The sequence below is a fragment of the Ranitomeya imitator genome, chromosome 2 (genome assembly GCF_032444005.1).
Source record: "Ranitomeya imitator isolate aRanImi1 chromosome 2, aRanImi1.pri, whole genome shotgun sequence".
Classification (NCBI taxonomy): Eukaryota; Metazoa; Chordata; class Amphibia; order Anura; family Dendrobatidae; genus Ranitomeya; species Ranitomeya imitator.
Window position 1 is genome coordinate 478795329 of NC_091283.1, and position 144179 is coordinate 478939507.

Consider the following 144179-nt stretch of genomic DNA (forward strand, 5'->3'; position numbering starts at 1 on the left):
GCCAACAGTTCCCTCTTCTACTGTTGTTGAAATCAAAATGCCAGGCAGGGGATTGGGGTGCCGTTCAGCAACGTCCTCCCCCAACTCACGGCTTGTATGACACTGTTTCCACCCCTGTCATGTCATGGTCTTCAGGCTGGACAGGAACAGCCAAAGGGCCGGATGTGTCCCGCAGGTTACAGTTTTTCCAGGTATGACGTAGAGGTTATGTTGCTCTCTCCTTGACCCGCTACAGGAGCTAGGGTCAAAAATAGAGTGGAGCAAAAAGATTCGCTGGACCCTGGTCCTGCTATCACATCGAAAGTCCATGGTAGCCAGACCAGGTTCATGGAAATGTCATTGGCCAGCAATCAAATAGCAGCATCATGGGTGCCTCTCATGATTTTGTGGCATGGGGGTCTTGTAAATGCCAGAAATGCCCAAGATGCTGGCATTCGAGTGCCAGCTGAGGGACATCCCATGATCTTGTTCAGGCTACCCCAGAGTACTGAAATAGAAGCTGGACCAGAGTTCTGCAAAACTTTTTGATTGTGTCTAGTGAGAAGGCACTAATGTAGCTGGCTTCTAACCCTGGCCATCCCAGCCCTTCTATATAAATGGCTTGTATGTATTACAATTTACATGGCCAATGTATTCTAGGTGTTGCTGATACATCCCAGCACAATATCAGTGTATGGATTACATTGTAAAGCCAATGGTAATGCCACTGCGACTAGCAGATCACAAGAAGTCTAGCCATGTCAAACATTTTGCGACTTGCATGTCGCAGTACCATGAGGGTTGCAATGAGACCCTAGTCTATTTAAAAAAAAAAAAAAAGTATTTTCCTTTCCGTTCATTGCTTGTATTGAGAATGAATGTTGTTCATTATTTTTTTGCAAGATTGTAATTACCTTACGTTATTTCACTATATCTTGCTTGCTATTTGTTGTGACTTTTCTGATATATTAATTATTATGTATATTATAGGTTTCAGACACACCATAACACGTCGCCTAAATACAGAATGACAATATGGCCGGCAAAATTCTCCCTCCTGGCCCTGACAGCCTGCGGCGATTTACCAAAGAAACCATTGCAAAAATAGAAAAGACAATAGAAGAGGAAGCACTTCGAAAAGCCAAACAGATTGAGGTTCTTGATGAAGTGGTACGAAAACCCAACAAAGGCCTGGAGGCTGGGAAGAGTTTACCACTTATTTATGGTGATCCACCACCGGAACTTATTGGTGTTGCCCTCGAAGATCTGGATTCTTTTTACAGTAACCAAAAGGTAACAAGTGGATCTTCTGAGACTATTTGGATTGATTCTGTGGAGATCGATGGAGTACTTGTTGTTTCAGTTGTATCCATCATTTATATATTTTTTCTTTAAAAGGAATCTGTCAGCAGGTTTGTCCTATGTACTCTGAGGATAGCATGAAGAGGGGGTTAAAACACAGATTTCAACAATGTGCCACATATAGAGCTGTGTGCTGTTGTTTACATACAGTGAAGTTTTTATCAATAGAACATTATTATTGCTGTTCTGCCTTCCCCCAGGTATGATGCTGTTTGGATTCCAGCATACAGCTAAACCCTCATCCACTTCCCAGTAAACAAACTGTTAGGATTCTTAAGTCTATATTTATTGAGATGATGATGTAAACGATAATGGTGAACGATAATAGTGGATGATATTGGTGGACAATACTGGGTAAAAACTGCAAAGAATAAACAGCACGTCACAGCAACAGCATGATACAGGGTGCAATTACATCAGTAACTGGGATATTACAGTAAAGATTGATACAGGGTGCATAATACAGAAATGCTACTAGCACTGCCCTACTCCATACAGAAATGCACCTATCTATATGCAGAGCAAAGAGCATTATCACTAAATTGGAGGATACAGACCACAATATGCCTCACTTCACAATATCCAATACGGAGGCTGCATAAGGCTCACATATACAGATTTTAACACACACATGACTGCATTACAACTCTCACCGGGATCCGCTGGACAGGAGGAGTAATTGTAGGGAGTGAAAGCCAGGAACACGTGTGCATCACTAAGAAAGCCTGAGAAAGATGTCTGCATATCTTGTTTTCCTCCGGAAGCTAAGGGGGCGGATCTAACCAGAACACACTGCTCTTTTAATGGAGAAATACTCATGTATACAAAAAATGGGATAAATGGGTAACTAATGACCTCTAAGGGTCGTAACTGCTACTACGCTATCAATATTTACCTTTGCTGCTCATAAATAGGCAGAACAATTGCTGTGACTAGCTGACCTGTGAGCCCTGTCCAACTCCGCCCCCTCTTGTGATAAGCAGCTCACTATCAATAGACTATGCACACAGAAAGCTGTGGTGTTGGCTGGGGGCAGCTTTCTCAGCTCTGCTTAATACTACATCTAAGAAGTCTGATTGAGTTACAACTGCTGCACCCAGCAAGCTAAGAGATACATCACTGGGAACAGGGTCTCTGTCCCTAAATCATGCTACTCTCAGATGAGGTAGCAAAAACCTGCTGATAGATTCCTTTTAAAGAGGATTTATCAATTGCCATAAAACTGTAAGTTTTTTACCTGGTGTAAACTATTCTGTTTTATGGAATCTGACATTGTTTGTTTTTTTGTTTCATTCTGTTCCCTTTTTATAAATATAGTCTTAGTCAAATGGGTGTGGTCATCAAGAAGACTCCCTTAGGGTATGTGCACACGTTGCGGATTTTGCTGTGGATCTGCAGCAGATTGGCCACTGCGGATTCCCAGCAGTTTTCCATGAGTTTACAGTACCATGTAAACCTATGGAAAACAAAATCTGCAGTGCACATGCTGCGAAAAATCGCGCGGAAACGCTCCGTTGTTTATTCCGCAGCATGTCAATTCTTTGTGCGGATTCCGCAGCGGTTTACACCTGCTCCTCAGTAGGAATCCGCAGGTGTAAAACAGCAGGTGGAATCCGCACAAAAAAATACGGTAATTCCACTGTAAATCCATAGTACGGATTTCCTGCGGATTTAACAAAATCGGTGCGGAAAAATCCACACACCTTTCCGCAACGTGTGCAGATACCCTAAGGGTATGTTTCCATGGTCAGTAAACGCTGCGGTTTGGATGCTGCGTACAGCCACAGTGTCCAATCTGTAGCGGCCAGATGTTTCAGCATAGTGGAGGGGATTTCATGAAATCCCATCTCCACTATGCGTGCAGAGACGCCTCCGGCTTCCCTGCGTATACACAAATGCAGTGCGTCTTTCTAGATCGCAGCATGTCAATTTATCTTGCAGAGACGCTCGGTCTCCGCAAAATAAATATCACAGTCCAATGTATAGGACGCAGTGATTCCGCATGGTTCAATGAACACATATGGAATCAGCGCGCATACAAAAGCCGGCAGAGCTTTGGGCGGAGCTGCTTCCAAAGCGCTGCCAATTCTGACCGTGGAAACATACCCATAGGGAAGAATTGTGGATCACAATCATTTGGCTAAAAATACTAACTTTAGATACAAAGAAGAGGGGCCGTATCTGTTATGGAGAATCACAGGAACAAAATAAAAACAGTGCCTGATTCTGGAAAAAAAATGGCTTTTACGCCAGGTTAAAAAATACACATGGCAAGTAACAGGACCTTTTTTAAGAAATTGGGTTTCCAAGTCCTGTGGATTTAGATGAGGAAATCTAAATCTAAAAGGCTTTGTTGACTAGTCAACGACAGGATTCTCTCAACACTGCCCATCTGCATAGACAATGCCATTTGCAGATTATTTGCTTCTGTCATTCTTCTGGTATATGAGCTCTTGGGATGTTTTATGGTGGGCACATTGTACCATTATCTTTTTTGCAGTCATTTCCAAATCCTACCAGAAATTTTCAAATCCAAACCATTTGGGTTTCTGCCACCCTACAGTGATTATAGAGAGAGTATAACAAAGTGTGGCACTATAAATGCAGTCACTGGAGAAGACCACGAGAACATGTTCTCCTACAGACTGACAGCTCATGGGCTGCCCATAAATCCAATGATGAGGCGAGACAGGACATGTATGAAAGTTGCACCCTATACTAATGGGTTATCTTCACCTCTGTTTACTCCTTATTGTGAGCATGTTTTCATGGAGGAACACAAGTGAATATAACTTTGTTTAAAGAACTTGTATGATGCCTTTTGTCACTACAGGAAAATGCTTTAATTTCCAAACATTTCATTTTTGGTGTCTAATCCTGTTGTATCTTCCCACAGACATTCATTGTCTTGAATAAGAGCAAAGCAGTATTTCGGTTCACTGCCACCAAAGCGTTGTACCTACTGGACCCCTTCAGTCTATTAAGAAGAGGATCTATAAAAGTGCTGATCCACTCATATCCTTTATGAAATAAATGGTGGTGGCTTATTATGTTACTAATGTTTAATCTTACAGTTATTTATATTGATGAGCGAACCCATGGATGTTCGGGTTCACAGGGTTCGGGCTGACTTTTAAAAATGAACTTGACCCTAGACTCCAAACCCCATTCAAGTCAAAGGGGACCCAAACGTCAGTGCTGTAAAATGGTCAGAGTAAGGGCTAGTGGACTGCAAAAGGAAGCAAAATAGGGGTAAGAGCAGGACAATTACCCTGCAAACAAATGTGGATAGGAAAATGACTTAAAGGGGTTTATCACCATAGCAGTCATGGTAAAATCGGAAGTAAATGCATAACATAAAAATGTTAACAGTGCCCTCATAGAGACTGAGACTGAACAAATTTCAGCCACAAAGCATATTTACACATTTCCCCCATAAAGCTGATAACAAATTTCAGCCACAGTGCATGTTTACGCATTATCCCACAGAAGCTGATACCAAATTTCACCCACAGAGCATGTTTCCATATTTCACCCACAGAAGCTGATACCAAATTTCACCCACAGAGCATGTTTCCATATTTCACCCACAGAAGCTGATACCAAATTTCACCCACAGAGCATGTTTCCATATTTCACCCACAGAAGCTGATACCAAATTTCACCCACAGAGCATGTTTCCATATTTCACCCACAGAAGCTGATACCAAATTTCACCCACAGAGCATGTTTCCATATTTCACCCACAGAAGCTGATACCAAATTTCACACACAGAATATTTTTTCACACTTTACATACAGAAGCTGATAACAAGCTTCACCCACAGAGCGGAAAAAGCTTTTTCGGAGGCGCTTCACTCTAGTAGCTGGAATCCCCAAAAGACCTTGATTATGGAGCAACCTCCAGGTGGTGTTCCAGAGTAACAAAATTACACTTGCGTGTTTACAATTAAATTTATTCTAAAAATATTTTTTAAGTGCTCTGCTCATGCATTAACAACATAAAAAAAGTTAAAATAGTTTTTAAAAGGTTTTTTAAAATTTTTTTATGCTGTTAGTGCATTTTAGAATAAATTTCATTAGAAACACGCAAGTGTAATATTGCTACTCTGGAACTCCAACTGGAGGTTGCTCCATAATCAAGGTCTTTTTGGGATTCCATCTACTATAAGGAAGCGCCTCCGGAAAAGCTTTTTCCACTATATTTTCATTTGGAGCAGTGAATGGAACAGGACTAACACTTCTCCACCCTATTCGGATCGGCAGCAAGCCACTAAGTTGGAATCCAATGCATAATAAAACCCTTCATAGAGTTGTGCCTAGTCTGCACAACCCCTACAGGTGAGCATATACAAACGCATCACCCTTGTCATTTTAAAGTTTTTTATTGCGCTTCGGTAGCGCTTAGGTAGCACTCTCTTGTTATCTTTCTCCCCCTCTTCAGCTTCCTGCTAACATTCACCCACAAGGCATGTTTCCATATATAAATGTGTTTTATCTGCGTAAAAGAAGACCGTATCCAATAGGAATAGACCAAGCATCTCACACCTGTTGGATATTCATATGGTATCAGCTTTGCTACATACATTCTGAATATTCAGATTTTTATATATCCTTTTTGACAGTTGTAATTTAAGTATTCAAACTTTAAAATATTCATGCTCAAATTTTTTTCACACTTTAATTTTTTATGCATTTAAATCAGATAATTATATCACATAAAATTGTTAATAAATAACATTCCCCACATGTTTACCTTACATTTGCATCATTTTTTAAACATTTCTTTTGTTTGTTAGGAAGTTAGAAGGGTTCAAAGAAAATGTCTCATTGTTCCAACAAAACCATTTTTTTAGGGCCCACATCACATTTGAAGTGACTTTGGGGGCTATATGAAATAAAATACCCAAAAGTGACACCATTCTAAAGACTGAACCTTCAAACCACATTCAAGAAGCTTAATAATCCTTCAGGTGCTTCACAGGAATTAATGAAATGTGGAAGGAAAAATTGAACATTTTGCTTTTTTCACACAAATTTTACTTTAGCTCCCAATTTTGTACTTTCAAAAGGGTAGCAGGAGAAAATGAATCCCAAAATTAGTTGTGCAATTTCTCCTGAGTACGCCGATACCCCATATGTGGGAGATAACTACTGTTTGGGCGCACAGCAGGGCACAGAAGAGAAGGAGCACCAATTGACTTTTTGAACGCAAAATTGGCTGTAATTGAGAATGAACATCATGTTGCGTTTGGAGGGCCTCTGATGTACCTACAGTGGGGAAAAAAGTATTTAGTCAGCCACCAATTGTGCAAGTTCTCCCACTTAAAAAGATGAGAGAGGCCTGTAATTGACATCATAGGTAGATCACAACTATGAGAGTCAAAATTAGAAAACAAATCCTTGTCTGATTTGGCAAGATTTATTTTGCAAATTATGGTGGAAAATAAGTATTTGGTCATTAACAAAAGTTCATCTCAATATTTTGTTATATATCCTTCTCAGCAATGACAGAGGTCAAACGTTTTCTGTAAGTCTTCACAAGGTTGGCACACACTGTTGGTGGTATGTTGGCCCGTTCCTCCATGCAGATCTCCTCTAGAGCATTGATGTTTTGGGCCTGTCGCTGGGCAACACAGAATATAAAACACACAGCCTGAAAAATTATTTCTTTGGCCTACTACTGGCAATGAGACTACTGATGCCAATTATTTATTTCTCAGACTACTAGAAAACACACAGTGGCTTAACCCCTTCACGACATGCGCCGTACTAGTACGGCGCATGCCGTGTCACCCCCTTTGATGTGGGCTCCGGCGGTGAGCCCACATGAAAGTCGCGACATGTCAGCTGTTTTGTACAGCTGACATGTGCGCGCAATAGCGGCGGGTGAAATCGCTATTCACCCGCCGCTATTAACCTGTTAAATGCCGCTGTCAAACACAGACAGCGGCATTTAACTATCGCTTCCGGCCGGGCGGCCGGAAATGACGTCATCGCCGACCCCGTCACATGATCGGGGGTCGGCGATGCATCAGGAAGGTAACCATAGAGGTCCTTGAGACCTCTATGGTTACTGATGCAGGCCTGCTGTGAGCGCCCCCCTGTGGTCGGCGCTCACAGCACACCTGCATTTCAGCTACAAAGCAGCGATCTGATGATCGCTGCTATGTAGCAGAACCGATCAGGCTATGCCAGCTTCTAGCCTCCCATGGAGGCTATTGAAGCATGGCACAAGTAAAAAAAAAATGTTTTTAAAAATATGAAAAAATATAAAAAATATAAAAGTTTAAATCACCCCCCTTTCGCCCCATCCTAAATAAAACAATTTAAAAAAAATCAAACATACACATATTTGGTATCGCCGCGTTCAGAATCGCCCGATCTATCAAATAAAAAAAGCATTAACCTGATCGCTAAACGGCATAGCGAGAAAAAAATCCGAAACGCCAGAATTACGTTTTTTTGGTCGCCACGACATTGCATTGAAATGCAATAACGGGCGATCAAAAGAACGTATCTGTGCAAAAATGGTATCATTAAAAACATCAGGTCGGCACGCAAAAAATAAGCCCTTACCCGACCCCAGATCACGAAAAATGGAGACGCTACGGGTATCGGAAAATGGCACTTTTTTTTTTTTTTTTTTTTTTTTTTTTTTAAGCAAAGTTTGGAATTTTTTTTCACCACTTGGATAAAAAATAACCTAGTCATGTTAGGTGTCTATGAACTCGTAATGACCTAGAGAATCATAATGGCAGGTTAGTTTTAGCATTTAGTGAACCTAGCAAAAAAGCCAAACAAAAAACAAGTGTGGGATTGCACTGTTTTTGCAATTTCACCGCACTTGGAATTTTTTTCCCGTTTTCTAGTAAAAGACATGGTAAAACCAATGGTGTCATTCAAAAGTACAACTTGTCCTGCAAAAAATAAGCCCTCACGTGACCATATTGACGGAAAAATAAAAAAGTTATGTCTCTGGGAAGGAGGGAAGTGAAAAACGAAAACGCAAAAATGAAAAAGGGCCGCGACTTGAAGGGGTTAAAGGAACACTATTCCCACATGCAGCTTAAAGGAACAGTACTTTCACCGGCGCGGACGTACAGAGTACACACAGCGGCTTAAAAGAACAGTACTCCCACAGGCAGGGGGGTGCAGAGTACACGCAGTGGCTTAGAGAAACAGTTCTAGCACAGTACTACCACAGATATGGGTTGCAGAGTACATACAGTGTTTTTTTGCAGAGTGCACAGTCAAATTATGTCCCTCACTCCAACTGTGTCATATTCCTACACTAATAATAGGAGTATAGCTGCGGCACTCTTGATAAGGCCTTTAGACAGGCTGGGTCACGTGGTGCAACCATTAATCAGTGCTATGCCAATACTTTGCATAGCTGTAATGGCTCCGTTAGTGTCCACAGCCTAAAAGCATATTGATTGGCTGCGCTGCAGTGTTTCAACTAGCTTTATTTTACTGGCAAACCGAGCAGGAAACTGGACATATAGTAAAATGTCCGTGTTTGGAGTTCAGTAACTTTCCCAGTCGAGTTCGATCATCCCTAGTTATATAGTTTCGAGGAGTCAGGCATTTTAAGTTTTGTCTGATGTTGCATGCTACTGCCTTTTTTTTTTTTTTTACCAGAAATAGCTGTACTATTGCCTGTCAGGTATTGCAGATTTATTTGTATGGGTCTGAGCTCCAATACCAGGTACAGCCCATGGACAAGACCAGTATAGGATCTGTATGGTGCTGAAGGCATTGTCCATGTTTTAGCAAGACAAATTGCACTATTTATTGGTTTATTTTTCCTTAACTCATCATCACAGTTTTCAGTTTTTTTATAATGATAACAATTTTAGCAAACTGTGTTTTCATGACCATGAATGACCCGCCACCTTGGGCCAAAAATGTGGAGTAAGTGACATTTATCTGCTATGACTACATTCAGTCAACCCTAATGGTCCATTTCCATCTTATGAAGCGAGGACTTATCATCAGGATACACCATTACTTTTTAAGTAGTAGGGTTTGAACCTGCGGCACCCCACTGCATCCGAGAATACATGAACCATAATGCTGATTCAGCACTACGTCCCCTACTTTTCCTTGCACTTGTCCAAACACACCAATTTTGGTGTAATTGACCAACCTTCTAATGTGCCTCCTATGTCATTGCTTTTTGAGATAGAAATATTCCTGTAACTGTTATATAACAAGGGTGGTAAAAAAAAGGATATACAGTGCAGACCAAAAGTTTGGACACACCTTCTCATTTAAATATTTTTCAGTATTTTCATGACTATTTTATCACGTGGAATTATATACTTAACAAAGTGTGAAACAACTGAAATTATGTCTTATATTCTAGGTTCTTCAAAGTAGCCACCTTTTGCTTTGATGACTGCTTTGCACACTCTTGGCATTCTCTTGATGAGCTTCAAGAGGTAGTCACCGGAAATGGTTTTCACTTCACAGGTGTGCCCTGTCAGGTTTAATAAGTGGGATTTCTTGCCTTATAAATGGGGTTGGGCCCATCAGTTGTGTTGAGCAGAAGTCTGGTGGATACACAGCTGATAGTCCTACTGAATAGACTGTTAGAATTTGTATTATGGCAAGAAAAAAGCAGCTAAGGGTAGTTTCACACTAGTGTTTCCCTGATGTGCGGCGGGCTGCGGACTTCCTCCGTGAAGCCCCGCCCTCGGCCGCACCTCCGCTGCTAGCTCCGCCTACATCTGCATGCAGCCCGCATGTGGCCTGCGTACCTATATTTAACATTAGGTACGCAGGTCGTGCGGCTGTATGCGGATGTGCCGCATGCGTCGTTTTGATGATCTTGCTCATCTTTCCGTTGGTGGCGTAGTGGTTTGCGCATGCCCAACAGGCGAATCCACAGCGCAGCTGAAGGAAAAGAGCGCGATCTGCGCTATTCAGCCGTTTATCCGTAGTTCGCATCTCGGCTTCAGGAAAATGGCCGCCGCGATCTCCATCTGCACACACGTGGCATCCCGCGGCCATTTTCCTGAAGCCCCGGGAAGCTGAGCAGTACCATCTGCGCACGCGCGGCCTCACAAAGATGGCCGCGCCCACCGATAAATGGCTGAATAGCGCAGATCGCGCTCTTTTCCTTCAGCTGCGCAGTGGATTCGCCTGTTGGGCATGCGCAAACCACTACGCCACCAACGGAAAGATGAGCAAGATCTGGGGGAGAAACAGCGATGTCACCACGCCCATATGACCAGTCCAGCGTGAGTGACTGCCCAAAACGGCGACTTTACAAAGGTATTTCGGCAGCATAGGTGGGGAATAAAGGCTCACAAAATACACTAATGTAAAGCACATCTCTGCCCCTATTTAACGCTATTTTTATCTCATCTTGAAAAAACGGGGTGACGGGTTCCCTTTAAGTATATAATTTCACATGTGTTAATTCATAGTTTTGATGCCTTCAGTGTGAATGTACAATTTTCATAGCCATGAAAATACAGAAAAATCTTCAAATGCGAAGGTGTGTCCAAACTTTTGGTCTGCACTGTATAACGTCACTTCTGAAGAGGGTCCCATTCAGCCTAATGACTAAGGAACTCGGGTTTTGTACCCCAAACTTTTATTTGTGTATTGCAACAAATGGTGCCTGTATAGGGTGAGCATCCTATACAATGCTGTTTGGGTACTATATGGTAATAATAATAATCAGGCACTGATTCAGGGTGTCAATGGTTTGGTCTTCATGGGGAACCATATAACCTAAGACCGGTATTGATAAGATGAATAAGCATTTAGAGGAAGTAATTGCATCTCATGCATTGGGGACTCTTTGTACATTGACAACTGTTTTTCTAAGGCTCTGTTCATATAGACAAATGGAAATGGGATCCGGTTTCGCATGGAAGCAGACACATTGATTTTTATTGTGATTGTCTGTGTTCCTTTTTTTTTTCTTTTTAAAACAGAAGAAAAAGAACTGCACGTAAGAATATGTGCACACAACATCTGCTAGAATCCTCCTGAAAAAGTGTCCCAAAAGCGCTCCTTAAATTGAGCATAGTACACAGCAATGTCAAAACCACTTACGAATTAGCAACGTGGACATGTGAACTGAGTCTACTGTAGGATGTCTGACTAATGTGTACAGTAATTAATGGGAAACCTATTTTCTTTATCTGTGTCATTCTAGGTACATGTTCACAGGCATTTACACTTTTGAGTCTTTGATAAAGATCTTTGCCCGAGGATTTTGCATCGACAATTTTACATTCCTCAGGGATCCATGGAACTGGCTGGATTTCTGTGTCATTGTAATGGCGTAAGTGGAAGGTAGACGCTGTTGTGGTCACTAACTTGCTTACCCATCATTTTACTGCTTGGCTAATTTTCAAAAACCTAATCACCCTCTGTTAATATTTTAATCTACGGTATTAATATTGTTGTTTTTGCATCCAATATACTGTTTTTTAATATCATTTTGGTATTATAATAACTAAACACAAAGACTGATAATACTTAAAGAGATGTATGTAAGCAAAGGTTGCTATCATACTTACAATATTTTTTTATTTAAAAATTTTAGTTTAGAATTTTTTACATATCAATAAAATCAATCATTATCAGATCTCAAAGAGTTTGAGAATAATTTTCAATCTTATAGTATAAGCTAGTTATAAACTATTAAATTATTTAAAGGGGGTATCCTGGACTTTAACATTAATAGGCTATCCTTAGGATAGGTCATCGGTGTCTGATTGGTGGGCATGACGTGCAACACCCTGCACCCTGCCAAACAGCTGTTGCCAGTGACGTCGGAGGTTGGATCTGCTCAGTTACGGAGCTGTATCACACAGCTCCGTCGACGGAAAAGTGACAGCGGCTGAATACTGCACATTTACCCCCTACTGATTTAAATAAGGGTAGATATTCAATATCCAGCTACAGCCACTGTACAGTTGTTGGAGCTGTGCATCTTAATAACTGAGCAGTACCAGCTGCCATCGACACCGGGAAGAGCTGATAGGCTGGGTTACCCGTTGTTGCACCCCACTGATCAGACATTGATGACCTATCCTAAGGATAGGCCATCAATGTTAAAGTTCCGGACAACCTCTTTAAGAAAATTATCTAGGAAGATAGTATTTTTGATAGTATCACTTGTAGGAATTGAAGGCATATGTACAGAACTTAAGCAATCCCGAGCACTAATGACGCAGACAACCATGCACTCGGACCATTCATATAACTTCATAGAGATCCATCCGAGTTATATTTCCTCATCCATCACCATCTGTGAGACAATATCATGGATATGCGAAGAACCCGCAGGCCATGTGACTAGTCAGAACATTTACATAACTGTTTCTATCACCTCCAACCGTTTCCCCCTTAGTTTTTCTAATTTTTAGGAGCATTTTCGATTAATATATAGTTTGTACATTGGAATATATTTATCCACTAGACAGATCAAGTGAGACCCAGAAAGGGACTTTGCATATTTCCATGCCATGACAATGACCTTTCTAGCACAAAAAAAAATCCTTTTCATAGGACCCAGTAGTAAGGTAATTTATAACTCCCAATAAGCAGAATTGAGAGGCAGGGTACCAAAATTGCTTGTGCATAAACAGGAAGCATATTCGACCAGAAAGGAAGCACTTTAGGGGATGACCAAACTGAATGTATGAAAGGATATTTTCTCAGCCTTGCGATCACATGAAGAGGCAAATATTTTCTTAAGGTTTTCAGGAGTATAATAAGGAATTAAGGACTTTAGATTAAATTAAGTAGTCCCTTGCATATGCGGCGCCCCAGGGTCCTGGTCGTCGCAGTGGTATTGCTTTCCTCTTGGGGAGAGTGATGCTACGTTTGGAGGCAAAGAAGGATAACTGCATCTAGGCATCACAAGCATTCAACACATTTCACACTCCAGGCCACCAGGGGGAGCTTCTGCTCCTATTTATTAGGACACTCCCCACATACAGTCATGGCCAAAAGTATTAACACCCCTGCAATTCGGTCACATAATACTCATTTTCTTCCTGAAAATGATTGCAAACACAAATTATTTGGTATTATTATCTTCATTTAATTTGTATTAAATGAAAAAACACAAAAAGAATTGTCCTAAAGCCAAATTGGATATAATTCCACACCAAACATAAAAAAGGGGTGGACAAAAGTATTGGCACTGTTCGAAAAATCATGTGATGCTTCTGTAATTTGTGTAATTAACAGCACCTGTAACTTACCTGTGGCACCTAACAGGTGTTGGCAATAACTAAATCACTCTTGCAGCCAGTTGACATGGATTAAAGTTGACTCAACCTCTGTCCTGTGTCCTTGTGTGTACCACATTGAGCATGGAGAAAAGAAAGAAGAACAAAGAACTGTCTGAGGACTTGAGAAACCAAATTGTGAGGAAGCATGAGCAATCTCAAGGCTACAAGTCCATCTCCAAAGACCTGAATGTTCCTGTGTCTACCGTGCGCAGTGCCATCAAGAAGTTTAAAGCCCATGGCACTGTGGCTAACCTCCCTAGATGTGGACGGAAAAGAAAAATTGACAAGAGATTTCAACTCAAGATTGTGCGGATGTTGGATAAAGAACCTCGACTAACATCCAAACAAGTTCAAGCTGCCCTGCAGTCCGAGGGTACAACAGTGTCAACCCATACTATCCGTCGGCATCTGAATGAAAAGGGACTATATGGTAGGAGACCCAGGAAGACCCCCCGAGACATAAAAAAGCCAGGCTGGAGTTTGCCAAAACTTACCTGAAAAAGCTTAAAACGTTTTGGAAGATTGTTCTCTGGTCAGATGAGACAAAAGTAGAGCTTTTTGGGCAAAGGCCTCAACATAGAGTTTACAGGAGAAAAAAAGAGGCATTCAAAGAAAAGAACACGGTCCCTACAGTCAAACATGGCAGAGGTTCCCTGATGTTTTGGGGTTGCTTTGCTGCCTCTGGCACTGGACTGCTTGACCGTGTGCATGGCATTATGAAGTCTGAAGACTACCAACAAATTTTGCAGCATAATGTTGGGCACAGTGTGAGAAAGCTGGGTCTCCCTCAGAGGTCATGGGTCTTCCAGCAGGACAATGACCAAAAACACACATCAAAAAGCACTAGAAAATGGTTTGAGAGAACGCACTGGAGACTTCTAAGGTGGCCAGCAATGAGTCCAGACCTGAATACCATAGATCATTTGTGGAGAGATCTAAAAATGGCAGTTTGGAGAAGGCACCCTTCAAATATCAGGGACCTGGAGCGGTTTGCCAAAGAAGAATGGTCTAAAATTCCAGAAGAGCATTGTAAGAAACTCATTGATGGTTACCGGATGCGGTTGGTCGCAGTTGTTTTGGCTAAAGGTTGTGCAACCAAGTATTAGGCTGAGGGTGCCAATACTTTTGTCTGATCATTTCACACAAAACTCCAAAAATGGGCCAATGTTTTGCTTTTTGCTTCATTCTCTTTTGTGTTTTTTTATTTAAGACAAATTAAATGAAGATAATAATACCAAAGAATTTGTGATTGCAATCAATTTCAGGAAGAAAATGAATATTATCTGACAGAATTGCAGGGGTGTCAATACTTTTGGCCATGACTGTATATGTAACTGGTAGTCTGTAGAGAAAGGTAGTCAGTTCCAGACAGGAGTCAGTTCCTGACAGAGCTCCAGTCAGGAGTTCTGTTAGGAAGTTCCAGACAGTAGTCTGAGGAGGACAGAGGGTCCAAGGAGCTGTGCATGCCCTCAGAGCTGCAGCTCCCAGAATGAGACATTGAAAGGCAGAATTGTATTGCAGCGAGCGTGAAGGAAGTCGAAGCAAAGAAGAGCATACCAGAAGGGGACCAGCCCCGCTCAGGCTGCCTCTTTCTGAGGCGCAAAATCCCGGTAGCCGGAACACCAAGGGAGTAAGGACCTCTACGCCTTATTTCAGAGACCGGCAGGACAGCTATTTGCAGGTTACCTGTCCGCACCTACACCCAGGAGGCACGGTGACATCTACAGAGCCGGGTTATCTAAGAGACCCTATAAACAGGCTTAAGTCACCAGTCATACTACACCACCGCCCGCAGTGCAAGGGAAGGCTACTGATTTCCACCCGGACAAGGGGACTCTGGACTTGCCTCCAAACCAACTGGACCTGCCCTGTGATCTGGTGCTCTGGACTGTGGATGCTGAAGTCTTCAGTAAAGGTGAAGAGACTGCAACCTTGTGTCCTCGTTCTTCTCTGTGCCTCTCACCATACCACCATCTACTCACCAGGAAGCCCTGGGGACATACTTCACCTGTGGGAAGGTATACCATCTAGTTGCCATAACATCACCCCAGCAAACCCCTTAAAGCAGCGTCGGTCACCCTGACCGAATACCACAGGTGGCATCACGAACATAAACTTTATCCCTTTAAAGACCTTTCCCTTTTTACACGGACGTCTCAGGGCCACGGACCGGGTCAGCCACCGTGACATCCCCCTCTGAACCGAAGAACCCGTTACCGAGTACCCCACGGCCCTTGTGCGGCGATCCACATACTTACTACAAAAGTAAAAGTTATCCTTCACATCCTTACACCGTTCTGACAAATCGGGTATATCTGCCACCCATTTTGCATTAGTTTTAGCAAATACTCTTACGGAGCAAGTCTGCAGTAGTATATATACTTAGGTGGGGGGCTTCTGTAAATCAGTAGTTCCAAAAAGCTCTTTAAATTTTGGAGCCCTAGGGGCTCAGTGCCAAACTTAGAATGCATTGCATGACGTACTTTTATGTATAAAAAGTTTGTGCTACTGGGAAATTTATATCTGACATAAAGCTCTTCAAATGAAGGCTATCCAGAAGAGACGGAAAAAATATGAAATAGAAATATAATATCATGTTTCACTCCAAGAGCCATCTAAGATAGACAATGTAACTGAGGTAGGTAGGGATTGACCAATAAAACCATATCCGATCCCAGTATCAAGCTCTGTGCAATTGACCAGGATCCCGCCACTGTTTTCAAAAAGAGTGCTAGCAAATTATATCTGTATTGTAAGTTATCCATGCCTTCATAAGAGCTATCAGTGCAGCCACTGACATTATCCTTACTAATATTTACACCTGAAAATTCAGGGTATATGAGCACCACACCAGGAACAGCAATGAATGTTCACTTTTGGGCTTGGTTTAAATAAACCCACTTCAAATTGTGAGACTGACCAGGCAGTAAAATCAAGACTATTGGCAAATACAAACAACATTTTGAGAAGAACTTTATGTAAAAAACATTACTAGATTAGGCTACTTTCACACTAGCATCGTACAACGCACGTCACAATGCGAAGTTGCGACGTACCGACGCATAATGTGAAAGCGCCGCACAACGGGGGCAGCAGATGCAGTTTTTCAACACATCCGCTGCCCCATTCTGAGCTGCGGGGAGGAGGGGGTGGAGTTCCGGCCGCGCATGCGTGGTCGGAAATGGCGGACACGACGCACCAAAAAACGTTACATGCAACGTTTTTTGGTTTCGACGGTCCGACGCAACACAACGTGGGGCAAAGCGTCGCAATGCGTCGCTAATGTTAGTCTATGGAGAAAAAACGCATCCTGCAAGCAATTGTGCAGGATGCGTTTTTTCTACAAAACGACGCATTGCGAGGTGCGTCGTACAACGCTAGTGTGAAAGTAGCCTTAAATGGGTATTTCTATAATCATCAAAGAGTCATAGATGTCCAAAAGTCATATCAGAGGTTAATAATGATGTGGTTCCTGATGACTGATGACCTTCACTGATCCTCTAACATATCTGGTTACATCAAGAGATCTTTAGCACCCAGTATAAACTGACCCATGTTTATAAGGTTTCATTTAGGCCACATACGTATGTAAAGCATTTTAATGCTATGCTTAGGATATGAAGACTTAATTTGTACATAACAACCCCACGGACATCATAATGTTAAAACTGCAATCTGTACTTCTATATGGAAGACTAGACTTAAGACCCCTATATACACTAGACTAATGTCGTCTGAACAGTTGAATCAGCTGACAGTCTTTTGACTATGGGGGCTCTCGACAGTTGATTGTTGGAATACTTAAGGATCTAGAATCCGATTTTGGATTGCTGATCTTTTTCTTCTCTAAAGCTAACCTGCCACCAGAGAAGTCTGGCAGTGGCTCTCTTATAGATAACACAGGAACTCTCAGTAGAATAAGTACTCCTGTGTATGGGAGAGCCAGGCCAAATAGTTACTGACTGAATGATTCACCATCCATCTTGCGGCCAACAGTTGTCTAAAATGTATAGGTGGGGAGGGAGTTTTATACATCTAACAAACTGTTGCTCATTTGTCTCAATAATAATGTATTTGATTGGTTATTTAGTTTGCCAATAAAGGTTTGTGTGTTGCAATAAAACATGTAGAGGTTCCAGTGACCCTTAAGGCCAACACACACATTAGAATAAAAATCTGCATGACACACTAATGCATGGATTGTGGCTGTTCGGCTTTGGTTTCCTGTCTAGAGATCAAACATCTTAGGGTATTCCCATGTTTTATTATCTTTCCAGTTATACCACAGAATTTGTGGATCTGGGGAATGTATCTGCTCTCAGGACATTCCGTGTCCTTCGTGCACTTAAAACAATCACTGTAATTCCAGGTTTGTATCATTTTATATCCTGTTTATCATTTATGAGCTCTTTAATATGTTTTCTTCAAGTTTGCAAGAAAGCTTGCTGACCTATTGGCGCCTAATTCTCATGTTCTCCCATAGCTTCGAGTGCGTAGAGCTGGTCATAAACATGAGCTACGATCTAAATGTTGACCGATCTTTCATTGTGCAGACAGCTATCTTTCTCAAGATGCTTGACTTTGAGCCTTCATGTGTTTTGAATGGGGAGAAGGGAAGGCAGCTGTCAGACTTACCTCCCTGAAAACGAAAGGATTGGCTGTTCCAACTGCTTGATCCTTCACTTCCCTGACATCATCTGTTGGTGGAATGATCAGGAGGTCCCACTACACGTCTGATGGTCAGCCACTCCCACCAAAATTTGCGGATTTGGATAATTTTAGTTAATGTGTATGGAGGCCTTTACTTTGCATGTAGATTCTCTATTGCACTGTGATGTCACCTTATGGACACCCTGAGTGCTGCCGTGCCTTGCCTCTAAATTGGGAATTTATTATTTCCTACAAGTATTTTTATACTGCCATCATTTAGCATATAATGGACAAGTCACGATCATTAATTTTGCAGGTCAGAATGTGAATACATATGTAGGTACAGCACCGACTCATAGATTCCTATAAGTTCTGTATTACAGATCTATACAATATAGGTGTTTAGTAGTGATTACATGCTTGGATAATGCGTTATCCAAGCACACTCGTGTGCTAATAGAGTATCTTGGGCGTGCTCAAATACTATGTTCGAGTCCATGCGGCTGCATATCTCAGTTATTCAACAGCCTAACAAACAGACAATCCCTGCATGTGTTGTGGCTGTCGATCAGCCGCAGTGACTCAAACATAGTATTCTAGCACGCCGACGACACTCTATTAGCACAGTAGCATACTTGGATAACACCTTATTCGAGCACGCTTGCTCATCACTAGTGTTTAGTAAGGTTACGTCTATGGCATTTAATACATAGGCTTTCTGTAGATTGTGAAATAAGGTTTTCCCCAGTTGGAACTTTATATAGTGGGACATCTCCTGTCATTAAATAGTTAACACCAAGTTGTTAGTATCAGTTTCACAGATTCACACCTCCGCACCGGTTGTCTTCAGTATCATTTACAAGAATTGTCCATGTTTGTTTCCTGACTTCACTGACCCCCAATAACCTCCTGTGCTTATTCATAACCCTTAATTGGATCTTGCCCATGTCCCTATTTTAGTTAGTAAGATGTCAGGAATTTTATTTTATCCTTTTTTTGGCTGTTTATATAGCTCGTACAGATGCTGAAGCCAACTGTAAATATACAACCTATGGCACTGTACATTTGATCTGGCGTAACAAAACGGGCATGGCTGCATTCATATTTTATCCAGAATAAGGTAACCAGGGAGCATATCCAAAAATCTTGGCAATTGTGGAGACCTCAGTGAGAATAGTACTAGTAGTTCCGCCATGTTGTATGGTAGAGAAAATTTGTCTCACTTGTCAAAAATGAAACATGCCACATGTAGGTTGAGCTGGAGACAGTAATTGGAAGTTTATAATATTGTACATTACCAGGGGTTTATCCATCTATAGTATTCTGAGATATCTGCTGGGACACATATATATCCCTGTGCAGTGGCGTAACTTGAAACTCATGGGCCTCCTGCAAAACTGGTCTTTTCATATTGGCCAAAGGAACCTAGCTTCCAAGGCCCTGTGCACAACTGCAGCTCCTGCACCAATATACAGTAGGTACGCCCCTGTTCTTGTGGTTTCTGTAGTGCCAACCTATTTTATGCCACCATCACAGCTTTTAATCAGTCCTATCATGTCCTATCCCAAATCGAGCCCACAACCTAATTTCAGTAGCTAAAACACACACATATGTTTTAGAGGGAATTTAAAGGTGTATTTCATCTTATATGTTGCTATGCCATAAATATTTGAGAGGTAAATACCCCTTTAATTTATCAGTGTGTTCTTTGGAATGTGGGAAGAAATTGGAGAACGTTGAAGGAAACCCACAATTGCCTGTAGACAAAATAAAACTCCAAATAATACCCAAGGGAGCGTGGAATGTAGAGGTATCTCATGTAATTGCTATTGGGCCAAATTGAGGTTCCATTTAATGGGTATTGAGAATATGTACTGAGATACGGTCCTCACAGGACCACAAGGACCTTCTATCAGGTGGTAAAGAGTGCTGCAGTGTCAAGCAGCACCTAAAAGGAACATAATTTTCTTTTGTGTATCATGGCCAAGTCCTCAGTGTTGTTTGTCAGGCAGTAGTAACCACTGAACCACCATGCAAATGCAGAGAACATACAGACTATATGCGGATGTGCACCATGGTCAGATTTTATATATGTGATTCCTCCATGACCGTTCCATGAGTTCACCTTTTGCATGCTTTAACTAGAGCTCCTCCTTCCATTAGAGCTTATTTTGTGATTTAGACATGGGGTGTGGTGAAGATAACATATATTCTGCTTTACCTGTTCCAGGCTTAAAGACCATTGTTGGGGCCCTCATGCAGTCTGTGAAAAAGCTGGGAGATGTGATGATCCTCACAGTCTTCTGTTTGGCCGTTTTTGCACTAATTGGTCTTCAGCTGTTTATGGGAAATCTGAGACAGAAATGTGTACGCTGGCCACCATCTGAGGAAGCCTATGAATATTACAGAAATCAGACCATCTATTCTATGGAATTTGACGACAACTCGACCTTATACAATAATACCGACATGTTCACCAACATATCTATAGACTGGTCTACCTACCTCAATGATGAGTGTAAGTGAAATCACAAATTCAGTGTAAATACATTAAATCTGCATTACTTAAAGTGCAAGTTAACTTTGAATGCCATAATTTTGCGCAACATTGAGGTGCACAATTTTTTTAATGATATTTAGTGTTTTCATGTGTGCATCTTAATGAATCAAGAGCGCCTGTCTCCAGTATGCCACCCTCATCAAGACCGGTATGACCATCACTGATCTTGATGAATTGGGGCCTATGTCTCCTGACAACCTTATCCACATAAATGTTTGCCATTCTTTATGGGGGAAAGGGAAAAAAGCTGCTGCCAGATATTTCAAACTGCCAGACCTTCCTTTTCCTCGACATCATCTGTTAAGGGGGAGTCCAGAGACCCCATAAAAATGTAATGCAATAATTAACCTCCCCAATGTACTTTTTATAGAATCCAACTTTGATGTTTTTGTAGCTTCTTCACAGACAAAGTTCTGAAGTCCTCACAATCAAAACATCCATGAGATGTCATATGAAATGACCGGGGTGGCGAATGATGTCATTGTTGACAGCACTCTGGACAAAACCTGGATGGTGATTGTCTGCCCAAGAGATGAAATACATAGACCTCACATCAACATGCATTAATTGGCAACATTTCTGGGATGTTTAATTGGAACCTGTCACCAGTTTTTTTTTATGTATGAACCAATACCACAACCTTCCTCAAAGCCTGTGCTGCATTCCAGAAAGTTGTATATTATGTAATCATGACTCCCATGTATATTCCCCAACAAACCTTTTGAAATGCTCTAGCGAGCTATGCAAATTCAGACGGTTCAGTCCGATGGGCGTCCGTGCAGTAGCGCTTGTCTTGCCTCTCTCATGCTAAACGCCATCCTCCCACTGCACTTCAAAAGGTTTTTTTGGGGATATACAGAAGAATCAAGACAGGCGCTATGGAAGGTGGTGGTATTGGTTCATACATAAAAAAACTGGTGACATGTTCCCTTAAAGCCCTGTCCCTAACCCAGCCCCCACCGAGAAACCCCCATTGCACACCCCCAGAAAACCCACATTGCACACCCCCAGAACACCCACTTTTGGGCAGAGTTTACATAAACTCCACTTCCTTTAGACTCCTAGGAAATCTGGGACAGTAGGCAACTATGGCTATGCAAACTGTAGACCCAATCAGGTCTGGGCTTTTATTTATTAATCTCCCAGAGATGATTACTATGGGTAACATTGACAATTTTTCTAAATGCTAACATTTTATAAGTCTACCAAACTGGGTCTATTTTTTTTAGCCTAGGAAGTTCAGCGCTCTACAGAAAGTGTGAAATTGTGTGCTAAGTGGACATAGGCTGTAGATAAGCGTTGTTTTACAAACAAATGTATGTTAGGTTTCTTCATTTTTTATTTTCTATGTCAATATAGCTAACTTTTACTACTTGGAAGGAGCGCTGGATGCTCTTCTGTGTGGGAACAGCAGTGACAGTGGGTGAGTGTCATTTTCATTAAGTTTACAGCAAGAAATACATTTAGAGGGATTATTAGGCAAAAAATGCTGCAGTTTTACAGAAACAGTACAAATTCCGTCCATGGTCTTGGTCTGGTATTGCAGCTTAGCCCTTTTCAAGTGAATGTAGCAGAAATTTTCATAGATTTAAGGTTGAAACTCTATAGAGTTAAATCTACACCCTATAAGTTTATTCAGAAGAGGCAAAAACCCCATGAGCCAGATGCTAACTGCCCAATATGAGGAAAAATGCCTTTCTTAATCTACATATAGCAATCAGACTAGTCGCATGGATCAATGTCCTATCTTCAAAATCTAGTATTCATAACCTGTAATATTATATTTATCTAGAAATATATACAGGCCCTCCTTCAACTTGACCATTATAACATTATGTGGCAGAGTTTCATAGTCTCAATTTTCTTACAGTAAAGAAGCACCATGTGGGATAATGATTAACCCCTTAATCCCATATGACGTACTATCCCGTCGAGGTGACCTAGGACTTAATTCCCAGTGATGGGATAGTACGTCATAGTCGATCGGCCGCGCTCACGGGAGGAGCGTGGCCGATCGCCACCAGGTGTCAGCTGATTATTACAGCTGACATCCGGCACTATGTGCCAGGAGCGATTATGGACCGCTCCCAGCATATTAACCCCCAACACACTGCGATCAAAGATTATTGCAGTGTTCCGGTGGCACAGGGAAGCATCGTGCAGGGAGGGGGCTCCCTGCGTGCTTCCCTGAGACCCCCGGAGCAACGCGATGCAATCGCGTTGCTCCGAGGGTCTCCTACCTCCTCCTCCCTGCAGGCCCCGGATCCAAAATGGCTGCAGGGGGCCTTCCGGGTCCTGCGGGGAGGTGGCCGGGAAGCCTCCCTGCAGTGCCTGTCAGATCGCTGATCTGACACAGTGCACTGCAAAGTGTCAGATCAGCGATCTGTCACTATACAATGCTGCCCCCCCCCTTCCCGGGGCAATGTAAAAAAGTAAAAAAATATAAAATAAATTACATGTGTAGAAAAAAAAAAATCCTAAATAAAGAAAAAAATATATATTGTTCCAATAAATACATTTATTTATCTAAATAACAAAAACAATGAAAGTACACATATTTAGTATTGCCGCGTCCGTAACGACCCGACCTATAAAACTAAAGAAAAAAGGAATGTAGTCAGCTTACCAGTCTTAGACGAAATCCCCAGACCTGCCAACGCCCAGCACGGTTCGGGGTGAGCGCCCACAGCAAATGCAGACAAAAAGAGAAATGATCCAGCCGGAGGTGGAGGCAGATCAGACTTTGTGAGACTTTATTAGACAACTAAAGCGATAAAAAGTTCTTCAACAAGAAAAATCTTTACATAGCAAACACATTGCACACCAGTGAGGAGGATCAACGCGTTTCAACTATGAAGTCTTACTCATGATCTACCTATTTTTTTATATAAAAATTGTTTTTATCGTATAAAAGCACCGAAACATAAAAAAAAATTTAAATGAGGTATCGCTGTAATCGTACTGACCCAAAGAATAAAACTGCTTTATCAATTTCACCAAACGTGGAACGGTATAAGGCCCCCCCCCCAAAAAAAAAAAAAAAAGAAAAAGAAATTCATGAATAGCTGGTTTTTGGTCATTCTGCCTCACAAAAATCGGAATAAAAAGCGATCAGAAAAGTCACGTGCCCGAAAATGGTGCCAATAAAAACATCAAGTCGTCCCGCAAAAAACAAGACCTCACATGACTCTATGGACCAAAATATGGAAATTATAGCTCTCAAAATGTGGAGACGCAAAAACTTTTATTTGCAATAAAAAGCTTTTTTTAGTGTGTGACGGCTGCCAATCATAAAAATCCGCTAAAAAACCCACTATAAAAGTAAATCAAACCCCCCTTCATCACCCCCTTAGTTAGGGAAAAATAATAAAATAAAAAAAAATATTTAATTCCATTTTCCCGTTAGGGTTAGGGTTGGGGCTAAAGTTAGGGTTAGGGTTGGGGCTAAAGTTAGGGTTGGGGCTAAAGTTAGGGTTATGGCTACACTTAGAGTTGGGGCTACAGTTAGGGTTGGAGCTACAGTTTGGGTTGGGGCTACAGTTATGGTTGGGGCTAAAGTTAGGGATAGGCTTGGGGCTACAGTTAGGGTTAGAGTTGGGGCTAAAGTTAAGGTTAGGGTTGGGGCTAAAGTTAGGGTTAGGGCTAAAGTTAGGGTTTGGATTACATTTACAGTTGGAATTAGGGTTGGGATTAGGGATAGGGATGTGGTTAGGGTTATGGTTGAGATTAGGGTTAGGGGTGTGTTGGAGTTAGGGGTGTAGTTAGGGTTGGAATTAGGGTCAAGGGTGTGTTGGGGTTAGGGGTGTGGTTGGGATTAGGACTAGGGGCATGTTTGGGTTATGGGTGTGGTTAGGGCTATGGTTGGGATTAGGGTTAGGGGTGTGTTTGGGTTAGGGTTTCAGTTAGAATTCGGGGGTTTCCACTGTTTAGCTACATCAGGGGCTCTCCAAACGCAACCTGGCATCCGATCTCAATTCTAGACAATTCTGCATTGAAAAAGTAAAACAGTGCCACTTCCCCTCCGAGCTCTCCCGTGCGCCCAAACAGGGGTTTACCCCAACATATGAGGTGTCAGCGTACTCAGGACAAATTGTACAACAACTTTTGTGGTCCAATTTCTCCTGTTACCCTTGGGAAATTACAAAACCGGGGGCTAAAAAATAATTTTTGTGGAAGAAAAAAGATTTTTTATTTTCACTGCTCTGCGTTATAAGCTGTAGTGAAACACTTGGGGGTTCAAAGTTGTCAAAACACATCTAGATATGTTTCTTGGGGGGTCTAGTTTCCAATATGGGGTCACTTGTGGGGTCTACTGTTTAAGTACATCAGGGGCTCTGCAAATGCAACGTGGCGCCTGCAGACCAATCCATCTAAGTCTGCATTCCAAACGGCGCTCCTTCCCTTCAGAGCTCTGCCATGCGCCCAAACAGTGGTTTATCCCCACATATGGGGTATCGGCATACTCAGGAAAAGTTGCATAACAACTTTTGGGGTCTAATTTCTTCCGGTACCCTTGGTAAAATAGAAAAAAATTGGAGGCGAAAAGTTCATTTTTGTGAAAAAATATGATTTTTTATTTTTACGGCTCTACATTATAAACTTCTGTGAAGCACTTGGTGGGTCAAAGTGCTCACCACACATCTAGATAAGTTCCTTAGGGGGTCTACTTTCCATAATGGTGTCACTTGTGGGGGGTTTCAATGTTTAGGCACATCAGGGGCTCTCCAAACGCGACATGGCATCCAATCTCAAGTCCAGTCAATTTTGCATTGAAAAGTCAAACGGCGCTCCTTCCCTTCCGAGCTCTGCCATGCGCCCAAACAGTGGTTTACCCCCACATATGGGGTATCGGCGTACTCAGGACAAATTTTACAACAGCTATTGTGGTTTAAATTCTCCTGTTACCCTTGGTAAAATAAAACAAATTGGAGCTGAAGTAAATTTTTTGTGAAAAAAAGTTAAATGTTGATATTTTTTTAAACATTCCCAAAATTCCTGTGAAACACCTGAAGGGTTAATAAACTTCTTGAATGTGGTTTTGAGCACCTTGAGGGGTGCAGTTTTTAGAATGGTGTCACACTTGGTTATTTTCTATCATAGACCCCTCAAAGTGACTTCAAATGTGATGGGGTCCCTAAAAAAAATGGTGTTGTAAAAATGAGAAATTGCTGGTCAACTTTTAACCCTTATAACTCCCTAACAAAAAAAATTTTGGTTCCAAAATTGTGCTGATGTAAAGTAGACATGTGGGAAATGTGACTTAAGTATTTTGTGTGATATATCTCTCTTATTTAAGGGCATAAAAATTCAAAGTTGGAAAACTGCGGCATTTTCAAAATGATCCCCAAATTTCCATTTTTTTCACAAACGCAAGTAACATCAAAGACATTTTACCACCATCATGAAATACAATATGTCACGAGAAAATAATGTCAGAATCACCGGGATCCTTTGAAGCATTCCAGAGTTATAACCTCATAAATGGACGGTGGTCAGAATTGTAAAAATTGGCCCAATCATTAATGTGCAAACCAACCTTGGGGGTTAAGGGGTTAAACCTTCTTTCCTCAAGACATAGAAGATACCCCCTTGTCACCGTCGTAGGCATATATTCACATTCACTACACACGCCTTGGATGACATAAAATGGACGTATTATTTTATTAATACAGTTGGTAGAATACAGGAATTGTGAAACGCTCACACTCTACCTAGTCTTTATCATGGTGTCACAGCCTAAGGATAAAAAGATCATTAGAAAAATTTGTACTATTCCATACCTCTTAACTTTTGAAGAATGGAAAGAGGGACGAAGTAGGAGGCACGCCCAGCTCGCCGCGGCAAATTTCAGGTCACGCCTCTGACCACAACCATTTCACAACTAGTCACACCCATATACACGCCCCAACCACACCCATTTAGCACTGCTGATCACACTGTGTCATAAACAATGATTCTAAATAGAATTTTTTTTTTTTTTACAAGTAATGAATTAAAGTATTAATGCGAACTAATAATAATTTCTTTTAAATTAGAATGTAAAAGCTGCACAATACATAACAGATCCACTCTATTAGATAAAATATCTTTAACAATATTGTGCTTTTGGTTAAAAGGGAGGAATTAGAGAATAGTTGACTTATTGTTCTGCATATCTGCTGAAATCATGAGAAGCATTACCCTCACCTCTCTCAACGGTGAGATCAAATTAAGCAGAATGACCGTCAGGAGTGTCTGTGACCACAAATCGGCATCAGGCAGAACATGCAGGTAGTTAACTACTTGCCTGTGAATTCTTAGCCCCTTAAGAAAAAAAATACAAAGGTCCTGGATGGATAACCCGAATTAACCAAGATCACATTATTATTTGTGCTACTTTTGTCCTTAAAGGAGATAAATATCTGTCACTTTAAGGATAGGTTCGCATTGCTATTCTGCTGTCCGTTTGACAGCAGCAAAAACACAGTGTAACGGAGACGTTTATGCCTCCATAGGTTTGCATTCAACAAACGGCATGCCAAAATAGGCATGCATGTGCAAGTATGCGTTTGTTGAAATGCACAGGCAGACGCTGACTGCAGAGTTTTTATGTCCGTTTAGCAAACAAACGCAATATAATGTTATGCTACAGATTTGTACAAATCTACAGCATTGCGTTATATTGCGTTTGCGATAGATGATATGATAGATAGATAGATAGATAGATAGATAGATAGATAGATAGATAGATAGAAGACAGGATAGAAAGATGATAAGATAGAAAGATAGAAGCGAGCGCAGCATTACCCGTGTCCCCGCTCTCTCCTGCTTCCACTGCCGCTCATTAATCTCATGAATATTCACCTAACAACCAGGAAGCAGCAGTGTGAGAGCTGGGACACAGGTAAGATCAATGCAGCTATTCTATCTATCTACATTATCTATCTATCTATCTTCTATCCATCTATCCTATCATCTGACTATCTCCATGTAGCGCGTACATTTTTGAGCTAACAAAAATGTATGCGCTCAAAAAGGGCTTAAAATGCTACTTTTGCTGTCAGTTACAACGAAAACCATTAACGTTTCCATTGTAACAGACAGCAACAACGCAATGTGAACCTAACCTTAGGCTCTGTTCACATTGTATTTTCGGCAAACATCAGTTGCTCCATCAGGACCTTCTGTGAGCTGTCCTCTCCTCCTGTGCGCTGTCCCTCATCCCGCTCAATTACTGGCGGCCATCTTAATACCCTTGTTTTGCGATGCGTGGCTGTGGTTTCTGTTAGGCCCATGGTCAGATATAGAGTAGGCCCAAGGTTACTGGTGGGCCATCTCTATATCCAGCATGGGGGCCCATGAGGATCTGGAGCCCATCGGGGGATTTGTCTATCCCTATATTGCGGCCTGTAATACAAAAAAAGTTCCTCCTCACACGGCCGCGGCCCTCCTTCCTGCTCACCCAGCCACGGTCCAGCGTCGTCCTCCGCCTTTCTCCTCACCCGGCCGCTATTCAGCATCATTCTCCGCCTTCCTCCTCACCCAGCTGTGATCCAGCGTCGTCCTCCGCCTTCCTCCTCACCCGGCCCCGATCCAGCATCATCCTCCTCCTTCCTCCTCACTCGATCGCGATCCAGCATCGACCTCCGCCTTACTCCTCACCCAGCCACGGTCCAGCGTCATCCTCCACCTTCCTCCTCACCCAGCTGCGATCCAGCATCGTCCTCCACCTTCCTCCCCACTCGGTCGTGATTCAGCGTCGTCCTCCGCCTTCCACCTCACCCAGCCACAATCCAGCGTCATCCTCCACCTTCCTCCTCACCCGGCCGCAATCCAGCATCATCCTCCGCCTTCTTCCTCACCCGGCTGTGGTCCAGCGTTGTCCTCATCCTTCGGCTGGAGTCACACTTTTATGTGACTTGCATCCCATCACCTGGCACAACCACCCACTCTCTGTGGACAGGAGCATGTTAGCTGCATATATTTTGCAGCTGCAAGCTCTTGTCAAGAGTGGGCGGTCGTCATAGGCAGCGCGGAACGCGGCGGCGCATGACTAACATTATATGTCGGCGACCCATGCACTCACATCAGCTGCCAGTCCCTGATTGTCTGACGGCTATTAACTGTTCCAGGGCTAGGAGGAAACAATGCATTTCAGATGAACGCGCGTCCGCACGTTCAGATGAATACAGAACCTGCCAAATCTGGTCCCCGTGAGCAGAGGCAAAAAAGGGGGGCCATTCCAGGCTCACACACTCGCACTGAGACTGCCACTCTCTGTCCTGAGACTGCAGTGACTGCCCTGAGACTGCAGTTACTCACTGCCCTGAGAGACTGCGTTGACACTGTCAGGGCCCGGAATCAACCTCCACTTCTCTCCTCTCCTGCAGGACCTGGCTGCTGCTGGGTCAAATTATTACCTCAGGTTGCAGGACAACAGTTTTTGCTGTGGCAATGTGGAGATGAGCTGGGGTCACATGTGAGGATTCTGCCTGGGTAGCAGAGGCAGTCGAAGGGGGCATGGGCGTAACAAAGAGGGGGATTGGCCTGCAACAGAGAGGCTATTGAAGGCATCTTGAGCATGGATGGCCAGCATCAATATGGGGCATGGCCAGTACACTGGGGGCATGGCCTCCACTGAGCAAGGACATGTAAGTATGCAGAGGGTGTGTTCTGTTTGATGAATCCTGTCATAAATCACACTCTGTGAGTATCTCCAGGCTCTTTATTCACATCATGTCTCAACCTCCATTACATGAAATCCGAGTACAACAACATCCAACAAGTTCCAAACAAAGAATATAGAACACACATAAAAGTAGTGAGACCCCTAGAGGCCACATGAACATATAACATATTGCTACATCCTTTCTCTTTTAACTAGAGGAACAATAAAAGATACTAAACTAATGTATACTATGACAAAGTTAGAAATTAACCTAGTACGTCCAGTTAGATATAATCTTTGAGGTGCGCCGGCTTTTTGCTAATAATGCCAGCTCTGGTAATATAAGATGTGTCACTTTCTACATCTGGTACATCTGGTAGTTCTTCTGATATTGTCTGTCTCTGGCCAGAGTCCTCACCCTGATGGTCAGCTGTCACTGTTGGTTCCTGACTTGTACTTGCTGCCTCGTTGTCTTGGGTGTCTGGATACTGTTCAAAAGGCCATGAATCATCTCTTTCTTGCGTTTTCCTCAAATATCTTCGATTCCTCCTTAGTCTTCTTCCGTCATCTGTTAGAATTTCGTAAGACCGAGGTCCCAGTTTCTGGACAACCTTTGCCTTTTGCCAGTGTTTGTCAAATGTGGTGCTTGGCTGCAGCCGAATGTTGTCATTTCTCTGGAGCTCAGGCAGATCCTTTGCAGATTTATTGTAATAGAAAGCTTGCCTAGCTTGATTCTTCTGTAATTTAGCTTCGATGTTTCCCAGCAGCTTTGGCTCTAACAGATCACACGCAGTTGGTACTAGTGTCTTTGTACGCCTACTCATGAGCCTCTGTGCCGGACTGCTGTCTAGGCCTTGGGTGGGTGTGTTTCTATGATCCAGTATAGACAGATATACATCAGCACCCGCCTGGTTTGCTTTCTGCAGGAGTCTTTTGGCCGTTTTTACTGCTGACTCTGCTTTCCCATTTCTCTGAGGATATCTTGAAGACGTCTGGTGTTCAAATTCCCATTTCTTACTGAAAGCTTTGAATTCTTCCGACGTAAACTGTGCTGCATTGTCAGAGAAAACGATATCTGGAATGCCATACCTGGCAAAATGGGCCTTGAGTTTTTTAATCACTGTTCTCGCCCTTGTGTCCTGCACCAAATCAACCTCCCAGAAGTTAGAGAAATAGTCCACTGTAATCAGGTATTCTTTGTCATTCCATGTGAACAAGTCTGTTCCTATTTTTGACCAAGGCCTATGTGGAATTTCATGAGGTTGTAATGTCTCCTTTGGTTGCTTATCATTGCAGGATGCACATATTTCACATTGTGCTATGTAATTTTTTATGTGGTCATTCATTCCTGGCCAATAAACTTATTCTCGTGCACGACGTAGGCATCCTTCCATGCCTAAGTGAGAAGAGTGCAATGTCTTCAATATGCCTCTTCTGAGAACTTCAGGTATAACAGCCCTGTCTCCTTTAAAGATGATTCCTTGCTGCACTGACAATTCATCTCTTATGTGGAAGAATGGTGAGACTTCCCTCGGAGCATGCTGCTTGTATTTTGGCCAGCCCTGCAAGATGACAGTCTTTAAACTCTGGAGACTTTTATCCTTCTCTGTAAAAGTCTGGATTTGCTTGACCTTTTCTTTTGACACTGCAAGGTAGTTACACATATTGATGGTTTCAATGTCTTCCTCCTCATCATTTGTGATAGGAAGGTAAGCTCTGCTTAGCGTATCTGCAATCAGTAAGTCTCTTCCTGGACAGTACCCGATGTCAACATCATATTTCTGAAGTCGCAACAGCATGCGCTGTAGTCTCTTTGGGGCATTTAGTAATGGTTTCTTTGTAATGCTCTCCAATGGTTTGTGATCCGACTGCACTGTTACCCGTCGACCGTAGGTGTACTGGTGAAACTTCTCCATCCCAAATACCACAGCCAGTAGTTCCTTCTCAATCTGCGCATATCCCTGCTCTGTTGTTGTAAGGGCTCTGCTTGCAAATGTAATTGGCTGTTTGTTCTGCATTAATGTGGCTCCAAGGCCTTTTTCCGAAGCATCACATTGTACCACCACTTCTCGATCTGGATCGAAATACTTTAGGGTTGCTGTATCTGCAATGGCATTCTTTACTGCTCGGAAAGCCGTCTCCTGGCTTTCTGTCCATTCCCAGCGCACATCTTTGTGGGTTAGCTGTCTCAGTGGCTCACACATGTCTGACAGATGTCTGCAAAATTTTGAGAGATAATTCACCATGCCCAAAAATCGTTGTACTCCAGAAACATCAGTAGGGGTAGGCAAATCTTGTATTGCTCTCACCTTTTCAGGATCCACTTTGACCCCAGTTGAAGTCAGTCGATGACCAATATAGGCCACTTCTGGCATTTTCAATTTGAATTTGTCAAAATTCAGCTTTATGTTTTTTTCTCTGCATCTGTCCAAAAATTGTATCATCTTCTGATCGTGATCCTTGATTGCAGATTCCATATTTTCACCTTCTCCCACTACTAGAATATCATCCGCTATTGTCTTCACTCCAGTAAGTCCTTCCAAAGCCTGAATCAATTTCTGCTGGAATATCTCTGGAGCAGGTTTAGTCCCATGGGCATTTTCAGCCATTTAAAGCGTCCAAATGGTGAAGAAAATGTTGTCAATAAACTTGAATCTTCAGTCAGGGCCACATGCCAGAATCCATTTTTTACATCACATACAGAAAATATTTTAGCCTTTGATAAATCTGGTAGAACATCATCTAATGTTGGCATTGGGTAATGATTTCGTTTCAGCGCCTTGTTGAGTGGCTTAGGATCAATACATATTCTTAACTTGCCCGATGGTTTCTGCACTATGACCAAACTGCTGATCCAATCTGTGCTCTTATGGACTGGTGCTATCATGCCTCTTCTCTGTAGAACTTGCAGTTCTACTTTCAGCGGTTGCATTAACGCTACAGGCACTCTTCTTGTAGGTAATCTGGTGGGCTGCACTGTGTTGTCAATTTCTAGCCTATATTTTTACCTTCAAAGCATCCATCACCTTCAAATACATCAGCATACTCTGCTTTTATTTTCTGCATGTCCAAGTTGTGCTCTGCATTTAGTTTTGGATTTTGTATATCCTGGGCAACTTCAACAGACATAATGTTCTGAGACTGTACTTTTATTAAGTCCATTGCCTGAACTGCTTCTACTCCCAGTAATGGTACATGGTTACCACCCCGTAACACGGTAAATTCAACTCTATAACTCTTTCTGTTACATGGGTTTCGTATTTTTAGCTTACATGTCCCCATTGGTTTCAGAACACTTTTGTTGTACATCACCAGTACCTTGTCAGTTGGCTCAATAGAAACCTGTTTGTTTAGCAGATCAAATGAAATTACATTGCAGCTTGCTCCACAATCCAGCTGAAATCTAATGGGCTTCTCATCCAACAAGAATGTTGCATAAAGCTGCTTGGCATCCTTCACTACTGACTGCCCGACTACATTGACTTTCTCTGTTGTAGACTGCATTTGTAGCCATGTAATGTCCTCTGCACTGTCAGTGTCTGGTGTCACAGTGTGGAGCTGTCTGTACTGTTTGCCTCTTCCTTGCCTGCAGACAGCAGAGGAATGATTCTTCTTGCCACATGACCTGCAGGTTTCCCCATATGCTGGACACTTGGTTTTGTCTCTCTCACGTCTTTTCCCACAATACTTGCAGTGGACAGTGTTTATGGGGTAGTCTGGTCCTGTCTTTCCTTTCATAGATACTGCATGTACCTTGTCATCATCATTCTCACTGGTGCCTGCCATCATCTTCAGGCTGTGCTTTGTGAGCTCAGCAGCCCTGCAGATTTGCATACATTTCTCTAAAGTCATGCTTTCCTCTCTCAGTAATCTTTCTTTGAGATGACTGTCCTTTATGCCACACACCATTCTGTCCTTGATTAGACTGTCCCTGATCTCTCCAAACCACATGTTTCCGCAAGTCTCCTCAGCTCTGTCAGATATCTATCCACATTTTCACCATCCTCCTGATGTCTTGTGAAAAACATATCTTTCCACTGTCTCATTCTTCTTTGGGTCACAGTGTTTATCAAATGCCTGCACAATGTCTGCTAGGAGGAGGTTGTCTGTGTCTGGGAGCAAGGTGTGGGCTAATTCTCTGCCATTTTCCCCAATTAGGTAATAAAACAGCTTTACTTTCCGTTTGTCATCAGTGGGGCCCACAGTCAGATCCACATACAGTGAAAACTCTTCCTTCCAATGTCTCCAAGTCTGGGACAGATTACATGAAGTGACATCCAGTCTCTGAGGGGGCTTCAGACCAGTCTCCATTTTTCTGTACTGTCAAGGAATCTGTACTTACAGTTGCAGTGATCTGTGCAGTTCCAGCCTCATATAAGCTCTAAGAATTTGCAGGTTCTGTGCCCGGCTGCCACCATGTTCTGTTTGATGAATCCTGTCATAAATCACACTCTGTGAGTATCTCCAGGCTCTTTATTCACATCATGTCTCAACCTCCATTACATGAAATCCGAGTACAACAACATCCAACAAGTTCCAAACAAAGAATATAGAACACACATAAAAGTAGTGAGACCCCTAGAGGCCACATGAACATATAACATATTGCTACAGGGTGTGTGGCCAGCATGAAGAGAGGAAGTGGCGGCTAAAGAGAGGAGGCGTGGCCAGCATCGAGAGCTACATGAATGCATCAAGAGGGGGGCTTGGCGGCTCATTCTCAGTGCATTGCGGGCAGCGTCTGGCTGGCACTTTTCAGCCAGGAGGACAATCACAAGGCAGGGGCCCTCGAGTTGCGGTTGCCCATGTTTGCCCTGCTTATGTCTGGCCACTGCATTAAAGCAGTAGAGATAACAAGCTTTAAAAACAGGCTGGTACATAGATATGGGAACAGAATGGAACTTGCTGCATAGATATGGGAGCAAATAGATATGGGAGCAGAACCAAGCGAACTACCTACATAGATACTGTAACAGAAGCAAGCTGACTACATTGACATGAGAACTGAACTATGTAGATTAGGGAACTGAAAGGAGCTTACTACAGAGATATGGAAACAGAACCGAGCTTATTACAGAGATATAGAAGCAGAACCAAACTTACTACAGAGATACGGAAGCAGAACCAAACTTACTAGAGAGATAAGGGAGCAGAACCGAGCTTACTATAGAGTTAAGGGAGCAGAACAGCGCTTACTACAGAGATAAGGGAACAGAACTGAGCTTATCATAGATATATAGGAACAGAACCAAGCTTACGGCATACATATGGCACCAGAATCTAGATTACTACATCGATACAGTACCAGAACAGTACGGCAGGGGCATTGCAAAGGTCATAAAAGATCAGGGGCCCAAGCCTCAAAGTGCATGTCTCCCCATATGAACCCCCTATAGCCATTTAGTTACATAGTTACATAGTTATTAAGGTTGAAGGAAGACTATAAGTCCATCTAGTTCAACCCATAGCCTAACCTAACATGCCCTAACATGTTGATCCAGAGGAAGGCAAAAAAACCCATGTGACAAAGAGTAAGCTCCACATTGGGGAAAAAAATTCCTTCCCGACAACACATACGGCAATCAGACTAGTTCCCTGGATCAACGCCCTATCAAGGAATCTAGGGTATATACCCTGTAACATTATACTTTTCCAGAAAGGTATCCAGTCCCCTCTTAAATTTAAGTAATGAGTCACTCATTACAACATCATACGGCAGAGAGTTCCATAGTCTCACTGCTCTTACAGTAAAGAATCCGCGTCTGTTATTATGCTTAAACCTTTTTTCCTCCAAACGCAGAGGATGCCCCCTTGTCCCTGTTTCAGGTCTATGATTAAAAAGATCATCAGAAAGGTCTTTGTACTGTCCCCTCATAAATTTATACATAAGATCACCCCTTAGTCTTCGTTTTTCCAAACTAAATAGCCCCAAGTGTAATAACCTATCTTGGTATTGCAGACCCCCCAGTTCTCTAATAACCTTGGTCGCTCTTCTCTGCACCCGCTCTAGTTCAGCTATGTCTTTCTTATACACCGGAGACCAGAACTGTGCACAGTATTCTAAGTGTGGTCGAACTAGTGACTTGTATAGAGGTAAAATTATGTTCTTCTCATGAGCATCTATGCCTCTTTTAATGCATATCATTATTTTATTTGCCTTTGTAGCAGCTGCCTGACACTGGCCACTGAATATGAGTTTGTCATCCACCCATACACCCAGGTCTTTTTCATTGACGGTTTTGCCCAGAGTTTTAGAATTAAGCACATAATTATACATCTTATTACTTCTACCCAAGTGCATGACCTTACATTTATCCCCATTAAAGCTCATTTGCCATTTATCAGCCCAAGCTTCTAGTTTACATAAATCATCCTGTAATATAAAATTGTCCTCCTCTGTATTAATTACCCTGCAGAGTTTAGTGTCATCTGCAAATATTGAAATTCTACTCTGAATGCCCCCTACAAGGTCATTAATAAATATGTTAAAAAGAGGGCCCAATACTGACCCCTGTGGTACCCCACTGCTAACCGCTACCCAGTCCGAGTGTGCTCCATTAATAACCACCCTTTGTTTCCTATCCCTGAGCCAGCTCTCAACCCACTTGCACATATTTTCCCCTATCCCCATTATTCTCATTTTATGTATCAACCTTTTGTGTGGCACCATATCAAAAGCTTTTGAAAAGTCCATATACATTACATCCACTGGGTTCCCTTGGTCCAATCCGGAACTTACCTCTTCATAGAAACTGATCAAATTAGTCTGACATGAACGGTCCCTAGTAAACCCGTGCTGATACTGGGTCATGAGGTTATTCCTCTTCAGATACTCCAATATAGCATCCCTTAGAATTCCCTCCAGGATTTTACCCACAGTAGAGGTTAAGCTTACTGGCCGATAATTTCCGAGTTCAGTTTTTGTCCCCTTTTTGAATATTGGCACCACATTTGCTATACGCCAATCCTGTGGTACAGACCCTGTTATTATGGAGTCTCTAAAGATTAAAAATAATGGTCTATCAATGACTGTACTTAATTCCTGCAGTACTCGAGGGTGTATCCCATCTGGCCCCGGAGATTTGTCAATTTTAGTGATTTTTAGACGCCGCCGCACTTCCTGCTGGGTTAAGCCGGTGACATTTAATTGGGAATTTTTATCACTAGTCATTTTGTCTGCCATGGGATTTTCTTGTGTAAATACTGATGAAAAAAAGTCATTTAGCATATTGGCTTTTTCCTCATCCTCATCCACCATTTCACCCAGACTATTATTAAGGGGGCCAACACTATCATTTTTTAGTTTCTTACTATTTATGTAGTTAAAGAATATTTTAGGATTATTTTTACTCTCTCTGGCAATGAGTCTCTCTGTCTCAATCTTTGCTGCCTTGATTTGCTTTTTACAGAATTTATTTAATTTTTTGTATTTATTTAATGCCTCATCACTACCTACTTCCTTTAATCCTCTAAATGCTTTCTTCTTGTCACTTATCGCGCTCCTTACAGCTCTATTTAGCCATATTGGTTTCCTCCTATTTCTAGTATGTTTATTCCCATACGGTATATACTGTGCACAGGTCCTATCCAGGATGCTAATAAACGTCTCCCATTTTCTTTGTGTATTTTTATGTCTCAGTATATCGTCCCAGTTAATTGCACCAATATCCTCTCTCATCCGTTGGAAATTTGCCCTCCTGAAATTTAGTGTCCTTGTAAGCCCTCTACTACAAATCTTATTAAAGGATACATGAAAACTTATTATTTTGTGATCGCTATTTCCCAAGTGACCCCCAACCCTTATGTTTGATATGCGGTCTGGCCTGTTGGTTAATATTAGGTCTAGCATTGCCCCCCTTCTTGTTGGGTCCTGAACCAGTTGTGAAAGGTAATTGTCTCTCATAGTTGTCAAAAACCGATTACCTTTGCTGGAACTGCAGGTTTCCGTTCCCCAATCTATTTCAGGGTAGTTGAAGTCCCCCATAATAATGACTTCTCCTTGAGTCGCAGCTTCATCTATTTGCTTTACGAGGATATTCTCCATTGCTTCCATTATTTTTGGAGATTTATAACAAACCCCTATCAGTAATTTATTATTTTTTCCCCCTCCCCTTATCTCCACCCACAGGGATTCTACATTTTCATTAAATTCACCTATATTATCAAGCAGGATGGGTTTTAAGGACGATTTTACATACAGACACACCCCTCCCCCTCGCTTATCTGTACGGTCATTTCTGAACAGGCTATAGCCCTGCAAGTTAACAGCCCAGTCATGGCTCTCATCCAGCCACATTTCAGATATCCCCACCATGTCATAATTATGCTCCAACAACATTAGTTCTAATTCATCCATTTTGTTGGCGAGGCTTCTGGCATTAGTATACATGCACTTGATGTTCCTCTCTGTACCTCTATTCTTTCTTAAATTATTAACTGTTCTAACCCCACCCCCCATGCCACCGCCACCCCCAACTTCCTTATTTGTGCCCAGGTCTCTATCTGCACTATCTTCTCCTCCTATAAATTGAATACCCTCCCCCCCAATCCCTAGTTTAAACACTCCTCCAACCGTCTAGCCATTTTCTCCCCCAGCACAGCTGCACCCTCCCCATTGAGGTGCAGCCCGTCCCTAGCGTAGAGCCTGTAGCCAACTGAGAAGTCGGCCCAGTTCTGCAGGAACCCAAACCCCTCTTTCCTACACCAATTCTTGAGCCACTTATTAACCTCCCTAATCTCCTGTTGCCTCTCTGGCGTGGCACGTGGTACAGGCAGTATTTCGGAAAATACCACGTTGGAGGTCCTTGCTTTCAGCTTGCGGCCTAAATCCCTGAAATCATCTTTAAGGACCTTCCACCTACCTCTAACTTTGTCATTTGTGCCAATGTGCACCATGACCGCTGGGTCCTCACCGGCCCCTCCCAATAATCTGTCCACCCGATCAGCGATGTGTCGGACTCGAGCGCCAGGTAGGCAGCACACCATTCGACGATCCCTGTCTTTGTGACAGATTGCCCTATCTGTTCCCCTAATAATTGAGTCCTCCACTACCAGCACCTGTCTGGCCTGCCCTGCTCTCCTATTTCTCTCCTTACTGGAGCAGTCACTCCTCCGGCTTTCAGAGGACATGCCTGGCTGCAGCAGTGCTACCCCTGTACTGGCACCCCCCTCATCTGCCAACTTAGCAAACTTATTGGGGTGTTCCAGATCAGGACTAGCCTCCCTAGCACTCTTCCCTCTACCCCGCTTCCTAACTGTCACCCAAAATAGCATCTATACATATATAATTACAGCATACCACTGCTGTTAACCAAAAACACGCAATGCCATAGACCAATATTGTCAAAATTACTACAATAAAAGGCCAAAACAATATGACTACACAATGTCCATCACCATCACCACTACACAGTGATTACATAACATAATATGACCATTACCTCTACATAACAAAACACTCTATGCAAAGAGCAATGATACCGCCATACACCTTCTACTACATAATGACTGAAACACTCTAAGCTGTTAATAAATAAAAAATAAGAAAAAAAAATGCTACTGAAAAGAGCAATAATCTTACCTTACAGTAACTGTATATTGGTAGATACCAATCACGCAGAACATACATGTTATTACAGTACAGTTATATATAGTGACATACAGCTGACGTTATTTCTGATTCGGGTGATTCACTTTTCCCATCTTTTCCATCTGGCCCAGACTGACATGACAACTTCTCTAGACACTACTCTGCTGCACAGATTACAACAAAACACATTTGACTTCTCACATTTCCAGCGATGTCTCCATCTATTCCCAACGTACTTAAACTCCCCAGTCAGAGTGCACCTGCGGTGTGTAACACTGACCCCAATATTTAAAAAATTGTGTCATTACTAGGATTACTCCCAGTCCCTACTCCTAAAAATTAAAGTGTCCCATAGAAAGTATTAATGGCCCTACTGTGCAAAGGCCTGTATTCTCCCTTGAAGGATATAATATCCCAAGTGCCCCCTTCCAGCAACAAATACTCTAATCCACTTAACCCCTTTACGACATTGGGTGTAATAGTACGCCAATGTCGGACATCCTCCCTTGAAGTGGGCTCCGGCAGTGAGCCCACATCTTTCCCGACACATGTCAGCTTTTTTGAACAGCTGACATGTGCCTGGAACAGCCGCGGGTGGAATCGCGATCCACCCACTGCTATTAACCCGTTAAATGCCGCTATCAAATGCTGCTGACAGCAGCATTTGAAATGCGATTACGGCAATCGCAATGTTTGTCACTGCCAGCCTGCTGTGAGCGCCGCTCGGTGGTCAGAGCTCATAGCAAGTGAGTAATTCTGCTACATACAGGTGATCTGATCATCGCCTGTATGTAGCAGAGCCGATCGGGTTATGGCAGCTTCTAGTCTCCCATGGATACTATTGAAGCATGCCAAAAGTAAAAAAAGGGTTTTAAAAATATAAAAAAAGTAAAAATATAAAAGTTCAAATCACCCTACCCTTTAGCCTCTCTCAAAATAAAACAATAAGAAAAAAATCAAACATATTCGGTATCACCGCGTTCAGGATCGCCCGATCTATCAATAATAAAAAAGAATTAATCTGATCGATAAACTGCGTAGCAAGAAAAAAAGTTAAAATGCCAGAATTTACTTTTTTGGTTGCCATGACTTTGCATTAAAATGCAATAATTGGCTATCAAACGATCGTATCTGCACCAAAATGGTATAATTAAAAACATCAGCTCGGTACACAAAAAATAAGCCCTCACTCAACCCAAGATCACGAAAAATGGAGACACTATGGCGCAATTTTTATTTATTTTTTTAAACAAAGTTTGGAATTTTGTTTCACCACTTAAAAATGAACTTACACATGTTTGGTGTCTATGAACTCGTAGTGACCTGGAGAATCATAATAGCAGGTCAGTTTTACCATGTAGTGAACATAGTAAAAATGCAAAACAAAAAACAACTCTGGGATTGCACATTTTTTGCAATTTCACCGTACTTGGATTTTTTTCCCGTTTTCCAGTACAAGATATGTTAAAACCAATGGTGTTGTTCAAAAGTACAACTCGTCCCGCAAAAAAACAAGCCTTCACATGGCCATTTTGACCAAATAATAAAAAGTTATGGCTCTGGGAAGAAGGAGAGCAAAAAATGAAAATGCAAAACCAAAAATACCTCCGTCGATAAGGGGTTAAAGTTAACAATGTTCACCCCCCAAAAAAAACAAATGGAACCTGGGTGCTGGTATCAAGACTAATAATGTCCTCATTTATAATAAATAATGTCCTCTGAGTGCCCACACAGCTCTGTATACAGTATATAGAATGATGGTCCTACAGCCCCCAATACACAATATGATGGTCCCCAAAGCCCTTTTTTATACACTGAGGACGCCAGAGCTCCCTATACAGTACAGTAAATTGGCTACATAGCCCCTATATACAATATGATGTCCCTATTGCCCCATATATACAGTATGATGGCTACACAGCCCGTTGATAAAAAACAGGGGTGGGGAACCTTTTTCCAGCCGGAGGCCATTTGGAAATTTCTACCATCATTCGGTGGCCACACAAAAATGATCACCTTGAAAATTACCACAGTATATTTAGTAAAACAATTAAATACGGTAACTCACCCTTAATGTGACAGCTGAAGCCGCTTCTCTTTGGTGCATCCGTGATGTTAGGTGATACTGATCATGTTGCATCTCACAGGTGCTTTTCCAGGTTTGAGTCGGCCAGGAGAGCAGTTAGCTTTTTGTCATAATAAGTTTTGTAAATAATATACATCACCATAGGAGATGCTGGGACTACTGTATATGCATCACATAGGAGACGCTGAGACAGCTGTGTATACACCACGTAGGAGATGATGCGACTGCTGTATAAGCATCACATAGGAGGCACTGTGACTGCTGTCTATACATTACATGGGAGACTCTGAGACAGCTGTATATACATTTACCAAAAAAGAAATGGCCAAAACAATATACAGCTCTATTACATTATATACAATATAATTCCCAAAAAACGAAGAAGTGAATCACAGAGCAAAATATATAAAATATAATGTCTTTATTAATCCAAATGATAACTATAAAACCAAGTAACAAAAGAAAAATCAGCAGGGTAAGTGCTATGCTCAATAAATACAAATATAAGGGGGTATACATATGTTATATATTCAGAATGGATACTCCATAAGGTGGGTAATAGGAGACATATTTAGCAGAGTACACAGTGGTTATATGTGGTGGCCTGGATGGATATGCAAAATATGCTGTTACTAATAATAAACAACAATCAATATGTCTGTAATATCCAGAATCAAACCATACGTGCCCACATAGTGCATAATATAAACCAGGAGTCCCCAACACCCACGATGGGTATACCGGCAGATGACAGACAGTAAATAAGAAATACCGACCTAAGTACAGAGCATAGAAGAGGCCCCTAGAAAAGGCCCCGATGCGCGTTTCGCTTTCAATGCTTCCTCGGGGGGCGTGGTGTTAGGTAAATGTTGTGAGTTTTTATAGGGCCCACCTCACAAGGAGCCCCAATGGTGCGGTCTCAAGCGGCGCTTCATGCAGCATGGCAGTCAGGCCGGAAACCACGGTGTCGGCGTCTGACGTCACAGGTCCCCGCCCACCGCCAACGTGTCAGCAGTGATGGGCAGGGAGCTGCAGCGAAGTGAAGACACATATCCATGGAGACCGGCCGGCACCAGCCGCAAGAAGCGCTCGCCGCAGCCAAAGTAGAAGGGCAATATAGAAACTGCGGCGCACAAACAAAAGATGGGAAGGGAGGGCGGGTAGACACTAACAAAGACATAAGACAATAACATACCTGGTACATGAACCGTGAAAAGGTCACCCGAAAAGGGCTGTGAACAAGAAAGGGGAAAAGGAGGAAAAGAAAAATAGATAAGGTGATTGTGCACATGTGAATGGAAATGAATGAATAAACAAAAAAGCACAAAAGAAGTGCCAAGAATATTTAACAAGAATAATGTATAAATGACGACTATATTATTAGAAGAGAGACCAGGAGAAAAAAGGAGTATAATGGGTGTATAAATTTTATTAAATATACAAAGTGATCATAAACAAGTATCACAAAGTACAACAAGATAATATCACAAGGACATAGGTAAGAGTGCATAAGGATGATTAAAGGAATCAGGTATCCACCGGTGTGCAAAGCCCAAGATGTAAACCAGTCTGATAAAATCAGCAAACTGGTAATGAAAATAGCCGCAAGTAGCCGCTGTAATAGTTAATGTAATAAGATGACACAAGGTCTCCAGTAATAGACACATATAGTGCGACGCTTACCGCAAGTATGGAGGGCAGAGGAGCACACTGGGCTGGAACCAGGATGAAGCAAAAGACCCCCGACGCGCGTTTCGCTTTTGTTATTACCGCTTTCTCAAGGGGAAGTGGTCTGTCATGACGAAAAGGACCTTAATATGGGCCGGGTTTAGGACACGTGACATATCACATGCTGTAAATCGTCCAATAGGATGTGGCGAAAGCGGCGCATGCGCCGGTCGATCGGCAGGTCCCGTGCCAGAGATCGGCGTCAGGCGTCCCAGCCTGTGAGCGGGGAAAAGAGCCCCGGTCACACATGGGAGGCAACAAAGACGCCGCCCCGGAACAGGAGACAGCAGACCGCACCGACACATGCGCACTGCCACCAATGTGGGGAAGTAATCACACCGCATTAAACCATGCTGATGAAAGTAGGAGGGGAAATGAACACTTGACCATAGGCATACATAGACCAATTCTAAAGGGGCTATATGCCCCAAGGTATAAATGGCAAGTAATATACCTAGAAAATTCAAGACATACATAAAATGATAATGCCACAAAACAGTCTGATAATTGTAGCAGATATAACATATTCTTTAGTTTTGAATGAACAGACGGTCTGACTCTTCCGTGGACTTGATGCCAAATCCTCCACTGAGACAGGGTATAATAAATGTCCTCCCCGGCATGACAAAAAGTGAAAAGAAACTATAAAGGAAAAAACAAAAGTAATAAATGCAACATCACAATGACAAAATAAAAAAAGAATTAAAACCATAATAAAAACAGGAACCAGAAAATGACAACCTGTTCCTATGAGAGGAGGACCGGATATGGTAACAGGATAAAAAGAAGAGTATGCCGAAAAAAGTTATTAATATCCTGAGCGACACAATTTAAAGAAATGAAGCAAAACTAAGCGATCCGTTCAAGCCGCTCGGCACGACAGTATTAAGTCTGGCAATCCAGCTGGCTTCGCGTTGTGCCAGTATTTTCTCCTCGTGTGCCTAGGTGTACACAGTCGATGCCCCTGACCCGTAATGACCCCGCGTCACAGTCATGATGTAATTTGAAGTGATGGGGTATCGTCTTTAGATCAGAGGCATCGACTGCGCTCCTTGCTGCCCGGATGTCACGCACATGCTCCCTGGTGCGGATGCGAAGCTCCCTAGACGTTAGGCCTACATAGATTAAAGAACATCCGCATGTGGCGTAGTATATAACGTTTGTAGTGCCACAAGATATATGGTGTCTGATGGAGAATGTCCTAGATCCGTCAGATGATGAGAAGGAAGCTGTCCGCACAATATTGGCACAAGCCAAACAGTGGCCGCACTGGAAACATCCGAGCGAGGGGCCTCTAGTGCCAAAGGGGTTACTGGCAGGAGGAACATAATGGCTCCGGACAAGCATGTTATTTAAATTTGGAGACCTCCTCGCTGTCATGGAGGGGAAGTCACCCAGGATGGGACCCAGGGATGGCTCTGTTCCTAAGATTGGCCAGTGCCGGGTAAGGATATCTCTCACATTACACCATTCGTGGTTATATGTTGTTATAAACCTTATTTTCATATCCTTGAACCTGGTTTTGGCTTTGTCACCTGTCGTGTAAAGAAGATCCCTACGATGTGTCCTCCTGGCTCTATCATAGCCACGCCTGATGCACCTACGGCTATAGCCGCGTGCCTTAAAGCGTGCCTTGAGAGCCACAGCCTGGGCTTGAAACCTACCCTCTGTGGAGCAAATCCGCCTCATCTTCAAAAACTGTCCGACCAGGACGGCCCTCACAGTTGCGGCATTATGTGCCGAGTCAGCATGGAGTACGGCATTAACGGCAGTTGGTTTTCTGAAGACATCAGTCTGGACACGACGTGTGTTGTCAATCTCGAGACTGATGTCAAGGAAATCAATATGACTCTTATCATATTGGTAAGTTAAAGAGATGTTGAACGGATTGTCATTCAGCTGACTCATAAGATCCTCGAGCTGCTGCGCCGTTCCCCCCCACAAAAATAGAATATCATCTATATATCTGAGCCAGCACAGCACATGGTCGGCGGCCTGCGCCCCCCCCCCCCCTCCCCCGTCGCCAAACAAGGATCTCTCCCAGTGACCCAGGAAGAGATTGGCATACGAGGGCGCACAGGCTGCACCCATGGCTGTGCCACGCTTCTGGAGATAGTAAGAATCTTTAAATACAAAAACATTATGGGTGAGGATGAAGCGCAGCAGCTCAAGGATGAAATTGCACAGAGGGCCGCCCAGGTCGGAGGTTCCCAGGAAAAGGCGGGCTGCTTCCAGTCTGTGCTCATGGTCTATACAGGTATACAGAGTTTGAATGTCTGCAGTGACCAGGAGTACATCAGGGTCCACAAGGACCCCGTCCACCCTAGTAAGGACGTCCGTCGTGTCCCTGACATACGACGGTAGGACCTCGACCAACGGTTTAAGGTAAAAGTCTATGAACTTACATATCGGGTCGCAGAGACCGTTGATGCCCGACACGATCGGACGTCCCGGGGGGTTGATGGCGTCCTTGTGGACCTTTGGTAGAAGGTAAAATGTGGGTGCCTTAGGGTACCTGACCGACAATCCCTCCCACACCTTTTTATCGATTATACCCTCATCCAAAGCACGAGTCAGTATTACTTGTAACTAAGATGAAAAGGAACGCATTGGGTTATGGGTAAGCTCCCCGACACCTCAAGGTAGGTTTCCACCTGCCATCATGCCCAGATCAACAAGGTTTTCCCCCTTGTCACTCTGCCCGGCGGTTGATTTGTTTACCAAGCAGGTAATTGCTGATTTGAAAAAACTTTCGTCAAAACGTCAATTTGACAACTTGACATACAACCAACGGTCAGCCATTAAGGAATTGCAATCTGACACTGATGTGGTTTACAAGCCAGCTGACAAAGGGGGGAAACATCGTGGTCTGGCCATGTCATAAGTATGAAAAAGAGGTGTTTCGTCAACTTAAGGATACCATCACATATACCAAGCTTACCCATAACCCATAACCCAGGGAGAATGTGCTTGACATCCGAGCAGCAAGGAGCGCAGTCGATGCCTCAGATCTAAAGACACTACCCAGTCACTTCAAATTACATCATGACTGTGACGCGGAGTCGTTACGGGTCAGGGGCATCGACTGTGTACACCTAGGCACACGAGGGGGTAACTATAAGAAAATACTGGCACAACGCGAAGCCAGTTGGATTGTCAGACTTAATACTGTCGCGCCGAGTGGCTTGAACGAATCGCTTAGTTTTGCTTAATTTCTTTAAATTGTGTCGCTCAGGATATTAATAACTTTTTTCGGCATACTCTTCTTTTTATCCTGTTACCATATCCGGTCCTCCTCTCATAGGAACAGGTTGCCATTTTCTGGTTCCTGTTTTTATTATGGTTTTAATTCTTTTTTTATTTTGTCATTGTGATGTTGCATTTATTACTTTTGTTTTTTCCTTTATAGTTTCTTTTCACTTTTTGTCATGCCGGGGAGGACATTTATTGTACCCTGTCTCAGTGGAGGATTTGGCATCAAGTCCACGGAAGAGTCAGACCGTCTGTTCCATCAACACTAAAGAATATGTTATATCTGCTACAATTATCTGACTGTTCTGTGGCATTAGCATTTTATGTATGTCTTGAATTTTCTAGGTATATTACTTGCCATTTATACCTTGGGGCATATAGCCCCTTTAGAATTGGTCTATGTATGCCTATGGTCAAGTGTTCATTTCCCCTCCTACTTTCATCAGCATGGTTTAATGCGGTGTGATTACTTCCCCACATTGGGGCAGTGCGCATGCGTCGGTGCGGTCTGCTGTCTCCTGTTCCCGGGCGGCGTCTTTGTTGCCTCCCATGTGTGACCGGGGCTCTTTTCCCCGCTCACAGGCTGGGACGCCTGACGCCGATCTCTGGCGTGGGACCTGCCGATCGACCGGCGCATGCGCCGCTTTCGCCACATCCTATTGGACGATTTACAGCATGTGATATGTCACATGTCCTAAACCCGGCCCATATTAAGGTCCTTTTCGGCATGACAGACCACTTCTCCTTGAGAAAGCGGTAATAACAAAAGTGAAACGCGCGTCGGGGATCTTTTGCTTCATCCTGGTTCCAGCCCGGTGTGCTCCTCTGCCCTCCATACTTGCGGTAAGCGTCGCACTATATGTGTCTATTACTGGAGACCTTGTGTCATCTTATTACATTAACTATTACGGCGGCTACTTGCGGCTATTTTCATTACCAGTTTGCTGATTTTATCAGACTGGTTTACATCTTGGGCTTTGCACACCGGTGGATACCTGATTCCTTTAATCATCCTTATGCACTCTTACCTATGTCCTTGTGATATTATCTTGTTGTACTTTTTGACACTTGTTTATGATCACTTTGTATATTTAATAAAATTTATATACCTGTTATACTCCTTTTTTCTCCTTGTCTCTCTTATAAGTATAGAGTGGGTTGCCTTCGTTGTAGGCTTTGGGTCTCTTACCACTATTTAGTGCTAATAGCCCCTTCTTCTCTTCAAAACATGTGCTCTGGTTTTGTTGTAATTATTAGAAGACTGGTATAAAAGCCAATCAATATTCTTATAAATATATAAGTGACAGTGCATAATTTATAAAGTGATGTGATGCAAAATGCATATACAATATGGACCGACACTAATGATCAAATATAAATAATAGTGAATATGCGCTTGGATACTGTAAAAGCATAAAAGCATAAAGAGAATATATTATTATAAAGTGCAGATGATAGTGCAAAAAAATTGATTGAGGCATAGCACAAAAATAGGATTAAAAATATGATCAAAACAATGATCCACAAAAAAACCCACTCAGACACACATACAATGACAAGAAAGAAAGAAATAAAAAATATAATAATAAATAAAAGATGTCATCCGCTCTTTCATTTCCCTTGTTCTTTCTTCACCTTTCCCATCCTATTGAGTAAAAAAAGGGTGCAGCGCAGAAATCACCAATGCAACAAAAGAAATTGCATACATTGGATGTATTGTCAAAAATGGAGCACAGATTGCTAACTGGAATTGCACAAAACAGGAATATAAACAAATAAATGCAAACCGTAAATTAGTACAAGTCACTTCTTTCTAAATTCCCTGAATCAAAGTCACAAAATCTCAAGTCACACACATAAGCAAAACACACCAATGTTCTTATCTGTAATACAGCCTGAAACTCACCATTTGTTTTGGAGGTTTTTTTTGCAATAGCAGACCCAACCCATGGACATGTATGGCTCTTGTTTGGCCATTACTGTATCTTTGATGCCTTAGATTTTATACAAGGACATAAAAAGACTTTTTAATTGTCATGGGTCATTGTGGATCTTAACTATGTGTAATTCACACGCTACATTAAAATATGATGGATTATATAGAGCCACGATGAATAATGAAATTGAAGAATCCTATTGAATGTTGAACAGTGTATGACATTTACACTAAGGGCTCCTTTTCACTTGCGAGAAATACGTCCGAGTCTCGCAGGTTAAAACCAAGCTCTGGCGCCGGCACTCCAGAGCGGAGCGTGCGGCTGCATAGCAATGCATGGAGGTGCACGCTCCGCTCCCAAGTGCCGGCGCCAGAGCTTGGTTTTAACCTGCGAGACTCAGACGTATTTCTCGCAAGTGAAAAGGAGCCCTAATATTAACTGCCAGTGATATGGTTTTTACTATGTTATTAAAAACAATGCAAACTGCCTACATTATTAAATAGTAGATCTGGCAGACCTGATAATGCAGGAGTACTTACTTTAAAAATCAATGTCCAGAGAGCAGAATAATCAAGATGTTTTGTTTACAAAGTTCTGAGGGGTTTTTAACCACTGAGATCAAAATAAATCTCTATATTTTTACCCCACAATGAACACCATAAACACAAGACTAAAATGGTGGAATTGTTTTTTTTCCTGCCATTTCACATTTTTTATTGCATTTTTCACTATATTATATGGTAATGTTGTGACTATTGGAAGATGAGGAGTAAACTGTACATTTTATAAATCAAGCGAGAGCTAAAAAAATTAATAATTTTAATATCAGACAGAAAACTGGAGAATTTTCAAAATACGTACACTGGCCTCATCAAGTCGAGCAGATCTATTTAATAATGTATGCACTATGTTTTCTGAAAACTATTAAGGTCAACTATAATCTTTAACATGCCATCTGTAGTCAATAGTTTTTACAGCCAACAGCTAAGGAATAGTGATGAGCAAACATGTTTGCATAACGTTTTATCCGAGCATGCTCGGGTGTTATCCGAATATCTTGGGCGTGCTCGTATTTTATGTTTGAGTCCCCGCTGTTGCATGATTTGCAGATGTTAGACAGACACAACACATGCGAGGATTGCCTGTTTGTTATGGAATCACCACATGTGCTGAGGCTGTCTAACAGCAGCAAAGCATGAAGCAGCAGGTACTCGAACATAATTTACCAGCACACCCAAGATACCACCATAAAACATTATCTGAGCATGTTCGCTCATCACTACTGAGGAACCATGGGGGGCCTAATGTCATATGTGGCCCGCAAGCCACTGATTCGTAAATACTGCGCTTTCCAAAGACACCATATGATGGCTCATGGAGTACTCCAGATTTGTTGGGATCTTGGTGCTTCGCACACAGCAAAGACATCTGTCTGGACCTCCAGAAGGAATCTCTTATCAGTTTTTGCTGTCTAATCTAAAGGTACCGTCACATTGAGCAACGCTGCAGCGATATAGGCAACGATGCCGATCGATGCAGCGTCGCTGTTTCGTCGTTGTGTGGTCGCTGGAGAGCTGTCACACAGACAGCTCTCCAGCGACCAACGATGCCGAAGTCACCTGGTAACCTGGGTAAACATCGGGTTACTAAGCACAGGGCAGCTCAGTAGGTGATACATTGCTAGAATCAGGATCTCTTCCCCTATGGAATCATACTGCTGTCAGATGAATTATCAAAAATGCGATGATAGGTTCCCTTTCAAGTAATAGGTTTATGTCACTTACTAATGAAACTGGACCAGGTTTAGTAAGCATTTCTGTGAATCACTGTGGTCAGGCCTGGGGAAACCTAGAGTTCTTTCTCTTATGGGATGTATAGCATGTATACCACTATGTTTTAGTGAGTAATATATATATTTTTTGGAGTTCTGGTCTTCTTGATGAGTGTATCTTCTACCACCAGGAAATGCCCAGAAAACTTTATATGTAAGAAGACTGGAAGAAATCCCAACTATGGGTATACCAACTTTGACTCTTTCAACTGGGCTTTTTTGGCACTATTCAGGCTGATGACTCAGGACTACTGGGAGAACCTGTTTCAACTGGTATCACACTCTTAACACTACTAACCCCAAACCTTACCCCGAGACTACATTTTACCATAAATATACCCTTTTTGTCATAGTCCAACTTCGCCTTAATTAACTATTTTATAAAGATTTTGGTTGACCATAATTGGAGCAGTCCGGCCAGGCTCAGAGTTAAAGTTGCGCAACAGCTGGAGTTATGTATGCTCTCTTATCTGATGCTATAGAGTAATTTATTTTTTTGTTCCTAGACTCTAAGAGCTGCAGGTAAAACCTATATGGTTTTCTTTGTGTTGGTGATTTTCCTGGGCTCTTTTTATCTCATCAACCTTATCCTTGCTGTGGTGGCCATGGCATATGATGAGCAAAATGAAGCCACCATTCAGGAAGCCTTAGAAAAGGAGAAAGAATTCCAGGACATGCTAGAACAGCTAAAGAAACATCAAGAAGAGCAAGGTCAACGGGTCAGTATGCAACTCAAGTATTTGTATCCGCTTAACATTTAGGAGAAGTTCTGTATCTTGGAGTTCAAAAATGTTCAAAAATATTAGATTACAGTCCTACTCTTTTCAGACTTCAAATCTCTTGACATTCCTCATTGGTTCATTGTCTGAAAAACTGGCTATGGTGATTTACCATTTAATAATAATAATAATAATAATAATTTTTATTTATATAGTGCCAACATATTCCGCAGCACTTTACAATTCAGCGGGGACATGTACAGACAATAAATTCAATACAAGTTAAGACAATTTAAACGGTGACATTAGGGGTGAGGTCCCTGCTCGCAAGCTTACAATCTACAAGGAAATGGGGGGACACAATAGGTGATTGTTATTTCAGGTCTGGCAATTATAATAAATAGGGATTTTCATATAAAGCTGCATGATCCGGTCATCAGCCCGTGTGTTTAGGTGCAATAGTCAAGTATCAAGTGCAGTTATGTGCATGGAGGGTGTGGAGACAGAAGAATAGTAGGGTGCAGATTCAGAAAAATATTTGGAAGGAGGGAACAGGGCAAAGATGGATTGTAGAGGAGAAAGTTTGGTAAGAGGGAGACCGATTAGAAGAGAGTTGCAGTAGTCCAGATGGGAATGAATAAGAGTGACAGTAAGAGTCTTAGCAGTTTCAAAGGTGAGAAAAGGTCGGATTCTGGAGATGTTTTTAAGATGCAGGTGACAAGAGCGAGTGAGTGATCGGATATAGGGAGTAAAGGAAAGTTAGGTGTCGAATATGACCCCAAGACAGTGGGCATGCTGCTTGGGAGTTATGGTTGAACCCTCCAGGGTAATTTCGATGTTGGGTAGAGTGAGGTTAGTAGAAACACAAGGGAGAAACACAAGAAGTTTCATTTTGGAGAGATTTAGTTTCAGATAGATGTAACGACCGTTATGCCAGTCGCTGCTCGAGAACAGAATACGGCGCTGCTATGAATGACTCAGAGCACAATATACTATTAAACAAACTTTTCTTTATAACTTAATGCAAAAAATGACAGCATTTTCTCTCCCAACACAATATGGGCCACAACAGCCACAACTCACAGAATACAAGTTATGCAGCCTGAGAGACCCCAAGTGCCAGCTTCACAGACAGGAATCAGAATACCCCACAACTATACCACTCCCTCCCTTACCTGTAATGGGCCTACACGGGGTTACACTGTGCCTGTGACACGTGGTCCTCTCAGGAATACAATCTTACACCCGCCTCCCACCTAGTTTAGATCACTGTTACCCGGTTTTTCCCAACATATATATATATATCACAGTATGTACTCAATGTATACTCAGTGCACTGTCTTATTGTTGAGTGCTCACAGTGTACTCTTTCACAATATATGCTTCAATAGTAAATAACTGAATTTGTTATACAGATGTCCAGCAGCGGATTAAATAGGTATTTGAGCCACCAAATCTTCTGCTGCAGATCCAGATAAAGTTCACAAATAATTCCAGGAATATCCCACAGCCAGAATCGTGAAGCGCAGGAATCCACACAGTGTCTATTAGTTATCATGCAATTCTTAATGCAAGACTGTCCTTAATTAGGCTGTGATTCCTATCTAGCTATCCCTAGCTAACTACACAGTTGGTCACCGGTCACACTTCTCTGTTTACTCACAAGAATAGCTTTCTTGAAATCACACAGTCCCAAAACAGGAATGCCTCAAGATCTGGATTCTCCACTCTCCATCACCGCGCTGCTTCTTCTCAAATGCCCAGAAACTCTCTCTGAGGTAACTGTCCTGTTTCCAGAATCTTCTTGTCTTTAACTCATGGGTGACCTCTGGTGGCTGAACAAAATTACTGCAACAACATTGTAATTATCCTGTCTATTACTCAAGGGTGACCTCCGGTGGCTGAACACAGTTACTGTATCAACACTGTTTATCATAGAAAAAATTACCGCACACTCGATACTGGTATGATGCAAAAAAGGTATATGCCAATTTTATTCAAGAAAACAAATAAAAAAATATATTGGTTGCCACATAAGTAAGGTAGACAATGAACCCGACGTTTCGACCCTCCCGGGTCTTATTCATGGGGTTACTAGAAAAGTAAAGAAACCGTATAAATAAAATATAACAATTGATGGCATTTTAAGAGAAGACGGCAAGATTACATTATATACAAAATCATATACACCAAATCACCAACAAAGGGGGAGAAAGGAAAAAACAGGCAAGACAAAACATTATGTACATAGCAACTAAAATCTCGGATGGTCATACGACAAGGAACGACGGAAACTACTGTCATATGAAACGAGGGTCATGGTAATAGACTGTATGAAGTTTACCTCTAGTCCTTGGATATACAAGCATAAAGGTGGCAGTAGTAGGGAAGAGCAGACGACCCCTTTAGTATTAAGGCATAACCTATCGCAGTGACAAGATTATAATGTTAATAAATATCAAATAAGGCAAAGTGTGTGACAACATCCTCCTAATGCAATGGGTATAAGACACGTGTAGCCCTGATGGAATAGTATATGTGATTAAATAGGTAGTAGCGGGCATAATGCAGTGGACAATATACTGTCCCTATGAATAAGGATCCCACTAGTATTGCTGAAGCTGAGGGGTACTATGTAATAGGGAGTGCCCACAGAAGTTCAGAGTGATCAAGTACAGGTAATGGCAAATACCTTGTGATGAGGCCAGTAAGGGCTGCTGTCCCGGTTAGAGAAAGCTGTAGGGCCGTAACAAATCCGTTAGGTCTGTAAATGAGGGAAAGAGTAGTAACCATGGGTTACCGAGAGACCAGTGTCCGGTAGTGACCGGCAGAGCAGGGAGAGAAGGGAGAGATGGCGGCGCAGAATACCTTAATATGGTTGATCTGGAGGTCAGCGGCGCATCCCGCGCCCTGCTGCATAGTACTAGAAGGAGGCTTGAGGAGTGGGGATGGGAGGGAATGCCGCCCTAAAATACCGCCGGACCGGAAGTCCCGGACCGGAAGTGACGCGGTAACTGAGCCGCGCATGTGCAGACGGTATACCATGCGAGTAAGGGCAGAGCGCTGCCCAGAAGTGGGAGTGTAACAGCGCTAATAGGAACGCTGAGGGCAATAAGAAAGGGGATAGCTCGCACTAACGGATACTCTATGGGAGTACTAACAGAGCGTGGGCACTGCAGGGGGAAGAGAGGGGTGGGGTATGGAAGTAAACAGATGTAAATATAGAGGGGGTATGGAAGCACTGAGATGAAATGAGACCTGACATGGAATGAATGATTATGAAAATGAAAGTGAAACAGAAATAGAACCAAGGGGAGCTGGCATGAGGAGAAATATGGTAAATGGACTAAGGGCAAAACGAAAATGAAAAAAGTAAAAAATTGAAAAAATGAATAAAAGAATAATAAAATAAAAATGGAAAATGAAAAATAAAATAAGAAAAAATAAAAATGTAAGTTGAAAAAAGGAAAATGAAAAGAGAATGAAAATGAAAAATAAAAATAAAACCGGAGAGATATATATCAGAAAACTCACCTAATGGGAAGTGGGCTCAACGTGTCTGGAAGGTAAAGTAGAGGATTAGTAACATGTTACAGTAACCAGTCGATTTCCCTGTTAAGACCCTTAGGGCTTAGGGTCTCTAATTTGTGAATCCAGAATGCCTCCCTCATTTTAAGTTGTCTGATATGATTCCCCCCTCTACGGGGTCTAGGGACCTGCTCAATGACTTGGTATTTGAGCTGTGCCACCGTGTGCCTACACTTGATGAAGTGTTCAGGGATAGGTAGCCAAGTCTTGATGCAACGAATAGTAGACTTGTGGCTCGCTATACGATCTTTCACATGCTGGGTTGTCTCACCTACGTATAGGAGGCCACACGGGCATTTTATAACGTAGACAACGAAGTTTGAATTACACGTATAGTAGCCACGAATCGGGTACGTTTTGCCTGTCCTGGGGTGTGTCACACTATCCGATTTGATCACGTTAGAACACGAGGCGCAGTTGAGACATGGGAATGTCCCTGAGCGATGTGGGGTCAGTGTAGTCTGATTAGTAATGGGGCGTAGACTGCCAATGTCCGCCCGAACCAACTTGTCCTTTAATGTTAGGGGCTCTTCTATTGCACATGAGAGGTGGTGCGGAAAAACTAGCAATACTGGGGTAAGCTTTCCTCAGGAGAGGCCAATGCTTATTAATCACCCTCTCAATTTTTGGCATAAAAGGATGAAACGTGTGAACAAATGGGACCCTGTTCTCATTGGTATTGTTAGGAGATGTAGATCGTGGTTGTAGGACCCGTGCTCTTTCTTGGTCGAGTAGACGTTGTGGGTACTTCCTCTCCCTGAACTTCTGGGACATGTCCTCTAGACGTGTGGGGAGTATATCTGGATTAGAGACAATTCTAGCTACCCTGGAGAATTGTGACCGGGGGAGGCTATTTCGTGTGGCTTTTGGATGGCTGCTGGAATAATGCAGAAGACTGTTACAGTCTGTTGGTTTACAGAAAAGGTCTGTAGATAGAAGGCCTTGGTCATCCTTCCGGACGAGAGTGTCCAGAAAGGAGATCTGAGTTGAGTCAAAGTGCATAGTAAACTGTAGTTCTGGGTAGATAGAATTGAGTGTTTGGTGGAATGCCTGTAGTGTATCAGTGGACCCTGTCCAGATGAAGAAGATGTCATCTATGTAACGTAAGTAGCAGTTGATGTGTGCCTCATATCTGACATCCGTATAGACATAATGTTCCTCGAATGAGTTCATGTATGCATTTGCGTACGCCGGTGAGACGTTCGAGCCCATTGCGGTCCCCTGGCACTGTACGTAATAGGTGTCCTCATAGAGGAAGTAATTCTCATAAAGGACTAGCCTCAGTAAGTCTACACAAAGCTGTATATAGGTAGTGGATTTACCCGAATTCTCCAAGAGCGTTTTAGATGCTGCAATGCCTTTCTCATGGGTGATGGAGGTGTAGAGGCTGTTAACGTCCATGGTCACCAGGAGACTGTCAGGGGGAACATTTCCATGTTGTCTAAGTACTCTGAGAAAATGGCTAGTGTCCAGTATGAAGGACCTGTTATTCTTAATCAGTGGTGTCAGGATCTTTTCTAGGAAGACTGATAGGGGTGACAGTATCGAGTCAGTGGACGCCACTATGGGGCGACCGGGAGGATTTGTCAAGGATTTATGGATTTTAGGTAGTATATAGAATACCGGGGTAGTGGGGTGGGGATTGGAGAGGAACTTGGCAGTCTGTTGGTCAATCGTACCATTGTCACTATAGGTTCTAATGACAGTCTCTATTTTCTTGCGGATCTCAAAAGTGGGGTCCCTGGGCACTACCCTATACGTACTGGTGTCTGATAGCTGGCGTAGTACCTCCGTAGAATATTGTGTGCGATCCAGAACAACTATTGCCCCACCTTTGTCCGCTGGTTTAATGACAATGGTTCTGTTGTTATGTAGAGAAGTGAGTGCTTGTTTTTCGGATGGTGTCAGGTTTGCCCGTGTGGGGAAGAGACCCAACCGGTGTTGGTGAGATAGATCCTTAATATCTTTATCGACAAAAGAAATAAACGTTTCAACAGCATGGAACGTACGAGGTGGGTTAAAGGAACTAGGGTTCCTTAGTCCCAATGATGTCAGAGGGATCTCCGCAACAGAAACGTCCCCGCTAGGAGACACTCTGTTCTCGGAGTTTCCCATCAATGTCCCGAAGTGAGTCTTCAGTCTCACTAAACGATATAGTCTTTGTAGGTCCCGCTCCAGCTGGAAGCTATCCCAGATAGGAGTGGGACAGAATGACAGTCCTTTTTGTAATACGTCGAGTTCCGCAGGGGAGAGCGTATAACCTGAAATATTGATAACTAGGTTAGATGTCTTACCTGTGACCGAGTTGTCATTTTTCCTCGATCTCCTTGTTGGTCGGTACGCTGGTATCCTTCCCTGCGGCCTTTCTATAAAAAAGGAGGTCTGCTTGAGCCCGTGGACGAGTCGCTCTCTGTACTGAAGGAGCCCGTTTTGCGTTGGTATGGGCGACGCCAAGAATTGTTGCCTGCAGAGTCGCTCCATCTGTACACCCTATTATGGGTATAATCGTCGTTGTCACGTTGAAACTTTTGGCGTTTCTTTTCTTCCAGAAATTTTTGGTGATCAGTAAGGATCTTGTCTGTCTTCTCTTTAAGGTTAGTCCAATCCGCAGATGCCAAGGTTGAAGATAATTGGGTTTCTATAGCTCTAATGCTGTCCTTTGTCTCAGTAATAGCCTTTTGTAGAAATTCAACGGTCAGTATGATTATGTCCATAGAGCATTTATTTAGGATCTTCTTATACTTGTCACAGAACTCGGGGTTATCTGAAAAAAGGGTGGGGCGTAGGTTGCAGCGGAGGCCCCTCGCGATCCTTCCTTGTTTGTGATACTCCGCCAAAGTGATGCAGTGCAGATCAAAGGAGATTAATTTCCGTCGCTCCTTCTCGTAGTCCCTTGTCCTGAGTTCGTGGAGAGGAGTTTTCAAGAACTCACTCGAGTTCGAGACCTGGGATAGAATGCTAGAGCTGGTTGCAACGTCGTATGCGAAAGTCTCAGACGACATCTGGTGGACCGGTGCTACACCAAGAAAAAATCACGTAAATAGGGAAAATGGTGTGCACTCAGGTCATGGGACAATGAGGTGCTGGTAAACCGACCGTGTGGTCAAGTCAATCATAGAAAAAATTACCGCACACTCGATACTGGTATGATGCAAAAAAGGTATATGCCAATTTTATTCAAGAAAACAAATCAAAAAATATATTGGTTGCCACATAAGTCTTATTCATGGGGTTACTAGAAAAGTAAAGAAACCGTATAAATAAAATATAACAATTGATGGCATTTTAAGAGAAGACGGCAAGATTACATTATATACAAAATCATATACATCAAATCACCAACAAAGGGGGAGAAAGGAGAAAACAGGTAAGACAAAACATTATGTACATAGCAACTAAAATCTCGGATGGTCATACGACAAGGAACGACGGAAACTACTGTCATATGAAACGAGGGTCATGGTAATAGACTGTATGAAGTTTACCTCTAGTCCTTGGATATACAAGCATAAAGGTGGCAGTAGTAGGGAAGAGCAGACGACCCCTTTAGTATTAAGGCATAACCTATCGCAGTGACAAGATTATAATGTTAATAAATATCAAATAAGGCAAAGTGTGTGACAATAGGGTTGAGCGAAACGGGTCGAACATTTTCAAAAGTCGCCGACTTTTGGCTAAGTCGGGGTTTCATGAAACCCGATCCGACCCCTGTGCGGGGTCGGCCATGCGGTACGCGACTTTCGCGCCAAAGTCGCGTTTCAATGACGCGAAAAGCGCCATTTCTCAGCCAATGAAGGTAAACGCAGAGTGTGGGCAGCGTGATGACATAGGTCCTGGTCCCCACCATCTTAGAGAAGGGCATTGCAGTGATTGGCTTGCTGTCTGCGACGTCACAGGGGCTATAAAGAGGCGTTCCCGCCGACCGCCATCTTACTGCTGCTGATCTGAGCTTAGGGAGAGGTTGCTGCCGCTTTGTCAGAAGCAGGGATAGCGTTAGGCAGGGTCCATTAACCACAAAACCGCTTGTGCTGCAGCGATTTGCACTGTCCAACACCACCCTCGGTGTGCAGGGACAGTGGAAGTTTTTTTTTTTTTTTTTTTCCCCTCAGCGCTGTAGCTCATTGGGCTGCCCTAGAAGGCTCCCTGATAGCTGCATTGCTGTGTGTACGCCGCTGTGCAAACCAACTGCTTTTTTCAAAGCACAAATCCTCTTGTTCCTTCCTTTCTGCACAGCTATCTTTTTTGTTTGTCCACACTTTTTATTTCATTTGTGCATCAGTCCACTCCTTATTGCTGCCTGCCATACCTGGCTGAGATTACTGCAGGCAGGGAGATAGTAGCTGCCTGCCATACCTGGCTGAGATTACTGCAGGCAGGGAGATAGTAATTGTAGGACATTCCCTGTTTTTTTTTTTTTTGGTGGGAGATTAAGATTGGCAATTTGGCATTTCTGCTAGAGTGCCATCCCTGTGTGTGCCATCTCTCTCACATAGTGGGCCATAGAAAGCCTTTTCATTTTTCTGTATTTTTTTTTGTGGGGTGTATAAATTCTCCCTGATAAAAATACAGTGGGAGATTAATATTGGCCTTTGGGCTTGTGTGCCAGTCCTGAGTGTGCCATCTCTCTCACAAATAGTGGGCCATAGAAAGCCTATTTATTTTTTTTTTTGGTTTTATAAATTCTCCCAGAAAAAAAGGGAGATTAATATTGGCCTCTGGGCTTGTGTGCCAGTCCTGAGCGTGCCATCTGTGCCAGCCAGCCCTGAGCGTGCCATCTCTCTCACAAATAGTGGGCCATAGAAAGCCTATTTAATTTTTTTTTTTGTTTTATCAATTTTCCCTGAAAAAAGGGAGATTAATATTGGCCTCTGGGCTTGTGTGCCAGTTGTGAGCGTGCCATCTGTGCCAGTCCTGAGCGTGCCATCTCTCTCACAAATAGTGGGCCATAGAAAGCCTATTTAAATATTTTTTTGGTTTTATAAATTCTCCCAGAAAAAAAGGGAGATTAATATTGGCCTCTGGGCTTGTGTGCCAGTCCTGAGCGTGCCATCTGTGCCAGCCAGCCCTGAGCGTGCCATCTCTCTCACAAATAGTGGGCCATAGAAAGCCTATTTAATTTTTTTTTTTGTTTTATCAATTTTCCCTGAAAAAAGGGAGATTAATATTGGCCTCTGGGCTTGTGTGCCAGTTGTGAGCGTGCCATCTGTGCCAGTCCTGAGCGTGCCATCTCTCTCACAAATAGTGGGCCATAGAAAGCCTATTTAAATATTTTTTTGGTTTTATAAATTCTCCCAGAAAAAAAGGGAGATTAATATTGGCCTCTGGGCTTCTGTGCCAGTCCTGAGCGTGCCATCTGTGCCAGTCCTGAGCGTCCCATCTCTCTCACAAATAGTGGGCCATAGAAAGCCTATTTTATTTTTTTTTTGGGTTTTAGAAATTCTCCCTGAAAAAAGGGAGATTAATATTGGCCTCTGGGCTTGTGTGCCAGTTGTGAGCGTGCCATCTGTGCCAGTCCTGAGCGTGCCATCTCTCTCACAAATAGTGGGCCATAGAAAGCCTATTTAAATATTTTTTTGGTTTTATAAATTCTCCCAGAAAAAAAGGGAGATTAATATTGGCCTCTGGGCTTCTGTGCCAGTCCTGAGCGTGCCATCTGTGCCAGTCCTGAGCGTCCCATCTCTCTCACAAATAGTGGGCCATAGAAAGCCTATTTTATTTTTTTTTTGGGTTTCAGAAATTCTCCCTGGAAAAAAAAAGGGAGATTAATATTGCCCTTTGGGCTTGTGTGCCAGTACTAAGCGTTCCATCTCTCTCTCTCTCTCAGTCAGTGGGCCATAGAACGCATATTTTTGGTTTTATTTGTTTTCTAAATTCTCCCTGAAAAAATCATTTTATTTTATTTGGTTTCTAAATTCTTCCTGATAAAATCATATTTTTTTTATTATTTTTATTTCTAAAGTCTCCCTGAAAAAAAAAAAAAAAAAACAACCAAAAAAACAGTGGGAGATTAATATTGGCCTTTCTGCTTGTGTGCCAGTCTTGACTCCTGGGTGTGCCATCTCTCTCTCTCTCTCTCTCTCTCTCTCTCTCTCTCCAATTGTGGTCCATAGAAAGCCTATATTTTTTTTCCTTGATTTGGGTTCTAAAATCTACCAGAGAAAATAACTACATCAATCATTGGTAGAAAAATATTGGCCTCTGGGTTTGTGTGCCACTCCTGACTCCTGTGTGCGTCATCTCTCAGTCAGTGGGCCATAGAACGCCTATTTTTGTTTTTATTTGTTTTATAAATTCTCCCTGAAAAAATCATTTTATTTTATTTGGTTTCTAAATTCTTCCTGATAAAATCATATTTTTTTTATTATTTTTTTTTCTAAAGTCTCCCTGAAAAAAAAAAAAAAAAAAAAAAAAAAAAAACAGTGGGAGATTAATATTGGCCTTTCTGCTTGTGTGCCAGTCTTGACTCCTGGGTGTGCCATCTCTCTCTCTCTCTCTCTCCAATTGTGGTCCATAGAAAGCCTACATTTTTTTTCCTTGATTTGGGTTCCAAAATCTACCAGAGAAAATAACTCCATCAATCATTGGTAGAAAAATATTGGCCTCTGGGCTTGTGTGCCACTCCTGATTCCTGTGTGCGTCATCTCTCACTCAGTGGCCCATAGAAAGCATATAGTTTGTTACATTTGTTTTCTAAATTCTCCCTGCAAAAATCTATTTTTTTTTTTTTGGGGGGTTTCTAAAGTGTTCCTGAAAAAAATAAAAATAAAAAAAAAATAATAGTGTGACATTAATATTAACATTTGTGCTTCAGTGACAGTCCTGCGTGTGGGGCATCTCTCTAATTTGCAGCCACCAAAAAAAGAGTGTGTAACATTGGGCCTGATTTTCGCTGTGGTCTCACCAACCTGTAAAGGGGTAGCTAAATCATACTGAAGTTATAGCTCACCGTGTAAGTTGTGTGACTGCAACAAATAACGTTAGTTTGGTTACGTTTTTAAAACAATGAGGAAGTCTAGTGGAAGAGGTCGTGGCCGGGGGCGTTCATTGTCAGCTGGTAATGAGGGTAGTGGTAGTGGTGGAGCATCAGGTGGTCGTGGGGGAAAAAATATTGCACCTAAGTCTGGAGCTGTGGAGCCAGGTTCGTCGTCCGGCTACACAAGGCCTCGAACGCTCCCTTTTCTGGGATTAGGAAAACCGCTTTTAAAGCCGGAGCAGCAAGAGCAAGTTTTGGCTTATCTTGCTGACTCAGCCTCTAGCTCTTTTGCCTCATCTCGTGAAACTGGTAAAAGTAAAAGCAGCGCGTCGTTAGTGGATGTTCACGGTCAGGGACAAGTCACTTCCTTGTCCTCTTCAGCAAAAACAACAACAGAGAAGAATGCAGCAGGCGACACAACGGGTTACTCCATGGAGCTCTTTACACATACCGTCCCTGGCTTAGAAAGTGAAGCAGTTAACAGTCCATGCCCATTACAAATTGAATCTGACATGGAGTGCACTGACGCACAGCCACAGCCAGACTACTATGCTGGTCCTTTGACTCAGACCACAACATTGCCCTCGCAGGGTGCTGATCAAGAATCAGACCCTGATGAGACTATGTTGCCCCATCACGAACGCTATACCACCGAACGACACGGTGACACAGACGAAGTTGCGCAGGAGGTACAAGAAGAGTTATTAGATGACCCAGTTCTTGACCCCGATTGGCAGCCATTGGGGGAACAGGGTGCAGGCGGCAGCAGTTCTGAAGCAGAGGAGGAGGAGGGGCCGCAGCAGGCATCAACATCGCCACAGGTTCCATCTGCCGGGCCCGTATCTTGCCCAAAACGCGTGGCAAAGCCAAAACCTGGTGGAGGACAGCGTGGCCATCCGGTTAAAGCTCAGTCTGCAATGCCTGAAAAGGTATCCGATGCTAGAAAGAGTGCAGTCTGGCATTTTTTTAAACAACATCCAATTGATCAGCGCAAAGTCATCTGTCAAAAATGTTCTACTTCCTTAAGCAGAGGTCAGAATCTGAAAAGTCTCAATACTAGTTGCATGCATAGACATTTAACCACCATGCATTTGAAAGCTTGGACTAACTACCAAACGTCCCTTAAGGTTGTTGCACCCTCGGCCAATGAAGCTAGTCATCAACGCAACATCCCTTCCGGCAGTGTAGGACCACCATTTAGCGCACCACCTGCTGTATCTGTGCAGGTATCTTTGCCAGGCCAAAGCAGTCAGGGTCAGGGAATCACCAGTTTCGTAGTAGGAAACACTGCATCTAGGGCACCGGCGGCAACAATACCATCTCCCACCGTCTCTCAGTCTGCCATGTCCACCGGCACCCCCGCTAGTTCCACGATCTCCAGCTCTCCAGTCCAGCTCACCCTACATGAGACTATGGTTAGAAAAAGGAAATACTTAGCCTCGCATCCGCGTACACAGGGTTTGAACGCCCACATAGCTAGACTAATCTCGTTAGAGATGATGCCCTACCGGTTAGTTGAAAGCGAAGCTTTCAAAGACCTGATGGACTACGCTGTACCACGCTACGAGCTACCCAGTCGACACTTTTTTTCCAGAAAAGCCATCCCAGCCCTCCACCAGCATGTTAAAGAGCGCATCGTCCATGCACTCAGGCAATCTGTGAGCACAAAGGTGCACCTGACAACAGATGCATGGACCAGTAGGCATGGCCAGGGACGTTACGTGTCCATCACGGCACACTGGGTAAATGTGGTGGATTCAGGGTCCACAGGGGACAGCAAGTTTGGGACAGTTCTGCCTAGCCCACGGTCTAGTAAACAGTTGTCTGTAGCCGTTCGCACCCCCTCCTCCTCCTCCTCCTCGTCCTCCTGCAGAAGCAAGAGCTCGTCCACAGACCGCAGTCGCACAAACACTCCATCCGCACCTGCCACTGTTGCACACCAGGTCTCCCATTATGGGGCAGCTACTGGCATACGTCAGCAGGCTGTATTGGCTATGAAGTGTTTGGGCGACAATAGACACACCGCGGAAGTTCTGTCCGAGTTCTTGCAGCAAGAAACGCAGTCGTGGCTGGGCACTGTAGATCTTGAGGCAGGCAAGGTAGTGAGTGATAACGGAAGGAATTTCATGGCTGCCATCTCCCTTTCCCAACTGAAACACATTCCTTGCCTGGCTCACACCTTAAACCTGGTGGTGCAGTGCTTCCTGAAAAGTTATCCGGGGTTATCCGACCTGCTCCTCAAAGTGCGTGGACTTTGCGCACATATCCGCCGTTCGCCTGTACACTCCAGCCGTATGCAGACCTATCAGCGTTCTTTGAACCTTCCCCAGCATCGCCTAATCATAGACGTTGCAACAAGGTGGAACTCAACACTGCACATGCTTCAGAGACTGTGCGAACAGAGGCGGGCTGTTATGTTTTTGTGGGAGGATACACATACACGGGCAGGCAGTAGGATGGCAGACATGGAGTTGTCAGGTGTGCAGTGGTCGAAGATTCAAGACATGTGTCAAGTCCTTCAGTGTTTTGAGGAATGCACACGGCTGGTTAGTGCAGACAACGCCATAATAAGCATGAGCATCCCCCTAATGCGTCTGCTGATGCAAAGTTTGACGCACATAAAGGATCAGGCGTCTGCACCAGAGGAAGAGGAAAGCCTTGATGACAGTCAGCGATTGTCTGGTCAGGGCAGTGTACATGACGAGGTACCGGGCGAAGAGGAGGTGGAGGATGAGGAGGATGATGGGGATGAGTATATTTTTAATGAGGAAGCTTTCCCGGGGGCACGGGAAATTGGTGGCGTGGCAAGGCCGGGTTCTGGTTTTTTGAGGGACACAAGTGACGTAGATTTGCCTGCAACTGCCCCTCAACCAAGCACAACCGCAGATTTGACAACGGGAACTTTGGCCCACATGGCGGATTATGCCTTGCGTATCCTCAAAAGGGACACACGCATTACAAAAATGATGAACGATGACGATTACTGGTTGGCCTGCCTCCTTGATCCTCGCTATAAAGGCAAATTGCAAAATATTATGCCACATGAGAACTTGGAACTAATATTAGCAACAAAACAATCAACTCTTGTTGACCGTTTGCTTCTGGCATTCCCTGCACACAGCGCCCGTGATCGTTCTCACACGAGCTCCAGGGGCCAGCAGACCAGAGGTGTTAGAGGGGCAGAAATCAGAAGTGGCGTTGGACAGAGGGGTTTTCTGACCAGGTTGTGGAGTGATTTTTCTATGACCGCAGACAGGACAGGTACTGCAGCATCAATTCAAAGTGACAGGAGACAACATTTGTCCAGTATGGTTACAAACTATTTTTCATCCCTTATCGACGTTCTCCCTCAACCGTCATTCCCATTTGATTACTGGGCATCCAAATTAGACACCTGGCCAGAATTGGCAGAATATGCATTGCAGGAGCTTGCTTGCCCGGCAGCTAGTGTCCTATCAGAAAGAGTATTCAGTGCTGCAGGTTCAATACTAACAGAAAAAAGGACTCGTCTGGCTACCCAAAATGTAGATGATCTAACCTTCATTAAAATGAACCACAACTGGATTTCAAAATCTTTTGCCCCACCCTGCCCGGCTGACACCTAGCTTTCCTATGAAAAGGTCTTGCCTGTGGACTATTCTGAATGACTTTTCCAATCTCGTAATTTTCTTCACCTGATTGTCCAGCATACGACATGTTTCCACCTCACGAAATGGCCAAACTCCCCACACGGGGCCGTGCTATCGCCACTTTGCGCTTGGACCCTTGAGAGTGCTGTTTGTCTGAAGAGGTGGGTGTGGCCGCTTTTGGTCGACGGCACTGCCACTGGGTCCCTCATAGTACAATAAAGTGTCTCTGGCGGTGGTGGTGCGCACCCAACGTCAGACACACCGTTGTAATATGAGGGGCCCTGTGCCTGTACCGCCGGCCACAAGACAGTTCCCCCCCCCAGCTCAAACAGTGCTCTACCACTAGCAAAATTATCTCTCACAGCTTCACCAATGTGTAGTCTAGCCGCTGACATCCTTCAATGCCTGGCACTGACAATACCATTGTTTTGACATTTTTGTTATGTTAGGCCTTCGAAGCCTGTCTGCGGTCCCTTCTTTCTACAACTACTACACTGACCAGGCCACTGCTGGCCGTGTTACCCTGGAACCAATTTAAAAGTGCCTACAGTCAGCCCAATTTTGTTATGTTAGGCCTTCGAAGACTGTCTGCCGTCACTCCTTCCACTAGACTTCCACTGACCATACACTGCTGCCCATGTACCCCTGGAACCAATTTAAAGTGCCTACAGCCAGCCCAATTTTGTTATGTTAGGCCTTCGAAGCCTGTCTGCGGTCACTCCTTCCACTAGACTTCCACTGACCAGACCACTGCTGCCCGTGTACCCCTGGAACCAATTTAAAAGTGCCTACAGCCAGCCCAAGTTTGTTATGTTAGGCCTTGGAAGCCTGTCTGCGGTCACTCCTTCCACTAGACTTCCACTGACCAGACCACTGCTGCCCGTGTACCCCTGGAACCAATTTAAAAGTGCCTACAGCCAGCCCAAGTTTGTTATGTTAGGCCTTGGAAGCCTGTCTGCGGTCACTCCTTCCACTAGACTTCCACTGACCAGACCACTGCTGCCCGTGTACCCCTGGAACCAATTTAAAAGTGCCTACAGCCAGCCCAAGTTTGTTATGTTAGGCCTTCTAAGCCTGTCTGCGGTCCATTCTTTCAACTACTACTACACTGACCAGGTCACTGCTGCCCGTGTACCCCTGGAACCAATTTAAAATTGCCTACAGCCAGCCCAATTTTTTTATTTTAGGCCTTCGATGCCTGTCTGCGGTCCATTCTTTCAACTACTACTACACTGACCAGGTCACTGCTGTCCGTGTACCCCTGGAACCAATTTAAAATTGCCTACAGCCATGTGTTATTATTTTAGGCCTTCGATGCCTGTCTGCGGTCACTCCTTCCACTAGGCCTCCACTGACCACACCACTGCTGTCCGTGTACCCCTGGAACCAATTTAAAATTGCCTACAGCCATGTGTTATTATTTTAGGCCTTCGATGCCTGTCTGCGGTCACTCCTTCCACTAGGCCTCCACTGACCACACCACTGCTGTCCGTGTACCCCTGGAACCAATTTAAAATTGCCTACAGCCAGCCCAATTTTTTTATTTTAGGCCTTCGATGCCTGTCTGCGGTCCATTCTTTCAACTACTACTACACTGACCAGGTCACTGCTGTCCGTGTACCCCTGGAACCAATTTAAAATTGCCTACAGCCATGTGTTATTATTTTAGGCCTTCGATGCCTGTCTGCGGTCACTCCTTCCACTAGGCCTCCACTGACCACACCACTGCTGTCCGTGTACCCTTGGAACCAATTTAAAATTGCCTACAGCCATGTGTTATTATTTTAGGCCTTCGATGCCTGTCTGCGGTCACTCCTTCCACTAGGCCTCCACTGACCACACCACTGCTGTCCGTGTACCCCTGGAACCAATTTAAAATTGCCTACAGCCAGCCCAATTTTTTTATTTTAGGCCTTCGATGCCTGTCTGCGGTCCATTCTTTCAACTACTACTACACTGACCAGGTCACTGCTGTCCGTGTACCCCTGGAACCAATTTAAAATTGCCTACAGCCATGTGTTATTATTTTAGGCCTTCGATGCCTGTCTGCGGTCACTCCTTCCACTAGGCCTCCACTGACCACACCACTGCTGTCCGTGTACCCCTGGAACCAATTTAAAATTGCCTACAGCCATGTGTTATTATTTTAGGCCTTCGATGCCTGTCTGCGGTCACTCCTTCCACTAGGCCTCCACTGACCACACCACTGCTGCCCGTGTACCCCTGGAACCAATTTAAAATTGCCTACAGCCAGCCCAATTTTTTTATTTTAGGCCTTCGATGCCTGTCTGCGGTCCATTCTTTCAACTACTACTACACTGACCAGGTCACTGCTGTCCGTGTACCCCTGGAACCAATTTAAAATTGCCTACAGCCATGTGTTATTATTTTAGGCCTTCGATGCCTGTCTGCGGTCACTCCTTCCACTAGGCCTCCACTGACCACACCACTGCTGTCCGTGTACCCCTGGAACCAATTTAAAATTGCCTACAGCCATGTGTTATTATTTTAGGCCTTCGATGCCTGTCTGCGGTCACTCCTTCCACTAGGCCTCCACTGACCACACCACTGCTGTCCGTGTACCCCTGGAACCAATTTAAAATTGCCTACAGCCAGCCCAATTTTTTTATTTTAGGCCTTCGATGCCTGTCTGCGGTCCATTCTTTCAACTACTACTACACTGACCAGGTCACTGCTGTCCGTGTACCCCTGTAACCAATTTAAAATTGCCTACAGCCATGTGTTATTATTTTAGGCATTCGATGCCTGTCTGCGGTCCATTTTTTCAACTACTACTACACTGACCAGGTCACTGCTGCCCGTGTACCCCTGGAACCAATTTAAAATTGCCTACAGCCATGTGTTATTATTTTAGGCCTTCGATGCCTGTCTGCGGTCACTCCTTCCACTAGGCCTCCACTGACCACACCACTGCTGCCCGTGTACCCCTGGAACCAATTTAAAATTGCCTACAGCCAGCCCAATTTTTTTATTTTAGGCCTTCGATGCCTGTCTGCGGTCCATTCTTTCAACTACTACTACACTGACCAGGTCACTGCTGCCCGTATACCCCTGGAACCAATTTAAAATTGCCTACAGCCATGTGTTATTATTTTAGGCCTTCGATGCCTGTCTGCGGTCACTCCTTCCACTAGGCCTCCACTGACCACACCACTGCTGTCCGTGTACCCCTGGAACCAATTTAAAATTGCCTACAGCCATGTGTTATTATTTTAGGCCTTCGATGCCTGTCTGCGGTCCATTCTTTCAACTACTACTACACTGACCAGGGCACTGCTGGCCGTGTACCCCTGGAACCAACATCAGAAAATATAAAAATAAGTATTTTGCTTATAAAAAAGAAAATACTGGTGAGATATCAAATGCAGACATTTTAACATTAAAAACAAACACACAACTCTAATCTGGTACAGTACTAAAAATGGCCACCAGCTACAATTACTTTCTCCTGCAAGTAGTTAACTGAAAGTTTTTTTAAATTGAAAACACACATATGGCATCCACCGAGTGTTGTCCTGTCGCGTCTTCTTTATATTATTGCCGAGAAGATGCAAAATAATGAAAATAATAAAATCATTAATTACCAAAATAATAGAGAAAGTCAACACCACATTGCAAATAAACATTCATTCCAAATAAAGAAGCAGGGCGCGTCCGAGGGTGAGTATATACCTAATAAGAATATAATCACCCTCGGACGCGCAATGCTTATTTCCAACAGCCTTCCTTCCTAAGAATCAGCCCTTCCGTCGTGTAGAGAGACGTTGTGTTACACTCCAAGGTGTTCCCCAGGTTGCCTTTCCTGAGCTTCGATCTTCCGGCTCTCGTTTAGTAGTTCTTGGAAACTACTCTGCATTAGGCCTTCAAATTGGGTATGGGGTGTAGAGAGATGGTGTGTTCCACTCCAAGGTGTTCCCCAGGTTGCCTTTCCTGAGCTTCGATCTTCCGGCTCTCGTTTAGTAGTTGTTGGAAACTACGCTGCATTAGGCCTTCAAATTGGGTATGGGGTGTAGCGAGAGGGTGTGTTACACTCCAAGGTGTTCCCCAGGTTGCCTTTCCTGAGCTTCGATCTTCCGGCTCTCGTTTAGTAGTTCTTGGAAACTACACTGCATTAGGCCTTCAAATTGGGTATGGGGTGTAGAGAGAGGGTGTGTTACACTCCAAGGTGTTCCCCAGGTTGCCTTTCCTGAGCTTCGATATTCCGGCTCTCGTTTAGTAGTTGTCGGAAACTACGCTGCATTAGGCCTACAAATTGGGTATGGGGCGTAGAGAGAGGGTGTGTTACACTCCAAGGTGTTCCCCAGGTTGCCTTTCCTGAGCTTCGATATTCCGGCTCTCGTTTAGTAGTTGTCGGAAACTACGCTGCATTAGGCCTACAAATTGGGTATGGGGTGTAGAGAGAGGGTGTGTTACACTCCAAGGTGTTCCCCAGGTTGCCTTTCCTGAGCTTCGATCTTCATGCTCTCGTTTAGTAGTTGTCGGAAACTACGCTGCATTAGGCCTACAAATTGGGTATGGGGTGTAGAGAGAGGGTTTGTTACACTCCAAGGTGTTCCCCAGGTTGCCTTTCCTGAGCTTCGATCTTCCGGCTCTCGTTTAGTAGTTGTTGGAAACTACGCTGCATTAGGCCTTCAAATTGGGTATGGGGTGTAGCGAGAGGGTGTGTTACACTCCAAGGTGTTCCCCAGGTTGCCTTTCCTGAGCTTCGATCTTCCGGCTCTCGTTTAGTAGTTCTTGGAAACTACACTGCATTAGGCCTTCAAATTGGGTATGGGGTGTAGAGAGAGGGTGTGTTACACTCTAAGGTGTTCCCCAGGTTTCCTTGCCATTGCTTCGGTCTTCCGACTCTCGTTTAGTAGTTGTAGAAAAGTACACTGCATTAGGCCATACAAAATGGGTATGGGGTGGAGAGAGATGGTGTGTTACACTCCAAGGTGTTCCCCAGGTTGCCTTTCCTGAGCTTCTATCTTCAGGCTCTCATTAAATTGTGGTTAAATGGAACAACTGCATTTGGCGTACTAGTTGGTTTGGGGCCTACTATCGGTGTCTGCCACTCCTTGCTGTTCTCCTCCACTGAACAAAGCTGTGCCGCCTGTTTACTACGGTTGCCAATTTTGAACTGCATTTCGACTACTTACTGATTTGGCCCTACTCTCTGTGTCAGCCTCTCATTCCAGTTGTCCTCCACTGCAATGCCCCCTGGTTATTCCTGTGTTACCAATTTTGAACTGCATTTAGCCCACTTTCTTCTTTGGGCCTATATCTGTGTTTCCACTTCATCGTGCCCATTGCCCAGCCAGTGATAGATGAGTCTGCTGGTACATTGACCCATAACGCAACATTCCCCGTGCACGCTACACAACAACATTGTGACCCTGCTGAAAGTCAGGTTGCTCTTCCCGCATACCATACCACCTTACACGGGGACAAAGAGGAAGGTGCAGATGAAAGTGCAGGTTCCTTCATCAGGTGGGGGGAGGAATACTAGTTGGCGACGTCACTGGCACAGGGCCTCTCATAGTACGCAAAAGTGTTGCTGCCGGTGGGAGGCGCCCCCGCCGTGCAAACACACCGCTGTACTTTGAGGGGCCCTGTGCCAGTGCCAATGCCAACGAGTGGGCCCCCCCTGCTTGCTCAGGTTCACAGCACTTGCAAAGTTGAAATACTTACCTCTCCCTGCTCCACTGCCGTGACGTGGTCCAGATTTCCTGGGCCCACTAATTACTTGAACCAGCCCTACCCCCCACAACTTTAGCCAAATGACCCCCAATTTCAAATGCCTTCCAATTATTATAAGGTAAATTACGCTTGACAAGCTTCATTAAGAAGAATGGATGGTTTTGACATTAAAATGGCCACTCTAGGTGTTTTCCTGGCCCCCACTCACTGCCGACTATGCTGCCCCATTGACTTGCATTGGGTTTCGTGTTTCGGTCGATCCCGACTTTACGTCATAATCGGCCGATTTCACTCGACCCGACTTTGGACATAGTCGGGTTTCGCAAAACCCGGCTCGACTCTAAAAAGGTCAAGGTCGCTCAACTCTATGTGACAACATCCTCCTAATGCAATGGGTATAAGACACGTGTAGCCCTGATGGAATAGTATATGTGATGAAATAGGTAGTAGCGGGCATAATGCAGTGGACAATATACTGTCCCTATGAATAAGGATCCCACTAGTATTGCTGAAGCTGAGGGGTACTATGTAATAGGGAGTGCCCACAGAAGTTCAGAGTGGTCAAGTACAGGTAATGGCAAATACCTTGTGATGAGGCCAGTAAGGGCTGCTGTCCCGGTTAGAGAAAGCTGTAGAGCCGTAACAAATCCGTTAGGTCTGTAAATGAGGGAAAGAGTAGTAACCATGGGTTACCGAGAGACCAGTGTCCGGTAGTGACCGGCAGAGCAGGGAGAGAAGGGAGAGATGGCGGCGCAGAATCCTCTAAAGAAGCGTCGAATGCAAGGGCAGCCTCCCAAGTGGACATAAATGGGAGCCTATCGGAAAAGTCATGGGAAAGGAGGGATTTATAGATTATGGAGATACCGTGTGAGATCCAGGTGTTTGGTCTAAAAAATCTCTGGATTGGCGTCTCCACCCCTGAGGGGGACGCGGTCACACCGAACGAACTTCGATGTTTCAGGAAGCTACGGATTTGAAAATATTGAAAGAAGGCCCTGGGTGGCAGGTTATAACGAGCAGTAAGGTCCAAAAAAGACCTTAGGCCAGACTCGTTGTAGAGATCATTCACTCGATGTATCCAGCAGTGCCCCCAGGTAGCGAGAGACAAACCCTCTATCGCATTCTCCAGGGCATGAATAGAGACATAATCAAATAAGAATGGAAAGTGAGTTGGGCAAAGGCTCGCCCAGGCCTTAGAGGCAGAACAAATTGTTTTGAGAGACGAGCCCCACCTAGGCGGAAGGAGCAAGCAAAGCTCCAGTAACAATTTGAGGGAACCCCTAGGGGCAAACTGCGATTCAATATGAAACCACTGGAGTGAAGAATTCCCTTCCCACCAAATTTTAAGGGGCTCTAGGAGGGCAGCTTTATGATATAATTGGATTCTGGGGGCACCTAGACCACCCCTGGAGTATGGAAGAGTCATTAATAAGCATTTTATTATATGGGGTTTGTTATTCCAAATAAAACAGTCAATAACTGATTGAAAAGCAGAGAGGTGCTTAGAGGGAATAGTGAGGGGGAGGCATCTAAAAAGATATATAAGTTTAGGGAGGATTAGCTTTTTGGACGTTTGTTTTCTAGCCATCCAGGATAGATGAGAGCTAGCAAGTTGGTCTAATTCCTTTTTAATTTCAAGAAGGGTCGAGTCACAATTAACACGGACAATGTTTTTTCTATGGGTAATTTGAATACCTAGATACGTAAAGCCAAGAAGGGACCAAATGAATGGATAATTAGTTTGAATTTGTAATTGGAGGGAAGATGAAATAAATAAGGGAAAGATCGTGGATGTGGACAGGTTAAGTTTATAGTAGGAGGCTTCGGCAAATTGAGAGAATGGAAGAAATCGCAGACAACGAGCGCAGGGGAGTAGAACAGAACAACACTACGTCGTCAGCGTAGAGGCCAATTTTGTGTTCGCGACTTCCCACCACAATCCCCCCAATATCAGGGCATTGCCTTACAGCAGCCGCCAGGGGCTCCATAACTAAAGCAAAGATGATAGGGGAGAGGGGGCAACCCTGCCGGGTCCCATTTGAGATGGAGAAGATACGGGATTTGAAGCCGGCTGAGTGGACAGAAGCACAAGGATTGGAGTACAAAGCCATAATGGCTGAGAAGATTTGGCCAGTGAGACCAAATTTGTGCAGAGTAGATGCAATATACCCCCAGTGCACTTTGTCGAACGCCTTCTCCGCGTTGAGTGACAAGAACACACTGGGAAGACTCCCCCTCTCCACCACATCCAGCAGGTCAATCAGGCGTCTTGTGCCGTCTCTAGTCTGCCTGCCCCAGACAAAACCAACCTGATCTGAGTGAATCAAGGTCGGAAGTACCGACAGTAACCTATTGGCCCAGACCTTAGCATAGATTTTAACATCACAATTTAGAAGGGCAATGGGACGGAAATTACCAGGAGAGGTCATAGGTTTACCAGGTTTAGGAAGGGTCGTTATACAGGCTTCCAATCCCTCTTTCTCAATGGTACCCATAGAGCGCCAGTAATTGAATAAACGTATGAGGAAGGGAGAGAGAATAGTGAGAAACTGAGAGTAGTACGAGAAGGAAAAGCCGTCCGGGCCTGGGGCAGAACGTTTTTTGGCCTCTCTGATTATTTGAGAAATTTCAGATGCCTCAATGGGAGCGCTAAGGAAAGAAAGCTGGTCCGGATTGACTGCAGGGAAATTCGCTTTACTCAGAAAAGCGGCTATGCAAGCTTGAGAAGGTTGTGGGGTATTTGGATCGGAATCAAGATTATGTAACGAAGAATAGTATGAAGCAAATTCTTCAGCAATATGAATTGGGTTATAAATACAGGCACCATCCGGTTTGAGGAGGTAAGCAATTTTGGACTGGGCTTCTTTCTTTTTAACGCGTTTAGCAAGTAAAGCACCTGCTCTATCACCCATAGAGTAGAATTTAGCCTTCGACTTCCTAAGCGAATTTTCAGTTCTATGAAGGAGTTGGCGAAGGTGAAGCCGTGCAGAGGAGAGGTTAGAAAATAACTGGAGGGAGGGATGAGCCTTGTGGCGAGACTCCAAACGGGCCACTTCGGCTAAGGCAGACTGAAGATTTGAATTGTATTTACGTTTGGCTGTCGCAGCCATTTTAATAAAAAGGCCACGAGCTACTGCCTTGTGAGCAAACCAAAGGGAGTCCTCGTGCACTTCCGCCGAATCATTAATAGCAAATAATTCTTGCAGAGTTTTCAATTAGTGTAGAGTTCGCTTGCTCAGATAGAAGGTGGTCATTGAGACGCCAGTGTGAAGGGGGTCTGATTGCAAGAGGGTCTTTTAGAGTAATTGACACTGGTGCATGATCAGACCAGGTGATATTACCAATATTCGCAGATATACAATGAGGAAGGGCTACGTCATCTACTAAGATATAATCAATTCTACTGTTGGAGTTATGTCGAGACGACCAAAACATGTAGTCTCTCTCATTGCAATGAAGGTATCTCCAAATATCGTGTAGGTTGCAGGAGTTAATCAGCTGTGCCGCCTCACCCGTAGTCACAGAAGACGAAGAGCAGTCCAGATTCCAAGATACTGGGATATTATAATCACCGGCAACTAGTTTATAACCATGCTGAAAATTACCTAGTGTTTGGAATAAGCCGTTTAAAAACTTAACCTGACCAAAGTTTGGGCCATACACAGAGGCGATGGTGTAGGGGATATTATTGATTAAACATAAAATTATAATGCATCTGCCCACAGGATCAACTACAGAGTTAATTAGCTGGAAAGAGTTAGCTTTGCTAAAAAAAAATTGCCACCCCAGCTTTTTTTGTTTTCCCGTTTGCGAAAAATTGGTAGGGGTATATATTTGAGTACATTCTTGCGTTATCCTGTTCTAGCAAATGTTTTTCCTGTAAACATATAATATCATGCTTAGATTTAGCAAGCTGATGCCAGACAAGTGACCTCTTACCAGGGGAGTTAAGGCCGTTAACATTAATAGAATATAAAGAAATACTCATAACAAACAATTATAAAAATGCAGGTGGGGGTATGCAATCTTATGAACATTAGAGATATGCAATAATGTCGTGGGGTATCAAATGATATCAACCTAAAATGTGAAGAGGGAAGGGGAAGGGAAGGGGGGGGGACAACCAGACAAACAAAAACCAGACATTTAAACAAAAGGATATCCAGGAAATTCCTGAGTCCAAGGTGAAAACAGTAAACAGTTCACCTATGGGGCAATAAACTGAGGAGGGACTAACCAGGAGCCGACCTCAGCGAAAAATCAGCGGAACGAAGAAGAAAAAAAGAAAGTTAGAACTATGCGGGAAAAAGGAAAAAAAGAAAATTTTCCATCCAGGAGAAGGAAAGAAATGGCACTTCAGGCGACCTTCCAATCTGGGGTAATACGGCATCTTCGGGGGTCAGGACCTTCGGGTTTAGAGGGGGTAGAGGCAGGAGGGAGTCCAGGAGGCTCAAAGCCCCATTGTGACAGAGTCTTGGCTGCTTGTGATGGGGTTTGGCATGTGACAATCGATCCATGTTTGCGAATGCAGAGCTTGGTAGTGAATCCCCAGCGGTATAGTATACCTTTTTCCCTCAGAATTGTGGTATAAGGTAAAAACGCCCTACGTAGGGCAAGAGTTCCTGGAGACAGATCAGGGAAAACAGCAATGGCTGCGACTTTTGGGTTTTCATTGACTATAAGCCATAATCATCAACATAAACAGAAATAAACACTTGAAATAGATCACTCTGTTTGTAATGACTCTATATAATATGTTTCACTTTTTGCATTGAAGAACTGAAATAAATTAACTTTTTTATGATATTCTAATTTTGTGAGAAGCATACAGTAGATACATTTTTTTGCCTAAAATGCAAAGTAATTGTGTCAACACATTCACTATCTACTGCTGTCGTTGTACCTAGTAGCACCCCCTTTTGAAAGTATCACAGCTTATAAATGTTTTTTTGTAGCCAGCCAAGAGTCTTTAAATTCTTGCTTGAGAGAAGTCTTCAAGTTCTGTGAGATTCCTGGGTCATCTTGCATGCAATGCTACTTTGAGGTTTAGCCACAGATATTCAATGATGTTCAGATCAGGGGACTGTTAGGGCCATTGCAAACCCATCAGCTTGTGCCTTTTGAGGTAGTCTATTGTGGATTTTGATGTGTGTTTAGAATCATTATCAATTTGTAGAAGCCATCCTCTTTTCAACTTCAGATTTTTTTGGCAGGTGTTGGTATGTTTGCATCAAGAATGTGTTGAAATTCCAGTCCACAGGACTTGTTTCTGAAATGCATCAGACTTATTTAGATGTTCTTTTGCATATTTCTGATGTTGAATTTTATGGTGAGGACGCAAGAGAGGTTTTCTTCTGATGACTCTTCCATGAAGGCCAGATGTGTGCAGGTGTTTCTGAAAAGTAGAACAATGTACCACAACTCCAGAGTCTGCTAAATCTTTCTGATGGTCTTATGCAGTCAAGCGGGGGTTCTGATTTACTTCTGTAGCAATCTTACATGCAGCTCTCACTGAAATTTTGCTTGGTCTCCCAGACCTTATGTTGGCAAATGAGCTTTAATGGGGATAAATGTAAGGTCATGCACTTGGGTAGAAGTAATAAGATGTATAACTATGCGCTTAATTCTAAAACGCTGGGCAAAACAGTCAATGAATAAGACCTGGGTGTATGGGTGGATGACAAACTCATGTTCAGTGGCCAGTGTCAGGCAGCTGCTACAAAGGCAAATAAAATAATGGGATGCATTAAAAGAGGCATAGATGCACATGAGGAGAACATAATTTTACCTCTATACAAGTCACTAGTTCGACCACCCTTAGAATACTGTGCACAGTTCTGGTCTCCGGTGTATAAGAAAGACATAGCTGAACTAGAGCGGGTACAGAGAAGAGTGACCAAGGTTAGAGGACTGGGGGGGGTCTGCAATACCAAGATAGGTTATTACACTTGGGGCTATTTAGTTTGGAAAAACGAAGGCTAAGGGGTGATCTTATTACAATGTATAAATATATAAGGGGACAGTACAAAGACCTTTCTGATGATCTTTTTAATCATAGACCTGAGACAGGGACAAGGGGGCATCCTCTACGTCTGGAGGAAAGAAGGTTTAGGCATAATAACAGACGCGGGTTCTTTACTGTAAGAGCAGTGAGACTATGGAACTCTCTGCGGTATGATGTTGTAATGAGTGATTCATTACTTAAATTTAAGAGGGGACTGGATGCCTTTCTTGAAAAATATAATGTTGCAGGGTATATATATTAGATTCCTTGATAGGGCGTTTATCCAGGGAGCTAGTCTGATTGCCGTATGTGGATTCGGGAAGGAATTTTTTTCCCCAATGTGGAGCTTACTATTTGCCACATGGGTTTTTTTTTGCCTTCCTCTGGATCAACATGTTAGGGCATGTTAGGTTAGGTTATGGGTTGAACTAGACGGACTTATAGTCTTCCTTCAACCTTAATAAATATGTTACTATGTTGAACTACACTGTTCCACTTAACTGCCATTTCTTAATTACATTTCAAACTGAGGAAAGGGCAATTTGAAAACACGGTGCCATCTTCTCATTCAATTGCTTTGTGGGCATCCACCATTTTCATTTCAAAGTGTTATTAGTCAGCTTTTTAAAGAACCCATGGCTGCTGTTTATTAGCACAAGGTTAGAGGAGGCTTTTTTTTATAAAGCTGGGAAATATGCATCACCTGGCCTTTCCTAACAATGATAGTGAGCAAGCCATAACCCTAACTGGCTAATTAAGGCCCGAAACCTTGATCAAAGTTACACGAGAGCACAAATCTCCAAGGGTGCCGAAACTTTTGCATCGGCCCATTTTCCTTTTTGTAATTTTTAAAATGTAAAAGATAAAAATATATATTAAAGGGAACCTGTCACCCCGTTTTTTCAGATTGAGATATAAATGCTGTTAAATAGGGCCTGCGCTGTGCGTTACTATAGTGTATGTAGTGTACCCCGATTCCCCACCTATGCTGAGAAATACATTACCAAAGTCGCCGTTTTCGCCTGTCAATCAGGCTGGTCTGGTCAGGTGGGCGTGGTGACATCGCTCTTTTCTTCCCCAGCTTTCCGTTGGTGGCGTAGTGGTGTGCGCATGTCCAAGTTCCGAATTCCCTGCGCGCACTTGAAGACACAGCGCGCGATCTGCGCTGTCATCCCTTTCATCGGTGGGGGCGGCCATCTTCCTGGGGCCGCGCGTGCGCAGATAGAGTGCTCTGCTGCACGGGGCTTCAGGAAAATGGCCGCGGGATGCCGCGCGTGTGCAGAAGAGATCGCGGAGGCCATTTTCCCAAAGCCGAGATGCAAACTCGGCTTTGGGAAAATGGCCGCCGCGATCTCTTGTGCGCACGCGCGGCATCCCGCGGCCATTTTCCTGAAGCCCCGTGCAGCAGAGCACTCCATCTGCGCACGCGCGGCCCCAGGAAGATGGCCGCCCCCACCGATTACAGGGGGTGATAGCGCAGATCGCGCGCTGCTTGTTCACGTGCCCACAGTGGATTAGTCACTTCAACATGCGCACACCACTACGCCACCAACGTAAAGCTGAGGAAGAAACAGCGCTGTGAACACGCCCACCCGACCTGACCAGCCTGATTGACAGGCGAAAACGGCGACTTTGGTAATGTATTTCGCAGCATAGGTGGGGAATCAGGGTACACTACATACACTATAGTAACGCACAGCGCAGGCCCTATTTAACAGTATTTATATCTCAATCTGAAAAAACGGGGGTGACAGGTTCCCTTTAAAAAAATTGCCTTAAATTCAAAGGAAATGTGTCATCTTTAGCCCTTTTAGAGATCATCTCATCTTCAACTTGCTTAACTGTTCACAATAACAGTAATTTTGACCAGGGTGCCCAAACTTTTACATGCCAGTGTAAATAATGTCATGTTGTGGAAAAGGAGATAGAGACCATATTGAAACCTCTAATTAGAAGCTATGGTCCTTCTAATATCTGTCAAGTTGGTTTGTACAGTAGATTTATGGTCTAGATTTTAGTTCCTTTTACAATATAGAAAGGATAATTAGAGCCTAGCAAAGTTAAAGATGAGACCTCTATCAAGAACTGCCTGACGGCACCACCATCTGAGGCGAGGTCCTTGCGCCAAATCCCATTTTCATAACTTCGAAAACCTAATTTTTGTGACATTGCTTCACCTGTGGAGACCACATCTCTATGCCACCACTCGCCACCCATAAAAATACAAATGAACTCAATCTTGCTGTGGGCACCAACCGCTCCTCAGGTTTTAATCCCAAAGCAGTCACGTGGACTGCCTCTATGGTACATACACCTTTTGAAAGTAGTTTAGTATTCCTATGGTGACAGCCACTATGAACTTGAGAGGGCATTATGACAGAGAAAGCACCCGATAGACTGTTAGTGTATGCACCGGTCATCCCTGCAGCTGCACTAGAAAGTGGAGTGTTTTATCAGTGTAATGTTCTGTGGTGACAGCAGCCGGAGCAGGACACAAGTGTTATTACTGCTAGCAGTAGTAATGTACAGTGCTCCTGTGACCTTTCATATAGCTGTAATCTGATGAGCTGATCCTTCTCGTATTTACGCTTGCACAACTTGGTAAAACAGCCAACGCAGCAGTGAACAAGAATCATAAGGAGTATGATACGCAGAAACCACAAGACTTCAAGAATCCACTTGGCATCCTGGAGATCGTATTCTTCATTGCCTCTGATTGCTAGCTCCACTGGCAGGATTCTTCATCTTAAATGCTTGTTTATAATCCCTAGCCTCCAAGGCGTCCTCCTTAGCAGTATTGCCTAGCAAGATCCTAGTATCACTGTTCACCTGGATAATCCACTTTAAATATAGAACTACTATATGGTGGCCCGGTTCTAATGCATCGGGTATCCTAGAATATGCATGTCCACGTAGTATATTGCCCAGCCACGTAGTATATTGCCCAGCCACGTAGTATATTGCCCAACCACGCAGTATATTGCCCAGCCACATAGTATATTGCCCAGTCATGTAGTATACAGCACAGAGCCACGTAGTATGCAGCACAGACACGTAGTATATTTCCCAGCGACGTAGTAAATTGCCCAGTCACGTAGTATATTGCCCAGTCACATAGTATATTGCCCAGCCACGTAGTATATTGCCCAGCCACGTAGTATATTGCCCAGCCACGTAGTATATTGCCCAGCCACGTAGTATATTGCCCAGCCACGTAGTATATTGCCCAGCCACGTAGTATATTGCCCAGCCATGTAGTATATTGCCCAGCCACATAGTATATTGCCCAGTCACATAGTATATTGCCCAGCCACATAGTATATTGCCCAGTCACGTAGTATACAGCACAGAGCCATGTAGTATACTGCCCAGTCACGTAGTATATTGGCCAGTCACGTAGTATACAGCACAGAGCCACGTAGTATACTGCACAGTCACGTAGTATGCACCATATCCCTGTTAAAAAAAAGAATTAAAATAAAAAATAGTTACATACTCACCTTCCGGAGCGGATCGAAGCTGCAGGTTACCAATGCTCATCGCGCGCTCCGACCTGAAGAGTGCATTGCGGTCTCGCGAGACCGCACATCAATATCTCATCAGACCGCAATGCAGAGCGGTCACCGGGGCGTCGCGAGGAGCATCGGTAACCAGCCGCTTCGATCCGGGGGCTCCGGAAGGTGAGTATGTAACTATTTTTTATTTTTTTTATTATTTTTAACATTAGATCTTTTTACTATTCATGCTGCATAGGCAGCATGAATAGTAAAAAGTTGGTCACACAGGGTTAATAGCAGCGTTAACCGAGTGCGTTACACCGCGGTCAACGCTGCCATTAACCCTGTCTGAGCGCTGACTGGAGGGGAGTACGGAGCGGGTACTGACTGCGGGGAGGAAGGAGCGGCCATTTTTCCGCCGGACTATGCCCGTCGCTGATTGGTCGCGGCAGCCATGACAGGCAGCTGGCGAGACCAATCAGCGACTTGGATTCCATGATAGACAGAGGCCGCAACCAATGAATATCCGTGACAGACAGACAGAAGGACAGAAAAACGGAAGTGACCCTTAGACAATTATATAGTAGAAGCCCTCAAAACTATTCTTCAACAGCTATGATTGACCGCCAATATAAGAAAATCACCCAAGACCATTATTCTCTAGTTTCCAACCAATGTGTAAATTGGACATTCAGTAGGACTAATGTTAGGATTACATTTTAGAAATTTGAAGTACGTTGATGTTTTGGACCTCTGGAGAGTGAAGATGGTCCCATGTCAAAGTGTTTACAGATATAATGTCTCATACATGAGAATAACCTAGTATAATATACAAATGTAATGTAAATGGTGTGATGAAAGACACACCTTCCCCGTATGCTTCCTGATAAACTATCTTCAAACTTTAAAGGGAATCTGTCATCTAATTCATGCTGCCTGAACTATGGGCAGCGGGAATCAGAGTCTGACTGCACTATTGCAGCAGTGTATGTTTTAGTCTGAAACGCGTTTCAGAGAAAACATACTTTGAAAAGCCGGTTGGAAAATATGTGTCTCAGTTGACACGTTCTAGGCCAAATCCTGGTGGATTCTTCATGACCCACTCCCCTAAACTGACACTTCTGTCTCAGACTCTCTACTGTATATGTGTGCATATGCAGATACCTGGAAATCAAAGAAATAAGAGCGTGAAGAAGCTGCCAGGGACCAGTCTCGGTTTAATCAATTGAGACATACAGTCATGGCCGAAAGTGTCGGCACCCATGTAGTTGTTCCAAAATGTCTTTTTCCCAGAAAATGATTGTAGTTACACATGCTTTGTTATATACATGTCTATTTCCTTTGTATGTCTTATGCAACAACACAAAAAAAGAGAAAAAAAAGCAAATCTACTATATAATTGTCATGGGGTCACTTCCGTCTTTCTGTCTGTCCTTCTGTCTGTCACGGATATTCATTGGTCGCGGCCTCTGTCTTTCATGGAATCCAAGTCGCTGATTGGTCGTGGCAAAACGCCCACGACCATTGCTATAACCAATCAGCGACGGCCACAGTCTGGCAGCAATATGGCCGCTCTTTCCTCCCCGCAGTCAGTGCCCGCTCCATACTCCCCTCCCGTCATCCAGTCAGCCCTCACAAGGGTTAATGCCAGAGTTACCGGAGCGCGGTGTAACGCACTCGGGTTACGCAGCTATTAACCCTCTGTCACCAACTTTCTACTATTGATGCTGCGTATGCAGCATCAATAGTAAAAAGATCTAATGTTACAAATAATGATAATAAAAAAAACGTTATTCTCACCTTCCGACGTGGCGCAGTGTCCTCGGCAGTGCAAGCGGCAGGTTCCGGTGCTAAGGATGCTATGCGAGAAGGACCTGCCATGACGTCATGGCCATGTGACCGCAACGTCATCACAGGTCCTGCGCTCATACCAACCCTGGGACCGGAAGCTGCCGCGTGCACCGCACACAGGCGACAGCACTACAAGGGGCCCTCGGAAGGTGAGTATATGTTTCTTTTTTATTTTTTAACCTGTTACATACCTGGCTGGGCAATATACTACGTAGCTGTACAATATACTACGTGGCTGGGCAATATACTACGTGGCTGGGCAGTATACTACGTGTCTGTGCTGTATACTACGTGGCTCTGTGCTGCATACTACTACGCTGTGCAATATACTACGTGGCTGGGCAATACACTACGTCACTGGGCAATATACTACGTGACTGGGCAATATACTGCGTAGCTGGGCAATATACTATGTAGCTGGACAATATACTTCGTGGCTGGGCAATGTACTACGTGGCTGGGCAATATACTACGTGGCTGGGCAATATACTACATGGCTGGGCAATATACTACCTGGGCTGTGCAATATACTACGTGGACATGCATATTCTAGAATACCCGATGTGTTAGAATCGGGCCACCATCTAGTTGGACATAATTCACACAAAACTCCCAAAATGGGCTGGACAAATTATTGGCACCTTTCCAAAAATGTGGGTAAACAACCATGTTTAAAGCATGTGATGCACATTCAAACTCCCCTGTGGCAAGTAACAGGTGTGGGCAATAAGAAAATGACACATGAAACCAGATAAGAAAGGGAAAAGTTAACTCAATATTTGCATTGTATGTCTGTGTGTGCCAGAGTAAGCATGCAGAACAGAAAGAGGAGAAGAGAGTTGGCTGAGGACTTGAGAACCAAATTTGTTGAATAATATCAACAATCTCAAGATTACAGGTCCATCTCCAGAGATCTTGATATTCCTTTGTCAACATAACCAAGAAGTTTACAACCCATGGCACTGTAGCTAGTCTCCCTGGAAGTGGACGACAGAGAAAAATTGATGAAAGATTACAACTTAGGATAGTCTTAATGGTGGATAAGCAGCCCCAATCAAGTTCCAAAGAAATGCAATCTGTCCCGCAGGCACAGTATGTATCAGTGTCAGGTTTAGTGTGAAATTATGTTCAATTTGCATTTTTTTTTCTGTTGTTCGAATACACTTAGAGGAAATAAATGTGTAATTGCAATAATTTTCTGGAATTACTTCATTTTCTGGAATAATATCAAGGGTGCCAACAGATTGGGCCATGACTGTATAGTCCCTGGCTGGCTTCAAATGTTTTCTCTGAACACCACAGTATTAATTAAGCAGTTGATGCTATAAAATATAATTGTTATCTAGTTTTCTTGTATAATTTAGAATGTTTAAGGGGTTAGTCTACAGAAAAAAGGATCTCTATAATTTTATTTTATCTCTTCTATATTCTCACAAAATTCTTTAATGGGTTAGACTTTTGTTCTTTTTTTAACAGACAGCTCAAAATCCCCTGCTTTTAGTCACATTAAGGTGAATAATACAATTCTGCGTGAATGCATCTACAACAGGAGGCACGGTGACTTTGGCCTTGAGACAAGATGCACGGCCACAGATTATTCAGCATTATGCAAATGAGCATGACCATGTTATGGTCCACAAGAAGATACAGCTGTAACAAGCAAGTCACCAAAAGTCGGAACCAGTTAGATTTTCTGTGATTTTCGGTTGCAGTGTGGCCCTCTTCACTTGCATTATGCTGCATAGAGCAATCTTTGGGAACCTGTGTCACTGCCAAATTTGCCATGTAATCCCAGCCTAAAAGGGTTTACCATGGCTAGAATAAGTCATCAATATCACAATGGTTGGGGTCTGACTCCTGACACCTTGGACTGAACTGATTCAAGGTGACAAAGCATATTGTAAGATCTGGCAGATCTCTGTACATTGTGTAGTGGATCTCTTACAAACAAGCCACTACATAATGTATGGAGTTGTCGCTTTTTGTGCAATGTAGGATCCTCAGCTGATCAGGAATTTGACCTCCAATGATATGATATAAGAAGCAAATATTAAATTAAAAAAAACTTAATAACAACTGACTGATTTTTTTTTATTTAACTTACGGTACATTTATTTTTTCTTCTTAAAGGGTTGGTCCGAAATCCAAATTAATTTTCAGCCTAAATCCCTATTTATTTACTGCAATAATGTAAACTAGAAAAGCAAAGAAAAAATGGACACTAGAGCTGATTAAAATACTAGAAGATTTAGTGAAAATATATTTTTTTTAAAGTTTTTTTGTTGTCAAGACATAATCATTATAAATATATTTGCAGACACAATTGAGAAGGAGAAGGCAACACACTAGTACCACGTACAGGGAAAGAATATAACAGGAATAATCAACATAGCCACTTTATATTAAATGAACTACACAATATAATAACCAGTCTCTAGATCTCTCTCTATAGGATTTTAGTGGTAACTCACAGAGTTATGTATATAGACTAACGGTTCAAAATGTCATATCAAATTCATATAAATTAGCCAAATAATGGCAAAGTGCAAAGTGCCAACAGTACATAGGATATAGTCCCCACCTAAATAATGGCTATAACAATAATTGAGAAAATTACTGGGAGACTACAAAGGCAAAGTGCATAGTGCTAACAATACATAGGATATAGTCCTCGGAAGCAAGTGTGCGAAACGCGCGTTGGGGTTCTCTTCCCACAATCAGGAGCAGGTCAGTTCATTTATGTAATATCATTTAATTTTTACCCCACTTGGTCTTACCTCTTTCTTTCAATATAGGCTACCCCAGTAATTTTCTCAATTATTGTTATAGCTATTGTGGCTCTATTTAGGTGAGGACTATATCCTATGTATTGTGCACAATGACAGCCTGCTCTCTCACCGAATCACATCAGCAGTATCGAGTTGGAAACAGAGCAATGACAGAATACCCAGCATGCAGAGACCAGCGCCGCCCACGCAAGTGATGTTGGCACGTTGGGTATTCTGACAACTCTCTCTTGATGGCTCGTTATTGCTGATTTGAGCCTGCAACAGACAGCGCACTGTCATTGTGCACACTGCACAGTGCACATCACGCAGGGACTAGCCCAGCCCCTGAAATGAGTGTCACTGATGACGTTTAATTTCAGGGAAGGTGTACGGGCCACAGCAGTGACTGCAGTCTCTGCCCCGTGATGACGCTTTGTTTGAGTATCCTAGCATGCACTGGGATTCTCAAATGATGCATCTTCAAATAGGAAGTAGGAAAAAATAGAATAGCAGTTAGATAGTGTAGTAAGGGAAAGACAGTGAATTTTCAATTCAAGAATATTAGAAATAGTTTAGATTATTATTAAATAGAGAGGGATTTAGGGTGAAAATTCATTTGTATTTAGGACCACTCCTTTAACTGTCCCGTCCCCAAGTTTTCCCATGTCTCTTATTATACCAATGATTGGTTGATTGAGACATACTTACACTTATTGTAGCACAGTTTATCATACATATCTACAGTTTGATACCTTTCATATATTCATATACTTTTCATAAATTCATATATATTTTCCATTCTAGAAAGCCAGCATGCCCTCTGTGGGACTTGTCAATGAAGACATAAAGAAATCAACAGAAGCAGATTTAGCTGAAGAAGACAAAGAGAAGATGGACTGCAATGGGCGAGTGATACCTCGAGTGGTGATAGACACCGTCGATGCCATAGAAGATGATGTGAGTCCCATTATGTTTTCTTGTTGTTTTTTTTATTTCAAGTGTCTTGTTCATACTTTCTAGTTGGAAACAAAATACATTTTTTATTTGTTTGCCAGCATGAGTACAGCTATTTTCTTAAAACGCACAGCAAGGTCAATATGACATTGTTGTGCACATGTTCTGTCTAAAGTCACTTCAGGGTTCGGAAACCCTAAAGCGGTTAAAAAAGTGATATGTTTATTTCTTTGGGTGACTTCAGCTCAGAAGCCACCCACTCTCTATACTCAACAGTAGAGAGTAAGAGACTCAAAAATGACAGCCGAGCCACCGGCAAAGTCGCCTCAGGAAAACAACCGCCCATGTATTCTTCAAGCGGCATCGCCTGCGAAAACTTGACAGCTGATCTGGCATCTAAAATATGCCGTGTGCACATAGCCCAAAAAATGCATAAAAAGCACTGATTCAAAATCTGAATTAAAAGCATAAAAAAGGGGAAACACATTAAAAAATTGCAGTAAAAATGCAATAATCCAAGCAGATTGCTATTGCATATTTTGACACCTGCATAAAAAAATGCAACAGAATAAAAAAGGCCCCAATTAATCAAAGTAAATTCGGCAGAATTTGAAAAGTCACAAAGTTGAAAAGTTTTTACACCAGTTTCTCCAAGCATCACCCATTTTAAGTGGGGGCCATTTTTGCCAGAAATCTTACTCCAATGCATGACTGGAGTAAGATTTCTGGCTTGGTGCACGGAGGCGCACGCCCCTTGTCAGACAATCCTGATTCATTAAGAGGCGTGTGCCTATTAATGAATCATGAGCAACCAACTCCAACTCACACCTTCATCATGACACCAGAGTGAAAATCTTGATGATTTGGAGCATAAGTGTTTTCGATTGTGTGAGAATATCGACAAAAGGTATGCCTCTGTGTCTTAGGCTGTACAATCAGGCTGCTGGATTTCCTAACTACAGTCCTTATGACTTTCCCTTTATCACTGTCCAAATTTAATTTCTTATCTGACACACATTGACGTCTGTTTGTATGTTTTTGGAAACCACAGCGCCTGGAGGTAAACCAATGTGGGTAGGGGGACACTTACTTCCCCATACATGTTGTCCATGGTCATACTCCACCCAGGATCCCAGTAAGTCAGTAACTATAGAGCCAATGACCATAGCTCAGAGCAAGTATACCAAAAGATAAGGGAAAGATGCTACTGCATGTGGATGATTGTGTTTTGGGTATCTGTATACAGTACCTGCATGCCAAGCTTGAGTGACCATCTAAGAACATGTCTTCTCCTCCTTCCCAGGTAAGCTCAGTAAAGACTGATCTTGAGAAGAACTGCAAGGTGTATTTGGAGGAACCAACTTTGCAAAAGAGAACAGGCAGTTCTGTTAGTGTTGTTTCTGAAGCCATGATAGAAGGTCTGTGAAATGGGAAGGTATTTAACAAACCAATGTTGCACACCTAGAAACTTAGGCATACACTACATTTTTAAATACTTTGCGTCCATGTCAAAACAGAAAACTGCCAAGAAAATTGTTTGTGTTTGACTGGAGTAGATGAGATCTATAACAGCTAGACAAATGTATTAATTCTAAAGCTTAAAATGGGGCAAATTCAAGGCCTTATCATAGCAGGCATGAATTTAATTTTCTGGCTTCAAGACAGCTCATCATGTGCCAAATTTGTAAATAAGTGTGAACATCTTAATTAATTTGGTACTTTTACTCCAGCAATCTTAAAAAGTAACTAAACATTTATTTTTTTTGTAATTTTATTCTGTATGGAAAGTTATAAAACTTTGCAAATCACTTTATTAGGGGTGTTTTCTTCAGTCCTGTAACAAAAATTGCCTGTCTTGAAAGGACTGATGCTGACTTAGACCTACTGTATATATACATATTAATGATGGGCGAACCCGAACAGTAAAGTTTGGGGTACGTACCGAACACCTACTGTTTTTTTGCACAAACCCCGAACACAGACTTCACCAGGAACTGTCTTGAGTCTTGCATCTCATTACCCGGCACGCCGGAGTGTGCTGCTGCATTTATTTCTATGCAGCTGAGCACTCCGGTCCGAGTGCTGGCGACAGTGCCGGATATTGAGATGAGAGACTCGTGCAAGTTTCTCGCAAGTGTGACCCCGGCCTTACTGTTCAGGTTCGGACCACTGAACACCGGGTGCAGATGACAGTGCGAGAAACTTTTGCGGCTCTGATCGGCAGTAAGATTAATACCACTGGTCAGAGCACTGCTGTTCCACATTGTCAGATGACAGCGTCGGCTGATGGGATTACTTCTGCCATAAGCCTACACCTGCTGTCGCTAATAACAACTCTAGATAAATAATTTTAAAAAAATAAACGCATGGGTTCCCCTGTATTTTTGTTAGTCAGCCAGGTAAAACTGACAGCTGTGGGCTACAACCCTCAGCTGTCAGCTTCAGCAAGGCTGGTTATCAAGAATAAAATTTAAAATTGTTTAAATAAAAAAAACAGCATGGCGGTCCCCCCCATTTTTAACAACCAGCCTTGCTAAAGCAGACAGCTGGGGGCTGGTATTCTCAGGCTGTAAGGTGCCATGTATATTGGTCTCCCTCAGCCTGAAAATAGCAGCCCGCAGCCTCCCAGAAAAGGCACATCTATTAGATGCGCCAATTCTCGCTCTTTGATTGGCATTTCCCACATGTATCAGCGGTCAGGTTCTCTGTAGAAAAGGCTGTCAGTTGCACTTTATGCAAGCCCTTACAGCATAGACATTGTTATAAACTATGCCACATTCACATATGCTATCCTGTATTGTTATAAGTCATTAACATGGCTCAATGTCTTCATTCCCGCAGAACTAGAGGAGGCACAACAGCCCTGTCCACCTTGGTGGTACAAGTTTGCAAACATTTTCTTGAAATGGGACTGCTGTAAACCCTGGATACAGTTTAAGGAGTTTGTTCGCTTTGTGGTCATGGATCCTTTTGTGGACCTGGGGATCACAATCTGTATTGTTCTCAATACGCTTTTCATGGCCATGGAACATTATCCAATGACAGAACAGTTTGAGAATGTGCTAAGTGTGGGCAACCTGGTAAGTGCCTACTGTCAAATGATACTATTATTAGGGGGCTTCAAACTGTATAACAGGGATTCTAGCCATATCATGGTCTTTGAAGGCTCCTGGTAGAAACATAATGTTGAGATTTCCTCAGCTAGATGTATTAAAAGAGTACAAGCAGCAATAGTTAGACTAGCGTTGCTCAAATAAAACCTCCATACAGTGCTGGAATAGTGTCATCACAATACTTAGTGTATATAACACAGCTTTATAATAATGCAATGAAGTGCCCTAATAATACTGTCTTAGGCAACATTCACACGTTCAGTATTTGGTCAATATCGTACTTCCGTATCTATAAGCCAAAACCAGGAGTGGGTGATTATTACAGAAGTGGTGCATATGTTTCTATTATTCTTTTCCTCTGATTGTTCCACTCCTGGTTACTGATGTAAAATACTGACCAAATACTGATAGTGTGAACATGGCCTAAGTCAGTAATATTTGATTGTCCTTTTTGAGTGTCCCTCCCTGTAATACAGGCTGTACGTGAGCTCTGTGTGTATCCAGTGTGCGTCTGTCTCCATTTTCTTTCTTGTGTCTGCACAGCTCTTACACTATTATCGCCTCCATCTTCTTTTCCTCCTTATCTATAGCCTGATTTCTAATCTCCATAAAACTATGGGTACCTTCCCTTCTCTCCACTGCAGCACTGTGTCCAGCCTCCCTTCCCAGCTGCTATCTCTGTCACTGAGAGAAGGGAGTGGAAGAGCAGATTGAGACTTTACAACCAGGAGCAGGAGCTATGAATTACAATTTTTGCAGATGAGATAAAGGACATTGAGACATTTACCAGCAGCAAAATGTTAGAATTTTTTTTATATGAAGACTATTTAGAAAGTTGCTTAAGATTGCATGTAGTAACAAAACCCAAGAAAAATATGAGCAATTATCCTGTAATAAATTAATAAATAGTAAAAGTACATATAAATAACATAGGTTACTTACCGCAGTTAACACTATTTTGATCAAAAAAGCATAAACGCCTTCCTGCTACGACAAAGTGTACCCATCGAGATGGTCCTAACTTCTCTCCGGTATTAAAACCTTACCTTGTGTCAGCCGATCTCAAAGTAGATAACGGCAGAGCAGGACAGAGGCCTGACTGTTCAGACTCCTGCCCATGGATAGTTACATAAATGCTAAAAAAGAGGGGCCAAACCACTGTTTGTACAAAGTATAAGAAACTACTGCAAAAACAAAGAAATGAGCAGGAACATAAGTTGGTATATGTGCAATGTATAAAAGCACGTTCACACTGTGGGATGGCTTTTATGCTTTTTTTTAATCAAAATAGGGTTAACCAAGTACCGAATGTTATATACATATATATATATACTATTACTATTTACGCCTTATTTACTTACTACACGGTATGGACTCATTTTGTTTTTTTCTTGGGTTCTGTCTGTGAAATGGCCACAGCGTGAACGTGCTCTTAAGCATTGCCCCTATACCAACTTATGCTCCGGCTCATTTCTTTGGTTTTAAATTTAGGAAACAAATGAGTAATAATAGTAAAAAAAAAGAAATCTGTGTAAAAATGTACATTTCGGTTGATGATGATGCTAAATCCGACAAAGTAATCGAGGATTCTTTGGCAAGTGAAGAATAGTTTATTTTAGTTTGTCCCTCTAGTGGACAGATCACATATAAAAAATAATAAAAAAATATTCTGCAAAGAGTTTCCAAATAAAATACTGAAAAGTATTACGGTTTCTGGATACATTTTTGTCTAATTACACCCCTCGGAGCTGTGTTTTCAAGTACTCCAGAAAATGAGCCAACGTCTGCTGACTTCTGTTGGTTTGATACGTAAAGAATATATGGTCAAACCATTTTTTAGATATACAGTGTATATTTTATAATAATAATTTGAATTGATCATTATGTCACCCATCCCTTAGCACTATACTTCTTTTCCAGGTTTTCACTGGTATTTTTGCAGCTGAAATGTTCTTCAAGCTGATTGCCCTGGATCCATATTACTACTTCCAGGTTGGATGGAATGTCTTTGACAGCATAATAGTCACTCTGAGTTTGGTGGAACTTGGCCTGGCCAATGTGGAAGGTTTGTCAGTGTTGCGTTCCTTCCGTCTGGTAAGTCCTAAACCTAACGTTAAACTTCTGTGTAAAGATGATATTGTTTGTGTTCATGCATACGTCTTACTATGAAGCAATTATCAAACTGTGCCCGAAAAAGAATCTATGCTCCTAATTAAAGTGGAATATATCAGAAAAAAACTTCAGGGTTTCCTAAACTCCATTCCAGGTCATATTTTAAGGATCTTTAATGGGAAAGACATTAGCTGTCAGAGTAGTTTTCAAAGATAAGCGAATCAATTCACAGGACCCCCAAGCAAGGGCTACGTCGTATTCTGTGGCCACCAGATGGGAGCTCTGTTAACCGCCTCCTACCTGCCCACATCTCCACTGCCTCTTCTGATTGGTAGCCATAATTGTTGTGGTGAAACACCCGTATGACATCATGCCAAGCCAAAATATCAGGGGAGGCACCTGGGATCGCGGCAGGTAGGAGACGGTTTGCAGGAATCTCGTCCGACTGACAGCTACTGATGTGGACACTGGCCCATGGACCTTCTGAAGCACATTATTCATGTACATCTCTTTAAGGGGAACCTGATACATTTCAAAATGATAATAACCTGCAGATTTAAGGTTAATCTGCAGGTTAACAGCGTTCTGAAGCCGTGCTGGGTGCCGCACTGAGAACCTGGATGTATGGAGGAATTGAAGAGTATTCCAACCGGCAGCTTCTGTCTTTCAGTCATAGAGGCGTGGCTCAGTACACAGTGAGCGGTGGCTGTAAATGCTCCTAGCACTTGACTGACAGCCAGTTTTGCAGTGTATCAGTACAGAGCCAGCTGTCAGTCAATCTGCCAGGGTGTGGTTACAGCCGCTAATAACTGTGCACTAAGCGGTGACTGAAATTGCATCGGACGCTCCTCTATGACTGAAAACCCGAAGCTGCCGAGAGAATAAAGTTCATTGTCTCCCGGTAGTTGGATCCTTGGTTCTGCAGCTGCGCAGCTTTGGAATGCTTTTAACCTGCAGATTATTAAATTATCTGTAGGCTTTTGTAGCATTTGGAGACATAACAGATTCCCTTTAAGGAGTATCAATACCTCCAACAACATGATTCTAAAAACATGAATGAGATGTATGTGAATATTGTGCTGCAAAAAAATCCTTAGTTCCCACCCTAATCACAACAGTTTCCTACCCTACATCTGCAAGCTTAGGACCTCACAACATATTATGGTCCCAGCAGGTCTCTGCCTACTTCCTGCAAAAATCACATGTTGTACATCAAGCATATGACTGCTGCAGCCAATTACTGGCCTCAACAGTGATGCCAGCATATATGCTACCTGACAACTGTGGCTAGTGATTGGCTGCAGAGGTGTTCCATGTAAATGCCTCAGAGACTACTGGAAGTTAGTATAGTATAGGTTATTTTTTTTATTTTTCTATGTTCTTGACTCGCCCATTATTAGCATAAAGCACATGGTAATATTATACTGTATATATATTTTGTAATAATTCTCATACTCTTTTATCCTTCTAGCTTAGAGTTTTCAAACTTGCGAAGTCTTGGCCGACATTGAACATGCTCATCAAAATCATTGGTAATTCAGTGGGCGCCCTTGGGAATCTCACTCTGGTCTTGGCCATCATCGTCTTCATTTTTGCTGTGGTGGGAATGCAGCTTTTTGGAAAGAGCTATAAAGAGTGTGTATGCAAGATCACCTCAGACTGTGCTCTTCCTCGATGGCACATGAATGATTTCTTCCATGCCTTCCTCATTATTTTCCGGATCTTGTGCGGGGAGTGGATTGAGACCATGTGGGACTGTATGGAGGTGGCAGGGCAAGCCATGTGTCTCACTGTATTCTTGATGGCCATGGTGGTTGGTAACCTGGTGGTGAGCCTTTTATTAATAATATTGCATGTACAGAGATATTTATTTTACATATAGCATGCTTTGTTCTGATATTGTATAGATAAATTGAGCTTAGTGCCATGGGGATCAAAATGGACCATAGTGCCATAGGGTTAATATAACTGCTATATAGGTCGCTTTAAAAGCTACTGTATTTAGACCACCCTTGAGGTCCCAAAGACCAACCAAGCATACACAAATCCTGATGGTTATCCTTTAAAATTGGCCAATAATGTATGAGAGAGAGCTCATTATCTCTCAACTTAGTATGGGTGTACATTATAATAAATACAGACTGGGTGTGTGTATATATGTATATATACTCACCACCGCCAGAGCCGCTGCCTCACCACCGCCAGAGCTGCCACCTCACCACCGCCAGAGCCGCCACCTCACTACCGCCAGAGCCGCCGCCTCACCACCGCCAGAGCCGCCGCCTCACCCCTACCTTCTGTCTCTTTCCCACTATCCCATAGAATGTAAGTCCACAAGGACAGAGTCCTCTCCCCTCTGTACCAGTCCATCACTGTAAACCTGTTTACTGTAAACGATATCTATAACCCTGTATGTAACCCCTTTCTCATGTACAGCACCATGGAATTAATGGTGCTATATAAATAAATAATAATAATAATATATATATACTAGCTGAAGAGCCCGGCATTGCCTGGGTATAGTAAATATCTGTGGTTAGTAATAGCACCTCACTTCTCTTATTTTCCCATCACGCCTCTCATTTTCCCCCCTCACATCTCTCATTTTCTCCCTTACACCTCTCATTTTCCCCCTCACTCCTCTTATTTTCCCCCTCACTCCTCTCATTCCCCCCTAACACTTGTCATTTCGACCCCACATCTGTCATTTTCCGATCACTCCACTATTTTCCCTCACTCCTCTCATTTTTCACTCACACCTTTTCATTTTCACCTCACACCCCTCATTTTCACCTCACACCTCTCATTTTCCCCTCAGTATATACATGTTTGTCATCTCCCTTATATATAGTATACACCTGTATGTCATCTCCTGTATATAGTATATACCTGTATGTAATCTCCTCCTGTATATTGTATATACCTATGTGTCATCTCCTCCTGTATATAGTATATACCTGTATGTCATCTCTTCTGTATATACTATATACCTGTATGTCATCTCCTCCTATATATAGTATATACCTGTATGTCATCTCCTGTATATAGTATATACCTGTATGTCATCTCCCCTGTATATAGTATATACCTGCTGTATGTCATCTCCTCCTCTATATACCTATGTGTCATCTCCTCTTTTATATAGTATATACCTGTATGTCATCTCCTGTATATAGTATATACATGTGTCATCTCCTCCTGTATATAGTATATACCTGTAAGTCATCTCCTCCTGTATATAGTATATACGTGTGTCATCTCCCCTTTACATAGTATATACCTGTGTGTCATCTCATCCTGCATATAGTATATACCTGTGTGTCATCTCCTCCTGTATATAGTATATACCTGTGTCATCTCCTCCTGTATATAGTATATATCTGTGTGTCATCTCCTCCTGTATATAGTATGTACCTGTATGTCATCTCCTCCTGTATATAGTATATACCTGTGTGTCATCTCCTCCTGTATATAGTATATACCTGTGTGTCATCTCCCCTGTATATAGTATATATGTGTGTCATCTCCTCCTGTATATAGTTTATACCTGTATGTCATCTCCTCCTGTATATAGTATATACCTGTGTGTCCTCTCCCCTGTATATAGTATATATGTGTCATCTCCCCTGTATATAGTATAAACCTGTGTCATCTCCTCCTGTATATAGTATATACGTGTGTCATCTCCCCTGTATATAGTATATACCTGTGTGTCATCTCCCCTGTATATAGTATATACCTGTGCGTCATCTCCCTGTATATATTATGTATCTGTGTGTCATCTCCCCTGTATATAGTATATACCAGTGTGTCATCTCCTCCTGTATATAGTATATAACTGTATGTCATCTCCTCCTGTATATAGTATATACCTGTGCGTCATCTCCTCCTGTATATAGTATATACCTGTATGTCATCTTCTCCTGTATATAGTATATACCTGTGTCATCTCCCCTGTATATAGTATATATGTGTGTGTCATCTCCTCCTGTATATAGTATATACCTGTGTGTCATCTCCTCCTGTATATAGTATATACCTGTGTGTCATCTCTCTTGTATATAGTATATATCTGTGTGTCATGTCCCCTGTATATAGTATATATCTGTATGTCATCTCCTCCTGAATTAGACCGCGTTCACACGTTGTTTGGTCAGTATTTTTACCTCAGTATTTGTAAGCTAAATTGGCAGCCTGATATATCCCCAGCCAATAGGAAGCCCTCCCCCCTGGCAGTATATATTAGCTCACACATACACATAATAGACAGGTCATGTGACTGACAGCTGCCGGATTTCCTATATGGTACATTTGTTGCTCTTGTAGTTTGTCTGCTTATTAATCAGATTTTTATTTTTGAAGGATAATACCAGACTTGTGTGTGTTTTAGGGCGAGTTTCATGTGTCAAGTTGTGTGTGTTGAGTTGCGTGTGGCGACATGCATGTAGCGACTTTTGTGAGATGAGTTTTGTGTGGCGACATGTGTGTAGAAACGTTTTGTGTGTCGAGTTGCATGTGACAGGTTAGTGTAGCAAGTTGTGTTCAGCAAGTTTTGCGCATAGCGAGTTTTATGTCTGGTGCGTTTTGAGTTTGTGCAAGTGTTGTGTGAGGCAACTTTTGCATGTGTTGCAACTTTTGTGCATGTAGCAATTTTTCCACGTGTGCAAGTTTTGCCTGTGGCGAGTTTTCCATGAGGTGAGTTTTGCACGTGTGGCGAGTTTTGCGTGAGCCTAGTTTTGCATGTGGCGAGTTTTGCGCGTGGCGAGTTTTGAGCGGCGACTTTTGTGTTTCGACTTTTATGCGGCGAGGTTGGTGTATGTGTGAAATGTGTGCTGAGGGTGATATGTGTTCAAGCACGTGGTAGTGTGTGGCGCATTTTGTGTTTGTGTTCATATCCCCGTGTGTGGTGAATATCCCATGTCGGGGCCCCACCTTAGCATCTGTACGGTATATACTCTTTGGCGTCATCGCTCTCACTCTTTAAGTCCCCCTTGTTCATATCTGGCAGCTGTCAATTTGCCTCCAACACTTTTCCTTTCACTTTTTCCCCATTATGTAGATAGGGGAAAAATTGTTTGGTGAATTGGAACGCGCGGGGTTAAAATTTCACCTCACAACATAGCCTATGACGCTCTCGGGGTCCAGACGTGTGACTGTGCAAAATTTTGTGGCTGTAGCTGCGACGGTGCAGATGCCAATCTCGGACACAGACACATACACACACACATTCAGCTATATATATATATATATATATATATATATACATATACATATATATATATATATATATATATATATGTATATGTATATATATATATATATGTATATGTATATACATATATATATATATATATGTATATATATATGTATATATATATGTATATATATATGTATATGTATATATATATATATCTACATAGTATGTGAGCAGAGGACAATATTGTTTATGGCTGTTTGGTTAGTCACTTTTAAGGGTCATTTGCTGCTAAAGCTGTAGAGAGATGACTGTGTGCGGTAAAATGATGTGCAGCAGCCCAGGTTCTGACAGATCTGAGAGGGGAATAGTAAAACCTTGGCAGCTGGACAAACCATTAGTTAAGCTCTATTCTAAGCAGCCAGACATTTCCTCCAGCATTGCTTTACAGTTATAATAGGATTTAAGGGAAGCAACCCAAGTAGCAAGGTAATCCTGTCCTCATAGAAAATAGAAAACTGGAGGAAGGTGTCCAGGGGTATAATGCAGATATTACAGATATGGAGAGATGAGATATATATTAAGGCGCTATTTAAATCTCAGCATCATGTATCAGTTGTACTAGTTGAATACTCCATCTTATTTGTCTTTGGCCTGTAGGCCATACAGAATGAAACATTGTCAGTTATTGCATTTTTCCAGCAGATCTAAATAAGATGCTGAAGCACCAGGGTTAGGCTAGGGTCACATTGCGTTATGTGACCCCATTTAACGGACTACATTACACCGCGGCATAACGCCGCCATTACTGTCTATGGCGAACGCATCGCTAGTGCACGCCCACATTGGGCGTGCGCTAGCGATGTGCCATCATTTGAGTGGGATCTGCGCTAGCGGGATCGGCTAACGCGATCCCTTTTGGGACATTGCGTTAGCTATGCGCTAAACGGACTGCCCTAACGCAATGTGACCTTAGCCTTAGTTTAATGGGGTCCGTTGGGGTCTTGAAATTATTGGTATCAAAAATACTAGAAAGGCTTGCAAAAAAAAAAAAAACGGAAAATGGTATGCCCCTGAAAATAGCTGTTCCACAATCACAGATGGAGGAAACAAACTATCACACACAAACAGGCTCGGACTGGCCCACAGGGTAACTTGGGAATCCCCCGGTGGGCCCCTGTGTAGATCTGGTCCCCCAACCCCACTGTACGGGCAGTACTTGGCATAATTCACTTGATTCAGAAAAAGCAGCATCTAATCATTCATTAACCACGCTACCCAGTTTATTATTATATAGAAATATAGGTACGTTTGTGAACAAAGGTAGTATAATATTTGCATGCAGGTGAAAAGTGGGCCTCCCCTAAAGTCAATGTTACTGGTGGGCCCTTGGCACCCCAGTCCGACACTGCACACAAATGACAACTTAATACCTTAACTCTCAGGTAGCAAGGAAACGTGATGGTTTTATAGTCTCACAGAAGCAACAGTGGGTTTACACTTGCAACAATTTGCTGATGCTAATCAGTATGTGCTTGCAATCTCCTCAGCAGCACCAACTTCTATTTTTCATTTTCTTAGAAGCACAGAACTCATCCACAGTACTGGTCACAACCCTAATCTCAATCACCTCTTTAAGTGCTGCACTTTTGACCTATTTCATCACTTTTTTCTTCACACACAGTCATAATTCCTCTAGCCATCTCTGGCACGGAACTCCTCTACACACACAGTCATCAGTTTACAGGCTTCTCTGGAAAGCTAATCTGTCACCTAACTGTCAAATTCTCTCTTCACAGTCACAAATAAGCCCACATGCCTCTATGTTCTGTGACAGCCTCTTCTAATGGCCTATTCCACAAAGGACAAACAACAGCAACTGCAGATCAAACTGGAGCTCTTCTCATGCTCATCTGTGGCCCTTATAAGACCTGGGATAATGTATCTAAAGTGGTATTTTGCATTATAGGTGCCCTTTAAATACAGAAAATGAATATAGATCTATATTAAAGTTGTCATACAGGTGGAAGTTCTACAGTATATTCATCTCTGTGTTGTTTTTGTTTCTGTTTCCAGGTGTTGAACCTGTTCTTGGCTTTGTTGTTGAGCTCCTTTAGTGCTGACTCCCTTGCGGGCTCTGATGATGATGGGGAGATGAATAACCTACAGATTGCCATAGGAAGGATTACCAGGGGCATCAACTTTATAAAAAAAACTGTAATTTCCTTGCTACCATTTAAGAAGAAAGAACAGAATAAGGAGGAGGACAAGGATAATATTGAGGATGTGAATAAAGAGAGTTTTGTTCTGAACCATTTAGAGACTGAAGAAGAACCCAAGCCTGAACGTCCAGCTTTTGATGGCTTCGTGAAAAAGCCACGTTATATCATGACTGAGTTAGATCATATTAACCTGATTAATAATCCGCACTACAGGATAGAAGTGCCCATAGCTTCTGAAGAGTCAGATCTGGATTATCTTGAAACAGATGAGCTCAGCACTCAGTCTGAGTTTGAGGAAACAGTAATAAAGCCTAAGGTAAAGCCGTAATCTACAGCCCATAGTTATTAATATTTTCCATGTGTGCTTACTAATTTTTAACAAACTTGCTATAAAATACTGTATACTGTATGGCTACTTCAGCTCCAAACAAACCTGGGCAGCTGCCAGGGCTCACTGGGCTTGGAGGCCCATGGCGATCTGAGGGGCAAATGTGCTCAATTTTATTGTATCAAAAGCCAATCCTAGTTTTGTAATTCTGGACTATAATAGTAGGTAATAGGGTAATCTGTTAGTTTTCAAATACTAATTGTTCGAGCAGCAGGGAGTGAAATATTGAGTTGTCAGTATATCTCTGATTTTTTTTAAAGCATACACACGTCGTTTCTGGTATCTTATCAGAATAGGTTTATATTTGTGTGTAGTATATGATGAATAATATGAATAATAATATTTCTGACCATTTTATGACTTACCGTATATCTTGAACTTTTCGCTAGTTTTACTGATTCTATCTCTGATTTTCTGTTGTCTCTGAGCTAGTGGATGGAGATTAGCTGCTATGATGTCTCCTATACATACAGTAGCACAGAGAGAAAAGAGGAATTACCACTTTTCTTTCTCTGTAGCATACAGACAGAAGCAGCAGTATGGAGGATATTAGAGCAGCAATGAGCACGGTAGCTGTTAACCTAGCTCTGGACTGAGCTAAAACATTTGATTGAAGCTGCAGCAGGGCCTGCCCATCTCTGCTTTGCTCTCTCTGCGTTGGGGGAAAATGGGGGTGCGTCTTATAGTTGGAATATACTCACAAATACTGTGGCGGCAGCAGGAGTCAGGTGATTCTGCGGTAGTCCCAGTCTGATGATCGCACTCCCTTCCCACGCTGGTGCGGAAGGTTCGGTGGTGGTGCTCTGTAGTGTGGGGGGCTGTGCCAGCATTTTGTGAAAGCCCAAAGGCCCCCGCACATCCATTGTTGTGATGCGGTGGCCTCCAGGAAAATGGTCGCCGGGGGCGGTGCATGCTCAGATTGAGATCTCAGCAATGAGGGGCTCCGCAGTCATTTTGTGAAAGCACCACAGAGCACCACCGCCGCACCTGCCGAACCTGCCGCACCAGCCGCAATAGCCACAACAGCCTGGGATGGGATTTCCCAGAGGCCACCGCACCTGCAGCACCAGCCTTGAGCCACCGAACACCCCCTGTGACAATGCTCCACCAGCGCTGCTAATTTTCCCCCCGGTAAGCTAAATTCGGACTGTAAGACGGATCCCCATTTGACACATTAATCTTTTTCCCTATTTTCCTTCTGAAAATTTGGGGTGTGTCTTATGGTCGGGTGCGTCTTATGGTCCGGTACGTCTTATAGTCCGAAAAAATACGGTACACAATATTACAAAGTTTCTTATATTTTCATGTACAATTTATTGATACAGTTTGTTGAATTGACATTTAGGATTTCTTCCTACTTCTTCACAATTTTTCTGTTACTCTCTATCTAGAAGCAATTTGATGATGGTTCTTCAGTGTGCAGTACAGCAGATTATAGACCTCCGGAGCCAGAGGAAGAGGAAGAAACCTTTGAAAATAAAGAAGAGGATGGTCCAGAAGAATGCTTTACAGAAGGTATACTCTCACATAACAAACAAAGGGGAGGAGGAATTTTGGGGGGAAAAATGAAACAAAAATTGACTTGGTTACCATCACTTTTAAAAAGTGGGAGTAATCTTGGGGTGATTATCTATGCAAACAAAGTTTGAACCAGATTTATAATTTAGTCCTACAAACATCTATGGCAATAGACAGCACACAGTGCCGCAGTACATACAAAAATATATTCAATTAGGACAGATGAAAACCATTTATGTAAAAAATGATGGATAGTGACCTCTCCAGAGGGGAGATAATATACAACCCCAGCGTTACGACAAGAAAAACAGTAAATTACAGTACAATTGTAGATGTGAAGGAAATCGGCACAGGACAGAGAGAAAATATTATATTGTTATATCATTATATTATATAATTTTATCTGTAAAGTAGACCCAGGCATAAAATAAATCAGTAGAATAAATGCCCTAAGAAGAAAGCTGTTTGCACAATCAGTAGGGTGGCAATGCCATTAAAGAGCACATGAAATACAAGTCGAGGTGGCTAATATAACACATCTTCGAGCCGAACGTACAAACCCATAATACAGAATCTCCCTCCAGACTACGGTGATTACGTTTTCTGTCCAATTTTTGTACTGTAACCTATTGATTTTCATGTTCTAATGATCATAGTGTTATTTATTATCTCCCCTCTGGCCATGTCGCTATTCATCATGTCATTCATTTTTATTCTAAACTAATAACATTTGATAGATTTTTCCCCATCCTGCGACATTTTGCACTGTTTATTGCCATTGTTGTTTGTAGGGCTATTTACTATCTACTATATAGAAGCTAAGCACTGTTTGAAGAGGTTAAAGTAATGTCTGCACCCTCTTTCAAAATAGGGGACAATTCGAGAGATGAGCCCCTATTCATCCTGGACCAAACCAGAAACTGGACAATCCTTTTTGTTTAGTCCATATTGACCTTGTGAGATGGGCATGACACCATAGGCCCGATTCCTCAAAGCTTTTGCACCAAAAAAGTGGAGTAAAAGCTTTGAAAAGTTGCAAATTTTAAAGCAGTTTGGAGTTGCGCCAAAGTGTTACAACTTTTGGCACTTTCACGACAGTTTCTCCGACATAATGGGTGGAGATGGAACAAGGGCATGGCATGGAGCGACACCACAGTTTGTCTAATTCATGATGAGGGGTGGCATTCTCTATTCCAGAAATCTCACTACAGTACCTGACTGGAGTAATATTTCTGGCATAGCGCACGGAGGTGCACACTACTTGTGAGATGCTCCAGATTCATGAAGACTTATGCATCTCTTCATGAATCAACCACGTCTGACTCCAGCACACCCCCTTTTTAAGTTCGGTGTGATCAACTCCGGTCTTAATTAATTGGTCCTGTATGTTTATGTTATTGTAATAGTAATTTAATGTGGTAATTTATGCTATAATGAAATAACTAATAACTTTTTGCTTAATATGGGGGTTGAACGCAGGACAAGTGTGCGACAAAAGTATGACTGAATTAGGTGCTGCCTGGCTGAGAGTGCTGGTGTCAGTATACCTGGCAGAGTGGTTGGGCGGCTTGTGAGGTCTGAGCTAAGGTCTGCAAAGTGGGAAAAAAATCGTCCCACTTTTCTGGATGAATCTCTGAACAATTTTTATAGTCTTGTGACCCTACCGAGTGTATAAAGCCTTTTTGATTTACAGCTACCGTAGTTGATCCTAGATCCTAGTCAAAAAGAGTGTTTTTCTAACTTGTCTTTACTGGTACAGACAAGAAATACTTGGAGTGTAATATTACCCTCCACTCGATTTTGGTGCCAACGCTGTGGGGAGTTGGGGAGGTTTGGATAATTAAATTTTTTTTCCAAATAAATTAATAAAAATGTGTTCATTCGAGACTTATTGAAAAGTAGCTGTACTATACATATGAATACGTCACCCCCCTGAGAATAAAGGTACCGTCACACTAGACGATATCGCTAGCGATCCGTGACGTTGCAGCGTCCTGGCTAGCGATATCGTCCAGTGTGACAGGCAGCAGCGATCAGGCCCCTGCTGTGCTGTCGCTGGTCGGGGAAGAAAGTCCAGAACTTTATTTGGTCGCTGGACTCCCCGCAGACATCGCTGAATCGGCGTGTGTGACACCGATTCAGCGATGTCTTCACTGGTAACCAGGGTAAACATCGGGTAACTAAGCGCAGGGCCGCGCTTAGTAACCCGATGTTTACCCTGGTTACCATCCTAAAAGTAAAAAAAACAAACACTACATACTTACCTACAGCCGTCTGTCCTCCAGCGCTGTGCTCTGCTCTCCTCCTGTACTGGCTGTGAGCGTCGGTCAGCCGAAAAGCAGAGCGGTGACGTCACCGCTCTGCTTTCCGGCCGCTGTGCTCACACAGACAGTACAGGAGGAGTGCAGAGCACAGCGCTGGAGGACAGACGGCTGTAGGTAAGTATGTACTGTTTGTTTTTTTTTACTTTTAGGATGGTAACCAGGGTAAACATCGGGTTACTAAGCGCGGCCCTGCGCTTAGTAACCCGATGTTTACCCTGGTTACCGGCATCGTTGGTCGCTGGAGAGCTGTCTGTGTGACAGCTCTCCAGCGACCAAACAGCGACGCTGCAGCGATCCGGATCGTTGTCGGTATCGCTGCAGCGGTGATAAAGTATGTAGGGTAGCAGTTTTTTTTCCTGTACATAGGTGTCTCAGTATGGTTTTTAGTTCCTCCTGGCAGCTGTATGTCGGATACTTCTGGTGATCAGTTTGTCAGGGTTGGGGGAATATTTGGATATGCTTCAACGAATAGGTGAACTCAACCTTCCAGAAAAGAGAAGAGAAACTAAACAGTTACAGACCCTTATCTCTGTAATGGGTTTTCTTCTTACAAGAGGATTTACACAGCAATGCAATTTCACGTCTCCGGAAATCAATAGGTCTTGATTCCGAATAATTTGTGAAATTGTTCTTGAAATTCTGTAAAAATAAATAAATAATAATAATTCTAATTTCTTTTTTATTATTATTTACTTCTTATTGTCCAAAGTTCTGGGCTAAGGCCGGGATCACACACACGCGAGATACGGCCGAGTCTCGCAGGTGAAATCCCTCCTCTGGCGCCGGCTCCATGTGTTGCTGTGCGGCTGCACGCTCCGCTCTGGAGTGCCGGCGCCAAAGCTGGGTTTTCACCTGCGAGACTCGGCCGTATCTCGCGTATGTGTGATCCCGGCCATAGCTATACAATAAGAGTCCTATAAAAATGTATTTTAATAGAGAGGTTTTATAGGAGTTCAGGTTCTGGCTAACACGGTACTACAATATAATTTGTTATTGTTCATCAGGTTTTCAAGAAGAAACCACTTTGGTAGACCAATATTTTGAGCTACGATCACATGCAGCATTTTTTTATAATTTTTTATGCAGATTTAAAGCTGCTTTTTACAGTGCCAGTAAAACCTATGAGATTTTAGAAATCTCATGCACGCTTATTAAATTTGAGAACTGCAGCGTTCTTGAAATCTGCAGCATGTCAATTCTTTCAACGGATTTTCATCAATAGAAAGCAACAAGAAACCAAAAAAAATGCAAAAAAACCACCACAATTTTTATGTGGCGTTTTTCGTGACTAAAACCAACTTTATTAAAAATATACTGTAAACAAAGCGCACGTTATCCTCACCCAAAAAAAGCTGCAAAAAAAGCATAAAAAACACCATGAAAACGCTGAAAAACGGGTCTTTTGAATGCAGAGGTTTTACTGCCAAGATAGTTGGTTTTGGCTGCAGAAAAAACACAGCAAAAGCACTGCATGTGAACTTAGTTTTGGGAATTTTTGAAGGACATTTTCATTTTCTGAGGCCGTTTTGAAGAGTTTTGGAAAAACCTAGACCCTAACTTAAAGAGGTTTCCTTTGGGAACCTCTTAATGGCAGGGGTGTCAAACTGCATTCCTCGAGGGCCTCAAACCATGCATGTTTTCAAGATTTCCTTAGCATTGCACAAGGTGCTGGAATCATTCTCTGCAGGTGATTAAATTATCACCTGTGCAATGCAAGGAAATCCTGAAAACATGACCTGTTTGCAGCCCTCGAGGAATGCAGTTTGACACAACTGACTTAGGCCGGTTTCACACGTCAGTGGCTCCGGTATGTGAGGTGACAGTTTCCTCACGTACCGGAGCCACTGACACACGTAGACGCATTAAAATCAATGCATCTGTGCAGATGTCATTGATTTTTTGCGGACCGTGTCTCCGTGCGCCAAACACGGAGACATGTCAGTGTTTGTGGGAGCGCACGTATTACACGGACCCATTAAAGTCAATGGGTCCGTGTAAAACACGTACAGCACACGGACGTTGTCCGTGTGCAGTCTGTGTGCCGTGCAGGAGACAGCGCTCCAGTAAGCGCTGTCCCCCCCACATGGTGCTGAAACCGCGATTCATATCTTCTGTGCAGCAGCGTTTGCTGCAGAGAAGATATGAATAATCCATTTTTTTGTGGTTTTTCGTGTATAAAATAAAGGTCCATGTCCCCACCCCCTGTGCGCCCTCCCGCTGTTCTGAAAATACTCACCCAGCTCCCTCGTTGGCTGTCGCTGCTTCCTGTCCTGGCCGCACCTTCTACTGTATGCGGTCACGTGGGACCGCCGATTACAAACATGAATATGCGGCTCCACCTCCCATAGGGGTGGAGCCGCATATTCATTACTGTAAATGAGCGGCCCCACGTGACCGCATACAATAGAAGGTGCGGCCAGGAGAGGAAGCAGCGACAGCCAACGAGGGAGCTGGGTGAGTATTTTCAGAACAGCGGGGGGGGGGCGCACAGGGGGTGGGGACATGAACCTTTATTTTATACACGAAAAACCACAAAAAATGGATTATTCATATCTTCTCTGCAGCAAACGCTGCTGCACAGAAGATATGAATCGCGGTTTCAGCACGATGCAGGGGACAGCGCTAAACTTTAGCGCTGTCTCCTGCATGCTCCGTGTGGTACCCAGTGGGCACACGGGCGGCACACGTGTGCCGCACGTGTGCCACACTGATGTGCCACAGAAACGCAGGGGCACACGGACACGGATAATTCCGGTACCGATTTTTTCCAGCACCGGAATTATCTGGACGTGTGGGACTGCCCTTATGGGGTATGTGAGTGAGCAGGTGTGCGGGATGCAGTCACAGACAGGGATAGGAGACAGAGCAAGACTTTACAAGTATAACAGTTTTAATGTAACAGGGGGTTAACTCCTCGCAGGGAGGTGCAGAGTTAAACAGGGGATTAAACAGTTCAAATGGCAAATGATATTGTGAGTTGAAGAACATTGTTTCAGATAGCGGCAGTTCTGATGAAATTCAGTGGTTCCTAAGTCCATGATTTGAATAGCGCCGACAACGGCTGGCGCGGTGTCTTTTCCCATGGGGTCCTGTGGGCAACAATGCCCCATCTTCTGGTGGCAACGGTCAGTCTCCGGTACCTTCCGCTACCCCTAGTCCATATGCTGCAGTGGCTGACAAGGGTGTGGGCCACAGTTCTGTATGAGCCCAATGTGGCTCTGCAAATATACACTGGCAGGGTCTCCTATGAGCGGGAAAGTATGAGCTGGTAAGGTGGGTTGCAAAAGTCTGTCCAGTACTCGGTTCTCTCTTTGCAGCACGTGCGCTGTACTTAGTCATGAAGCACACGGCACCTTGATCTTTGTCAGCTACTGGGCACCCTGCACTTTTCTCTCTATGCTGCGCGCTGCCTGTTCCCGCCAAGACTGAAGCGCCGATATTCAGTGGCGTGGTGCTTCCCCGGCAGGGTGCTTCACATGATCTCTCTCTGGCAGCATGCACACAGTACTCACTAGCCCGGAACATTCCACACCTCGCTCAGTGGTGACCAACGGGCACCCTGCACGTATCTCCTCACAGTCTCTGTCAGCGCAGGCCTGTGCTGTAAGAATGCTCCGGGGCCGCAGCACTCACTGGTCCCTGCTGCGCACTACTATCTTTTACCGCCAAGTCTCTCTTTGAGTTGCTGCTGAGCACACGGCTCCTCTCAGCGCAGCAGTCCCTCTGCAGACCTGTCGCAGCACAGGTTCTCGGTGGGGAAGCGCCAAACTGCTCTGCTGCGCACACTTTCTCCTTTTATCTCCCTGCCCCCTCAGTCAGGAGGAAGGTCCGCCTCCCTCAAGCTTTCCCCAGGCAACAAAGGAAGGTCCACCTCGCTAAAGCTTCCTCCAGGGACCAGGGGATGCAGCCATTTCAGTTCTGACCCGGCAAGCATGTACCCGTGGTGCTGTCGTCCCCTTACATGTGGACAAAAAGACACTGGTGGAACCTCCAAGGTTTTCCTACTTAAAGCCCATTAGGAAATATGATTCGTTTTCCTGAATTGGCTTCGCTGAATTTTGAATGAAGATGATCTACACCAAAAAAACTCAGTGTGAACATTGCCTAATGAGCTCAAAAACATGTTTGATTGTTTTTATTAAATCTTAATAGATACGAAAGTGTAAACTGATTTGTTTCTCAATTTTTCTTTTAGGCTATGTTCACACAATGAGCTATTAGTAAGTTTTTGAAATTCCAGATTTTCTGCACCCATTACATTAAATAGGTTATTTGCATTCTTTCGAAAAAAAAATCCAGGTTAAAAAATCACCATAAACTCATCATGGTAAATTATAATTGGAGTATTCTGAAGTAGCAAAATTTTCATATGGATTATGGATTGTCAAATTCTTTATTGAATCCACCCACACATCACCTCTCAAGGATTTTTCCTAGGAAATCATGCAGCAGCACATATTTCTGCTGCGTAAGATCTGTGTTATAAAAAACATTAGGTGACAATAAAAATTGGAAGACCACCGGTATAGAATTTGTTTTGGGTAAAGTGGTTTTAAATTCCACCTCTAAGATTCTAAGCAGTAGATTGGGGAGGTCGGCAGGGGCGATAATCATTTTATATCCAAGATCGGATTTCATGGTGGTTCAATCAAGCAAACCTGTCTCAGGGGAGGAATTATCTGGAGAGTATATCTAGACACCATGTTTAATTCTTCGTGCAATTTATGTTCTGCAACACCATGTCATTTATTTATTTTACTCATTATTTTACCCATTGGGACTCACAATCTAATTTCCCTATCAGTATATCCTTGGAGTTTGAGAGGAAACCAGAGAACCCGGAAGAAACCCACGCAAACACGAGGAGAACACACAAACTCCTTGCAGATGTTGTCCTTGGTGGGATTTGAAACCAGGACCCCAGCGCTGCAAGGCTGCATTGCTAACCACTGAGCCACTGTCCTACAGTCATCTAAGTATTCACGTCCCTCATGTTATATATACATATTAACATTTATCACGGATAGCACTTGACCAATATTTCCACGTGGTTCAGTCACAAGACATCTGTCTAACCAGTAATAAGATCCATCTGTATTAATAGATGTTGTTTTTTTCTATTTTTCAGCATGCGTACGAAGATTTCCATGTCTGTATGTTGACATCAAAACTGAAAAGGGAAAGCTTTGGTGGAACATTCGTAAGACCTGTTTCAAGATAGTTGAACACAACTGGTTTGAAACCTTTATCATATTCATGATCCTGCTCAGTAGCGGAGCTTTGGTAACTACAAAGAGTTTTTGTTTGTTTTTTGCTTCCAAAAATCTGGCTCCTTTTGTACAAAAATATTTCCACAGCTATTAACAGGCTATGTGTGGTATTGCCCTGTACTCCTATTCACTTCACTGGAGATGAGCTGCAATACCAGGCAGAACCCATGGACAGAAGTGGCACTGTTTCACTAAGCCTGTACACACCATGTTTAGAGATTATATGGGAAATCATGGTAAAAAAAAAAAATCCTTTTATAAATACTAGCTATTTCATCAAATTAATAGAACTATAACCAAATTAAGGAGATTTACAATTTATTTTCCTGTACCTGAAATCAGGTGGCTGTGAGTAACAATTTTTTCTTACAAATGGGTACAGAATTTTGTTTGGAGTACATTTTTAAAAGTTAAAGACTTAAAGGGGTGGTCTGAAACTAAAATGTATTTTAACCCTTAATCGCTATCTATATTATTAATATCATAATATAATCTTTTTTTTTCTAATATATTTTTATTACAAATTACCTATTGCTCCCTCACTACTCAATCTAAGGCTGCCGTCACACTAGCAGTGTTTGGTCAGTATTTTACATCAGTATTTGTAGCCAAAACCAGGAGTGGGTGATAAATACAGAAGTGGTGCATATGTTTCTATTATACTTTTCCTCTAATTGTTCCACTCCTGGTTTTGGCAAACAAATACTGATGTAAAATACTGATCAAATACTGCTAGTGTGATGGCAGACTAACTGCTTTATTTTTATTTTTTTACTACTTCCTGTGGGATGATGGTTTGTTTGAGCATTCTAGTGCATGCTGGAATATGCAAACGATTCATCATCAAGGGACAGAGGCTGCAGGCATTGGCGCAGCCTTTGTCCCCACCCTTAAACGATGCAACATTAGTGCTCTATGTAGCTTGCATTGGTTGTGAATTCCAACAAATACTCAGTAGGATCTTGTTACTGTGCACTATTCTTCTCAGTCCACAGTGACAGTGCACTCCCTCTCCGACTCTGATGAGTAGTGACGAGCCAGCAATAGAGTGCACTGTCAGTGCGCATTGTAAGAAGATTATCCAGTGAACAAAGACCAGAGCCGCCTCCGCATTTGATGTCACTTGCAGGGGCAGCGCTGATCTCTGCTCATTCATTTTCCCCTTACAATGTGCACGAACAGTGTGTTCTGTTGCCGTCTCCTCACTTCTCATCAGATCACATACTATACATATGTGGGTATATATTTATATGATATTATTGTAATATTTTCATTTTCTTTTTACAGGCATTTGAGGATATCAATATTGAACAGAGAAAAGTTATTAAAATTATATTAGAATATGCTGATAAAGTCTTCTCCTACATATTTGTGCTTGAAATGTTGCTGAAGTGGGTGGCATATGGCTTCAAAGTTTATTTTACTAATGCTTGGTGTTGGTTGGATTTTCTCATTGTTGATGTAAGTATTTCAAAAGGAGGTATTATTACATTATTACAGTAGCAATGCTTACATTCTTGTCACGTTCCTCCAAAATTAACATTTATACCTTACTTATAGGTGTCTTTAATCAGCCTGACTGCCAACTGGTTGGGTTATTCAGAACTTGGTCCTATCAAGTCACTGAGAACATTGAGAGCCCTTAGGCCACTGAGAGCATTGTCAAGATTTGAAGGAATGAGGGTAGATATTCCATCAATTCTTCTAATATGTATTTTAGAACCACTTGGGTACTTGTCATGGGATACAAATTCTGTTGATAAGATGGTTGTGACTAATGACATCATTCATTCATTCAACCTTCTCTATGTCTTTAAGGTTGTAGTCAATGCCTTGCTGGGTGCCATTCCTTCCATCATGAACGTGCTGCTGGTTTGTTTAATCTTCTGGCTGATCTTCAGTATAATGGGTGTCAACCTGTTTGCTGGAAAATATTATCGATGTATCAACACAACCACATCGGAACTCTTCGATATTTCCGTTGTGAACAATCGTTCAGATTGCATGGCTTTAAATTTCACCGAACAAGTGCGATGGGTTAATGTCAAAGTGAATTTTGACAATGTAGGTCTTGGATACTTGTCCCTATTACAAGTGGTAAGGAACTTATTATTATTTTCTTATGATAGGTGTCCATGGTATTATTAAAACTGTGTAGGACACAATAATATGTTCCTACAAGGCTGTAAGGTCTGTATTTTTACCAAAAACAGTTCAACTTTTACCATTGGGCTGTTTCTGGTTTGGCAAAATTGAAGTCAATAAGAGCGTATTCAGACCTCTATGTAAATTGGACCGGGATCTGATCACAATGCACATACTTTCCACTGGTCTCCTGACCCGAGTGTAAAAGCTGCATTTATTTTTATATATGTCACACTTGGTCAGGAGAGTCCATTGCTTTCCTATCTATGACCAATTTACATGGACGTCTGAATGCAGCCTAAGGGTGAGCTGTTTATACCAGCCAGTGGACAGGGGTAGTGGTGTTTCAGGGGAAAAAATAGAAATGGACAAGCTATATAATGTCCCAAACAGGTACCTAATTACTCACTATAGAAAGATTGTGTTGAAATCACTTCTCGGATATCTCTCTCATTTACATACATACAACTTTCACTTGACTTTTTTTCTTAAGGGTTTTTTCTCTCAAGGGTGTGCCTCTTCTCAGCCTATACAACCGTAAACTTCTTTAAATAAAAAAAAAAAACAAATTTTTTATATTAGTTTGATCAAACTTTTTGTTACATAAACGGCGAAACCTGACCACCAAACTAGAGCTTTCTGAGCACCACACCACCCCTTCTTTCTAAAAAAATAAAGAAATAAAGAGCCACGCTTGACGATTGACTGGGTCTAATGAGACAACCACAATACAACCGGTCCTTACTCCATTCTGTGCCCTGATTAGCTGGATTGTTAGGAGGCAAAACACATTGGGACATCGATAGCAAGAGCTGATAGTAAGGCCAGGGTGAAAATCCAGAATTGTTTTTTGGAGTTTTTCTCAAAGCGGGTGCTCCACTGTTTAGGGTATTATTACTAGTGGGCAACCATAGAACACTGAGCAGCCAAGCGACTTTGGCATATTGTCTAACTACAAATAATGGTAGAGCATCTGTGTTGTTGGACTAGGCACTTTATTTTAATTTAAAGCAATAGTGCCTTTCTATTTTAACAATATGCATCTCAATTAAAAACAGATTTGTCACCAGGTTTCACATTACAAACTGTATTCATTGTTTGATAAACTTGGACCTAAGAAGGCTGGGAAATTTACTTTGAAAATCCATGTTAGAATGGCCGTATAATTCTGATATCAAGGTGAGCATTTTCTGAGTCTATAATATGTATTCAGTCTTCACCTACTCATCCAATCTGACTCCCAGGTGCAGCTTGTACTGAGCAGTGTGAGATCTCCACAGAGGGAGTAGGGACACTGAAGGTCTGTCATTCAGGCTAAGTGTATGGAGGCTAAGTAAAAACTTTCAAAAAGGATTGTGCAGCCAGTGTAACACATCGTCCATCAGATCTAAAAGATCTATTTAATAATGTATGCAGATTGTATTGTGAAATTTGGTGACAGATCCACTGGAACTTTTCAGTTACTCAAACTGTACTAATTCTGCCCATTTTACTGCCTTATGACACAAATAAAACATATAAAAGCACATACACTGTGGCCTGATTCATCAGATCTTCTACGCCAGAATTCTGATGTAAAAAGCTTTGGGAAGTTGACTCTTAATGAATCAGGAGCGTCTGATTCCAGCAAGCCCCCTTGTCAAGACTGGCATGAAAATCACCGGGCTTGATGAATTGGGGTCTATATCTGCTGACTACAAGTTGTTTTTCTCTTAATATTGCGGTTTAATCCTAAACCAGAGAATGGAAGTGAGCTGCAATACCAAAAGTGTCCTGTGAGTAAGTGTGGGGCTGTTTTTTTGGAAGGAATCTGCAAAGTTTTCCAAATTTGATACACCTTGTAAGTCTTATTAGAGCCAAACATTAATTTTTTTTTGTTTCTCATGTATAGGCAACATTTAAAGGTTGGATGGATATCATGTATGCGGCCGTGGACTCGAGGAATGTAAGTAAATGTATTCTCTCTCTTGAAATAGGTTTATTAATATTAGGCCGGCATCACACTACTGTAGAATACATACCAGTTCTATGCAAGAAAACATCCCATAGCAATAGGACCAGTGTTAACCCCTTCATGACCTTGGGATTTTCCGTTTTTCCGTGTTCGTTTTTCGCTCCCTTCCTTCCCAGAGCCATAACTTTTTTATTTTTCCATCAGTATGGTCATGTGAGGGCTTATTTTTTGCGGGACAAGTTGTACTTTTGAATGACATCATTGCTTTTACCATGTCGTGTACTAGATAACGGGAAAAAAATTCCAAGTGCGGTGAAATTACAAAAAAAGTGCAACCCCACACTTGTTTTTTGTTTGGATGTTTTGCTAGGTTCACTAAATGCTAAAACTGACCTGATATTATGATTCTCCAGGTCATTACGAGTTCATAGACACCTAACATGTCTAGGTTCTCTCTTTTATCTAAGTGGTGAAAAAAAATTACAAACTTTGCTAAAAAAAGAATTGCGCCATTTTCCGATACCCATAGCGTCTCCATTTTTCGTGATCTGGGGTCAGTTGAGGGCTTATTTTTTGCCTGCCAAGCTGACGTTTTTATTGATACCACTTTTGTGCAGATACGTTCTTTTGATCGCCCGTTATTGCATTTTAATGCAATGTTGCGGCGACCAAAAAAAACGTAATTCTGGGGATGCAAATTTTTTCTCGCGACGTTGTTTAGCGATCAGGTTAATGCTTTTTTCAATTGATAGATCGGTTGGTTCTGAACGCAGCGATATCAAATATGTGTAGGTTTGATTTTTTTATTGTTTTATTTTGAATGGGGCGAAAGGGGGGTGATTTAAACTTTTATATATTTTTTATTTTTTCACATTTTTTTTTACTTTTTTTTACTTTTGCCATGCTTCAATAGCCTCCATGGGAGGCTAGAAGCTGGCACAACTCGATCGGCTCAGCTACATAGCAGCGATCATCAGATCGCTGCTATCTAGCTGAAATGCAGGCTTGCTATGAGCGCCGACCACAGGGTGGCGCTCACAGCTAGCCGGGATCAGTAACCCTACAGGACTCAAGGACCTCTATGGTTACTATGCAGAAGCATCGCTGACCCCCAATCATGTGACGATGCGCTCATTTCCGGCCCGATGGCTGGACGCGCCGGTTAAATGCTGCTGTCTGCATTTGACAGCGGCATTTAACTAGTTAATAGCGGTGGGTGAATCGCGATTTCACCCGCCGCTATTGCGGGCACATGTCAGCTGTTCAAAACAGCTGACATGTCCCGGCTTTGATGCGGGCTCACCGCCGGAGCCCGCATCAAAGAGGGGGTTTTGACCTCGGACGTACTATCCCGTCCGAGGTCAGAAAGGGGTTAATCTATGGGGCACACATCACCGTTTATTTTCTCGGGCATATTCAGCATGCGTGTAAAATGGCAGCATGCTGTGATCGTCACCGAGACTTGTCAATGCAAGCCTATGGGTGCTAGTGCTGTCCGATTTTTTTTTTTTTTATGCACCGGTGTCCTTTGAAAAGCCGGCAATTCATGTGCCGCATACAGTAAAATCACACTGACAGGTTAGAATAGAATAGATAGAATAGGTATATACACATAGAATCCATAAATATATAGATGTCAGTGACACACACACATATATATGTATATATATTGCATAGATAGAAGAAAAGCAATTCAAGTGCCGTGTACTGTAAAATCACAGCAGGAGCCGACCGGATGAAAGAAATGAATTACATACAGTAAATACATATAGAATATGCAGATAGACAGATGTCTGTGACATATACAATTAGTACAGTGTGTGCAGCTTACTGTACATGTATTTAATTAATAAAAGGTTATTTTTCTGAAAAAAAATGACGTGCAATTTTCGTTACCAGTAGAGGGCCGATGTTTATAGCCTGGGAAAGGGGTAATACCCATAGAGCTTCCCAGGCTATTAATATCAGCTCACAACTGTATACTTAGCCTTTACTGGCTATTAAAATGGGGACCCCCCCAAAAATGACGTATAATTAAAAAGCAGCAAAGGCAATGCAGACAGCTGCGGGCTGATATTAATAGTCTAGGAAGGGGCCACCGATATTGGCACCCCCAGGCTAAAAACATCAGCTCTCAGCCGCCCAAGAAAAGGCGCATTTCTAAGATGCGCCAATTTTGGCGCTTAGCCTCGCTCTTCCCACTTGTCCTGTAGCGGTGGTAAGTGGGGTGATAGTTGGGGGGGTTGATGTCACCACCAGATGACATCAAGCTCTGAGGTTTGTAATGGAGAGGCGTCAATAAGATGCCCCCATTACTAACCCCATAGTCACATTGTAAGAAAACAGACACCCAGAAAATTGACAGACTCCTTTAATATTCTTAATTAAACCATATTTACGACCTTGCTTATTCCCCCAATGCCCTAGTCATGTGCAAAAGAGGTAAAAAAACAAACAAACAACATTGAGGCTATGTGCACACATCATGATTTCTGGCAGAAATTTTCCTGACAAAAACCTGACATTTCTGCCAGAAATCTGCATGCGTTTTTTTGCGTTTTTTTGCACGCGTTTTTGATGCGTTTTTGATGCATAGAATATCTGGAAAATCGCGAAAAAAATGCAAAATTAATGAACATGCTGCTTTTTTTTTACCGCGATGCGTTTTTTTCGAAAACACATCATGTGTTAAAAAACACATCATGTGCACAAAAATTGCAGAATGCATTCTAAATGATAGGATGCATATGTCTGCGGTTTCTAATGCAGTTTTATCGCGTTTTATCGTGAAAAAAACGCAAAAAAACCTGAACGTGTGCACATACCCTAATCCTCACCTTTTTGCAGAGATGCTTTTAATCCATTTGTCCTATGACGGGTCCAACTCTGCTTTATCTAGATGGCAGGCTGCATGGTGCGAACATGCAGCCTGTCATCCAGCAGACACACTGAGCAGCGAGTGCTCAGTGTCTCTCTGTGAACTTCTATTGCCTGTCTGAGGGCACCGCGAGCATGAGAAAGTTCTCCTGCTCGCGGTGTATGTATTCCATGTGTATATATCTATTGTATTCTAACCTGTACCTCTGTGATTTAACTGTATGCACACATGAATTGCCGGCTTTTATTCTATCTATCTATCTAAACCCTCACTGTCGCCCTAATACACTCCAGCCTGGACTACTGCAACACTCTATTAATTGGCCTCCCCCTCACGCGACTTTCCCCTCTCCAGTCCATCCTTAATGTGACAGCCAGGGTTGTCCATCTGGCTAGTCATTATTCGGACGCGTCCGCTCTTCGCCAGTCGTTACACTGGCTGCCCATTCATTACAGGATACAATTCAAAGTACTTGTTCTCACCCACAAAGCTCTTCACAGTGTGGCACCCCCTTACATCTCCTCCCTCATTTCTGTCTATCGGCCTAGCCGACCGCTGCGCTCTGCAAATGACTTTCGACTAACCTCTGCACTAATCCGTACCTCCCACTCCCGACTCCAAGACTTCTCTCGCGCTGCGCCAATCCTCTGGAACGCTCTACCCCAAGATATTAGGACCATCCATAACTTGCATAGTTTTAGGCGCTCGCTCAAAACACATTTGTTCAGAGCGGCCTACCATGTTAACTAATCAAAGTCATTTTATGTTTGTGTGTAGCCCACTCATTATCTCCATCTATCCCCCACCCCCTGAAGATGGCTGAACCATCATTGTAAATATATCATTGTAAATATACACCTGTACTTTGTATCTCCCCCCACCTCATTGTAGATTGTAAGCTCTCACGAGCAGGGTCGTCTTATTTCACTTTAATTACTGTATTGTTAACGTTGTTATTTATGACTGTTGTGTTTCAAGCTGTTAAACTGTAAAGCGCTGCGGAATATGTTGGCGCTATATAAAGATTATTATTATCTACAGTATCTATCTATCTATCTATCTGTGTTTTGAAGAATATTTCCTTTGAAAATGATGTGTAAATGACAGAGAATTGCTGTATGTAAAAGCTCTGTAAGTCGGATGCTATGTATGAAAAATCGGATTGTACTCGCATGACACTTGCAGTACTCTTGTGCAACTCTCAGCAGGGAGACTGGGACCGATTTTTCATACGTTTAGTGTGACTCCAGCCTTAGTTTGAGTCTCTTACATCCCATATAGGACATTCTGACTTGGGTTTTGGGGTTAGGGTCTGGTGAAAAATGTGACCTGGGTGTGTCATTCGCTTATTCTGTATTGGCCAGCTTAATTAGACAGAGGGATGAGACAGAAAATTGAGTCTCTTCCAGGGATGAAAGATGACCTAACCACATGTGGTAGATAAAAATAATGCCTAAAAAATAAAAATATATACATAAGTATTTTTTCTGTACACATATCCATAAATGCAAATATAATATACCGTATATGTTCATATATAGTCTCTGTGATTTTTTTTTTCCTTTCTGTTTTAAAGATTGAGGATCAACCTGTCTATGAAATCAACCTGTACATGTACTTGTACTTTGTGATATTCATCATATTCGGTGCCTTCTTCACATTAAATCTTTTCATTGGTGTCATCATAGACAATTTCAATCAGCAAAAGAAAAAGATAAGTATTTTAGAAATGTAAAAAACCAACACGGTCTCATGGTGATTCATAATTCATAGCAAACAGAGTATGATCAGTGGATAACACGGTATTTATCACCATAGGATTTATCATCATGCATCATAGGATTGCTTGTTTCTGACTACTCGCCTGTGCAAACATGGCAGCGATCAGCTGAGGATAGAGCAAAACGCTCGTTCGTTGGGTGATCAGATCATTTGAGCTGGCAAAACAATCATTGTTATTGGCAGCACATCGCCCGATGTACAAAAGAGCTGTGTTGCCAATGATATGTCATTCTATGGGGGCAGAATGATCATATTAGTGATCGTTTTGTCCCCTTCATTGTTTGATGACATGTGTAAACAGTCTAGTAAACAAGCACAGGATGACTGATAGCTGACTAGTGCTCTTTAAGGTGCACCAATGGGTCGAAATTAACAAGTCTAAGTGTACCATTAGGGCTCCTTCATACGTCAGTTTTTCTCATATGAGTGTTGTCTGTTTTTCTTACAGATCGCATTCATACCTATGATAGTCTGTGGGGTATTTCATATATCCATTTTTTTTCTCTGTCTGCACAGAGGCTTGTAAACTTGTCTAATATTAATCTGATTAAACTCGCCAAAGTCTATGGTTTCGTCAAAAAATCACACCGCTTGGATGCCATCCGGTTGCTGTGTGATGAAACTCTGATGCCAAAAACTGGCACAGTGGACAATCTCTGATGAAAATCAGGTCAAAAGCAGTGATGAAACTTGGACAATTTTTTGCATACAAAAAAAACACTGTTTTTTCAATGAGCCCTTAGTGTGAGTGTATGAAACTGCAAATAACGGACATGTCTTTCTCTTATACTTTGGAGGAAAAGATATCTTCATGACTGAGGAGCAGAAAAAATACTACAATGCCATGAAAAAACTGGGTTCCAAAAAGCCGGTGAAACCAATTCCTAGACCGGAGGTAAAACAGACACTCATATTAATGAGGTGGAATCATTTGATTAGATAGATAGTTAATTAGAGATTTGGGGCTAAATGTGATCAATGTTTGTTACACATCCATAGTCCATTTATGTTATTCAGTTACATGTGAGATACTCTGCCCTGGCTAACAGATGAGAATATAAATAAACTACGATACTCCCAATTACGGGTTTATCTATTTAAGAACATATCTTTTAGTTAGAAGAGTGCCCTGAAAAAAACTTTATGGGGGGACCACAAAATTTACAGAGAAATATTATGATCGGCGTTAAACCTGTGGTTTTTCTCCTTCATTCTGAGCCACAGTAGATGATGGCATATCCCACCCTAATTGTAATCACTTAATATTATGGGTTATCCCCTTTAGAGGTTGCTGCTGGTGACCCCTGCACCTTGTAGATAATAGACCTTGTAGAAGAGTTGATAGCATGAGTTCCACCACTACGTTGACTACTTTGTATGATCATTGTATATTATTCCACTTCTTTGTATGTAATAAACAACACATAGGAAACGGGACAAGCAGTGTTCCAGCAGAAAGTATGTTTTTTGTTTTTACTGCTGACTGATCTCCTTTACTTTTTTTATACCTTTTTTGCCATGCCATGCTTGTACACGGTAAAGAATCCGATCCAAGGAGTTGTCTTTGATTTTATCTCCAAGCAAGCGTTCGACATCTTTATTATGATCTTGATTTGCCTTAACATGATTACAATGATGATTGAGACAGATGACCAAAGTGACGAGAAAGTAAATATTCTCTTCAAAATCAACCTTGTGTTCATCGTCATCTTCACTACAGAGTGCTTCCTCAAAATGTTTGCTCTGAGGTATTACTTCTTCACGATTGGATGGAATATTTTTGACTTTGTGGTGGTCATCATTTCTATAGCTGGTAAGTGTCAATACGTAAATTATAATTCTACAAACTCAGAGTCCAAGAAGAGCACTGAGCAACACACAACCCAACGGAATTTGTGTTGTTTAAACCCCTGTGTCGAGTACTGTCGTTGTATTACATTTTCTTGGCTTTATCCAAAGGAAATAGCTCAGAATGGGTAAAAAAGCAACACCTCACTGATTCCATCCCATGCATCTTTTGTTCCAGTACCGCCTGTTCCCCTACCGGCCTTTACTTCCTGCTGCAGCAATGACATCCTGTGCCGAATTGAAGCGGTTTTCCTTGTGCTGCTGGCAGAATCCCACGAAAGGACTCAAGAGATGAAGAAGATTAAGATACAATATTTATTGGACGGTCATAATGTCTGCACATTTCGAAGTTACCCAACTTCTTCTTCAGGACATAATCACAGGAAGAAGAACTTGGATAACTTTGAAAGTGTAGACATTTTAACTGTCCAATAAATATTGCACAACAAATAAAGCCTCCTTACCTTGACAAGCCACAGCTGGTAGGTATGTCACTCTCCACAAGGAGAAACCTTAACCCTATTGTACCATAAATGCTTTCATCTCGAGTCCATTTGTGGGATTTTGCCAACAGCACAAGGAAAACCACTTCAATTCTGCTAAACATTTCTCTTTTTCTGATAACCCGTGGTCTACAGCAGCTGGTATATGCTTAAAAATCTTTGCAATTGCCAAACCACCAGGTGAGCGAGCAATGGCAGTTTTAATGTACAGTTAATCGGATAAAACCCTATTTGCACTCTCTTTGCTTCCCAGTCCGTTCTGAGCAATGACATTCTGAAACAGAGACATGTGACCAGTGCAACCAATCACTGGCTTAGAAGGAGTCTTCTGCTGTGGCCGGTGATTGGCTCAGAAGTCATTTTCAGTCTGTCAGGAGTTACAAGGAAGGAAGTAGAGACCAGGAAAGGATCCGGAAGTGTAAAATAACAGCAACAGAGATTAATATTTCTTTTGATTTTTTTTCGTGGTGTTCTGACCCATTGAAAGAAAAAGTATGTTAAAGGTGGACAACACCTTTGAGACTGGTAAACGAAAAAAATATATATATTATTAGGCTCAATATTTTATAATAAATCAGAATCATATTTTAAAATGCCTCCTATTTAATAGATTCAGTATTTATTGTCCTTATCGTGACTTTTTTTTTCCCTAGGAATTGTCCTCTCAGACCTCATAGCGGAGTACTTTGTGTCACCCACACTTTTCAGAGTGATCCGACTTGCAAGAATTGGGAGGGTTCTTCGACTCATTAAAGGAGCTAAAGGAATTCGGACGCTTCTTTTTGCCCTGATGATGTCTCTTCCAGCCCTTTTCAATATTGGTCTCCTCTTGTTCTTAGTTATGTTCATTTACTCGATATTTGGGATGTCTAACTTTGCCTATGTGAAGAAGGAATCTGGCATTGATGACATGTTTAATTTTGAGACGTTTGGGAATAGTATTATTTGCTTGTTTGAAATTACCACCTCGGCTGGATGGGATGGGCTTTTAAATCCAATTCTAAACAGTGGTGAACCAGACTGTGACCCTCATATAGAGAATCCAGGAACTGCTGTGCGAGGAAACTGTGGAAATCCAGCCATAGGAATTGTATTTTTCTGTAGCTATATCATTATTTCTTTTTTGATTGTAGTAAATATGTACATTGCCATTATCCTGGAGAACTTTAATGTGGCCACAGAAGAAAGTGCTGAGCCCTTATGCGAGGATGATTTTGAGATGTTTTATGAAACTTGGGAGAAATTCGATCCTGATGCAACTCAATTTGTTGAATACAGCCGAATGTCAGACTTTGTAGACACCTTACAGGATCCATTACGAATTCCGAAACCCAACAAAATTAAGCTGATTACGTTGGACCTCCCAATGGTGGTTGGAGATAAGATACATTGCTTGGACATTTTGTTTGCACTGACTAAAGAAGTATTGGGAGACTCTGGAGAAATGGATGCTCTAAAAGCCTCGATGGAAGAAAAATTTATGGCAGCCAACCCTTCCAAAGTATCTTATGAACCTATCACGACAACTTTAAAAAGGAAACAAGAAGAAGTTTGTGCCATCAAAATCCAGAGGGCTTTCCGTCGGCATCTTCTAAAGCGTTCGGTAAAGCATGCTTCCTACGTCTACCGTCATAGTAAGGATTTTGACTCGGCTGTTGAGGACCCTCCAGAGAAAGAAGGTTTGGTAGCAGACAGAATAAACTCTGCCTATGGACAATATCTTGAGGATGAAGGAACCAATGGAAGTCAGCGTCCACGTACAACTAACAGATTTTCACGCAGCAGTGGAGATGATGTAAGGGAGACAGATGTGTAACTTCATACTTGAAGACATTAGGGGAGGGTTTCCTCTCTATACCAGGCAGTCAGCTGTAGGAAGTGCATGGAGGAAAAGTCTGTTTCTGTCTAAAATGCCCATCACTAGTAGAGTTGCTATAAGCAGTAGACAGAAAGAAACAATTTATAGTTTATATAATGGATGTTTCTTTTATTAATGTGATTATAGTTACAATTAAGTTTTCATTTTTCCAACTCTTAATTTTTCCCCTTGAAGTAACATACATATTTATAAAACATGCGCCCTTAGCTGACTTTGTACAGGAAATCTAATTTATTTCTAATATATTATTTTTATATATTGATATTTTTGACAGCTGTCATAAATTTACCGTATATACAGAATTTTATGGAACAATTGTTGCCAAGATATGGAGGACCAAGTCATTGCAATATCTTTAAAGCCGCCTCTAACGTGTATTGTATGGCAGTGACTTGATTTGTCAGAAAGTGCAATACTTCTCTGGCATCTGGAGACAATGTACATTATATATAGAGAGAGAAAGCTTATTATTGAAGGCAGCTGCTTCTCCTCCTGCACTATTAACTAATGGAGTGAATGCAGAGAGTACTGAAAGGGTATTTTGTTCTCATGTATTTTTTCCATCAATTATTATTTGTTGATTCATTTGTTAATACCGCTTTATAGGGGTTAAAGCTCAATTTCTCTGAAACATAGCTCCAAATCCCTGGATAGTCAAAAAGTTAAAAGATAGCATTTTGTGTGCTTGCAGCCACCATTAGAGGGAGCTTGCAGTATACTATATTATCATTGAAGTTTAAAGAGAACCTGTCACCATGAAAATGCAGTCCAATCTGCAGGCACAATGTTGTAGAGCAGGAGAGTTGAGCAGATTGATATATAGTTTTATGAGAAAAGATTCAGTATAACCTGTTTTTGTTTAATCCTCTGCTCTTTCTTGGATTTTTAGTCAAGTGAGTGGTCCTACATATAAATCTGCTCAGGTCCTCCTGCTCTATAACATTGTGCCTGCAGATTGGACTGCATTTTCATGGTGACAGGTTATCTTTAAGGTGCTGTAAAGGACACCACACTGCCCTTGCTTACCAAGCCAGTGCGCGTGTCCTGAGTTGAGCGGATGGTGCCCAGAGATACCAGAGGAATGGGACGGCTGCGGTGGGGAAGTGTGCTTCCGGTAAAGAGGACCTGAAGCACGTGACCGCAAGGAGAGTGTCAGGGGGTGGAGATGGGCCCTGGACTCCAGCTTGGGTTAGAGAAGCCCAGGGGGATGCCAGACAGAAGCCGGTCAATCAGGAGACGACACAGTACAGACGGAAACAGAGACATGGTCAATAACAATCCAGGGTCAGAAAGCCAGAGATAGTAGCATAGTATCAGAAGGGAAACACAAAGCAGAAGGTCAGGGGCAAGCAGAGGTCAAAACCAAGAGACTAAGAGAGTACAGAATAGGGTAGCAAACTCAGAAGCAGGAACGGACCGGGTCATACAATCACACACAGGAAGACAGTATCTTCAGATACACGGGGGTCAGGAACTCAGCCGAGGTCAAAAGTATCACTGACAACGGACAGAGCCCAAAAGAGGCTATTTAAAGCCCTCCCACAGCCAGAGGGAGGCAAACCGCATTAACCTCTGAAACACTAGACACGAACTTCCATACAGACCATGACAGGTGCTTTCCCATTTTGTATATTTATGGCATATCCTTTGGATATTAATTTAAATCGCGCTTTACAGAGCTCATCATTATAGATTGTCCTATTGGTGGGATATATCCTGAAAATTGTGCACAGCTGTCATTGGAGAGATGATAGCAATCAACATATAAATCAAAGGATAGAGCCACCCATATGTATGGGAAATATGACCGCCACTCCACTAACAGTGTGAGGCATCAGGGCCTCGTTCTCTAGACAAGTCTCATTAATGGGACCGACATCTGCTATACATATATGGCATACCCTGTTGATATGGCATAAATGTACAAGAAGCAATACCTTTCAATATGTCCAGTAGGCAGTTATCTCCTGAGCTCCCTCTAGTGGCAGCCATAGAATACAGAAATATATCTTTCAGTTCTATCACAGATTTTGAATTTGTATCAGAAAAAGAGCTCTGACCGTTATAATGATCTTATACAAAACAGCGATCAACGGTTTAAGACATTTGTCACCTGCCAGTGCTCAATTGAAAGTGTATACCTCCTCAATCCTGCGCAATGAATTTATACAGTTTGCCTGACTTAGGCTATGTGCACACGTTGCGGATTAGGCTTAGGAATTTCTGGTGTAGAAAATGCATCTCTTGGCAGAAAATTCAGGTGCGGATTTGTCGTGTTTTTAATGAGGATTTTGTGCGGTTTTGCTGCGGATTTTTTGCGGACTTACTGCGTTTTTTTACCCCTGCAGATTTCTATAAAGGAATGGGTACAAAAACGCTGCAGATCCGCAAAAAAAAAGTGACATGCTACTTCTCTTAATCCGCAGCGTTTCTGCATGGAATTTTCCGCACCATCAGCACAGCGGTTTTTATTTTTCACATTGATTTACATTGTACTGTAAATCACTTGCGGATCTGCAGCATTTCTGCACCTCAAAAAACGCTGCGGACCCGCAGCAAATCCGCAATGTGTGCACATACCCTTAGGCCCCATTCACACAACTGTGCTTCTTGTACGTGTTCTATCCATGTTTTTTACAGACAAGCATCCATTGTAGTCTGTGGGCATGTTTAAATGTCCTTCTTTTAGCAGATTGCTGGCAAAAATATTGGAGAGGTTTCTGATTTTGATCTAACGTGTTGATCAAAAATATTCAAGTCAAAGGGTCAGTGCATACAAGACAAAGTGATAAAATCTGACAAATCAGATAAAAAACACTGATCCTAGTTTTTCTTGTACACAAAAAACCCTGTGCATTCATCTCATTCTCCGTCTGAGTCTATATCTTCCTTTTTCCATTACAGTAATGTCTTGACGTTGGTATCACACAAAGGAAACAATGTGAGTGCTCAGAGCATGATTTTGTATGGCGACTGCTTTGATGCTTTTTGGGGGTCATGGAGACAAGATGCGCTCTCTGCTTTGCAGCAAAAAAAAAGTGAACTGCTGATCTTCTAACTTAATGGGTGGAGATCTCACCTGCATGGCTATAAACCCCCGTGGGAAAAGTGAGATTCTTAATAACATACAGAAACGACTCTGAAACTGAAAAATCTGCTGTACAAGCCATTTATCTCGTGTACACAATATCCGCAACCTAGAACAATGATTTATAGCATAGTTTTATTCTGAAATCACAAACAAAATGAAACTAAGGGAGTAAATAATGAGGCCATGTTCCCACGTAATGTAAACTCTGTTTTTTCTACTGCATTTTTTCTGTGCAGAATATCTGCTGTATTTAAGAGTTCAAAGTGGATGTGATTGCAAGGAAACTCGTGCCCACAGTGAGTTTAAAGACGTTGTTGAACTCTCTCCGTTTTTGGTAAATTTTTTTCATAGGCTTCTATGGGTAACATGAAAAATACTTGTAAAAAACGAAGTTGCATTTTTACATGCAAAATCCTCATTTCCATTTCAAATTTGCACCAAAACCACATAAAAAAATAGGAAAATGCAGCAAAATCTTTTCCCAATTCCTCACAGCAAAAACTCATGGCACCATGGCCATTAATCACCTGATAAATCATTGGTCCCATTCTTAGGATAGCTGGAGGTCTCAGTGGTAGAACCCCCATCGATTAGTAAGTTATACCCTATTATATGTGAACAAGCCTTTAAAGGGAACCTAAGCTAGAGCCACCATCTTTAAGGTCTGTTTTACTGTATTCCAGTGAGCCGTATAAAGTCTCCAATTCCCTCCAAAATTCACAAAAACTACCCTTTTTAATCCCCCATACGGCACAATCTGATCCAATAGACATCTCTGGTCTTTTTTCGACGCCTCCTCTATTATCTCAATTGCCATCCTCCTGTCTTAAGTCATTCTACATCATCCCCACAGTGTCCCACAATAGCATTCCTGCGCAGGCGCACTTCGTACTGTAATACGCATGTGTTGACTTTACTTCTGGGTCATCGGCGCTCTTTGGCTTCTCCTGGCACATGCGAATTACAGTGCTTTGATGTGACCTCAGCAAGGCATAGCAGAATACAACTGTGCAGGAGCGAGATTGGAGGACATTGTGTAGATGACGAAGGACGTGTCAACCTCATGAAGCAAGTCAGGAGGATAGCAATTGTGGGAAGAGGGGAGGTGCCGAAATGAAGTCAAAGAGTCCCATCAGTCCAGACTGCCCCATATGGGGGGGATTATAAAAGGTATTTTGTGTGCTATGCAGAGGGCGGATGGGACTTACATACAGATTACTAGAATACTGTAAAAGAGGCCTTAAAGATGGTGGCCTTTAGTTTATATTGGGAAAAACTGGTGACAGATTGCCTTTAACATTAACCATAAACCCCCCTTCACTTTAGTGGTGGCAGGAGGAAGCCTGAATTGTGTCATTTCTTTCTGTGTCTATGCAGGGATCAGAAAAATGGAGTTCTGATGGCTGTAATGAGATTTATTATGTCATTAATCACCAATCACAACACAATACTGGGATTACACACAACGACGGCTCGTTGATATCCGCTTAGCGTGGCTTCTGCTTCCTGCTGGCATGTCCTGCCCAAGCTTTGGGCTGTAGATGCGCATCTAGCTTAGCGGTAATGACTACGACCATAGTATTCTGCATGGTTCTTCTAGGAATTCACTGACTTGGAGGAAGAAGCTTGGCCAACAATTGTGTTTTTCCTGTTTCCATCTCCTAACAGAATTTGACATTGGGAAAGAACTGAACTTTACATCGTTGAGACAGTTGTCTGCAGAAGTTTATCTGTCCTTTGGTATCGAGGTCTGGTTTCAGTAATGTTCCATGAACAAGAAGGTGTCAGAGTACTAAGGGATTACACCAGGATGATTTCGGTTTCTTATGATTGATGAAGGCCTAGTGTAGAACTCATAAATCTTAACCTTGGCCCCTTATTCTGAACTCTTGGCCACCACTGCAAGAAGGATATCCTTTAGTCCATATGAAGAGCCCATCTCCTCTTCTCATATTCTGATTGTGAACTTCAAGGATGTCCAGCACGACTAAATGCAACATTAGTATCGCGGATACTGAAAAAGTAGTTTACATCCAACCTTTTTTTTTTTAGATTTAGATGCTTTTAAATACGATCTCTTTCACATGTTTCTAGCTCTTCTAATGGTTTCATTAGTTTTTTTGTTTTATTTATTCATATATGACAGCATTAATCTGCCATCATATCTATCAATGGACATTATGTTGATATATGTAGCTACTGATACTGTGAAGTATTCAGATTATTTCTATTAAGCTGTATACAATAACCTCCTTCTTACTGCTATGCCAAGATATGTCAAGTTTATGCTTAATACCAGTCTAAAGGTATGTGCACACGTAGAAATGGTCCACTGCGGATTTTTCCGCAGTGGATTTGATAAATCCGCAGGGCAAAAACACTGTTTTTCCTGCGGATTTACCGTTTTTTGTGCGGATTCCACTGCGGTTTTCTATTATGTAGCAGGTGCAAAACCGCTGCGGATTCCGCAAAAAGAATTGACATGCTGCGGAATGTAAACCGCTGCGTTTCCGCACGGTTTTTTTCCGCAGTATGTGCACTGCGGATTGCGTTAACCATAGGTTTACATTGTACTGTAAACGCATGGGAAACTTCTGCGGACCCGCAGCTGCGAAAACGCTGCGGATCCGCAGCAAAATCCGCAGCGTGTGCACATAGCCTAAAGGGTATTAACATCTAATCCCATATTTACTCAAATAATACACCTATCACTATCCCTGCTCTCTTAGGACCCGATTTTTCATGGCTGTTCCTCCAGTTTTCTGTAGTAATTTGCTTCTCTTTAGTGGCTTTAGTATTTGATCTTTATTGTCTGTTTATTTTGCGACATTTTTTAGTTTGTCTTTATTTTTTCTGTCTTTTTTATTTCCTCTACAACTGTGCTTATCCAGTTGTATTAAGCTGGAGTCACACTTGCCGTATCGGTCCGATTTTGATGGCCGAGAATCGCACAAATGTTCCCTGAACAGTGATCCGTACGTAATCCGTTTGCAATGCGAGAATGCGATTTCCTCGCATCTAGTAACAGTGTAACATCCGTATGGCATCCGTATGCAATGCGATTTTAACATGAGCTTTTACATACAGTAGTTCTCTATGTAAAAGCTCATGTTAAAATCGCATTGTAATACAGAACTGTACACATCATTTTAATACCAAATAATCTTCAAAACATATATATATATACTGTATATTTACACTGTATATATAGATTTAGCTATAGATATAAATACAGATAGATTAAAAGCTTGCAAATGATATGCCGCGCACAGAATAGAATAGATAGAATAGATATATACACATAGCATAGGCATAGGTAGATACACCCACACATATATACATATATATATATATATATATATATATATATATATATATATATATATACATACAGCCATGGCCAAAAGTATTGACACCCCTGCAATTCTGTCAGATAACACTCATTTTCTTCCTGAAAATGATTGCAAACACAAATTATTTGGTATTATTATCTTCATTTATTTTTGTCTTAAATGAAAAAAACACAAAAGAGAATGAAGCAAAAAACAAAACATTGATCATTTCACACAAAACTCCAAAAAATGGGCCAGACAAAAGTATTGGCACCCTCAGCCTAATACTTGGTTGCACAACCTTTAGCCAAAATAACTGCGACCAACCGCTTCCGGTAACCATCAATGAGTTTCTTACAATGCTCTGCTGGAATTTTAGACCATTCTTCTTTGGCAAACTGCTCCAGGTCCCTGATATTTGAAGGGTGCCTTCTCCAAACTGCCATTTTTAGATCTCTCCACAGGTGTTCTATGGGATTCAGGTCTGGACTCATTGCTGGCCACCTTAGAAGTCTCCAGTGCTTTCTCTCAAACCATTTTCTAGTGCTTTTTGAAGTGTGTTTTGGGTCATTGTCCTGCTGGAAGACCATGACCTCTGAGGGAGACCCAGCTTTCTCACACTGGGCCCTACTTTATGCTGCAAAATTTGTTGGTAGTCTTCAGACTTCATAAAGCCACGGTCAAGCAGTCCAGTGCCAGAGGCAGCAAAGCAACCCCAAAACATCAGGGAACCTCCGCCATGTTTGACTGTAGGGACCGTGTTCTTTTCTTTGAATGCTTTTTTTTTCTCCTGTAAACTCTATGTTGATGCCTTTGCTCAAAAAGCTCTACTTTTGTCTCATCTGACCAGAGAACAATCTTCCAAAACATTTTAGGCTTTTTCAGGTAAGTTTTGGCAAACTCCAACCTGGCTTTTTTAAGTCTTCGGGGTAAGAAGTGGGGTCTTCCTGGGTTTCCTACCATACAGTCCCTTTTCATTCAGACGCCGACGTATAGTACGGGTTGACACTGTTGTACCCTCGGACTGCAGGGCAGCTTGAACTTGTTTGGATGTTAGACGAGGTTCTTTATTCAACATCCGCACAATCTTGTGTTGAAATCTCTTGTCAATTTTTCTTTTGCGTCCACATCTAGGGAAGTTAGCCACAGTACCATGGGCTTTAAACTTCTTGATGACACTGCGCACGGTAGACACAGGAACATTCAGGTCTTTGGAGATGGACTTGTGGCCTTGAGATTGCTCATGCTTCCTCACAATTTGGTTTCTCAAGTCCTCAGACAGTTCTTTGTTCTTCTTTCTTTTCTCCATGCTCAATGTGGTACACACAAGGACACAGGACAGAGGTTGAGTCAACTTTAATCCATGTCACTTGGCTGCAAGTGTGATTTGGTTATTGCCAACACCTGTTAGGTGCCACAGGTAAGTTACAGGTGCTGTTAATTACACAAATTAGAGAAGCATCACATGATTTTTCGAACAGTGCCAATACTTTTGTCCACCCCCTTTTTTATGTTTGGTGTGGAATTATATCCAATTTGGCTTTAGCACAATTCTTTTTGTGTTTTTTCATTTAAGACAAATTAAATGAAGATAATAATACCAAATAATTTGTGTTTGCAATCATTTTCAGGAAGAAAATAAGTATTATCTGACAGAATTGCAGGGGTGTCAATACTTTTGGCCATGACTGTATATATATATATATATATATATATATATATATATATATATATATATGTCAGTGATTTCATCATCCCCAAACATCCTTTCAATTGATGGGATAAGAAAAGTGTCCAAAATATGAACATAAACTTATATACCTATACATGTCCGACGTATAGTCAGTCCCACGGCGTAATCCACATCTGGGGGATATATAGTTTACAACTGGGAGCGGTGCTAATGCGACGGTCCCGGCTGTAAACTACTGTCACTTTCCCACCGTGTGGTGTGCAAGTTTTTCTCGCACCCATAGACTTGCATTGGCGAGTCTCGGCCAATATACGGTGCAAATCGCAGCATGCTGCGATTTCACTCGCACGTGTAATACGGCCGAGAAAAAAAACGGTGATGGGAGCTGCCCCATAGATCAATATTGGTCCGAGTGCTATGCGATTTTTTTCTCACATAGCACTCGTCCGTATTCCTCTCTAGTGTGACTCTAGCCTTAGGCTGCCGTCACGCTAGCAGTATTTGGTCAGTATTTTACATCAGTATTTGTAAGCCAAAACCAAGAGTGGAACAATTAGAGGAAAAGTATAATAGAAACATATGCACCACTTCTGTATTTATCACCCACTCCTGGTTTTGGCTTACAAATACTGATGTAAAATACTGACCAAATACTGCTAGTGTGATGGCAGCCTTAGACAGATTCTTGAAATGTAACTTTTTTTCAAATGTCGCTTCTTTTTATTTGGCGCATCTCATTCTAGTTCCTGCCTGGAGTAAAGTTTTTGGAAGTGGTTTTAATTTGATGCATTTTTATGACTTTTTAAAGGATTTGAAACTTTTGGTAGCAAAAAAATGTTTAAAGACAAAAAGAAGAGCATTTTTGATTTTGCACCAAATTCATGAAACAAGTGCGCCATTTGGAAAAATTTGTCAGACTAAATGTCAGCGAACTCTGCAAGACAAAAAAAAGGGATTTAAATAAATCACAAACAATGAAATCGGGTCCATAGTCTTAGGTTTATATTCTACAGCTGCTCTTTCTATTATAAGCTATGGAGAATTAACTTTACCCCCTTCACTCCTGTATTTCTTCTGTATGTTACAACCTTGAACGTTCTATACACAAGGCAAATGCAAACGCATCCAACAAGCAAACTTCTCTAAGATTTTTTTTTTATTCATCTCAGTAAAAGGAACAGCCTTAGGGGAAAAAAATAAATAAATAAAATATATATATATATATATATATATATATATACATACATACATACAGTGAGTTAAATAAGCATTGAACACATCACTAATTATACAGGTAAATATGTTTCTAAAGGTGCTGTTGACATGAAATTCTCACCAGATGTTGGTAACAACCCATCCAATCCACACAGGCAAATAAATCAAGTGATAGATATCCATAATTTAAGTTATATGTAATAAAGAGAAATGGCACAGGGAAAAAGTATTAAATACATGAAGGAAGAGAGATGCAAAAAGCCATGGAAAATCCTGACACCAGCTGAAATCTATCAGTAATTAGAAAGCAATCCTGCCATTTAGTGAAAAATATCAGCTGGTTCAATGGATGGCCTATAAAAAGGTGTCTCATTACCACACAAGAAACATCTCATGTAGGGCAAAACCAGTGAGCTGTCTCAAGACCTTTGCAACCTTATGCTTGCAAAACATATTGATGGCATTGGTTACAGAAGAATTTTGGAAACTCCTGAAGGGTCTGGTCAGATGATACCTCTTGAAGCTCAACAAGAGAATGCCAAGAGTGTGCAAAGCAGTCATCAAAGCAAAATGTGGCTACTTTGAAGAACCTAGAATATAAGACATAATTTCAGTTGTTTCACACTTTTTTGTTAAGTATATAATTCCACATGTGTTAATTCATAGTTTTGAAGCCTTCATTGTGAATGTACAATTTTCATAGTCATCAAAATACAGAAAAATTTTTAAATGAGAAGACGTGTCCAAACTTTTGGTCTGTACTGTATATGTATATATATATATATATATATATATATATATATATATATATATATATATATATATATATATATATATATATATATATATATATATATATATACACACACATACATTTTAGCTCTCAATAGTGCACCCTGGTGAAATTTAGAACATTTACAAAGGAACACTGTGTAACATTTAACCCTATATTTAATACAGCATATTACTAGAATTATATAAATTATATAAGCGTTTAGGTGAGAATTGGAAGCAGTTTGGTTACCGATATGTCTTAAATACAAACTACAAATAAAGAGAGAAACCTGTGACACTAATTTGCACAGCCGAGTCTTAAATGAGTCATTTCTAAGCCACTCTGTGCATCTTGTGATGCCCGCAGCGATTTATTAACCGTATGTTTACATTTCAATGTATGAAAAGATAATTCCAGTGCTGTGTAATTTTACATCTTATGCCTGTACATATTCCTGTCTAGTGCTGGAAACAGAAATGAAATCATAGATATTATTCTTGTATATTATTCAAATTCTAATAAATTATTCATTGGAAAGCTACTAAAGTGTTATTTATTAATACCTTACATACATGGAGGTATTCCCTTCATATTAACATTTTTGGAACTCCCATAGATGTGAATGGAGAGAGCCGCACACTTATGTCCTCCTCCTTACTAATGGCAATGACAGATGAGCCCCATTCTTGAAATATGTGCGTGTCTCATAGGTGGGACCCACATTTATTAAAAAAAAACATAAATAATGGGAATACCCTTTAATCACCGTATAGTACAAAGTTCTGCAATTTTCTAATATACTTTGTGCATCAACTTGTTACCATTTTCAAGAATTCTTTGATGAAAGTCCTATGAGAGCATTTACGCTGACCGATTGTAGCCGGGAAGGAGAGTTCCTAATAACGTTCTTTTCTGATAATCTGCCAAGAAGGAGTTTGTATGTTCTCCCCGTGTTTGCTTGGGTTTCCTCCCACACTCCAAAGGCCTAGTGATATAGAATTTAGTTTGTGAGTCCCAATTGGGACAGTAATGATGATGCCTGTGGAATCAATGGTGTTATATAGGTGAGTAAAATAAATAAATGTAGTCTTAATGCACCCTAATAGTTTGGTACATTATAATCGTTTGGTATATTATACCAGTCTGGAGTCCAGACTGACTTTGAATTGCTAGACTAGATACAATTTGTAAAACAAAAAATATTAGTTCCTCTGGAAAGAGAGACCCAAAAAGTGCAATACAACTCCAAAATAAAATATTTATTTGAAAGAACATTAAAACATAGATAGTAAATAGTAAAACTTCCTCATATATATAGGGCTCAGAGATGTCCAATGAATCATAACAGTTCATCCAAAGAGCACTCAGAATCCTATAGACAATTTAACGCTTATAGGTCAATACATGAATGAAATATAGTACTCATTCAGTTAAGTGTACAATATTAAATATCGAAACAGCATTACATTGGCGATATCACTGCATGTGCCAGGCCCCAGGCGCGTGGGTCTAAATCCATACGTCCCATGAGGAAGCAGGGTGAAACGCGCGTTGGGGCCTGGCACATGCGGTGATGGAATCATCCGTAATGTGTAAGGCTGTTTTCCTATTTTAATACTGTTCTAGTGCTAGACCATCCACAGAAGCAGTGGGGATTTAGACCCACGATGCTGGTGCCTGGCACATGCGGTGACTGAGCCATCTCCAATGTAATGCTGTTTCCATATTTAGTATTGTTCATGTACTACGCTACCTATAATAGCAATTGGTGTATGGAGCTATGTTCCTGGATAGTATAGATGTCTGCACTAGCACTTTACATATAGATTATCATCTACCTTGCTATCAGTCACTATAGGTAATACCAGCCATCTCTATTGTAAGGCTGTTTTCATACTTAATATTGTTCATTCACTAGGCCATTGACAGCAGCAGTTGGTATTTAGAGCAAAGCTCCTGGATAGTATAGGTTTCTGCACTAGCACTGTATACATTATCATTTACTTCTCCATCAGATACTGCAGGTAATGCAAGTTTAAGACTGGATTAGCCCTGAGTTTAAATGATTTTTTGTCTTACATGAATGCGGGCAAACTGTACATCTGTCACTTGGTTTATATATATGGAAACCTAGCTTTGATTACACTTAGCACACTGATAGGTATTACTTACCTGTATTCACCAGTACCACCAGTATGAGTACTATATTTCATTCATGTATTGACCTATAAGCTTTAAATTGTCTCTAGGATTCTGAGTGCTCTTTGGATGTTCTGAGATGATTCATTGGACACTTCTGTGCCCTATATCTATGAGGAACTTTTGCTATTTACTATCTATTTTTTATTTTCTTTCAAATAAATATTTTGATATTTTATTTTGGAGTTGTACTTTTTGGGTCTCTCTTTCCAGTGGACCTGATGTCTTGTGTTGATTAAACTGGTGCATTCCTAAAGGTACCGTTACACTAAACGACTTACCAATGATCACGACCAGCGATACGACCTGGCCGTGATCGTTGGTAAGTCGTTGTGTGGTCGCTGGGGAGCTGTCAGACAGACAGCTCTCTCCAGCGACCAACGATCAGGGGAAAGACTTCAGCATCGTTGAAACTGTCCTCAACGATGCCAAAGTCCCCGGGTAACCAGGGTAAATATTGGGTTACTAAGCGCAGGACCGCGCTTAGTAACCCGATATTTACCCTGGTTACCATTGTAAAAGTTTAAAAAAAAAAAAAAACAGTACATACTCACATTCCGATGTCTGTCACGTCCCCCGGCGTCAGCTTCCCGTACTGACTGTGTCAGCGCCGGCCGTAAAGCAGAGCACAGCGGTGATGTCACCGCTGTGCTCTGCTTTACGTCTGGCCGGCGCTGACAGTCAGTGCAGGGAAGCTCATGGCTGGGGACGTGACAGACATCGGAATGTGAGTATGTAGTGTTTTTTTTTTTTACTTTTACAATGGTAACCAGGGTAAATATCAGGTTACTAAGCGCGGCCCTGCGCTTAGTAACCCGATATTTACCCTGGTTACCAGTGAACACATCGCTGGATCGGCGTCACATACGCCGATCCAGCGATGACAGCGACCAAAAAAAGGTCCTGATCATTCCCCAGCGACCAACGATCTCCCAGCAGGGGCCTGATCGTTGGTCGCTGTCACACATAACGAGATCGTTAGCGGGATCGTTGCTACGCCACAAAAAGCGTGCAATGATATCGTTAACGAAATCGTTATGTGTGAAGGTACCTTAATAGCGTAACATACATGGATCTTGATAAGGATATTGTGTGAAGTAGATACTATTTGTGGAAACACAGTGGAGACAATTTATCAACACACTCTTAGGGTGTGTGCACACGTAGAAAGCTCCTCTGCGGATTTGATAAATCCGCAGTGCAAAACCGCTGCGGTTTCTATTGCGGATTCCACTGCGGTTTTACATCTACAGTTTTCTATTGGAGCAGGTGCAAAAATGCTGCGGATTCCGCACAAAGAATTGACATGCCGCGGAAAATAAAACGCTACTTTTCCGCGCATTTTTTTCCGCAGCATGTGCACTGCGGATTTCGTTTTCCATAGGTTTACATTGTACTGTAAACTCATGGAAAACTGCTGCGGATCCGCAGCAAAATCTGCATCGTGTGCACATAACCTAATTCTAAGACTGTGCAAACTAACGGGGCATTTACACTGACAGATAAACTGGTCGCTCTTGTCATGGTTATCTTTTAATGTACATAGTCTGACAATCCCCTGTTGAACGTGTAAGAGGAAGCGATGGTACCCCTGAAGAGCTGCTGCATGATGTAAAATTAGTGAAGAAAGATTGCCATCTGCTGGCCAGATGAAACCATGCGGAACCACCCAGCACCAGAGAAGTTGCAGGGGTAGCAAGTTCATGTGCGTAACCAGGTCAGATGCCCTGCATGACGGAGTTCCCAGATATAAATGTCCTGTGGGACAAATTGCAGGAGGATTTAGCGCCAGAGAACTGGTGTCGATGTGGGCCAGAGACAATGCTGAAGTGAGTGTGACAGGCCTCAGAGGAGAGCGTGAGCCAGCAGGGTGCTGGACGCCCTCAGACCAGGTCCAGATGACGCAAAATGAATTACAAAGACCCGACTACGCCGGTCAAGACCCGCAGACCAGACCAGCGCCAGTCAAGACCCAAAGCCCAGACTGCGACTGCATTGCACTCATTGTAGGCGCACATTCTATATGATGTATGCTGATCTGTCTAGTGTGTGTATCTGTAGTTATGTATATATTGGTGTTAAGTTGTGTGTATGTATGATATGTTTGTGCTAATGGTTATGTGTCTAATTCAGGGGTGGGTAACCTCAGGTCCCCAGGCCATTTACGGCCCTCGATTACCTTTTATCCGGCCCCCAGGCAGATTCTCAGGGACCACATTGTTGGGCAGAGAGGTGTATTTTTATTACAACCAGCTCATTAATTTATTCTTGCCCTGTTAGCACACACACGCAGTGTTCACTACTGAACACTGAAGGGCATGCAATGAAAGATTACATCCTGAAACCAGTGACAGAGTCAGGATGTACTTTGTGGGCGGAGTTTGTATGGCCCCCGAAGGATGGTATAAAATATCCGAATGGCCCTTGGCAGAAAAAAGATTCCCCACCCCTGATCTAATTGATGAAAGGTGTGAGTGTGTGTGTATATATGTATCTATATAATTGAGTTTGTGTATATACTGTATCAAACCCCCAAGAGACTTTTTGACACCTTTCACTCCCTCCTCAGGCCAAAAGCACAAGCCCCTATCACAAATATTTGTGCTGGTGACCTGGCCTCCCACTTTATAGAGAAAATAGACAATATCCGTCAGGAAATCCGCTCCCAACAACTAAGTTCAGTGACTCCCATCCCTCCCCTCATTGCCCCGGCTCACTCTCCACATTCGATCCCATCACAGAAGAAGAAGTCTCCAAGCTCCTCTCCTCTTCTCGTCCGACTACATGCACTACCGACCCCATTCCCTCACATCTCCTCCAGTCTCTCTCTCCAGTTGTCACAAGTCACCTAACTACAATCTTTAATCTCTCCCTCTCCTCTGGCATTTTCCCCTCCTCCTTCAAACACTCTATCATTACTCCATTACTAAAGAAACCCACCATCGACCCATCCTGCACAAACAACTACAGACCGGTCTCCAATCTCCCCTTCATCTCTAAACTCTTGGAGCGCCTGATATACTCCCGCCTTACCCGTTACCTCTCCACTCACTCCCTCCTAGACCCTTCACAGTCTGGTTTCCGCCCCCTACATTCGACAGAAACTGCACTCATCAAAGTGACCAATGACCTTCTGACAGCAAAACGTAATGGTGACCACTCTCTGCTCATTCTTCTCGACCTTTCTGCAGCTTTTGACACTGTTGACCACCCTCTCCTTCTCTCTAGGCTCCAGTCACTAGGCATTAAGGACACTGCTCTCTCCTGGTTCTCCTCCTACCTTTCTGACCGCTCCTTCAGTGTTCTGTTCTCTGGCTCCACTTCATCTCCTCCTCCTCTCACTGTTGGGGTACCTCAGGGCTCAGTCCTTGGTCCCCTTCTGTTCTCTCTCTACACGGCCCCAATTGGACAGACCATCAGCAGATTTGGCTTTCAGTACCATCTTTATGCCGACGACACACAACTATATACGTCATCCCCTGACCTTACCCCCGCTGTACTACAGAACGCCACTGACTGTCTGTCCGCAGTCTCCAACATCATGTCCGCTCTCTATCTGAAACTCAACCTCTCCAAAACTGAACTTCTTCTGCTCCCACCATCTACTAACCTCCCTAAATCTGACATTTCCCTCTCCGTGGGTGGCACCATAATAACACCCCGGCAGCAGGCACGCTGTCTGGGTGTTATGTTTGACTCCGATCTCTCCTTCACCTCCCATATACAATCTCTTGCCCGCTCGTGCCACTTACACCTAAAGAACATCTCTAGAATCCGCCCTTTTCTCACCATGGAGACAGCTAAAACCCTCACTGTTGCCCTGATCCACTCCCGCCTGGACTACTGTAACGCTCTATTAATTGGCCTCACTCGACTTTCCCCTCTCCAGTCCATCCTTAATGCAGCAGCCAGGGTCGTCCATCTGGCTAATCGTTACTCGGACGCGTCCGCTCTTCGCCAGTCGTTACACTGGCTACCCATTCATTACAGGATACAATTCAAAGTACTTGTTCTCACCCACAAAGCTCTCCACAGTGCGGCACCCCCTTACATCTCCTCCCTCATTTCTGTCTATCAGCCTAACAGACCACTGCGCTCTGCAAATGACTTTCGATTAACCTCTGCACTAATCTGTACCTCCCACTCCCGACTCCAAGACTTCTCCCGTGCTGCGCCAATCCTCTGGAATGCTCTACCCCAAGATATTAGGACCATCCATAATTTGCATAGTTTTAGGCTCTCACTCAAAACACATTTGTTCAGAGCGGCCTATCACGTTCACTAATCAAAGTTATGTTATGTTTGTGTGTGTGTGTGTGTAGCCCATTCACTATCCCCATCTATTCCCCAACCCCTGAAGATGGCTGGACCATGATTGTAAATACATCATTGTAAATACACACCTGTACTTTGCATCTCCCCCACCTCATTGTAGATTGTAAGCTCTCACGAGCAGGGTCGTCTTATTTTGCTTTAATTATTGTATTGTTAACGTTGTTACTTATGACTTTTGTGTTTGAAACTGTTAAACTGTAAAGCGCTGCGGAATATGTTGGCGCTATATAAATAAAGATTATTATTATTATTATGCGTGTATGTATAATATACAGCCCTGGCAAAAATGAAGAGACCACTACAAAATGTTCAGTTTGTCTGATTTTTCTCTTTATAGGTACTGTATATTGTTGAGAAAAATGTAAATTGTTCTTTTACTCTATAAACTTCTGATAGGTCTCCGAGTTTCCAAGCTATACATTTTGTATTTTTTTTCTGACAAAGAAAAATGGTCAAAATAAAAAAAAAAAACAGTTTTTTTGGAGCGCCTCAGCCAGGGCCTAAGGGTACTTGGTACCAGGTCCGGTCATCATTAAAGGGGTGGCAGGGACCTGGTCAGTGGCCCTGGGCCTCCAAATTAAAGGGAAGGTCTTTAAAGGGGTTTTTAGGAATAAGAATATTCGTGACGCCACCTGTGGTATTTGGTCAGGGATGACCTATGCTGCTCAAAGGGGTCCACTGGGGTGATGTTATGTCAGCTGGGATGGTATGGCTTCCCACAGGTGAAGCTAGGTCCCCAGGGTTCCTGGTGGAGTAGATAAAGATGGTGTAGAAGGAAATAGAGGACACAAGGTTGCAGTCTCTTTACTGGTGTAAGGTAGCCACAGTCCAGGACACCGGATCACAGGTACTGGCATGGTCCTGTCAGCTTGGAAGCAACTCAGAAATTCCCTTAGCCAGGTGGGATCGGAAGCCTTCCCTTCTGTGCCGTGTTGTAGTCCCTTGCTGCCTTAGGCCTCACACAAGGTCCTCACTTTCTCTCTGTCTCCCTTGTTGGTAGGACACTACCCGCATGGCAGGTAACTCGAACCTTTTTACAGGGTCTCTCAGATGACTCCGGGCTCTATCTGTTACTGTGGCTTCGGGTGTTAATGGTGGACAGGTGACTTGAAATCCAGCTGTCCGCCGGTTTCTGCCGTGGGGCATAGAGTTACCCCCACAACCTCGGTCTTCCGGCTACCAGAATTCTGCTCTTCAGCATGGAGGAAACTCAGTCGCAGCTTCCCTCCAGCTCTTTACTCTCCTGCGCTCCATTTCCCCTCTGTCTCCTACAGACTGCTCTGTTCTTGTTCCTTCCAGGAGCTGCAGCACCTCACGTGGCTGCACGGCCCCTGCTTTCCTCTCAGAGTATCTCTGTCTGCCTCCTCTTTCTCCCTCCAACAGACTGAACTCCTTCCCTGTCTCACAGACTCCTCACTCACAGACTGACTAACTCCTCTAAGCCAGAATATATACTATCTAGGGAAGCTCCCCTGAAACTGGGTTCAGAGCTCCCCCTTCTGGCATGGAGTCAGAACATTGTTGTATGTGCTGAATACCTGTTAAAGGGATTCTTCCTCGCTTCCAAGCATGACATCACTCTCCCTGGGAGGAAAGCAATGGCACTGTAACAACCGGTTACCTGGGGTGTTACACTTTCAGACTTCAAATAACGCAAAGAAAACAAGTTCATAATCATTTAGAAACAACAATGCTAATGTTTTAACTCGGGAAGAGTTCAGAAATTAATATTTTGTGGAATAACCATGATTTTTAATCACAGTTTTCATGCGCCTCGGCATGCTTTCCACCAGTCTTTCACACTGCTTCTGTATATATATACACACAGTATATATATATTAAACATCCAAAGAAAAAGAAAAGGTGGCACTCACCTAGCGATGTATTAAAAATCCTTTATTCTTCCATATATCGGAGTAAGGACATGCCTTTCGGGCTGCAGGTAAAACGAGAGGGTGCGGGGAGTGAACCGGACGACGTGCTTCAACGGGTCCAGGATACCGTCGTCCGGTTCACTCCCCGCACCCTCTCGTTTTACCTGCAGCCCGAAAGGCATGTCCTTACTCCGATATATGGAAGAATAAAGGATTTTTAATACATCGCCTGGTGAGTGCCACCTTTTCTTTTTCTTTGGATGTTTAATACGAATTAAGGGGTATCGTTTCGGAGAAACGATACCCCTTAGACCCCAGTCCAGAGCCTCTCACCTACCCAAATTAGTTCTCATGCTTCGCACTGACGAGGGCCAACAGCTCGAAACACCGTGTCTGCGAATTGAGATACTAGTTTGGCTTTTATCCTAAGTCATATTGCACGACTCGTTCAAGAGTTGATTGTGACTTGTAGGATCGCTACTTCCAACAGGTGGCGCTATAGAGTTTAAGTCCTCTTTTTCTCAGAAGAGGCAATTTGCATACAATACGAATTACTGTTTGGTAGAGCACCACAGTGCGATTATATTCCACCGTTGGTCCGATTGCCATGAGAGACTTTGCTTGCTGCAGTAAATTGCTCACTTGAAGGCCATCTAAAACCATCTATCCTGGTGCCGTCATACTTTCTTCTCTTTTTATATGGAATATATATATGTTTAATATTTATAATGTTTGCATGCATATGTAATGTGTATGTGCATTTATATTCTTAATGTGTGCATGCATGCGAAATATGGTCCTCATTCGTTAAGACTGGCATTGTGCATACTAATCTTACAGGGATTGTTCAGGACTTTTGTATTGATAACCTTATCATTAGAATAAGTCATCAATACCTGATTAGTGAAGGGTGCAATTCCCATCACCCCCTCCAAACAGTTATTCCTGATGCTGGCGGCAGCCGGATGTGCCCAGTTGTGGAGCTGCACAGCATATCTCAATCAACTGCATAGTGCCCATGGCCGTGTATTGCACTTCTGCCGTTGGCATCAGGATCAGCTGATTTGTGGGGGAGCTGGGTATTGCATCCCCACCGATTAGATATTAATGACCAATCTTAAGAATATGCCATTACTTTAATATTAATATGAACAACTCCTTTCCATGAAGGCGCCATGGAAGTAAGATGCCCTCACATGTTAGAAGTGCCATGCACCTCCACCACGGTTACTCCAGTCAATGCCTCATTTCCTGGGTAACACAGGTCTGCAAAAAAATTTTTTCAAGAGCTGTTTTGGTTATTCCACGCAATCTTCATGTTTTTAAATGCGCTGAATCCGAAAATGACCTCCGTTTTGTCATAGGACATCATGTTTTCTGACAATTTAAGTAACTATGGGAATGGAGGAAATGCACTTTCAAACCCAGTCATCAGGCAACCTAAAGCTTGAAATGCTTTCAGCATTCGTCCGACGATTGTTTTGTAGTCAGGGTCTTGTATATCTTCAATGCATTGATATGAATTAATTAATAGTAATTTTGACTTTCAAAACTCTAAGATAAAAAAATACCAAAAATTGAGAAAAATATACTAAATTTGAAGAAAATTTTGCATTTTGTGGAAAATCCTGACGTCCAGGATTTTTTTCAATATTTTTTTCGTTTTCGGCACACCAAAATACATGGAAATTGGATGAAAATAATCAAACAGCTTTTTTAGTTGCAGACCGAATTTATTACATTAAATTGGCATACATTTTGATGAATTTACTGAGTGGGCTTCGTCACGCCCCATCCCACACCAGCTCTGTCCCCTTTGGCAAAGCTGGCCAGCACTACACTGCCAAATGTTGCAGAATGTTTGCACAACTTTGAGTTGCTAAAAATTTTGCCAACACTCAAGGTGTTTTACACAAGAATTCTGGAAAAAACACCTTGATTCAGGTCCTATGTGGGTATGTGCATAATGTGTATGTTAATGTGTACCTGTGTAATGTGTGTTTATATTGTGTACATGCATGTATATGTACATATTATATATAATATGTATGTACATCTCTGTAATGTGTCGATGTGTGCATAAATATATGCATGCGTGCAATGTGAATTTTCATGTGCTTGAGTATTTTATATAAAGAAGTGTATGTGTATACTTTATGTATGATTGTGTAATGTTTGCATAATGTGTGTATGTCTATACTGATGTTTATACAGGTATGTGTTCTTTAATACGTATGCGATTATGGGTATTTTATACACAAGGGTATATGCATGAGGGGGTCCCAACGTATTTCTTGCACAGGGGCCCATTGCTGCTTGTGTCCACCCCTGCACAGCCAAAAGATAATCGTTCTCGGCGGTGCTTCGTTCTGTGTAAACAGGACTCGCCGTGCAGAGAACAATGGCAGCCTCTGGACACTGAGGGTACTATTACAGACTAGATGGTGGCCCGATTCTAACGCATCGGGTATTCTAGAATATACATAGTAACATAGTTAGTAAGGCCGAAAAAAGACATTTGTCCATCCAGTTCAGCCTATATTCCATCATAATAAATCCCCAGATCTACGTCCTTCTACAGAACCTAATTGTATGATACAATATTGTTCTGCTCCAGGAAGACATCCAGGCCTCTCTTGAACCCCTCGACTGAGTTCGCCATCACCACCTCCTCAGGCAAGCAATTCCAGATTCTCACTGCCCTAACAGTAAAGAATCCTCTTCTATGTTGGTGGAAAAACCTTCTCTCCTCCAGACGCAAAGAATGCCCCCTTGTGCCCGTCACCTTCCTTGGTATAAATAGATCCTCAGCGAGATATTTGTATTGTCCCCTTATATACTTATACATGGTTATTAGATCGCCCCTCAGTCGTCTTTTTTCTAGACTAAATAATCCTAATTTCGCTAATCTATCTGGGTATTGTAGTTCTCCCATCCCCTTTATTAATTTTGTTGCCCTCCTTTGTACTCTCTCTAGTTCCATTATATCCTTCCTGAGTACCGGTGCCCAAAACTGGACACAGTACTCCATGTGCGGTCTAACTAGGGATTTGTACAGAGGCAGTATAATGCTCTCATCATGTGTATCCAGACCTCTTTTAATGCACCCCATGATCCTGTTTGCCTTGGCAGCTGCTGCCTGGCACTGGCTGCTCCAGGTAAGTTTATCATTAACTAGGATCCCCAAGTCCTTCTCCCTGTCAGATTTACCCAGTGGTTTCCCATTCAGTGTGTAATGGTGACATTGATTCCTTCTTCCCATGTGTATAACCTTACATTTATCATTGTTAAACCTCATCTGCCACCTTTCAGCCCAAGTTTCCAACTTATCCAGATCCATCTGTAGCAGAATACTATCTTCTCTTGTATTAACTGCTTTACATAGTTTTGTATCATCTGCAAATATCGATATTTTACTGTGTAAACCTTCTACCAGATCATTAATGAATATGTTGAAGAGAACAGGTCCCAATACTGACCCCTGCGGTACCCCACTGGTCACAGCGACCCAGTTAGAGACTATACCATTTATAACCACCCTCTGCTTTCTATCACTAAGCCAGTTACTAACCCATTTACACACAATTTCCCCCAGACCAAGCAGTCTCATTTTGTGTACCAACCTCTTGTGCGGCACGGTATCAAACGCTTTGGAAAAATCGAGATATACCACGTCCAATGACTCACCATGGTCCAGCCTATAGCTTACCTCTTCATAAAAACTGATTAGATTGGTTTGACAGGAGCGATTTCTCATAAACCCATGCTGATATGGAGTTAAACAGTTATTCTCATTGAGATAATCCAGAATAACATCCCTCAGAAACCCTTCAAATATTTTACCAACAATAGAGGTTAGACTTACTGGCCTATAATTTCCAGGTTCACTTTTAGAGCCCTTTTTGAATATTGGCACCACATTTGCTATACGCCAATCCTGCGGAACAGACCCTGTCGCTATAGAGTCCCTAAAAATAAGAAATAATGGTTTATCTATTACATTACTTAGTTCTCTTAGTACTCGTGGGTGTATGCCATCCGGACCCGGAGATTTATCTATTTTAATCTTATTTAGCCGGTTTCGCACCTCTTCTTGGGTTAGATTGGTGACCCTTAATATAGGGTTTTCATTGTTTCTTGGGATTTCACCTAGCATTTCATTTTCCACCGTGAATACCGTGGAGAAGAAGGTGTTTAATATGTTAGCTTTTTCCTCGTCATCTACAACCATTCTTTCCTCACTATTTTTTAAGGGGCCTACATTTTCAGTTTTTATTCTTTTACTATTGATATAGTTGAAGAACAGTTTGGGATTAGTTTTACTCTCCTTAGCAATGTGCTTCTCTGTTTCCTTTTTGGCAGCTTTAATTAGTTTTTTAGATAAAGTATTTTTCTCCCTATAGTTTTTTAGAGCTTCAATGGTGCCATCCTGCTTTAGTAGTGCAAATGCTTTCTTTTTACTGTTAATTGCCTGTCTTACTTCTTTGTTTAGCCACATTGGGTTTTTCCTATTTCTAGTCCTTTTATTCCCACAAGGTATAAACCGCTTACACTGCCTATTTAGGATGTTCTTAAACATTTCCCATTTATTATCTGTATTCTTATTTCTGAGGATATTGTCCCAGTCTACCAGATTAAGGGCATCTCTAAGCTGGTCAAACTTTGCCTTCCTAAAGTTCAGTGTTTTTGTGACTCCCTGACAAGTCCCCCTAGTGAAAGACAGGTGAAACTGTACAATATTGTGGTCGCTATTTCCTAGATGCCCGACCACCTGCAGATTTGTTATTCTGTCAGGTCTATTCGATAGTATTAGGTCTAAAAGTGCTGCTCCTCTGGTTGGATTCTGCACCAATTGTGAAAGATAATTTTTCTTGGTTATTAGCAGAAACCTGTTGCCTTTATGGGTTTCACAGGTTTCTGTTTCCCAGTTAATATCCGGGTAGTTAAAGTCCCCCATAACCA

At 42.5% G+C, this 144179-nt stretch overlaps 1 protein-coding gene across 1 annotated transcript; it reads left to right on the forward strand.

Annotated features, from left to right (window-relative positions):
• The first annotated feature begins 1014 nt into the window (after window positions 1-1014).
• Window positions 1015-120868, forward strand: SCN4A (sodium voltage-gated channel alpha subunit 4). Its single transcript, XM_069751324.1, has 25 exons — window positions 1015-1272; window positions 4238-4356; window positions 9169-9258; window positions 11519-11647; window positions 17888-17979; window positions 20491-20778; window positions 22180-22243; window positions 50022-50163; window positions 50397-50609; window positions 85424-85576; window positions 86877-86991; window positions 88415-88653; window positions 90607-90780; window positions 92270-92626; window positions 98069-98530; window positions 99994-100117; window positions 107573-107727; window positions 109002-109175; window positions 109275-109397; window positions 109533-109811; window positions 111751-111804; window positions 116268-116405; window positions 117264-117368; window positions 118016-118286; window positions 119478-120868. Exons 1-25 carry the CDS (start codon window positions 1015-1017, stop codon window positions 120638-120640), a joined length of 5481 nt encoding a protein of 1826 aa, XP_069607425.1. The 3' UTR covers window positions 120641-120868.
• Window positions 120869-144179: the final 23311 nt, after the last annotated feature.

Coding starts and splice junctions, on each gene's coding strand:
- SCN4A (XM_069751324.1), top strand. CDS start 1,015: ATGGCCGGCAAAATTCTCCCTCCTGGCCCTGACAGCCTGCGGCGATTT. Junction 50,610..85,423: donor AAGAAGAGCAAGGTCAACGG/GTCAGTATGCAA, acceptor TTTCCATTCTAG/AAAGCCAGCATGCCCTCTGT. Junction 98,531..99,993: donor AAACAGTAATAAAGCCTAAG/GTAAAGCCGTAA, acceptor CTCTCTATCTAG/AAGCAATTTGATGATGGTTC.